Source organism: Psittacula echo, assembly GCF_963264785.1.
Source record: "Psittacula echo genome assembly, chromosome: 10".
Taxonomy (NCBI): domain Eukaryota; kingdom Metazoa; phylum Chordata; class Aves; order Psittaciformes; family Psittacidae; genus Psittacula; species Psittacula echo.
Window position 1 is genome coordinate 9,268,602 of NC_137741.1, and position 144,179 is coordinate 9,412,780.

The following is a 144,179-nucleotide window of genomic DNA, read 5'->3' on the forward strand; positions in this document are numbered from 1 at the left end:
AGTTCTGTGTTACTTAAGGCTTTTATTAGGAATAATTTATATACTTCGCGTCTGTGTCCCTGCTTTTAGCTGCTACCATGCTAGATTTAGTGATGGTTTGTATTACAGTTTTTTTAAAACAAAGCTTAAAAGCTGCTTCTGTGCTCTGTGTCCTGTGGTCTTCACTGGATTATCACAGGAACTGCTTTTCATGTCTCTTCGCATTGTTCCTAGATTACTTCCTTTGGCTGTCTATTGCCTGCTGCCATGCATTTCCTGCCTCCTCTCATGAGATTTCAGCTTTACTGTCATGTCTCTTGTCTGATCCCTCCCACCTGCGCTGTTTTGGCACCTGTTTTGTTTTAAATATATTTTTGCTAAGGATGTGCTAAGGACTCTCTTGTGTCCCCTTTCTTCAGGACAAATAGGAGCACACCTTCTCTGAAAGGTGTATTTTGGTTAGTGGGGGCTCTGAGGTATCTATTAAATGGTATTATGCTGTTTGAATAAGAAGTAGCTGACATACATACAATATTTTGAGAAAAGTAATTGAAGTATTTAAGTGACCCTAGGCAATGGTGCATCTGAAGGGCTTAACATTTGTTTCTTGTTTGCTCTTGCTTGGGAATAACTTTGAGTTACACAAACATTTTCGTTGCTCATTGTCAGCTGTCTGTGTACTGATGGTAGTTAAAACTGTCCTCAGTATAGTTTAAGAAAATCCTGTTTTCAGAGGACTCACTGGGCACAAGTCAACTTCATACCCTTCCTCCCTGACAACAGTTAGGAGCAGGTGACAACAATCTTCTGGCATTTTCTCCTGAAAACTGAATGGGAAGGGAGGTTGACAAAGATGGTTCAGAAGCATTTGTACAGGCTTTCTGGGAAAATGAAGGAGAGAAGAGCTATCACAGGATGCAGAGAATGACCACTGGAGGCTGTTGTGTATTCCAATTAATTTGGGAGCTTTGATACAGGTGACTTCTAGGTATGGAAACTGCTTGGGCTAAGGTAGGCACTACCAGCTTAGTGTAAGGCTCTGATATAAAGATAAAGATGTGCTACAGATGTTGCTCATCTGTGTCTGTTTTTAGCAATCCATCCTTTCACCTAAGTTGACCCAAAGGAGACATACTTGTTGGATGTGTTGTAAGGTCCCCTGAGAAGTCTTAACAGGACAAATACGATTTTTAAGTGCCAAATTATTTATGGGCAGATATTTACTGGTTTTTTGGTTTTTCATTTTGAAAGTATCATTGGAAATACTCTAGAAAAATGTTTGAGGCTCATGAACATGGTGATTTGAGCAGTAAACAAGGTGATAGAAGGCTTGTGAGGTGCCTGAGAAAGCGGTTTTCTCAGGGCTTTTGTTTGAAGCAAGACAAGTACAGAATCCAGCTCAGAAGCAGAGCTGCTTTTAAAAGAAACATACATCAAGTCTAAAAGCAATCAAAGGAGATTTATTTTTTTTTAATAAGGAGGATTTTAGGATGTTTTCTAAGTACTGGTTTTTGAACATGTGCTGAAATAGTTTCCTGGAAATGCAGTTCATAAGAATCTGTATTGAATTAACTAATGACCAGTAGTCATTTTGGACAATTCTATTAAATCAAATTTTTGCCATAGTGGCTGAAATCTATTACATGGTGTGTTTGTTTTTTCTTTTTTTTCCCCCCACAAGAGACTCATGAGTTGAGCAGCAGAAAGAGTCTGTTCTCCCTGTTCGTCAGCTTGCAACTCTGCCTCCACCTTTCTTCTGTGACTTTTCTCTAGGAGATTCTATTGAATGGTGAGGGAATAGGGCTTTGCTGTCCTGGGCCTCGCTTTTTTTCTCTTCATCCCTGACCCACCACCTGTTCCTCCATGCATATTACCTCTTTCTTTTGCCTTATCCTTATAGGAACTGCAGACTCGTTACTGACACCCTGTTTCTGTGCCATATCCATGCTCTGGTAGCTAGCTGCTGAGAATGAGCAGCACTGCTGGTTGCGGGAAATAGGGAAGGCATGGTACATATTCCACCAACCAAAATCAAGAAGATGATGACTGTGACATGGTCCCATCAGAGCTAAGGCAGGTTGTGTGGGGTAGCACATGATTGCTGTTGCTGATATTTCAGTATTGTAATAGTACTAGTTCCTGGTAACTCTGGTTGTATTTAGTAATGCCTCAGTTTAAAATAGTGGTATGTCACTGCTTTGCATATTTAAGTTATTAGCACATAGCTCTCTTAAAGTGTTTGTGTGATGTTGGCAGCAGGTAGAAAATGCTTCAATGCCTCATTAGCTCTTTTGCAGCAATAAGTATTTTGTAGCTCACCTTTTGTGGATGTTGATTTAATTGCATTGAGTTTTGGGTTGTTTTTTTTTTTTTTTTCCTTGCATTTCACATTTCTTAATCATTGTGACTTGTTTCTGTTTTCAGGTGCTGACTATGAAGGTATCACTACAGGCTGTGGCAGTGTGGGGGAAAGTAGCTCCCTCTCATAGTATCACTGCTATTATGATTACAGATGACCAGCACACTATAGTTACGGGAAGTCAAGAAGGGCAAATATGTCTCTGGGATCTTTCATCAGAATTAAAGGTTTGTGTCTGCTTTGCTACAGTCTGCCAAATAGACACAGTGGAGTTTTATCTTTTATTAAGAAAGGGGTTTATCCAGACTTGCACTTACTTAGATTAAGTTTTAAAGATAATGTGATATTTGTTATAGGTAGTTCATGAAGCAAAAACTGTTGAAATGCCTAAATAAGCAATCAGTTATTTGCAGACTTTGGAAAAATTTTCAGGTAGTATTGTGATCTGTGGATTATAATTTGAGATGGTGTATGACAACAAGTGATGACAACAAGTAAACATATATGAATGTCACCATTCCTATCTTGTAAAGCTTTTTTTTTAATCAGATGCTGAGCATGGCTTGTCATTTAAGGAAAAAAATATCTATTTATAAAACCAGAGCTTTCTACCAGGTTTAGCAATGGAAAAATTTATAGAAAGATGGAACAAGTAAGATGAAATATGTATTTGCAGTGTAATTAAGATGCAAAGCCCCTAGCATATCATTGGTATTGCTTTACTTATTTTATATTTATTTTCCTGAGAATGTAACAAAGTCAAAGCAAGTTCAGTTTTTTATTCTGTGTTCCTAGAACTATGGTTCTATTCTTTTTGCATTTGGCTGTCCCATTTGTGCTCACAAATGTCCTGAAACTTTAGTTTGCACTTTTATGGGGCTACCTTTTTTATTAAGATCTTTGCTTGTGGTGAAGCTAATCAAAAGGATTACTAAACATGTTGTATGAAACCCATGCTTAAGAGCTTTGCTATATCAGTTGTCTGCTTCACTCTGCCACTTTTGCTGTATGCTATAGGGTGAAGGGCAGAGATATTCTGCCTATCGCTTGTTTTACAATACTTGATGCTCCATGAATTCTTCAGGAAGTGTGATTTTTTAATTTTTTTTTCTTTTTTAGACCACAGTGAACAAAAAGACTGCACTTTACACAAACTGCATAATCCATTCATATCTTTGTGCATTCCAGAAATATGATTGAAAACCACAACAAAGCAGATTGAGAATTACTCATAAATAATGACATCTCCAAGTAGTATTCTGTTGCTTTTATATCTGCTTTGATTAAATGGAAAGTATTATGTTAAACCATTGTATTATTCTCCTAGATTTCATCTAAAGAAATTCTCTTTGGCCATACTGCTTCTGTAACTTGTTTGGCAAAAGCAAGAGAGTTTGAGAAACAACCATATGTAGTAAGTGCTACTGAAAATGGGTAGGTAACTGAACATTCAATTATTCATTTCTTAAATGATGAAATGTATGGCAGGTGTAGGTCAGATTCTGCATTTGGCAGAAGGTTTTTAATCCACTTCTGTGATATGGAAAGGATATCAGCTACTTAGGATAATGATTGTATTGCCTACATACAATAGTCTAAGTAAGAGCTCATCTCTTGGATGACAAAAGGGTTTTGCAGATTCAGATATCCAGTTAGTAGTCAGGAAAATGAATTGTTCAGAGTTAGCTAGGCCCCATTCAAATGGAGAATAATGGGCTATTGGAGGGAAGCAGCAGATTCAGAAGCATTTTAATATCATGGTGCTTTTTTCTGTTCCTTCCCAAGTTCACTCTTAAGAATTGAATAAGAAAAAGAGGTTAATGTACTCTGATCCAGGTTATGCTTGCTCATTGAGTACACATAGAAGCATGTAAACAACTGCCCTTGAATAAAAGGCATATATATTTCTTGGTTTTGCTTCAATATGACTTGCTGTTCTGGAGTATATCTTTTTAAGATGCTGAACTTGCAGCTTTTCTCCTGTGTTTGTTGTGATCGGCTCATCATGTCAGGCAAAAAAAATTCTGCAGTTCTGCTAGGTTAGCATGCAAGACTTTTTTCACCTCTCTGAATATTTGGTTATCTTTTCAGCTGGGTTCTGTAGCCCATCTGCTCAGGATTACAGCTGTTGAAAGTAGTTAGAGCTACTTTCTTACTTCCTTAAGGGCTTTCCTCAAAAAATTCTGTCTGGCTGCTTAATGGCATTCTCCTCTCATTTTGGATCCCTCTTTTCCAATTAGCAGCTCTGTTAAAACCTCTTCAGGTGAAGAGTTCCTGTCAATTGCCCTTCTTTAAGCTACACCTTTTAGCGTCTTAAGGCTACTACTTTCTCACTGAGGAGCTTATCCTTTCCAGCTGCTAGGTTCTTGGCCTGATTCTCTCAATCATAAGTATACAAGAAAGGAATAACTTAAGCAGACTGGTTCAGGCTTCTTAATCTTCAAAGGTTAGACTGCCCCACTGGACAGATAGTAGTAAACAGTTCTAGTTGTTATGTGCAGAAAGGAGGGTGAGAAATCTACAAAACTAGTTTTGTACTGGCCTACTTCAATTCTACTCAAGGGTTCAGAGGTAAAACTATTTTTCGTCTTAACTGTGAAGTTCTGTTACTGTAGTACTGTTTCCAGATGTGTGAGAAAAAAATACTGTATTTCCAAAAAGCTCTGGTGACAAGTGTAAAAAGACAAATGATATTTTTTGCTTTAGATATACCACACAGATGTTCACTTCCAAAAGGTTCTGCCTCTGAAGGGGTCATCAGGATTCCTTGGAATTGTGTATGTAGGACTGGATAGTCTTCTGGCTCCTTTAAATGTTCAATTTTACCAAATTACTGCTGACTTTTCAGCTGTATTATGTAAGGGCAAAGCATCCATCACTGATCCCTGGAAGGCTGTGATGTGAAGTTGAGATAATTACAAATAGGGACCCTTGTCTTCAAGAGAGGCAGAGTTTGTTGAACAGCATTTTCTGGCTTGTGAATCATAGAATCATAGAGTAGTTAGGGTTGGAAAGGACCTTAAGATCATCTAGTTCCAACCCCCCTTCCATAGGCAGGGACACCTCACACTAAACCATGTCACCAAGGCTCTGTCCAACTTGGCCTTGAATCATTCACTTCTGCCATTTTCAAGCTTACATTGCCTTGTATTGAGGGTGGAAGAAACTGTATAAAAGATGATGCTCTCCTGCCATCCCACTTCAGAATCTCAAGTGTTTGTATAACTGACTTGTCCCGGAAGAATGAGTACTGAACAGTATTTCTGTACTTTTTATGTGGAGATCTATAAATCAATCCATTGTAATTCAGAAGGTCTCACTGATGTCCTACGCATGCATTTAGCATATGCTGTAGGACAGGTTTATCAACATAAGGTATCACTCATTCCTTGTTAGTACAAAATGCATTCCTTAGAGTGCAAAATGCAAAATTTATTTTCTGGTCTCATTTGTGCATGTTTGCATGTATGTATCACAGTAATATAGCTAAAGCAATAAATTTAATTGTTCTGATGAGAAATTCACTGCCTTAATCTTTAATAAAGAGCATAAGCATTCTGTTTAAATTATGAATTTTGGTCTACTGAAGCTGATGTTGCACTAAGCATTATGATGATGCTACATAGATTTTACTGCTTTTGCTCAGTTGAAAACTGTAAGTTAATATTTTTAGATTCAATGTGAAAAAAATGTAAAACACTAGAATTTCTAATACAATACAATCTTTTCCCTGATGTGTTCTTTAAGTCCTCATACATAGAATGTAATTTTGGAAATCATAAAATTATTTTCAACTGTGGAAATAATGATTACTGTCCAAATAAAATCCAAAAGCATCGAAGTTTAACATTGCTGAACTCTGACAACATACCTCATACAACCTTATTTGCAATATTTAATTTGACTGTTTTTGTTGTACTCTAGTCCCACAGCATATTGAATAATGGTTGGTGCAGAAGCCTGGCTGTCCTTTTCAAACGTTAATGTAACTAAGTATAGCTAGAATGTTGCACAGGCATTTAGGCTGTCAAGATGCAAGTGCTGCTGTACCGCCAACAGATTTCAGGAATATCCTCATGGTGGCACTGTTTCTTTTTAACAGAACTTGTCGTTCCTCTCAGGAGCTGGTCTAATGCTGCAGAAGATGCATTATGTCTTTCAAGATATGTGGTTTAAGTCCAGTGAAATGAATCATTTTCAGGAGGATATAGTTCCAGCGACAGATAGTTACAGTGACATGTTGACGAGCTGTAATGGCAGTATACCTACAATTTGTTGTAGACTAGAGTTGGCCTTAAAGTCAGGTTTGTTGCAAGGCAGCAGGGTGTAATTACCAAAACAAAAAGACAGATACTGTATGTCATCTCCTGCTAATGACTACAACATTTTCTTACCCAGTAATCTGTAACAAAAAGCCACATAAAGGACCAGACTGCACTTAAGTACAGCACGAAAGAACAACTTGGTGGCACAAAATTATTCCAGCCAATTGAGTAGAAATGACAGAGAATAATATGAAGTTATCTTTGGCAGGGAGATGTGTGTTTGGAATATCACTAGTGGACAGTGCATTGAGAACGCAAAGCTTCCTTATAGGCATACAGCAATCCATGTAAGTACAGCAACTTTTCATGGACTCTCTCTGTTCATCACAAGAGCAGTTTTGCTTGATAAATGTGATATTTTTCAGAAACATACAATTTTAAATGTATAGCTCATAACATATTTAATAGGAGAAATTTTTTTTGTAATGTAAGTAGGTTTGTATTTGTTACATTTCCTTTTTTGACTTCCTCCTAAGAAAAGAGCTCAGACTTTTATGTTCCTCTGAACTGTTTAAATCAAACTGATTCTTTTTAAGCTTCAAATGTTTGGAATGCAGTATCAATTAACTTAGTGTAAAGTTTGGGCGCTGGGTAGCAAAGTGAAATGTCTTAATCTTTACTCTTGTCCTCTGTTTAAATTGCATTGAAACTTCAAATGTTATGTTAGATTTTGATGGCATATTTTAGAAGTACAAGCAATTTAGCCAAACATTGTGAGACAGTATGCTGGAAATCTTATTTTTAAATGCTTGAAAGGTTTTGATGGCTAACTGCTGACCTCCAAAAGACTGCGCTGCCCCACTTCCAAAAATACACTTTCATTCATTGTAGAACTTGAGACAGAACCCTTATTTTCAGAGGCCAAATTGCTTTAAATGTTACTTGACATAATTTCAAGTGTGTGCTTTGAACTGTATCCAGGTACACTAAGTATCTAGATGTTGGACTGTTGAGGCTGTGTTTGAAATACACGTGTATATGCTTAAGGAGCCCAGCATGTATGGGTTTGATTCAGAGAGATGGCTTATTTCTGGATGTATTAGTAAAAGAGCAGCTAAGGGCTTCTGGGTTACTTAAAATGCTGGCTGTCTTCAGTGGGGAAATCTAGGGTAGAACTAAGCCTCCAAATGGTGGAAATCTGAGACCTTAAGTGATGTAGACTATGGCCAAGTTCAGAACTGAAATTTTTTAAAGTTTCAAGAAGAAACACTGGTTTTCATGATACTGTTTTGGTTGGCATGATGAATTTGAGCATAGTTGTTAACGATCAAGGGAAAAGAAAAAGCTTGGGTAAATTACCAATAAAAGTTATAGAAAATAATTTATTAATGTATTTTTACATATAGATGTGTATATAAATATAAAAAATAAGAGAATTTATTCTTCAATAATTTTTGTATATATGTTTAAGCTATATAATCTTTTTACATGCATGTATACACACACATAAAATATGTCAATTATAATAGAGGTGTGGCATGATCTGCTTTGTGATATTGCTTAATTAGATTTCAATAGTTAAAGTTATGGCAGTGTTCCGCTTCAAAGTAGGCAGACCTGGCCTGGGTGATTATCTGGCAATCTCTGCATTTTTTTGGAGATTAGAGGCAGAATCTTCATTCTTACCCTTCAAGTAGGAGTAGCAAATACTTGTAGAAAACTGTTACTTCTCTATTAGATGTGAGCTAAACTTAATTTTGGCTAGATAAAGATTTTAGTTCTATAACTTGGGGGAGATGACTAAAGGAAAATAGGAACACCTAACAAGAAAACTTTCTTAGGAAAAGGAATAGATGTTTCTAGGAGGGGAAACTATATTTTTAAAATGCAACCTACAGATATTTATAATGGATATTGGGTTGTTGTTTGGTTTTGTTTTGGTTTTTTTTTTTGGTTTTTTTTTTTCTGCTGTTCCATGGGAAATTGTTGCTTGTGGCATAATAGTACCTGAAAGAGTACAATTTCCTACATAATGTTGTTGTCTGGGAGGCTTAGTGTACACAGATTTTGATAGTGTCACTGTTTCAAATTGTTGCTTTATTTTTTGTTAGTGTTTTAGTAGGTTTTAATTAAATGGGCCTATCTGGTTTTGTAGGTTACTTTTGTTCAGTGTAGATGATTCAGCTATGAATGGCAGATGTCAAGCAGTGCAAACTGAATATTTGCAATTTGAAATGAAGTTTAACACCAGGGTCAACTCTTAACCATTTTGGATCTTAATCAGTGTGGGATTTTCTCAGAGGACTAACTGACAATACAAACATTCCAGTTCAAGCCTAATTTAAGAGGAACAGTAATTACAAATTGTTCCTACTGCTAAGCACCTCTGCCTCTGATCATTCATAATATGTGGTAGTACTTATCCTATTCCCAGTTATTTATGCTGCTTTTTTTTTCCAGACTTCAATTACTTAACTGATAAACCAAGAATTATTTTTTAAACAGAACATGGATGTACAGAGAACTTCTAGTAAACTAGGCACAGTGTTGTGAGTCTGTCTCATGTTTTCCTCTGACTACGTAGTTGTTCCTTTTAAGGATAGTATTGACTTATAAATTCCATTTGAGGTGGCTGCTTAGGCATTTATAGCAATTATGTGTACAAATATGGGTAGATATCACATAAAATGCAAACATACAAAGCACCTAGCGGAAAAGGAGTCTTCATAGTTGATCTGCACTGCTGTCATCTCTGTTCCTTGGTACTTTATGTGTCTCTTTGTTTTCTTTGTGATTGTTGAGAAAGAGTGAATCTTAACACTAAGGCATTTAATGTCAAGATGAATAATATCTTGTGGAATAGAAATTCTTCCTAGAAAATAATGGAAAATTCATTATGACAAAAATAATTATGAATCTTCTGCATTTTCACTTGATTTTTTTTTCATCTTTGTCTTTAGCTAGAGTTTTATCAAATAGTTGCCTCAGAAACAAGTCCCAAACTGTTTAGCAGTATATAATGCAAAGTAGCAGCTTGATTGCTTCTAAAAATCCTAATATTTAAGATCTGCTTTCAGTCCAAAGCATTTCTTACATTATATTGATTTAGTATAGGCATACAGCTGAAGATGTGAAATGCTTGTGCTGCTAGGAAAATTTTATATGGTCTCACATATGCAGTAGATTTTTAGTAAATGCTGCAAGTGTTGATTATAATTCAAAGTATGACATGCTTAACTGGAAAAATATGTGCACATTTGTAGTTCTGTATGCTGATTCTCTTCTTTCCACTTGTACAGTATTACCATTGCTCATTCCGAATGACAGGTGAAGGCTGGCTTCTTTGTTGTGGAGAATATCAAGATGTTCTTATTATTGATGCTAAGAGTTTGGATATTCTTCACACTCTATCATCATCTCAGTCTTCTGATTGGGTAAATTGTATGTGTATTGTACACTCTGCAAGAATTCAAGGTATGTGTTCTAGATATATTTGTGATAAAATGTCTGTATAGATAGAACAATCCTGCCTGATTTAATATCCAATCATGTTTTACAAAGCCGTTATGTACATGTTAATATTTCATTGACAGCACCTAAGAAGGTGTTTTTAATACTCCTAATATTGGAGCCTCTACACTGGTTGTAAGCAACTCATTTCTTGGTTTTATGTACAAATTAATTGTGTAATATCAGGAAAATAAAGGACACAAACCCACTATTCTTTGCCTTCTATTAAAATATATCTGATTGGACAAAATAAATATTCACTCTTTGCTTGCATGTTCTGTATTTTTATATACCATTAGTTATTTTTGTGGAAATATTTCACCTAAAATGTCCTGCAGAATCTATGTTTTAGAGCAGTATGAAACATCAGTGTCTACGCCAAGGTTTTCTTTTAGTATTAGACACTGCTTTAACTTGGTTCCAAGTTGACTATCTCACTGTTACTTCTTCACAGAAGACTCATTGGTTGCAGTGTCTGTAACTGGAACTCTTAGAGTGTGGGACCTGTCTTCATCTTTGAATAGCATACAGGTCAGTTTGTATGAGCTGTGAAAACAGCAATCTGAAAGCATGACTATAGTAGTAATCTCAAGGATGCCTTGAAGCAGAAGATAAATTAGAATTTTCTGGATATGTATTAAACAGAATTAGATGATTTTTTTTTTTAACAAAATTCTAAAAGCACACCCTTGCATTTTTAAAATTAGTTGGGTTGTTGGACAGCTTTTGCCTTGACAACTGCAGTCTTGCCCAAGCTTCTTGTCTTTCCATATTCCACAATGCTGAAGTTGTAATGCTTTCCTGCTGTCTTGATGTCACTCCTTTTTCTGATCCCCTTCACTCTGTCCTTTAATTTCAAAGCTCTTCAAAATTGGCCTTAGTACTCCCTCTTCACCCTCCTTGCTATTTTCAAAATGGTCTTTTAGACTTTGTTTTCCTCTGTCTGCGTTTGACAATGCTGTCTTCACTTGGAAAAGACTTGCTGTGTCAAGTGCCCTATTTCTCCATCTTCAAACTCAGTTATTCTTTTCTGTGTTAATATTCTCAGCAGCTGTCACTTGACATGCACAAATGTTAGAATTGGAATGCAATGTTTTGTGTTCGAATTAGACTCAGAGCTACATTCACAAAGGGACTTCAGTATTACAGTGAAGCACTATGAATCATCAACAGAAATGGTGAAATGTCAACAGTCTTCTCTGAACATCCATAATAAATTACTGCCTTGCTTGACAAACTGAAGAGCATGCCACAGCACTACTTGTTAATGGGTAGAATCGAGCTTCTTAGAATCTGTCAAGTTTGATACCATGCTAGTGGTTTTGTGACGAATTTTTGGTTTATCTGCAAAGTTGGGGGGGGGGGGGGGGGCTTCTAAACATTATTAGGGTAAAATTTAAAAAAAAAAATTAAAAATAAACATTATTAGGATAAAATACTGTCACACTGTAGAAATTGAGGACCTTAATAGCAGGTTACACACCAGAGATGCATATATGGTATGGTGCCATCCTTTTACTGCCTGGGGCCTTCTTTTGTGAAGAGAGGGGTGCAGAGTTAGTAACAATCCAGCTACTTTATATTTTAAAGTGCAGTATTTGAATAAGTATTGCTATATTTACTTGGAGCTGTAAGGGATAATAAGAGTAGTTTGCAGTTTGATAGCCATGATTCCATGACTAGCATACCTCTTTTTGAGAGATTTAAATACTGTTGGTATCTTTCAAAGCAGAAAACATCAGTTTTCAGTTGTTTAATCTATAATTAATAAAAATAATTCAAATATAATAATTTTGAGCATCATGGGCTTGATAGTAAAGTTATTTTCAATGGTTTGTTTCTATCTTAAAAATAAAAGGTCAAATACCTAGAATAAATCTTATGGCTTTCTTCCTCTGTGCTGTAAAGGAGAGACAAAATGTGTGTGAGAAGGAATCAAAATCTCTGGACTGTATAAATTGTCAAGCGGTACGGTTTTGTACATACACAGAAAGGCTCCTTCTTCTTGTGTCCTCCACATGCTGGCAGGTACATTACTGAGCATTATACTTTCTTATAAATTTTATTAATAACTTTGAAAATCTAATGTGATTTTTACATGCAGATACTTGTTTTTCTCAGCTTAAATTGTTCACTAATTGTCAGATATAATAGTGTCATCCCTTCTCTGCTATCCTAACTGCCTGAGTGAGATTGCTTATTATTAATGTATGTCTGGTTTTGAAGTTCAACATTGGGTAGAAAAGGGATTGCTTTATTAGTCAGTTTTAGAGCAGTGGGTGTGTTACAGTCCTGTCCACAGTGCATTTCAAAAGGAGACAAAGGTTCACAAAAACTGTTGTATGACAGAAGTAATCACAGTTTGTGAGTCCTCAGTGACCAGGGGCCTTTGCTCCATCAGGAGCAATAGCCTAGATTCCACTAATAGACGCCAGCAAAACTATGTGCTCCAGAATGTATCTCTTTCTTATAGCTGTAAGAAAATAAATGCATTATGTAGTTGCTGAAACTGTTACTAGTTTGTTTAAAATTTTAGTTAAACTGAACTTTGTTTTAAAATTGCTGTGTTTCATTTTCCTAGATTTAAAAATAATCCTGAGCTATTAATGCAACATCTGCCTGATCCAAACACCACTCCTGTTGGGGGGTGGTGGAAATTCCACGTACACCTGCTTCAAGTTTGAATAACAAATTTGTAGGGCATCCTTGAGACTTCTCTTGGGATATTTAAAAAGTCTGTACAGAAGCATTTATGAAGAAATTTCATGTATACAATGGATAGGGGTTTCATGGAAAAATCTGTGTCACATGCATTGCTTTCTATTAATTTCTATAATGATTTTTCCACAAGGGGTGCATGTTTCTTGTGCTATCTCCATTATGCATTTTAAGCTTAAGGTAATGTTATAGGTACATAAGTAATGCTGGATTTTCAACTTATATTTTTCAATGAATTTACAGCTTTAAAAGATTATGATGATCTTACTCCTTAATTAGAAAAGTTTATAAGCATATGAGAGATTCATATGTGGTTAGAGTGGTCCTTAACCCACTTCTGTAGTAATGAAAATACACAGCAAATTAACTAGGAATTACATAATGACTAGAATGAAGCTATGAATAATTCATAGAAATCCTAGTTCCTCTCACTGCTGGAATAAATTAATGAAATGTGTCTATGACTACTTTCTCTATGAGGCCACTAGGAATGTGAGCAAGCAGACAATATCCTAGAGTGCCCTAGTCGTTTCCTGTTTCATCTTAAAATGGGATGGTCAGAGGAAGTAAACAAGTTGTAACTTTTTACCAGCTCTAGAAATGTAAGAATTCATGCAAGCAAAGGGGATTATGTTCTTTGCTTTCAATTAATTTGTGAAAAAGAAAAATCTCTGTTGCTCCCAGAGAAGAAAAGAATCTCTTTAAGATGTGTGCTGTGATTATGCCAGCAGATCCTCTTTTCAAGAACATAGAAGCATTTATAGCTTCTATTAGTCTTCAATGTCATGTGCTAAATTCATTTCCTATTTCTCTATAAGAAATTAATAGTCCAGTAAATATTAATAAATGCAAGGCAAAGAAGTAAACCCCATCCAAAATCGCCTACTATAACAGAAGGCTTTAATGCTGGTTTTTTTTTTATGTTGTCACTTTATTTCAGAAGTGTAAGGCTTGATTCTGATTTTACAGCAGTTTGAAGTATGAAAACTGCTTTGGTTTTAAAAGAGTCAGACTACAAAGAATCAAGTTCTACTTATTACCCATTGCCTCAAACCAGCTTGAACTAAAATGAATATCTAATGTTTATATTTTGTTATTTTGTTTTTTTATTTCTTTTCTGAGCTTAGGTCTATGATTACTGTGATTTCTCCTTGCTTTGTACTGAGTTCTGTAGAAGCGGTCAGTGCTTTGCTGGTGGAGAAGTACTAGCAGCTTACAGACTTATCATCTGGACAGAAGATGGTCACAGTTACATCTACCAGCTGCTGAACAGGTGGGCTCAGATGTGAAATTCACACAAAAAGTTCAGGTACAAGATGAACTTTGGGAGGTTTATTATGGAAAATCTCTCTGTGTTGCAAATGATCAAAAACCAGAACAAAACCACTTTGGCACTCAAATATTTACCCTGAGTTTGACAGCCCTCAGTCTTTGTTTGACACAGCAGGGGACATAGGAATAAGATTAGCCAAGTAGAACTTGGGCAGCTGGTGCTGTGATTTCAAAAAGTCGCTTGTAATTACTTATTCGGTAACTTTTAATTGAACTTGTGAATCTTAGATGTTGCTGTTCTGCTTTCTAAAATATATTACTTTCTAAAGATTTTTTTTCTTTTTTTTTTTTTTTTTAAATAATGCAGTGGGCTTTCTAAAAGCATATATCCTGCTGATGGGAAGGTGCTGAAAGAAACTGTTTATCCTCATTTACTCTGCTTTACTGATGTGAAGGAAAAAAAGGTAAATTGACAAATGTTTAGAGTAAGCTTCAAAAGTTCAGTCATTATTTGTTTGCAGTTACCTGAATGGTCCCTAAAAAAATGAGTCCATTGACAGATTTTATTGTTCTATGAAAACACTTAATAAGACTTATTCATTCCTTTTTTCTCATTTTTCAGTTGCAAACTAATAGCATTTTTTTTTCTTAATTCTTGGCAATGTGTACTTTTTCCAGGGAGGAAAAAATCCTGCATTTTCAGCTATAGAAAGGCTAGTTAAGTAATTTTTTTAGTTATATTGCTAATACTGTTCATGAAATAATAATTGTTGGAAGATGTGGCTTCAATTCCTGCCTGCAGTTGCATTAGCTTGTGTATTTACATGAGAGCTCAAGCAGGTCTTTAAACAGTTTCTCAAGGTATGCAGGGGTACCTGGCTAGAAACACTGTCAAATATATACTTATGTGAGGTTTTCTAGCATTCTTTCTTTCTGTTGACAAATACAGGCTTTTAGAAAGCATTTTTGTTGCATACTCTTGCAATGCCTGACAGATTTCATTTTCAGTTGAAAGACAATAGCACAGGCCATTCACCTTTTCCCCGAAATACTCTGATCTAAAATCAGATAGGATAACTGCTGAAGGGATGCCAAAAGGTCAGATATTGTGAAGGAAAAGAAATAGCCAAAACACACGGCTTAGCAAATAATAGGGTTAGGGTGATGTTAGGAAGTTCATATATGCTTTCTCTAAAGCATATGCATTTTTAAAATAATCTCACCTGCCCTTTTCTAATATTTCTGCTTTAATATTTGCCTAACTAACTGAATAATTTTTATAGCAGATTTGAGACAACAAAACTGCCTGTCATGATAAGTTTTGATCTCCGTTCTTAAATTATAAACCTAACCACATTACAGTAGAATTGCTTAGAGTATAATTTACTCACAAACTTCAATGTTGTAAAATATATCCATCATATGGGGATGTTGATAAACTGTCTTGAAGGAGCAGAGTTAAGCTGTGTCTACACGAAGTAAATGTGATGTGTGAAACAAAATAGTTTGTGCTAATGACCCTTCATCTACATCATTTACTGTAAAGGATCTGCTTGTGGGGTTTTTATCCTGCACGCATCTCCCAGTTTATTTTCGTGCAAAACGAACCCTGATTTGGTGTTCCAAGACAGCTCTACAACACAAACCTAAGCATTCACTTCCAGTGTACATGCCTGGTGTCCACATTTTTTCCTTTGTATCAGCATATTGATTTGCTGTTTCTTTTGGCAGAGTTTTTCTTTTGTCATGGGCTTCATGAATGAAAGAAAGGAGCCTTTCTATAAGGTTCTTTTTTCTGGCGAAGCTTCAGGAAGGATCACTTTGTGGCATGTTCCTGATGTCCCAGTGTCAACATTTGATGGTTCTCCAAAAGGTATGACAATTTTGTGCCCTTGATACTCTATTTTAACCATGCCTTTAAGTCAATTTTCATTAAAACTTAAATTCTCATGAAAATACTTTCACACTAGGAAGCAAGGCTTACTTATTCATTGTGATGATTGCCTGAAGTTAGAAGGACCAAAACACTAACAAAGATGGGTATCTAGAAATTCTTCACAGAACAGAAAATGTTTCTGTTTCCTTGCTGTTAACCCATAAATGATTCTGTATCAAGTGTAATGAAAATTTACTTAGTTGCTCTAGCTTACTGTTCTTCGTAGGGAGGTATAAAAGAAGGGGCTTTGTGAGATGTAATCTAGTGTTGGAATAGCACCTACTGACTTTGTCCCTAGGCTGCACAAAGGATAAGTTGGGGGAACTGATGAAGAGACAAAAAAATATTTTCCTTTGGTTGGATTTTTATTGTGGTTTGAATAAAAAAAAAAAAAAATAAATCCCTGCCTTATTTCCCACACCCTCTAGAGATCCCAATTACAGCAACATGGAGTCTTCAGGATAATTTTGGTGAACAACATTCAAAGTCAGAGGGCATTATTGATCATCTTTGTGCATCTAAAGATGGAATCGAAAGTGCAGTTGTCAGTTCCTCTGTATACATACCCAGTCTCGATAAGCTTGTGTGTGGATGTGAAAATGGGAAAATTTTTGTAACGCTCGGTTTAAACACTGCAAGAGCAAGGCTTTTGGAAAATGCATCTTTGAAAGGTAAGTTTTAAGAGTTTGTTTGAATTAATCTTAATCAAGCACAGGTGACTGCCTAATTCTGACATCCCCTCCAGTGAACCCTGTAAAAAATCTCTGAAAAATAGGGGTGGTGGTAAGGGGTTGAATGGGGAAAATGAAAGATGAGGATGTTCCTTTCCCCTTTAACTGATCACAGCTTAGTACTACTAAGGTGCTTTGCTCTGTTAGGAGTCCTGGAATGGCTGTGGGGATGGAGTCACCTGCAAGTGAGATATATGAAAAAACTACTGCCCATATCATGACATCTTTGTCTTTTACCTCTGTAAAAGATCATTCTACTGAAGGAATAAAAAGGGTACAACTGAGTAATAAAGTTCAGAGTGCAGGTTGCTGTCCTCATTTTAAGAATGTTTGAAATTCTTTGATCCAATGTAAAGAATTGTATTTAGTCTTCTGAGTCTCCTGACATTTTATGAAATGTACTATAAAATATAGAACTCCTATTCTTAAAGAGCAGAAATAACTTATGTACCACCTTGTTTCAGATAATGTACCTTACAAGGTTCTGAATGGTCATAGTAGCAGAGTCACTTGTTTACTTTATCCACATGATAAATCAGTAAGATTTGATCCAAGCTGGCTGTTATCAGGGGGCCAGGATTCTGTTGTGATCTGCTGGGATATATTTACTGGAGGCATCTTACACCAATTTAGTCTGCAAGCTGGTCCAGTGACAGAGCTTTTGCGATCTCCAGAAAACTATAAAGTAAGTAAAAGCATAATAAATTATGTCTAAAAAAAAAAACCAAACAAAAAAAGTATCCTAGATATGTGTGTATATAAGATTGAAAACCATCTGTCAATACTTTTATCCTTGAGAGCTCTATCCTTAATTTATATTTCATTAATTATCTTGTTTGAAAGTTGCTTTTAATTTCAGGGGTTTGATTTCTTATAAGTTTAACATCAGTGATTAAGAAAAATGATCCCAAACGTGTGACATGTTAAATTGAAGCTCTTTACGTTCTAGTCACTGTTCTCAATATCATATCAGTCTACATGTTAATCTGATTATGTCCTAACTTCTGAAGTTTAAAAGTGTGATCAGTAAGGCTAGGGGTTAGAACATAGTAAGGAAAGATTTGGACCAATAGTATTTTAATCTAAATGTGTATGGTTGATTTTGGATCTTAACACATCCTTGTGGTCCTTTGCATATGTATTTTTTGTGGTTTATCAGATTCAGAATAATTTTGTATATTTTAAGTGAATTTTGTAATAAAATGTTATATTTATTGTAGTGAATGCAGTATGAAAATTCATGGAACAAATCCTGCCCTCGCTGTTTTCTAGGGGATAGGGATTTCATCTTTTTCCTCTTAGAAAGCCGGTGAAATCATATTTGATACTTAAGGTTGACTCAGAGTTCACTTACATGCCAATATTAAATAATCCGTGAGATGTTTTGCAATGGTGTAATTTCTTAATATTTGTAAGGCTTCCTTTAGCCTTTTTTTCTGAAAACTAGGTAGGATTTAATGCCTGTTTGGGTGGTGTTTCAATTTTCTTTACAGGGATGAATCTTTCCATAGGGTGAATTCCTTTACGTGTCACCAAAAATTACTTGCAGGTATGGAAAGGAAGGCTTTGCAGAATCAGATCCATGTGGTGTAACACACCCAATTTTTAATTAGAAATACATTACTCTTGGCTTTTGTGTCATAAGACCTGACATGATTTGTTACATGAACAGCAGTTTGGTTAAAGGTAACTTTTTAATACCTTTTCTTCTAGAACTGCTACTGTATATTTGGTTATGTAATCACTGCTTTGGTAGGCAAAGTATTATGAATCAAAAGTGTTTCAATTCTTTTTTTTAATTGAAAAAGAGAGGGGAGATAGTATGTTTTCCTTTCAGGAGATCAGTTGTACATTTAGCCTGTTAAAAACAAGTTTGGGGATACAGGCTTGAAATAAAACATCATTTTCTAAAGTGAGTATGTTCTGGGAAAGAAATCACTGGGCAACTTGTATGAGGCTTATTGAAGTGATGTGATTGTGACTGGTTACAGCGTTGAAACTGAAGTTCTTTCTATTTTACAGTTAAAAGACCATGGTATAGTGTGTTGTGTGTGCAGTGATCACTCTGTAGCAATTCTACACCTTCAGAAGAGAGTGTGTCTCTTACATGCCAGAAAGCATCTGTTTCCTGTGAAGAAGATAAAATTTGACCCTGTTGAAAATCTGCTAATTGTTGGATGCGAGGACAATTCGGTTTATATTTGGGAAATTGAAACAGGTAAAAACACAGAGAGATTTTTTGTTTACTTTCCTGAAGTTTTGTTTGTCATGTGGTGTTATACAAACCTAATTTATAAAAGGCCAAAGCAGAAATCCACCCCATTGAATATATTAGTTTATTTATATAAACAAGCAAGAAATAAAATCCTTGTATGGTTTGAGATATGTCATTAATAAAATGCAATACAAGCTTAAGTCATATCCTGACAATCCAAGTGATTTAACTGCCATAACAATGAATTGAGGAGATGATTTCTAGAAGCTATAAATGAAATGTTACTTTCTTTAGTAATTAGAATTAAATTTTCAGTCCTAACAATCCCAAATGAGAAGGTGAAGTTTTGCTTTCTTTAGCAAAATCATAATCTGAGAAACCTTGGAAGTTAGTTGATAATCAGTTAATTGAGGAAGATAATTGCAAAGCTCACAACTATGTAGTCAGGAAAACTAAAGCTGGGTGTTGCAGGTTAAACTGTAGATTCCCAGGTGATTTGCTGATTCACAAGTGTAATAAATGTAGTTACTTGAACTTTGACAGATAGAATAGCTAGGAGCTGTGATGGAACTACACAATTACAATGCAGTGTTTCCGTGTGATTCAGCTGTACCCTGGGAGGGAGGAGTATAGAACTGCTGAAATGCACAGCATATTAATACTGTATGAAAACACAGTTTAACTAATGAGATCACAATTTACTTTGCAGGTTGTTATAACACACTGTCTAGGCTATCTGCTTGGGACAAAAATGTCCCTTGGCTTAAAGTACAATATATCTGCATTTAATGAAGGACTTTGCAAAATGAGTTTAGCATAAATTACAAGCCTATTGTGTTAGTAAGCTATGTAATATTATTAAGCTGGCATAGGAAATGCCTTCTGGTGCTTATTTTTTCCTCAAATGTACTGAATTGCTGCTTTAAATAAAAAGGTTTAGAATAAAATGAAATTGACCTAACAATTCTAGTCAGTTAAAAAAAAAAAAGTGGATTTACACTGTATGGTTTTTTTAGAGCTAGTAAATAATATGAAGTTCTCATTTTTGCGTTGCATTTTGAGATTTAAAAATTCTTTCTAACTCTGTTGAAAAACACAGAAAGGAAGGTACAACTGTTGTATGCAGTGTTGTGCTTACTTTTCTTTGGTGTCTTACTGTTGCTGAGTGACTGTATAACGGCTTTGCTTAGAATTTTAGCTTTAGTTGCAGTGCTGAGAAAAACAATACAAGGTAAAATTTTCAAAAGTAAACATTAGACTTTGAGTTAGGGTACTCTAAACTTGTTATGCTGCTTTTATTTGTTGTTGCTTCCTGCATAACTTTGATTTCTGTTTTCTGATAAATATTTATCATCCTTCTTATGTGTGTTCCGGTATTTATCTAGGTGCATGACGTTTTCTGTGCATTTTCTCTTGTCAGGAGGGGGAATGGGTTCTACCCTTCTGCTCAATCCTCTTTTTGAAGGGTTTGTGGAATGATACACTCTTGGGATCTTTCTTCCTGTCCTGTTGTTCCTTTAAACCCTTCATTTTACTAGTCTCCATCAGCACATCTGCAATATTGCAAACTGCTATTTTCCTCTCCTCTTTTCTTCTCCCTCTAAAGGAAGAATGCTTCCTCTCCAATGTGTTCTCTGCACCTGAAGGTATTACTAGATCTTGTGATTATTTACCCCCCTGTAATGGCAGCACACACTTTTTCTATGTAAATAGTATTTCTGTTAACAGTATAAGATGTTATACTGTTATGTTTGCCCCTATATATACTATATGTTATCTCCCCTATGTATACTATTTATCTGCCCCTTTACCAAAAAGCAAAAATATGAAATTAATTTGATTGCCTACCTGCTTGTTCTGTAGCAATTGCCAGAAAGTCACCTTTACTAGTGGTAAACTGTTAAAGGTAGGATAGAAAGATATTATACTAGATTCTTATTGTAACTAAGGGAAATGAGAGCAGGCGTCTAAATGTTCAGCAATCATTAACAAATACACACTTTTTTATGGAAAAGCTTTTAAAGATGCCACCAGTTTTCGGCTGTTCTGTCTACGTCTTCATTGCTCTTTTAAAACTGATGTTGAAAACAGTTGAGAAATTTAGTTGTGGGAAACCTTGATATCAGATGATTTCTTTTATTTCACAGCTAAAAGGGATACTTCTCAAAAAAATGTAACTGTAGGTAGGCTGTTTCCTAAGTACAGATCAATTTGAGAGTGAGGCATCCTTGAAGGTGATTGTACTTACACGTTAATTAGCGTTTCTAGTGGAGTAATTTTTGACCAAAGGATTAGCATCCATTTGAAACTCTACAATAAAATTGAGCACATAAGTGTAATAAGGCACAAACAGAATTTGCTTCCTTATAATTCTGTTGTCATAGCTATAATTTGAAACTGATTTTCATCAGTTACTCTCTATCAGAACTTAATCACTTTCTTTAAAAAAGGAAATAGATTAGATACTAAAGCTTTAAAACAGACTTGAGCATGTAATGATTATTTTTCATACATGCTTCTGCAATATATATATGTCATGGATTCCTCATAGTCTGTGCTGTTGTTATATTTGTAGGCTACAGTGCAACAGTTCCTTGGGTGCTCCTATGATGTCAGTTAAGGTTAAAGTTGACAAGGTGGCAAGTCTTCATATGTCTTTTGAAAAGACATTGGATTATAAAGGGACTCAGACCACATAGAATGTCAATGCAACACTTTATATTCTTAAAAAAACCCCCAACAAACCCAAAACAAAACCAAACCAAACTGAAAACCCCCACCCAAAATTCAAGCCAGAAGACCTATGTTAATGATTTGAGAGAGTATAATTTAATTCATCATATTACAGAAAATAAATTTAAAAGTTGAATTTGTAACAAAGCTTATTTCTAGAGCTGTAGGGGCAGCATGAAGAAACACTACTTCATATCAAGGCATACCTGTAGTAGGACTTGTGCACTAGTGTTTGCAGGAGGATGCACAACAGGATCGTGCTTTTATTGTGCACTAAGGGGGCTTGTGTCTTGTACTTTCACACTTTTGAGGTAAACATGATATCTTTTTTTTCTTTTGTCTAGATATTTTGTGTCAAGTGTGTATTCTAGTAAAAATTTTGAAGGTTGAAATATATCCCACATCTAAAAAAAGACCAATTGCGCAAGTTCTCAGCTTTTAACTTGTTCAGCCATTTATTATTACTTCAGGAATGTGTAATATTAATTAGAAATGGTACTGACAGGTTACAAGTATTGCAGACTTCTGGAGCTAAGTAAATAATTGCTAAATAATTCACTCTTGTCATCTTCAAACTGAAACTTTTGGTTGTTGATATAAAGAACTATCTGTGTAGAAACGGCAGTTCTGTACGTGGTGGCTTTGAATTAACTCCTGACAATGGGGATACATTGCACAGCATGTTGCAGTGGGGTTCTTCAGTTAAACAAACAATTTCTTTCCTAGATTTCCAGACAGTAAATACTGTGGAGTAAATTCAGTGCTGCTGCATGTGCTTAATAATATGAAAAATGATTTTGACTCATTAATTCTATAGAGATGTAAATTCTTGCACTCAACAGCATAAGAACTAATAGCTTCTATGACCATACAATGACCAAGGCAGCCTAAAGAAGGGCTTGGAGACAGAATTACATCTTTAATGCAATTTTATTTAGTACAGTTGGATAACTTTGTGCTAAAGTATAGTGAATTCTTTATACATCAGTGAAATTTAATAATGTAGCATTGCAGTGGTACCACAGAGACAAAAATTAGGGTATATTGTAACTGTCAGATGTAAAAATGTTGCCTACTTCAAAGTTAGAGGAATTAAAATTGATGCCACTGTTCATATCTACTGCATTCTCGGAAAAGATGCAGATAGTTAAAAGTGTGGGTTTTAGTTGGTGTTTGTATATCTTCTTTTACTAGTATCAAGCAGGAATAAGAGTTACAATCACCACCTCTGAAGGAAAACAGCTGTAACACAAGAAAGGATGTAGTTATTTGCTGCATAAGCAGGTAACAGATATTTTTTTTTATTTTTTTTTTTTTTTATTCCAGTCAGGTATTGCTGACTAAAAGATGCCATCTAGGGTAAATACCTGGGAAAGCCTACTAGCACGTAGTGTAGTTGGTTTAATGTTGAATTATATCTGTATTGCAGGAGAACACAAGAGGTCATGGTGTTGATCCTTGAAATTGGCCTGACCCAGATCAAGAGCTATGTAGGTACTTTGTCTGCCCAAGTGGCACTGAAATATTGTTCAGATACATGGGAAAGCTGTACACAGCGTTACAGACAAACCTCTCCAGAAACACGGCAGCCTTTCATTATGATTTTCGTCTGTTGGCAAGTGAACAGGCAGCTGGGCATAGTACCACTTGCTTATACCTGCAAGCGTATTCCCTAACTGTTAACTAGGATGAAGAGTAGTGGTAGCCTTGTGCTTGGATTCCATTATGGAAATGGACATAATATAAACTTTTATTGTTTCTGTAGTCAAAAAGTGGTTTTCTTCTGGCTATGCAGTTAGCTTCATGACTGAAGCTTTGACTCTTTAAGTGAAAGGGCAGGACCTGATTTTGTCAGACTTGTATCACTGTTTGCAGTTAAAAAAAAAAACAAAAAACAGTGTTACTGTACTGGAGTTAATGGATAACTGGGAGAACAGCCAGTCTGTGCGTAACTTCAGGCTGTGGGTTCAAGAATTTCCATGAATATTTCAGTATTTACACTGGTGTAGAGTCAGCAATAATTTTCTTGAATTTGACAGATAACAAAAGTTAAGGGGCATCTAGTACCTATGACTGCCTCTCAGTTATACCAGTTTAGCTTCAAAACTGTTCTTCCATCAGGTAATTAAGGAGCAGACCCCTTAAGCTGATGAAAGACTCCATTATACAGAACAGTTCATTGTCCAATTTCCTGTGACAGGGGCTGATGTACTTTTTCAGAAAACATTCTGAAGTTTTATAAATGTTTGTCTTTTATTTGGCTTTCATAATAGGTTTTTATACTTTGTGGTGGGAGAAACATTGTCACACAGATTAAAATCCAAACTAGTACTACTTCATGTAGAATTTGTTGTACCCTCTATTCATGAGACTGCCAAAGGTACCTTATTTTACGTAGTGAATGGAAGGTTACCAGAGATTTATGTGCTGCCTTTAGTCCAAATAAATAAGCATTTCAGCATAGTTTATGCTGAAATGTGTTAAATACCATGAGTGTAGTTGACTTCAAGGGAAATTTACCTTATCTAACTTGAGATTTCTATCTGTACTTAAGAACTCTATTTATACTTAAGTCCTCTATCTATGGTCTAGTTGTTCCTGTTGGTTTTATAATGAGCAGAAGGAAGTAGGAATAAGTAAAAGTCTTTTTCCCCACGAACTACAAGGGGAGTCTAAAGGAGGAGGAGGAGGAGGGAGGGGAGCATAATTTGCTCCCTGCTGCTATTATAGGTCTAGAATAAGATAAATTCAGCCTTAGCCTTTTAGTCCTTTGGAACAAAAAAATTATTCTAAGTTTAAATTTCATTATTACACACGCATGGGAGGTAGTGCGGGGAAAAAAAAAAAAAAAAACAAACAAAACAACCCACAACAGAAGCCATGACTTAATTGTGTAGTTTACTGTATTTACCTAAATTTTAATATGCAGATAAGGCAACTTTCCATTACAGTAGAATATCTTCCCATGACAATAAATATTGATCTAATAATACATTTGGAATATTAACATAGCATGTGTACAGGATATGTTCCAAACTTATGTGTGCTAGAAGACAAATATGAAAATCAATAACAAATTTTATTCTAATTAAAGTCCGGAATATTTTTCCATTAGCCACCACTTGAAATCCACTTCAATAAGGAAATTAACTGTTACCTGTATTGCTTTTACATTTTCCTAAGCAGTTGGTCTCTTTGCTTTTTTTTTTTTTAAAGGTAAATATCAGTATGATAATACATAGTAATAAAAGGATCAGTGCTTTTTTACTTGCTGTGTACAGCATATGGTAACATATCTACACAGCCACATTGCTAATATGTATTCAGAGCAAGGAAAGAATGGGTAGAATTTAAAGAGCAATCTTCCTTGCTCAGAGATAGCAATCTCCATTTATCAGAGGTAGATTTAGCCTTTCAATTAGTACTAGCTTAATATGACTTTATTCTGTGAAGTTCATCATACTTGCAGAATGAATTGTCTACTAATTTCCTGTTGTTTCTATTGCCTTGCAAGTCTTGTTGTTTTATTGTTTTACAACATGCTTAGTGTGAGTTTAAAAATATAATAACATCATTTAATAGAACTTCCTGTTCATTATCATAAGACATGTTTAACTTTACATTGGCTATGTTGTTTTTTTTCATACTCGACCAGGGAGTGCAAATTTGATAACTTTCTTGCATGATGCTAGCTGCAACACTAAAACCCCCTTGAAACATATGCCTGAAGAGAATTTCTGCTGAGGTCAGGTCTCCTGTATAGTCAAAAATAAGTGTATGCTTACAGTCCTTTTGAGAAGATGTGGTGGCTTAATCATTTTACAGGCTGTTTATCTGAATACACTGGGGATTGTCTTATTGCATTGTTGTCTATGACACTGTCACTACTGTTATTGTTAATATGCTATATTGGAATAAAGTCAAGTGCAGATACCACTAACTTGCATTCATAGTGCCAGCCTAAACAGTACCCCGTGTGACAAGGGAAATGTGTCCACAATGCAGGAAACTTCTTCTGATCCTTTTCAGCAGACCAGTAAAGGTGCTTTCACACGTTATTGTGGTAGTGTCATTATAATTTTTCAATAACTGTGTAGAAGCTGTTTTTTAAAAATGGTCTGTGAGCTCTAAAACCAAAGTTCAAAAAACTGCGTCATATTTGAAGCCCCAGGCCTGGGGAGGGGGTCTTGCTTTTCACATACAAAAGGACAATTTTTTTTTTTTTTTTTTAATACACAAAACCTAATTTATTAGTTTTGCAAAAGTACTGAATACTCTGAAGGCTCCAGTCCTTCAGAAACAAGGAACTCCATTAATTTTTCTGATTGAAAATATCTAACAGATTTTTACAAAATGCTTAAATTATTTATATATAATTTTTGAATTCAGTACTGTTTTTTCCACATTGTACTTCCTACCTATGCAAGAGCTGTGGTGATCATAGTGATTTTTAGCAGTTAATCTGTGTTTCAGTTAATGGCTGTGGTGATTTTTCTGTACCTGCTTGAAATCTGCATTGCTGGGAAATAAAATTCATAAAGTATTTGATTATAAAGCTTAAGTATGGTACGTGCTTGGCTGCTCTTTTATTCAGTGACTGACCTCACCTCCAAATTGTTTATGGATCCTTAGTTACTTGGTAACATTCTATGCCAATTAATTACATACAGAGCACTGAATAAAAAATAAAGGACAACTCAAATTTTCTACATAAAATTGAATTGCTATAGGTGACAAAGATTAAAACAAATTATCAAAGGAAAGTGTGTAACTCTACATGTAGGAAATGCGTTTGAAGGAAAAGAAATTTAACCTTTAAATCTAATTGTACTTCTGCATTTAGTTTTCTTTCCATGTACCTCTGAACTCCTGAGGACAATAACTAAAGAAATATCTGTTAATATTGCTTTATCCTCACTGTTTAATGTGTATTGTTTTCCCTGTTTGTGCCCTAATTGTATCCTTTTTTGAATACATTTTTTCTTGTATTTTGCCATGTTGGCTATTGCATTATCTGGGTGCATAGTAACAATATTTCTGCTATTTTCCTGCTAAGTGCAGAAGCATCAGTTGTCTTGGTTTCTAATGCCTGCATCCAGACAAAGCAGGAATCCTACAAATGGCAGTGCTTTCCATAGAATAATTATTAAGATGCTCTAGGTGTTACATAATATTAAAAAGTGTTTTAATGTATACAGTGTACCAGACACTTGCATAGAAGTGCCTGCTACCTCAATTCAAAGTTTTTCTTTGCTATTACTCCCTGTCTTTGCAAACCTAACATGATGTTGGTTCTTATACACAATTTTCTACATGTTTTTTAAACATGTATTAAAAAACCTTGTTTTTTTAATAGAGGTAAATGAAAGACTGTCACTTCCATTGACTGAAATAAGATTGATTCTGTGTATGTCAGTATATGGGATGTGTTCTGTATAGGCCTTGTTTGACCAAACAAAAAAAGTAATGGTGCTTCAATTAAAATTATCACTCTAGTGAGAACAAGGCATCAGCATTGACAGTGTGTTTCACAGAAGTGTGATGTTCAGCTTTGATTCCATACTTCAAGGTATGAAGATTTTATGAAACACCTGTGTGCTTTCATGACTTAACATGGATGATAAATGATTTGAAACACTTGCTGAGAAACAAAAAATCCCACCACCTTAAGGTAGAAGTCAAGCATGGAAAACTTTAGCTCAAGCACTTAAAAACTACACAGGTATCAGTAAATTTAAACAGGCTTTTACTAAGATTGGCACCCCTTATAAAATATGCAGTGCCTAGCATTAGTCAAACCAAACTGTATGGTCACTTCTATTACAAAAGAAACCTGTATGAAAAAAATGAATAAGTTCAGAAATACCCTGAAAATATTTCTCATGATGTTAATGCCACATTGAGTAATTTGATCTGTTACGTAAATGCTCTTCTATTTTCAGAATCATTCTTGCTGTGCAGAAAATGAAATGAGCAATTGTGGCGTAATAGATCAAACCGTTGATCATTTTGATGGTCAGAAATGCTGGAACACTTTCAGACACGTCTTTCTTAAAAAGATAATTTGTATAGAGTTATGTGTGCTCCAATATTTTTGTAATTGATGCTGACAATAATAAGTCTCCTAAATCTCTGATAAAATCTATACAAGTATCATGTAAGGTGTGGGGTTGTGTGTGGCTGGGTGTTTGTTTGCTTTTTTAAGTAGACCCTCATTCAGTCTGAACTTCTTTCTTTTTTCATCTCCAAGAAATTAGTGATTGAACTATCTAGATAACTAAGGCTTAGGTTTCATCAGGTGGCTGTGAGGAAATAAGTTGTACAGTTTTAATGAAACTCTTAGAACTTGATTCTATTAGTTTCAGAGTTTCAGTATCAGCTCTCTAAAAACTGAGAACTTGTAAACATGGTCATTATTTTGCTATGGACTTATGCCTAGATTATTGTAAAAGCAACAATAATTACTCTCCTGTGATGGTTTTGTCCTTGAAAAATTTGGTCATTTAGAGTTTCTTTTGATATCTTTCCTCATTTTCCTTTTTTCTCCCTTTGTGTCTCCATCTTTTTCTCTTTTTCTCTTCAGGTCATTGATCAGAATTAGACTTGAGTGTGGCCTAGTTAATGAATTCTGTGGTTGCAGTTCATATGCTGAAGGCTGTGGTGTAGCTAGGGTCAAAGTCATAGGAGTCACTTCCTTTCTGGTTTTGATGAATTCTGCGTGGACTAAAGATCTGGATTGATGTATAAATCTGTTTTAGGGTCTTTGGGAACTGCATCTGGGAAGTCTGTGAAATTCACTGCGTGCTTTTTTTTGTTTGTTTGTTTTTGTGAGTTTTGGGGGTTTTTGTTTGTTTGTTTTTTATGTTATTTGTTCACAGGCTCTTTATTCACTTTCTCCTGGCTAAGAAAGTTTGTCTGTAGGGTCTGATGCCCGAGTCCACAAATTCTCACAGATTCTGCACGTACTCAATTCACACCCACCGGATAACTTTCCTTCATTTTAGAATTTATAAAATACAGTATAGGAAAGCAAGGCTTTTGTGCATACTCCTCTCTCATATTAGGACAAACAGGTCTTGCTCAATATTCCTAATAATGATCTCTTAAACATTTACATTGCACCTGATTTCATCATCTCTTGTGAAACTATGAAGAATAGCCCTTTACAAAGCTATGGCTCAAATACTAAGTACCCTGTTGCATTACTAGGAGGAGTTAATTGAAGGCTTGTAACTCCTCTGAAGGGAGCTTTTCATATTTGGAAAAAGGCTCTAGTGATTTAGCTCTTCTGTACTTAGGTCATGGTCTGACTGTCAACATTTATAGTCAGGGCAGACACCACGTGGGTTAAGATCTTCTTGATTTCTCTCCTCCCCTGCACCTTCATGCTTAAGAAGTGTCCTTAGAAAAAGGGAAAACCTGCAGGAAGTGAGTTAAGCCGAGTGTGCGGTATTGAACTGAGACAAGATAACTTCTTGGACTAAGAGTAATTGTAACTTTAAACAATTAACACAATGCAACATTCAACTATTTCTGGTTTAGACAGTCTTTCTCTAAGAAAGCAGTTCTGTAAAGAAATTCAAGGTATGTTGAAAATAACATATATGATGAAATGATAACCTGATAGATGGAAAGTTACCAGTTTACTGTAGTTTCTCTGTGCATCTTCTACTGTCTCTTAAATCACTTTCTAAAACACATAAAGGATGAAGAAACCTTGGTTAGCATATTTTGAAAATGTGAATGAGAAGTCGCAAGCATGAATATATATGCTTTAGAAGCTGTTTGAGCTTTTTGTTTTAATTAGTTAAGCTTTATCTTAAGGCTGACAAATGTTTTGCCTTTTTTACGGCATCTTATATTTTATACATGTAAACATCAGGTCAGTCTGTAGCTTGCACTTGAATATTTTATAGTTCTCTAAATTTGAGTCATTGTTCAGTAACTACTTATTGATGTAGAATAATAAAGGGTAGTGGAGCTTGGAAAAGTCTGTCTCAGAAAAAGCAGTGTCATCTCTCACCTAGTCTGTAGAAGCTAAGGACATACCCTTATACTGAGAGTAGTCAGGTATCTTTCTATTCATATGCATATGTGCACGCATACCTTTATGTACTTTATACTAGCTGGAACGTGTATGGAATGTAGATGTATATGTTAGGATGTGTCTCCTACAGCTGATAGTTGATCTCCATTATTTTGTTATTAATAATGAAGTAAGATTATCCATATTTAAAACAACAATAAAACAAAAAAACAAAACAAGCAAAAACAAACAAACAAACAAAAAACACACAAACAAAAAAAAACCAAATCAAAATAGAAGAATGGAAATGGGGAAGATTGCCATGGTAAGAAGAACTTGTATGAGGGAGGGTTTTCATTCCAGACATTAAGGGCAAGATTCTCATCCTCAGTCCATGTTTCAGGTGATAATAAAGAAATAGGCAGAAACTGCTCACATCTCTTGTAAGCTCTTCCATTCAGCTCAGTTTAGCAGATTTAATGTATTTCAACAATCCTATTACAGGATTATTGTCCTTTGCTGTTTAGAATATCTTAAATGGAGTCAGGGAGACAACAGGGGAGTTCTAATGTCTTTTTTTCCTGGCATGTTGTATCTGCAGCAGAAATCCCGAGATGAGCACTTGGCTGCATTGGAGAGCTGCTTTTTTTACCTATATATTGTAAGGCTTCATTATATATAAGATCCTGGTAGTTTGTGATGCTCTTCATAGCCATCTTTAGCTAAAGGATACCTTGACAATAGTTATTTTGAAAATGTATATTCTGAAGAATGTCTGTAATGCACAGCAGTTGGGCCACAAGACTGAAATCTTCCAAATGCAAAAAACCATCAAGGATGGTCTGCCAAGATGTTCTCCATGCTCCTCTATACAGCGCTATAGTCACAGGGCATCTCCTTTGTTAATCTATTCCTGTATGCAAAATATTCCTTTAAAGGTTGTTAGATTTTAATAGGCTGGTGTTTGTTTGAACTCTCCTATTTCTATTTGATAGAATGTAGTTGGTTTTGTTGGATATTGGTTAGAAATATATATGCTTACTTAATGCAATGTTTGCTCCATTTGCTGTGGGCCATTTGATACTACAGTGTTAGGCACTAGCAGTTCAAAGAACTCTTTCAAGTGAAATGTTTGAGAGCTGTCTTGGAGCAAGATGGTAGACTTGTGAAATTCAAGCGTCTTCCGATAAGGAACTTAAGTTCTGTTTGCCTGATTCCAGCAGCATAGAAGAAAGTGGGTGGGAATTTCTTTTCAGATGAAATGTATATTTATGGAAAGGGAGATCTGGAGAGGAAATAAAACAATATTACAGAGGATACTTGTTCTAAAAGGTGATTTTTATTTATTTTTTTTTATTTTGCCACTATTAAAGGAAAGGATTTGTTCTTGACCACATACTCTTTTCAAATAAAATCAATTCTGAAACCATTTTTCATTCACAGATCACTGTTACGCTGTAAGATTCAGCTGAGTTACTAGGTCACAGCCGTACTGCAATATTGAGGATTTTCAATACTTTAGCTGTGACAGCAAACAGAAAGCACTGGAGCCTGATGATATGACAGGTCATGTGATATCAGTGAATACCTTGTCTTGAGGCAGGATAATATGTGTGACCTCCTCAGTAAAAATGCATCGTTCAGTAAGAGCAGAACCCAGAGAACTGTGTGGACAGTGATAACACCAAGAGACACAATTTGTAGTATTTGGTCTAGAAGAAGAATAAGATGTTTTAACAGTCTAGCCAGTCACATCTAGTGGTCCAAAGCTGCCCAGGAGAGTAAAATACTCCACTCTTGTCTGTTCCTGAGACTTGGTTGCCATGGTCACAGCTTTAGAGAGATAAAGACTTTCTTTTCCTGTATTTTGTATGTATACTAGGGGGTCATAGCAGTGGTGTTACTGCTATGTAGAAAACCCTGTATTTTCCCTTTCATTCATTGTTAGATATACTCTCCAATCAAAAGCTTTTGGGTGCATTTGTGTTTAAAATAATTCAGGTTTCAGAGTTGTCTTTATTTCTGTCCTCTGTCCTGTATTCCCATATAGGCTTTGCCTTTCTTACTCCTTTATTTTTGTTTCCTTTAAAATCACAGACAATGTTCCTGACAGATAACTTCCTGGAACAATAACCACCCTGCTCCAATATTCCTTTAACTGCTTGAAGTGGTCAGAATGTCATTGTCACATATACACATTCCCCTCTCCCTCCCTGTTTGTTTCTTTCAAATATGTATTTAGGAATCACAGAATACAGATATCTATTTTTGTCTCTGCCACCTACTCAGTTTGCAAATGAGTATTTTGGGCTCTTCAGAAGTGTAAAGTACATTGGATAACAAATACTTTGTAATACCCGCCCCTTTCCATCACACTCATTTCCCTATGCCCTTTGTGCCCTTTTATTGGAACTCTATGTACACAGAAATCTGTACATATGTCTACAAACATACGCAGATACAGAGAGCCATGATTAAGAGGTGCATGCAAGCAACCATGCTTTGTAAAGGAACCATTTTCTAGAAGGTACTACTTGTGAGAGATTTTTAGATAGCTGTTGTGGATGATATATAAAAAATTTAACATGGAATTCTGAAACTGATTTGGGGATATCACAGACTTCTGTTAGTAAGAAACTAAGCTGGTTGTCCAGGGCCTTGTTTTCTGCCTATAAATATGCTAAAAAAAAAAACCAAACAAAAAACCAAAACCAACAGAAACAGTGAATATTGTGACTCCATGTGAGAGGCTGAGTCCTATCTCTTGCCCAGTGTGAATGCATAAGGTTGTTTTTTTTTTCTTATTATTAAGTAGTTAATTTTCTCTTCTCTGAGCTACATATGGCGAATGTTACACTTGCTACAAGCATGATTCTGATGCTGACACTTAGAAGAGAGTTCGGTAGGTAGCAGAAATGTTCAGTAACACATGGACAGTTGTTTCTGTTTGCATCCATAAGACTACAATATGTAGAAGCACATCTATCAGCATTTTGAAATGATACATGTGTGCACGTGTGAAGTATGAAATATCAGTTTGCTTTCACGTACATCAAAACTGCCTCTTTATGTCATGCGGGCCATGGTCTTCAAAGGTTAAATGCTTCTGTCCCCCTTTTCTGTGATTTTTACCACTTCTTCTGATTTGTTTCTTTTCCTTTATACTAAAAATTTTTGGTTCAACTAGATGCTGTAAACTTGGCTCTGAAGCTATTTCCAGGGAATAAGCTCTGTTATATGGAAAATAATGCAAGCCTTAAATATATATTTTTATTTTTTTTTTTCTCCTGAGTATATATGCATGTATAAGAGGATGAAAAGTCAGGCAACTCATATCTTGATTTGTGACAGAAACATGATTTCATCCTCTTTTGCTACTGTAGTATGATAGCCTTAATTATTATGTTCTGTGTATACAAGAATCTTTCAAGTAATCTTCCACATAACAGTCTGGCTCTAAGGGTATGACTGGTGGTGTGCACATATAGATGCATCTAAAGCTAGCAAAATATATTTTGAAGTTCTGTCTAATGCTAAAAAGTATGTAATCAGGTCTTTGAAATTTCATACCATGCCCTCAAAATTCTTGGATTGATTAAAAATTATATTTGCCTTTAATACTTGTCCATAAAAATGATACACAGTAATTTTACAAGGATATTATGATAATAGTCTTTCTGAAGCACTTCAGTATTCCTGGTAGTGAATTACACAGACCAAGTGATACAGAAAACAAGGATACATATGTATTTGTTTATTTGTGATATTTGGAAATGTATGTGTATATTGTGTATATTTGTGTATATGTATGTGAATTACTGCAGAAGGTGGTAGGGAAAGCTTAGTCCTTCACACTTAATAAGGGAGAACAGCTACTTTTTTTAGTGATTTTTGTTCATCTTTTGCTCTGTATGATGAAGTGGGTTCTCTGATGAAACAGGATATACTTACAGCTTGAAAGACTACATTGCACATATGAAGATGCCAAAATAATATTAGCTGAGTGACTGTTATTGTGACTATTATTTCCAGGCATAACACTGCAAAACACTTTTCATTCTTCTAAGGATGTGTGTTTGCTCATATGTCTAGTATGAATTGTATAATCTTTCCTTGTAGGCTTCTATTAATAGCTTCTGTGTTTGAGGTATTGAAATGTTACAATGTTGGAAGCATCGTAGCCAGGTTTGTTTTGCAATATTTGTAGGTATCCCAACTGTAAAGATCTTTGGGCAACTAGCTTTCCTTCCAGTAAATATTCAGTTCTCTAATGATCCCTGACAGTAGCTCCAAATCCTGGGGAGGAATAAAGAAAGTTACATATTAAAAACAACTGGGGCTGATCTTTAGTTTTTCAGTGCAATATTGTAGTAATCTGTGGTATTCAATTGATATTGTAGGGGACAAAGAATCAGTTGCATTGCTTTGAATTCAAGGACTTTTGGCCCTGTAAATAACAGAGGTGGTACTGCAGTGAACAGAAATGGATGAGTTTCAAAGAAATAATTTCAGATGAAGAGTTTTTATACACATATACACACAAACACTTACCGTATGAGATCCCTCAATCCCAGTCCAATATTTTTAGCAGGTGTTACTGATAGAACTTCAATGTTACACATTTTTTTCTGGTAGCAGTGAAAGGGAAAATTCATGTTGTGTTACTTGAGGCTACAAAGAATTCAAACTTAAGGGAAAAAACATTTCACGTTACAGCAGATATTTAATACTTTAAAAATCCTTCGCATGTCTTTTATCTCTGATATTTATAGGAAACATGCAGTTTCAGCAATTTCTTATGGGTTTAATTCCTATAGGAAATGTGGAGTATATAGTAGGAGCTCATTTCAAATATATTTAAGCTCAGTTTATATATCTTTAATGTCAGTTATAAAGTGCTGTTACTAAAATTATTATTAAATAAAGTTATAACTAAACTGTATAAAAGTTAAAGGAACCAGATTGGCTAGAGTTAAAGGAATCAAACTGCTAAGATACATGTGCTATATTCAGGTGTTTAAAAAGTGTGAGAGGTAACAATGTTTTTAGGAATGGTAGGAAAAATTTGAGCTTTCCCTTGCTATTTGTAACCCAGAACACTAGAGGACAGCACTAAAATATTACATAAGCGTGTTATTGTTTACACTGTTAATGATACAGATGCTCTGTGAGGGCTTTGTGGAAACAAAACAAATGATTCTTGAGCAGAGTTAGGGCAAGTGATAGTCTTGAATTTCTTTTGCTCCTTTTGAAAATTGCATCTGACTTCACACATTATACACAATGCATGTGTCGTCTTGTCTGAATAAGGTATTTGCTGTAGTGATTTGTATAGAAATTAGGTTTTGTTTTTTCAATGTAATAATGCTGTAGAATAGACCCTTGTGTAAAATTATATTTTTAAGGTCCATAAAATGAGGAATTAGTTGGCTCATCTGTAAATTCTTCATGATTTATCTGCTCACGTGAAAGGTACTAAGTTAATGCTGTGATACTTACACTGAAATATGAATTAGTATGCTTTTATGAAAAAAAAAATGCATTTTCTGTTTTCGTTTCTCTAGGCACACTGGAAAGACATGAAACAGGTGAAACGGCAAAAGCAATTCTTAGTGCCATTGAAGATTCAGAATACCTGGTGCCAGATGCTCTACTTCCTGTATCTCAGGAGTCAAAAAGAAATAAAAATGCTGGATACAAACATTCTAGCTTTTATAAATATGGCATGGTCTCTTACAATCTCACTCATACAGAAAAATCTTCAGATAAGGTAAGAAGGAAAAGTAAAACATTTCTCCAGAGCAATGAGTTGTGATTCAAATTCTTTACTTTTTCACCTTCAATGAAAGTAGTCCTGTATAGGTGGTATGGAGGCTTGCTTTAAAGTTTATAAAGGCTTGTTCTGACTGGCTCAGTTTTACATCTTCAACCCTATTTCATACAACAAATGAGCAAGACTGTGAGAGTGCTTTATGCAAGGTCACCAGTAGATCATCTCAGAATTATTTTCTCAGAGACTTTGCACCCACAGTTAGACCCTATTTCCTTATGCCTCTGGCTTATGACTGCGCCTATTAGCAGTAACCTCACAACCTCCAGGTAAAAGTCCTTAAACCAAATTGTGAGTGATGAGGAAGTTGTGCTATTTCTCTTTGCTTTGAGAAAGAACAGAAGGAAACACTGTGCTGACACAAGTGTTATGTGCTGTTAAAAGCTGAGAAAACAAGTACAGAGGCACCTTATGAGAAGGTTGAAAATGCAGTAGTAATTCTGTTTGTAGCCTACATACACCTATATTTTCCAGTTATGTGTAGATATTTAAAAAACCTGTATTTGCTAAATTCAAAGTATTAAAACTGTATAAAATGAAATACGATTTTCAATTCAATTGGGTGGATATTACTTTATTTAGGTTGGAAGATAAAGGTACATACTTTTACAAAACCCTGTTTGTGCCTCAGGAATGGATAAATTCAGTGAGCTCTTGATATGACTGTATCTTGAAGAATAGGGCCTCAGTCTTGTTTGTTCGTGTTTGTTACCTTTTGATTAATGGGTTTTGGGAGTTCTGTTCTCTGCAATAAAAAGTTATGTTTTCTGTTCCTCAATCCTGAATTTAGATTAAAAACATCTTCCCACAAGTATGGGAATGTCACCGAAGTCTGCAAAATAAGTTGAAAGATGAAAAAAAGATGAAAACATGCTTTCCCTCAGCTTGCATGTGAACAGCCTCCAGAATGGTCTCAGGCCTTTTTCTCACTTTGTTAATTATGGTCAATTAAATACTGGATATTCCAAAGTTCTGTCTGTTAAAGTATAGCTTAATCCAAGTCCTCATTCTTCAGTTTTCTAGTCTTTTTTTATTGTTATCTACAAATTTACATATAACTTTGAGTTTATAATAATTATTGTTTAACTCTTAATATTTATCTTTGACCTTTTAGTGACCTTAGTCTGATTTCTAAAGTTCTGTTTGATCCCATTTTCTGAAAAGTCTTATTAGAGCGTAATCCTGCTGAGCATGTTGTGGGGCAGATGGTGCACTAGTTGGCCATTGACACAGAATCTGATCTCACTGTTCATTAAAAAGAATAGTTTCTTCTTGTCTTTTTAGAGAGGAACAACGGAAAAAGTTATAGTTGTGTTTGGAGTGTAGTTTTGGTCATACTTGTTAAATTAAAACTTGCTTGGCTTTTACAAAGTGGCTGGAAAGAAAATGTGCTGCTCATGGAATATAGGAAAATAGGCTTTGGTAAATTTTCAAGTGTGAAGTTTCACATGCTTTGGGATTTATATCACAATAGGCAACAGTGGAGTTGTAATAATATTTTATAGCACTTCATCAGAGAAACATCTTGGCTGCTCCGACTTCACAATAAAATATTCCATTTTCTTGTTTAAACTGTCATATTTGGGACTTGATGAAAAGGTCATCAGTTGAAAACTTTTTATTGAGAGAATATTGTTGATGTCTCTTAGACTTCCCTATGACTTTCAAAATATCTTTTATTTCATCTTTTTGTCATTATAGTCCTGTTATTTTAGTCTAATTTCCTGACAAATGAAGTTCTATTCTTAGGAAACCACTTTGCATTCATCAAAAATCTGTCATCCGTTACATCTAGCTTTTCTTCCCAACTCCATCCCCATTACAGCAGGTTCTGTAGATTAGTGTGGGAGATGCTGGAGGCTAAATGGATAGGGTGTAGCTAAATCTGAGAAGACAATAACAATGAAGGTCCTTTTAATGCTATTCCAGAAGTCCAAATGCAGGCTACACAAAAGGAGCGTGGAGCTCTGACGCTTCCTTTAACACTATTTTGTTATTGCTGACTGGTTATGAAATCTGCTGGTTTTCTTAGTTCCTGTTCAGGAAACAGTTTTTTCAGAAAGTGCTGTATTGACTCTTCTGGGTCATTGTATTTTACCATTTTGAAATCCAGTCTCATGAAATTATTGAAAGTTCTGTGCGTATCAGAGTTCAATTTCCCAAACCATTTTGAAAATCATATAATGATCACACAGGTGAAACTAGCATAAAATTTTCAGATTCCCAAAAGCCTTTAGTATGTATGTGTACCATGAGTATTTTATTATCATTTTGCTCCTTTTGCAAATTGTGTATTAGAAATTTAAAATAATGCTAAATTGTTAATTATTTTTTAAAGCTGTCAATTTTAGTCTCTTTTTAAAGAATTCAATTTCAGAAGATTCGTCACAGAAAAAATAAGGGGTAGCTGTTTTGTCCTGTTGGTATTATGTTTTTGAGTGATCCTTATTTTGTACAGTGGGATGATCCACATGAAGATAGAAAGTAAGATTCAGCATTTTTTCTTAATGTATAATGTTGCATGGTTTTATCATTTATATTATATTTAAGGCAAAATAACATTTATAAAGTAACCGTCTCTTTCCTCCATCCTAAGAAGAAAGAAAAATATCCTCACATAGCAGTCCAGCTTCAAAGGCTTTCTTTCAAAACGTTTGTCATCATGTAAATCACAGATACAAAAGCCGATGCTTTGATTTCATGGTGTTTTGACCATTTTAATTCTTTTATTGTACTGCACGTGCCAGTGGGAGTACCAATAACAGATGAGTGTGACAAATGCAGTTAACACAAGATCCATATTAATGTTGTCAAATCCTCTTGATATATTTAAACAGATTTTAATTATTTTCAATGTCAAAAGACCAAAAATATATAGCTTAATAGTTTTTCAAGGAAGCTTTACTTAATATGTGAATGTAGAACCTCTCATAAAAATGAAACTTTTATATTGGCCTTAGTCATTGACATAGGGTATTCATCAAGTCAGCAATTTGTGTGGCAAAGTGCCATTTGAATAGTGTATTGTTAGAATACTTATGGTCCACTTGACAAGGGCTCTTGCTGTAAATAGTGCAATTTGACTCCAGCTGTTAAAGAGTGGCTTTGACAGCAGCCAAATAGAATGGAGATGCTTTACTGCACCGCAGAAAAATCAATATTGGGTTCTTGTTCATAGTAACCTGTTTTTTCTTTTTTTGCAGATTTATACAAGACTATCTAGAGTTCATTTATGGAAGTTTAAATATTATTTTAAAAGTGGGTCTGTTTTATTTTCAGATTAATGTTGGTGATGAATGATGTTTGTGTTTAGTAAGAAAGAAAAAGACTGCTTTGTGGAAATACATAAACAATGTGGTAATGCAGCATTATTTCAACTCCCAGCTCATATGGATGGATACTAGGATGTGGGTGCATAAGTTATGTAACGAATGACAAAAAATGGTCTTTCCTTCCTCTTTATTTTTTTATTTTTCATAGTGCTACTGTAGTACCCCTGTTAATTTTCGAAGCATAGGGGTTTTTAAAGCAGATTTCTTTGTTGTTCTCCCTGTAACAGCCCCCACAGATGTTGACAATCTGTAGTGCCATTGTAGATTTTCCTGAAGCATAGTCTTGCTGGTGCTGAACAGTTTTACAGCGGTAGTCAGTGACACAAGGTTGCTATGATACCTGGCCAGTAGCAATAGGTATTGAATCACTGGTCTTAATTACAATAGACTACACACTAGATCGTGTGCTCATGGTGTTGATATGGAACTGGCTCTCATTATACCTTTAAGTCATAGTTATATTTGAAAATTGGAGCTGTGTGAAAAACTGGTTTAAAAAAAGATTGAAATGCTTCAGTGCATCATGTGAGGATTTCATTGATGCACATAAAAAGCTGGATATGTCTGGGAATTGTTTTCCTGATGTTCCAGAAACCTTTCATGTTACAGAGTTTCCTAGCTTTTCAGACAAACAAATCTGATATAAATCTGTGTTTATCATGCACTGATATTTCCAGTTATTTCAGTAATGTAATTACAACTTCTTCTGGGTAAAATCTTGGAGGAGGAACAGATTCTAAAATTTTTGTAAACCCTGGACTGCTGAATTATACTACTGAAGAGCTAGACCAGAAAAGGGAATTTTTTACTCTGTTTCATAGACAAGCAAGGCAAAGATGAGGTGGCAGGGAAGTGTTTATTTAAATAAGAAGTTTTATAGGAATGATAGGTATATTTATTGTTTGTTATATCCACTCAACTATTTATTAAAATACTGTTATTTCTGTATTAATGGATGGTATGCAGAAAATAGAGTCAAAATATCTAATTAAGTATTTATGCAGTACCTGTAAAAGTTCATTTTGATTTACAAATATTTACGACCAGAGTAGCTAAGTATCAGTTACTATAACACTTCTAAATGCTTTTTAAATTGACATGCATAGTATTGGTAGTCTAACTTGGTGACTAAGTTAACATTCGCTTACATTATTGCATACATACTCTGCTCTAAACAAAATATGTAAAGTCAAGATGCTTCTGAAATAGAGGAATTTTCTTAGGAGGAAAGCCAAAGTTTATATTTTTATAGCTGCTTAAAAAAGAAACAAAAATGTACAGAAATCATAAATAAGAAATACCTACTTTGATATATTGCTGCACAGAATAAGTAAAAGTCAAATGAAGACTGTAGGACAATAGCAGTTTGCTTCTTTTAGTATAGTAAAGGATGCAATTTGAAAATAAAATTGTTACTGGAAGCCTGGAAAATCACAGCTAGTTAAACCTTACTGATGGAAAAATTGATAGAAAAATGGAAATAAGTTACCAGCACAAATACCAAATAATACTTATAAAATACAAATTCAGGAGTGGTATCATAAACAATGGTATTCTAGACATGGCTTCTTTTTATTTCTTTTGTAATATTTAGAGTATTACGATGAGGAACTACAGATCTTGATGATTTTTATGAAGTGGATTATTTAAGAACAAAGCAAAACAAAGTAGAGCACTTCTCCTTAAAGCTGGTAACCTTTATGCTGCTACTGCCAGGGTATTTCTATTTTTTTTTTTTACTGTGCTTGGTGTTCAAAAGCTATATTTAGTAGTATATTAATTACACATACTAGGAAAATAAGTGAAGAAACGAAGGTATAGATGTATACCTATATATTTCCCGTAACTCAGATGCAAAACATTTCAGTTCTTTGTTTCCCATGAAATTCCACAATTAAATATTTTATCAAGGGATCAAGGTAGCAATATAACTACAGTGAAGTAATAACTACAGTTATGAGATTAAAATGGTACCAGTTAAAAGGCATGATGATCCTGAGAGATACTGAGTGATTTGACCACAGGTCAGATTTGTTGGAAGCTACTGTAGTTTTTTTAATTGGTCCGGAAAGTCAAGAGTTTGTTGATTTTCAGTGTTTTATCCTCTGCTTCAAAGCAAAATGAAAGCAAAAAAGCTGACATTGTGATAGTAGAGCACTCTTGCAACTTATTTTACTCTTGCAGATGTGGATAAAAAGTAACACAGTCTAAAAGAAATCTGATAAGCCTTAACTCTGTATTTCAGTGCTCCATACAGGTGCTATATGCTTCTACAAACTTTTCTTGTGTTATGCAGAAGGTGACTGACATAAAATTTTTGTTTTCTCTGCCTGGACAACTAATTGGACCCTGTGCTAAAGCTAAAAAAGGTGCTGTGGTGTCCTACATATATAATTCTAAGGTCAATATCAATAGTCCTTGTGAAGTATTTCACATTGGAGGACCATTTATTGAAGCTAACCTAGCTTTTGCTCTTTTTCTTCTCCCATATGTCAACTGTCATGCTGTAGTACCCTTCTTTGTCCCTTGGAAACTGTAGTTTTTAGGGACATATCTTTATGGATAGGGACACAGAGATTTTTTCTTATTGAAGTGCTGTTTGTGATACCTTATTCTTCACTTCTTATTGTTTCTTTTAGTTCTGGGTGTGGAGTCATACACATTTTGAATTTTCCTATCTTACATTTTGCCTTTACTACTTTCTAGTCTCTAAGATGTGATTTCTTCTTCAGAGATCAGCCAAATTGATTTTCCTTGGAAGTGCTCCACCTAATGCTAATAATTCTAAAATAAATTACATCATCTTTGGTACAACCTTTATATTTGCAAGTTGTCCAGTGATATTCTTGAGAATTCCCCACCATTCATGATTGGAGGGTGGTGGAATCTTATGGTAAAATTTTCTATTCTAAATATTAAGTTCCTGGCTTCCCATAGTTCAATTAGTATTATTTTAGTGAAGAAAAGTATTAACAGCAGCTCAGATGTGTGAGACTTTTGTTGATTTCTGCCTCACACACCTGTTAAAAAAACAAAAATGAGCAGTGATTTTTTTCAGAAATACACAGGCACTTTGAATGCAATTATAGAACTAGGACTTACAACACCAAACCGTACTCTGCAGAAGACTTGCTATCTGCTACCTTCCTCAAGATAGGTAATTGACTCTCTTATCTCAGTTTAATAGCAGAAATAAAACATTAAGCTAAACTATGATTCAATTAAAAACAAAGCAACATCAGTGGTTACATTTCCATTCTCTTGACATGCTTTTCTTCATATTAATACTAAAACCTTCATTTTTTCTGGTGGTCAGACTTGGTTTGTGCAGTACTTAACGGGAAAGCATGACTCAGCCAACTGAATGGCTGAGAATATTTGCTTTCAAATATTGTCCTCTTGGAAGCCTATGCGGTTCTAGTGCCTTCAGTAAGGTTGAACAACTGTTAAGGAAAGAACAGTTTGAAATCTGAGTATGGAGACTCAACAGCTGTCCTGATGCATCTTAGTAAGATAGAGGATCTGAGTAAAGTCCAGCTTGCCTATTCCTGTGTTTTCAAGAATGACATTTTCTAGGGTAGACAGGATTTTAATTAATATCTAAGAATTTAATCCCCTGTTTTGTGGTGTGGTGGTTTGGTTTTGGTGTTTTGTTTTGTTTTTTCTTTTTTTTTTTTTTGTTTTTTTTTTTTTTTTTGTTTGTTTTGTTTTGTTTTGGTTTTTTTTGTTTTGTTTTTTGTTTTGTTTTGTTTTTTTTCCTAGTATTTTTCTTTTTTTTTTCCTAGTACTTATGTAGATAAATTTATGGGTGGGATTCTTATAATCCAATATGGAAAATGCACTATCAGAGCAGCCCAGGGCAAATATGTTATTTCAGTTGGAGTCAGCAGCCAGCCATGGGTTGGTAACTTAATTTTTATATACATCAATCCGTCTTAGGACAAAGCAATAATCTCATGCTTTTACCCTCCTTCAAAGGTCGTGTTAGCAGTATCTCTGTGGTCAGCATTATTCTCAGATATTTGGATGTTCATTCATCCAGTAAATTGTTCAGTATAATAATTCCTAGATCCATGAGTCAGTAGTTTGTGTTTTCTGGAGTACTGTGGCACTGTTTGTCTGGTTGAGGATCTAGGAAACATGGGAGAAATGTTCCATCTTACAGGTTTTCTTAAGTGCTGAGTAAGGCTGAAAATGTCTTGGTTACCACTGATTGCTGAGCCCTATATATTTCTAAAGATATGCTTGGGTAATTTACTTCTACATTCAATATATGTTAATATGTTCAGATATAACCGGAGTATTTGGATATGGAGCATATAAATTAATGAGACTTAATTTAAAACCACCTTATTCTTACATCTAAACTTTTCATGGTACAGAGACTGTCCATGTCAAAGACTTATTTTGAGAGCAGCAGATCTCCAGTTCATTTTTATATTGTTTCTATATTCATAGAATAGGCATTTGTCTCCAAAATCACTTTCATACATTTACTTCCATTAAATCCAATGAAAAATTTAAGTTCAGTATTTGTGATGGAGAGACAGCATGGACATGAAAAAGAAATGTGAGAAACATTCAGTTTTCATTCCAGTTCTCTATGTTGAGTGATAGATGTGTTAGCAATTCTCCCATAATGACTTAAAATTTGTTGTGGCCAGTATATCCATCTGGCCAACAATCTGCCTGACAGTGGCCTTCCATACATGATAAAAAGGAGTATTTATGCAGTGGTTTAGTCTGTTCATCACACATTATGCCACAGACTCACGGGAGTGATGACACAATTACTGGTCAAAGTGCTGCAAAAATAGTAACATTCTACACTGGGATTAAATAAAAAAGGGGGGCAAAAGATTGTAGTATTGAAAGGACAGAGCTTGACTCTGCTCATGTTGCAGTTAAATGGATAAGCACTGGTGATGTAAAAAAGTATTATAACCTTTTCTGTGTGAGAGCTGGATTCTTGGGAGGATCTGAGCATCCTCAGTAATATGATCAAAGTTGTTGTAGTGAATAATGTAATGATGTAATGTAAGACAAGTTCTAAGCAGTTTCTTTAAACTAGTTCATATGGGAAAATTCATCATGAATTGGCATGTTTATTTGGGACTACATTGTCCAAATGGTGAAGCCTCAGGTCAAGCACAAATTGCATGTGAAAGCAAAATGTTGCACCACTGTTGACTCCCGGCTTTTTAAGCTTATTTCTTTATGTGTGAGTACTGAGATTTAAAAAGGGTAAATGAACAAGAAAAGTTCTGAATGACCCCCTCAACAGTATCCTCTGTCCTACAACTAAGTGAAGTGTCTGAAGGTGAGAAATATGACCTTGGTGTAGTAGTAAAACCTTTACTCTGCATGATCCTCACCCTTTGCATAAGCCCAGCATTGCTTTGGAGAGGGTAGGCCTGTTTTTTCTGCCTGCTTTCAGAGGCTATGGATACTTTTAGTGACAAAAACTCTTCACATGCTCCCTAAATTTGAAGCTCCAGGAGGCAGGCAAGGTGAGACATGGGAGTGTGTACATGTGGGTTGTTGATGGGAGCTATATTGGATTAGAAGGTGCATATGGTTTTTACATGGAGATAAAGGTATAGCTGGTAATTTGCATCCCTTCTTTCTCTACAGGTTTTTTTAGAGATGGTGTATGGAATATGTTTACGAGCTATTTCAATTAAATACCTGCTGTGTAACTATTTTTAACCAAATGCATCTTTGCACATATCCTTCATTGTTCATCCTTTCAGCTGAGCAGCTAAACAGCTGCGTGTATGCAAAAAGGTTGTGAATTTAAGGCAGGTTTGCCAGTGTGATTTAGCTCATACAAAAGGCCATTCAATGTTATTGTTGAACAGTAGATTATTTTTCAGTTACAAATAAATGTTATTGCAAGACCATATTTTTATCTAATTGTTACCAGTTCTTCAGGCATCACCTAGGGAATTTGAAACATTCTCTTATGTTGTATGACTAAAATTTTGGTGCAGCAATTTTGAGTAAGGACTCTTACACTTAAGATAGGGAAATTTGAAATGGAGGTCCAGGCTTTCTCTGAATGCCCTGTAGTATCCAACTGTTCTAGTAATCATCCACTGAATGATCTGTTTGATCATATGCTGTGTGCTGCTCTAACTCACTCCTGTGGTAAAAGGCTATATTAAATATTCTTCTTGCTTTTAATGATTAAAGTAATTAAATTAGGCTTTCTAAATAAAGAAGTGACTTTGTACTAAGTAGATATGTAAATCATATCAAGTTTTTAGTTTTAGCTGTAGAAGCTACTACAAAAAAAAATGCAGTTTCCTGGTAGATAGAGGTGTTGTGTTCATGGTGTAGGTTTAAGACATGCTATTTCAAATCTGAGATTTTTGTGGAACTTGCTAACAATATTTTATGCTCATAAACCAGTTTGAAGCCACAAACACAATTTCATTTATATTCTAAGCTTTATAGAGTCTGCAAAAGTGTCCATCTGTTTGGCTGAGATTGCTTCAAATAGTGAGTGGTCAGAAAGACTTAGCTGGTAAAGGTCAAAGGAACCTCTTGACCCTGTGATACTTGCCAAAGCAATTGGAGCATAGGGACTGATATACAGTTAGATATAGCTTGCTAACGTGATCTCCCCTTTAATTGGTAATGATAGCAGGAATACACAGTAAAGTCATTGCTGAAAGAAAACAGAAAGTATCCAATATAGTAATTTATTACCAGTCAGTGGGTTTCACGCACTAGGTTGTTTTACCCCTGCAGTGGTCAGAGAAAGCAAAAAGGTACTCTAACACTTAACTGAAAATGGATGCCCTGCTGCTATCAGAGATGCATGGTGGTCAAATGATTGCCTGTGCCATTAGCTTGGTAATGTTTTCTCTATTGTAAACTCAGCTCCCCATGTTCTTCCTGTGCATCAGCTGCAGATTGAAGGCTTTCTCGTTTGTCTTCTATTTGTGCTGCCAATCATCAAGCTGCTGTCCACCAAGCACATTTCAAGGAGGCAATTTTTTTCACTACTATCAACTACCACCTCTAGCAGCTGAGGGCTCAGAGGATTTAGAAATTAATTTAATGCTTTAATTTACACTGTGCCAGCCATTTTGTGCATTGTTTATGTATTTGTTTTCTGAGAGAGTTCGAGGAGACAATTACAGGTTTCCCATTTTGCAAGACTGCGTGTGAGATAGCACCTGCAAACATGTCCCCAAAACATAATTCTTTCTTATATTATAGATAATGCTAAAAAGTGCCTATGCAAATGCAGACATTTGCTAAGCTATTCTGGATTAAAAAAATATAAATTAATGCAAAACCAAACATGGTTATTGCTTCCTGCCATCAAGGATAAAGCATCATGGAGAATAGAATAGACCTGTCATTGGCAATATAAGTTATTGTTTGACCCCTAGGTTTGGTAGCCATGCTTCAGTTAAAACAGTTCTTCCAGATCCATGAGGTACAGCTGGAAGAGGGTAGGAGTAGCTAAATGACTTTTACAAGCAGCTATGTGACATGCTTATTTTTTGTGAGCCTAGAGCCAAACATGGTTCTGAGAAAAGTTATGAGCAATGAACTTTGCTGACATCCCAGTGACTGGCGTGATCCAGACACAGATGTAGCCCTCAATGCATTTTGATTTCTACTGCCCCTCCCTTTTCTTTAGTTTCTGTAACCAAGGTTCTTCACATTTTAGTTTTTAAACACAAATAATCTTATTTATTGTCAACGTAATTGCCTCAGAGGTAATGAACAGTGACTCAAACATATAGATGCTCTTTACAGTTTTTATTGTCTTTGTAGCGTATTTAAAGGTCAGGCAGTGGAGAGATGACAAAATTAAGTGTTAAATTCATTGAAATAAGCATATTGATATTCTCAAACTTCATTTTGATAGTTCAGAAAGTATCATCGTATCAAGGAAAGTTCTTAAAGACTAAAGATGCAGTGGTTTTAATGATTCCATATTGGGTTTCGCTTAAGAATTCTTGTTTGGAAGTCTGATGTACGTGTGCCTTGTTCATAGGATGTATTCATTGAATACACATGAGCAGACAGTAAGATGATATTTTACTGATTAAATTGGCAGATTTCTTTCTAGTAAGTATATTTAATAATAAACTAATTAGTCTTTAAAAGAGGCAGTCTTGCTTATCTTACTTTTATCATGTGCTTAAGTGTAATGTTCTATTGGGCCTGTATTAAAAGCCAATAGGCTAATGACTGTCAAAATAGGAAAGTATAGTTCCGCTAAAGAAACTCTGACAAATAAGAGGTAGAAAATCCTCCACCCCAAATAAAACAGAAGCAGTGCAGCTTCTGTTAATGAAAGAATTTTCCACTCTCCTTTGACAATACTTCCATTACGCTCACCCCTGCCCCACCTCAATCTATCTAAAATTTCACCTAAAAATAAGTTGTTCATTTTCTGTTACATTTTCTTAAGCTTTTGTGGGTGGATAAAGGAGAGGACTGATCTTTGACTTGTTTAATGTTAATGGTTAAAAATATACCTTCTCACAAGAGAAAGCTCAAAGGAACATAATTAAACCTCTTGAATATTACTCATTTTAAAAAACAATTAGAATGAGCAGGATAGCTCACATTTATGCTTTATACAGCAAGATTTATTCTGCAGGCACTGGGAACTTTGGGACTAATTTTATGTCACTTTTATCCTGTTATATTTGGGATAAAGTGAAAGCATAACAGTCAAATTTAATGCTTAAGGACTTGTTTTACATAGAGGTTGATTCTACCTATCCTGTGAGAACTGAGCAATTTCTTTTCAGTGATATCAAAGTGACCTTTAAGTATATTTTTGGGTCCAGCTTCTCTAAAAATCTACCATGTGATGTAGCCACTTTATTTCGTTTATGTAAAATGAAGGTCAAGATCATTCTTGTCAAATCTGTTTTTATCACAAAACCCACAATAGAATGTATGTAGTAAAGAAAGCTTGTGTGTGGAGAAAGTACATATATATTAGGAGCTGAAACAGTATGGGAATCTCTGCTAGCTAATGGAAGTGTGTATTTTAAGTGGAATGGTATTCCTAAAACAGCTTGGATCCCAGTGGAAACAGGTCTTCAGAGATGAGAAGGCAGCTAGGTAAAATAACACTTGAATTGTACTTCCCATGAAATTTTTATGTGCTATGTCTGTCTTAAACTGTTAAAGATAATGGCATGGCTTGATGTATTTGGGGGCCACAGTAAGGATAGCCCCCTGCCTCCCTCCTCCCATAGACACGGGAAAATTTTTCCTCAGGTGCCAAGATGGTTTGGTAAAGATGTATGAAGTGAGAAGAGGTAGAAGAACAGGCTTGTAAGTTGTGGAGCAGAGTTCTTCCATGCCAGAATAAATCAATTAAAGTGTTTGTTGCGCTAGCTTTAAGTTTGTTGCCCCATCCTTTAAGAAGGATGTGAAGGTCCTTGGATGTGTCGAGAGGGGGGCAACAAACTGGTGAAAGGGCTGGAAGGAAAGTCCCCAGGGGAGCTGCTGAGGACTTCAGGCTTGTTGGTTTTGGGGGCTGACGGGCAACCTCATTGCTCTTTACAGCTTTCTGAGGAGGTGAAGTGGAGGTGCTGAGCTTTTCTCCCTGGTATCCAGTTACAGGACACATGGGAAGGGTTCAAAGCTGCACTGAGCAGGGGTTAAACTGGACATTAGGAAACATTTCTAGACTGAGAGTGTGACCAAACATTGAAACAGGCTTCCTAGAGAGCTGGTTGATGCCCCAAGTCTGTTAGTGAGGCATTTGGACAACATGCATTAACTTTTGTTCAACTAGATGATCGTTGTAGGTGCTTTCAAACTGAAATAGTCGGTTGTATCTCTTGTCCTGACTCAGACATCTTCAGTGGCAAAATAAGAAGCTATTACAGAGGTGATAATTTCCACGTACGGAAATATAGCTTGCTATTTCTAAGCTGCCCTGAATCCTGCTCTTTCCTCCATGTAGAAAGTTTCTTCTGCTATGGGTCAGTCAGAGATGGTGCACAAGAGGTTCATGAATCCCAGGATGTAATTTGAGTTTGTAATCAGACTTTTTGCTGCTTTAAAGCTTACAGGTGAAGACCTCATAGGGAGCCTTATCAAGTGATTAAGATCTCTCCAAGCAGTAAAAATGTTCCAAGTTCCAGTTGTTAAGCAGGAATGTTATTGGCACACAAATGGGTTTATTTTGAGCAAAGGCAGTCTAGCCTCCTTACTGAAGTATTTAGCTTCAAACAGTGAGTTGGTAATTCTAAACAAAATAATTTTTTTAAAAGTAGATTATTTTAGTTTGGGATTTAGGAATGTTTATATTAAGATCTAATAGTTAATTACAGAAGCTTCATGAGATACTTATCAGTTCTTGTTGGGGACTAGCCAATATATTAACTGAAATGGCTGATGGCTCTGTTAGATTAATTTTGAGATAATGCATGCATGCACAAAAAATTTAAAAAGTGCTTCTTGTTCTTCAGTTTCGAACAAAAATAAGTGGTAATCTGTACCCTCACAGTAAATACCTGGTTTTATCCCTAAAAATTGTCATGTAAAAATGACAAAATGACAATTTTTACACTTTATGGAAACATGACTTGTTACCAGTTACTTGTCTTGAGTAACATACACACCTCCTTTGGGGTAACTGCTTGTTAGAATTACTGCTAGTGATGCACAAAGAAGAGGTAGCACATTCTGCTTTTTCAGAACTGAACTACAGCAGTGGGGACCTTAACATTTATGTTTATTTTAGATTCATACACTTAGACAACAACAAAGAATACAAAGATGAGCTTTCAAAATCTGGACAAAACTGCTGAAGCTGTGGGAAGTCATACAGTTTGCATTCTCTGTAATAGCTTCCAGAAGATTATTTTTAAATAAATAACTTTAAAAATCTTCCCAATTTTTCAGATAAACAATAAAAGTAGATGGAACTTTGATAGTCAGGGGACACTTGTAAATAGTGAATCAGAGAGTTGGCTATGTCAGAAATAAAAGTTGAAACTAGCAATGATAAATTGCAATGTTAAATTAGCAATGATAATTGCTAATGTTAATTAGTAATGATAAATTGCAATGATAGTAGATGCCACTACTGTTTGTTTTTTTCTTAATGATTATAAAAATCTGTAGGTTGTGTTCAGTATGTCATAGCCTGGTGGTCATTTAACTTGTAGAATTAAAGGAATACTAAATTAATTCTTTTTTGGTATGGTCATTTGAAATTCACATACGGCATTTGAAACAGTACGGCTTGAATGGATTCATATTTGGGCATACCCACTTAAGCAGTTTGAGTTTGAAAGACAATCCTGTGGTAACTTGGTCTGAGCTGAGCAAAAATCATTGGAAAAGAAGGAAAAAGTGTCTTTTCATTACTGAATCCTGTGTGTTGGTAAGAGGACGGCTTCCAAGTTGGACTGTGTGGTTCAATGGCAAGTCATGCTTTGTTACTGCTATTAACCTATTTTATTTTTTTTTTTACACAGTTATTAAAATCTTAATGTGTACATTTGAAAAACCAAAGGACAATATTTATCTGAATATAGTAAGATTTATTTTTGTGAAATACTTCCAAATCTTTAGGAAAGGCACAGTACCAAATGTAAATATCTATTAATCTGCTTTTTAATACCCGTCATCCAGTGTTATTCCCAGCTCTGTAGTTCATAGTTGGTTTTATGGGTTTCCTTCCATTTTCTGCCTCCTTATGTTACAGGCAATAGCTTGTCCATATTTCCTAAATAGTGTTTTATGTCTGAAGCTTTAGATGTCCACCTTCTTTCAATGCAGTGAAATGCCTATGGCAGAGAGCTAAGATAACTTGGTAGATGCTTTTAGGATCAATGTCAATAAGCTTTCATATTGCCAATAAACATTTATTGTGACTTCGTACACAGTAGCATTACCAGATGCCTCAACAGATTGACATTGTGACAGTATATTCTTTTAGATGGTGATTTTCTTAAAGGTTTCTAAATGTTAATCAACCAAATATAAATGTATACAACAGAGAAAATTAAAATGATAGGCCAAATAGTAATAGCTTCTATTAATGTCAAAGCTAACTTGTGAATTCCAGTGTTTGCATTCCATGGGGATCTCCCTATGTATTGGGAAACAGCCTCATTAAAGATTAAAATAATCCTAGTGCTTACCTACAGTGTATATTTTTGGAAAAGGAAAGACATAAAAAGAAAACCTGAACAAGCAGTTATAATCTCCTACTTGTGACTCCCTATGGAGACCTTCAAATAAGCTTATGTATTTAGTGTGCATCCTCATCTGGTGGGAGCATCATTCTCCAAGTATCAGAAAGCCAAATTATTTTAATGCCAAAAACTAAATAGTGAAATAACTTACAGGCTATAGAATTATTTTTTCCTTGTGTTATTTATAACTGCAATATTGACAGTTTAAAAATAGCTAATCCTGTAAAATCGTAATATAAAAGGAGATATGTAAAGAGTGGTCTTGAGAAAGATGAGTTATTCAACATTGTAATCAAGATAAAGCCAGCTGTTGCCTGTTTCCTGACACTTGAAGGTTTGTTTTAAGATTGAGCTATTTTCAACACAAACCAGTTCTTGCATTAGTGGAATATTTCTAATTATCACAGGAAAATTAAAACTAATATGGTGATCTAGAAAAGTCTGTCATTTGTTATGGAAGCTGGCATGATGGTTTGCGAAAGTATCACTGGGCTGAAAAGTTGCTTCTTGATGATACAATCCTGTCATACATGTGTGCTTTTAAAGGTGCAATAGCTAGACTGAGCTCAATGCTGAGAGCATAGGCTTGAGTAGGACAATAAAAACATCCAAGTCATGAGCATTTACAGAAAAGGGCAAAAGCATCAACAAGGAATTTATACTCCCTCACATCTGCTGTTCCCCTGGGGGTAAAAGATACCTCTTTAATAGATACAGCAGGATTCTAATAGAAGATGTCAGAATCTCATAACTTTACAATTGGATGGTCCTCCCAGTACCTTCCTGGAATGCTGCTTCATAGCGCAGCACGATGATTCCTGTGAAAGAAAGTAGTTGCTCTTCTACAAAATCATCTGGAGTCTTTCTCAGACAAAAGTTAGAAATCTGTCTTTGTAATGGGTGGTATGTAGATTCAGTCCTTTTATAATAAAAAAGGAGTAAGGCAGCAGCCAAATAGGCTAATATTCTATTGTGCCCTCACTAGTAAATGTTTTCTGCTTTCTGAAACCTGTGGAAGCTCTCATGAAAATCGTGTCATGTTGTTAATATACAGCCATCTAAAGTTGTATGGGGGAAAGGGCAGAAAGAATTTGAAATGCTTTACTACCAAATTTTAGGAGGAGTCAAAAACTATTTTATTTGGGTGTTTATTAACAGCAATAATCAGGCATACGTATTGATACCAGTGCAATTAGTGAAGAAGTATGGGTAATTTCAGAAAGATCCAGATTGGAAATAGAGTGGCACAAGGTGAAGTCAGATGTTCACAGACACTGTATTAGCTCTATAGCCTTTTTCTCTGTTATTTTTATTGAACTGCATGACTTTCAACTGGATATCTAATTACCTATGTTCTTTATTGCTGATGAAGTATGTGTGGCTTAACTCAGAATAAAGTAACTTTATGGTAGTTTTTCATGTTTTGAAATGGCAAAAGGCATAGTCTTTCTTGGGCATATATCAAGTTCCTACAAAACGTACAGATTCCCCAGATTTGCAAGAATTCTGTAACATTGTAGGATTTGTTTCCCTGGCTTTATTTCTTAAAAATAAATAAATAAATAATCCGTATTCTTCAAAACTTTCCTAAAAGTCTTTTAGCTTGAAGTACAACTTAACAAAAGAAATATCAGCCTACAGCATGGCTGTATAATTGTATAATTGAAGATGCTAAGGAACTTGTAGTATTTACATCCATATGTCTTTGTGTCTGTGATGCAGAAAATCCTTCGTAGTAAGAAGTAAATAAATGTAATTAAGTTGAACTTAATGAAGTTAATAGATTTGGTCTATTCCATATGCTGATATCTTAAAAATTACAAAGTACTATGGATTTGTGTTTGGACACTTAGTATTTTTTCTTTCAGTTAACTGATACCAGCCTCATCCAACAGCCCTTTACTATTTTACCAGTTACGACAAAATGGAACAGTGCAAACTTCCATGTTCTTTTATTTGATCTGGAAAGACTCAAGGAACTTCTGCTGTCATCTCAACTCAATGGATTAAAGTCATCAAATTCATTCCACAATTATGACACTCTGGAAAGAGCCAAAAGTGCTACTGAGAAAAGGGCATTGACATTAAAAAGAAATAAAACTGCTGGTTCCATATCTCCAGTGGATGGTCAAGTAGATACTGTTTGTTCAGTCCAGGTCTGTAGGGATAACAATACAGCTAGGCCTTTGGAAGAAAATGGCATGAAAAGACAGAAGAAAATGAAGAGTTCAAGAAAAATCAGAATGCAGCCATCAGGTAACATTGATGTGAATGTTGTCACCGATACAGCTAAACTACTTTTGTCGTGTCTTTTACCATGGGGTGTAGATAAAGAAATAGACAATCTTTGTGTTAGACATTTAGATGTCTTGAGACTTCAGCATCCTGTTTCTTTTGGACTTGTGTCAGATGAAAACCACCTATCACTAATGTTGCCAGGATGGAAATGTGCTGATGGTGGCATGCTAGAAGAACATGCAATAATCAACTTGTTTTCAAAAAGAGTGCTTGATTTATCAAACAAGTACCTTGCTGCAACTGAAGGACAAACTGGAAAGAAGGATGGATCTGAGAATAATGTTGATGGAACAAAGGGATTGGAAACAGTATTTTTCTTATTTAGCAGAATAGCTTTGATCAACAGGATTGTTAACATACCTTCAACAGTTACAGATGACATTGAAAGGTAACAACCTTTTCATTGCGAGTCTTTTATATAGTGGTTAGAAATTGAAAAATATGAAACAAACTTTTCTTAAATACAGATTTTTGCAATGGGGTTTGCAGTCTTTCTCTAGTTTTTTTATAGTATGTTCTTTGAACAAAGGCAGATGGGGATAAACTTAATTATCTTTACATTTTTCTACTTAGAAAGAACTGATGCAAGAATTTTTCTCAAGAGAACAAGAACTTGAATTATCCCACCCTATTTTTCCTGAGATCACTCTTTTCCTCACAGCTTAAACTAAATAGAATACTGAGGTGTCTTCAGACTCATTGCGAGATGTACATTTAAGTACCCTTACTGTTTTAACTTCAATTCTCTGTAAGCAATATAATTCCTTTACTATGAAACCCTTGGCTTCACAGATAAATAAAACATGAGACACAAAAACAATCTGTCCTAGTTACACAATATAAAGTACAATGCTCCCAGTAATAATGGCAGCTACTGGGAATGAGTGCCTCATCAGCCCTTATGTTCTGACAACCATCCCAAATAACAGTTGTGTTACTCAAAACAAATTTATTGCCTAAATGCTTTTTCAGCATAAAAGGAAAAATAGCATGCTCAACGTGATTTCAGCAAGCCAAATAGAGCATGCTAATCAGGCAATGGATACGTCCACAGACTTTTGTTGTTCTGCAGACCTAGGTTGGTCTGTATTTAGCATTTTAGGGGCAATTAACTTCAATGTTGGTGATGCGGTGGCCCTGAGGCAAGAAGGGGGACAAAAAATATTGATCCTGATGCTGTAGATATCTGTGCATCTTCCACAAAGCTCTAGGCATTCAGCATATCTCAAGATATGCACCATACTGCAAGAAAATGCATATTTCTAAGTTACATTTACTGCTAATTACATTGCCTACTGGTCCATATTCAACATAAGCTCTTATATGGAAAGTTGTTTTAGTATTCCAGCTTGAACATGCATTCCTTTCCATACAAGAAAGGACTTTATGCTTGCTTTGTGTCTTACAGTACTCTGTTGGAAAGACATGATGCAACTGAAGTTAGTAATCATACCAGAATCAAACATTTTTCCCAGACTTAAACATCCTGGATTTGGAACATATCACACGTAAAATTATAACTATTGACGTTGTCACAAGAATAAATGCCTTTTTTTTTTTTTTTTTCTCTGTGAAATCTATACAATATAATTTCAAGTTTTACCCAGGAAATGTAATGCAATAAAAGCTTTAGCATTGCTTGTAGAAAAAGGTGGATGCTTTTACAAATGAGAGGAAAAGAATTTGCCATAAATTTTGGATACAAAAAAAAGTTATTAATTTTATTCAAAGGCTCTGGAGTGCTTTATTTAAGATTTTGACATGGTTTGGTTCCAGTGAAGTTCCCTTTGCCTCTTCCTTCCCCAGTCATAAGAATAGCATGAATAGGACTTGGGCTATTTGCTGTGATCTTAGGATTCAGCCTTCATTTCACCTCTTCCTCTTGCAAATAATTGGAGTCTGAATGAACTATTGTAATCTGTGTTTGTTCATTCATTAAATATTTTTATCTGATTTATCCTTATTCATAATTTATTGAAGGTTGGAATGAGTTTTCTTTTGAGAAAGAGCTGTTAACATAACATACTTTTGCCAAATTAAAAGTTTGAAAGAAACCAAGAAAATGCTATTTTGTCCAGTTTGCCTTCTAAAAGTACAGTGTGTAGCCAGACCTCTTTGGGCAGCTGCTATAGCTGCAGCTACAGCATACTCAAGGGAGACAACTGAGTATTGAATTCTAATTCACCACAGCATTTGCAGAAAGAATTAGGACAACTTTAACAGTTTGTAAGCATCCTGATGTTTCTATATCTGTTTTCTTTCATCTTGACTCAGCCTGTGAAAATAAAGGAACCTGCAGTAAAATATGTCAGGTTATAAAAGTGGGACAGAAACAAGAAGCTAGTAAGAAAAGATCTTTCTTCTGCCTTTTGAGATTTGTATCTGTAACTTAAAGCTCTCGAGCTGAAAGCTTTCGGAGTTGTTTGGTATTGCAAGGCTTTCGAAATATTATGACTTACTGTTGACTCTAGTGAAGTGGAAAGGTGAAATATTATTTTTAAATAACACCTAAATATAGTTTGTGCAGGGTCACTATAGCAATGTATTTAAAAGAAATAGTTTAAAATTGTGCAAGGGTTTGGGGAGGCTTTTCCCTTCCTTTCCCCTACATTTATATCCTTTGTCTTCAAGGGCTAGGTTGCTGAATTAGTGATAAAGTACCGAAGAACAGTAGATATACGCACTAGTCTCCCAAATTGTAGCCATCTGTTGAAATACCAAACATTGCAATAATATTCTAAATTACTTAATACTGTGAAAAAATGGAAACCTAGAAAATAAAGCCGCTAGTTTTCCTTGAACCTTTTTCCGTATGTAATAGAAAAACCCACAAGTCCTTTGCAAATATGACATTGTTTCTTTAATACAACAAAACTTAAATATAATAACTTTTAAGCTGAATATAAAGTCGCTTGATATGGATGGTATTTTTCAGTAGTTGTGTCTATATGAATGCTTCAATAGCAAGTTGCGGGTGAAATAATGCAAGTGACTTTTAAGGAGAAACTGAATTGTGATTGATAGTAATTAATATCAGAGTACCTACCTTAAAAAAAAAACCCTTACCTTAAGATGTAAGATTTCTGTAAGTATGTTCAGGTTTTGTTTAATAATTTCATATTCTTTTAGTCCACAGAAATCAGAATCTGTATATGACAAATGGCGAACTGTGGAAGCAATAACACATTCATTCCCCAGTTTTTATGGAGAGTTAACAAGAAGTAAGTATATAGTGGCAATATTAGCTTTTAAATATTAATATTTTGCATGGTTTTTATTGCTAAAATAGATCATTCTTCTTCAGTAACAAAAAAGAAAAATATTAAATTCTTTTGCTTTGAGCTGGTCCAGTTTGCAAATACAGAAACTGAATTATCCAGTTCTGTGAATATTGCAAAAGCATGTAAAAAAAGTTGACTGTTAAGTAATAGAGGAATCAAGGATATTTTTTCTGTGATGGCAAAACATTCAGCTGAGTTTCTAAAGATATTTTCTAGCAATCTGAAAAACAGAAATGTAATAAGACAAACACTGTTGACTTCCCCTTCCCCCATCTCCCTCATCACCATTATGTGCCTGCCCAGTAATATATACAGCCCTTCAAGCAAACTGTTGCCTTAGTAATACAAGAGCTATCTTGACTGTTCAATAATGCCCTTAGACTTTAGGTTTAGGGCAGAATAAAGTAATCTCTTAATGTTAATATCCCACAGGCAATTGTTCACCAATCTCGGCTTTGCAAGCAAGTCAAAATTTGTTTACAATATGCAACTAAGCAAGGAATGTTGAAATAAAAACCCAAATAGAATATGAGTATTTGTCAGTACATATTACCTAACAATCAGTGTTCCTGTTATAGACTAAGTACTGCCTATAGACTGATGACACAAATTATTTGAATCCAAATCTTGACCCTCTCCTGTGTAAATAAGCCTTAATATTCTCCTCTAAAATCAGGTTTTAGTGTACCTTTCCTTCTCTAACTCTTCTGTGCGCCATAACTGTAGAACTTGTTATGACAGCAGAAATGCCTGTTGAAAGAAAGAGATAGAACATAAAATCATGTGACAATAGCAAACAAGTAGATGGAAGGCATGAAAATGGTGTAGAGATGACTAAAACATTTGCAGACGTAAAACCACTTTTACTTAGTGACCTAAAACTTGTGAAGTAATCTAACTCATATGCTATATCTTCTAGTTCACACACTTGTTCAGATTTGCAAATTAAAATCTTACCTAAGACTTGCAAATCGCAAATCTCTCAGACGTTTTAGGAGTGACCCATTCTTTGACATTAAGACACACTGGACAGCAGAATGGGCAATCTTGATTCTGCTGTTAGTTCTGGACTTTCTGTATCTATTTACATGTGTGCAGTGATGGGAACAAAACAAAAATAGGAGCCTAATGCTTTTGGGCATACATGGATGTGAAACTGAAGTACTATAACAAAGGGCAAAGCTAGATGATAGGTGCCTTACTGGCTGTACTATTCTTGAAATAGTACAGTGAAAGACTTTTTTATTGAGACATATTGACAACACACTAATATTGTTGCCCAGTAGCAGGAAAGTAAACCTGGATCTGTAACTATACAAAATGTTATTTAATGTATTTTTGCATAGGTTCTATTACTGGTTTAAAGGTAAAGAAACATATGCAAGTAGTTTTAGAACTTACATGGTAAAATCCATAGTTAAGTACTTCAAATCTCAAAGCATTCTCTATATCTTTAAAAAAAAAAAAAAAAGATAAAATCACTCTGTGATAGCAGACCTCTGTTACATGGGAAAACAAACAAACAAACAAACCAAAAACCCCAAAACCCCAAATCAACAACAAAAAAAGCAAAACAAGTTAAAAAAAACCCCAACAAAACCAAAACACAAAAAACCTGACAAAAAACCCCAACCTAATCTGATTTAGAATAGAAAATGTTTAAACACTGTGTTATCTGGAAACTTTGTGTTTATCACATCAAATGAAAGCATATTCTAAGAAATTATGCTTTTTCAGATCTTTTCAGGTATGTTGCTGAAGTGAGAAAATTCAGATGTTAAATATCTATTTGTGTAGTTCTCTGTGTATGGTCAGTTCATAAATTCTATGTTTCAGGTAAAAGTAGATATCATTCCCAGGACTTTGGGAGTGTTTCATTGCTGAAACTCATTTGTTGTTGGAGTGACCAATCTGTAAAGGTAAGAAATAGTCTGTGTCAGTTGTTGCAATGTAATGCTTAAGTAACATTGGCTGTAATTTAGTATTTGGAATCCGTAAGTTGCCTGTTCTCTCTCAACCAGGTGTAACTTACATTACAAATGCCATTTTATGCTCCAGAAAAATAAAGGCCAAAATAAGGGCAGAGTCATATACTAATATATTATTACAGAAGAAACAGAAAATGTCATCTTAAAGGGATAAATAATTAATCCCAAGTCCTTACTTATTAGACCAGTCTTCAAGACTGACTTAGAGAAGTAAGTTATGGGTTCTCAGGTCAGGTGAAGCTCATGCCTATTGTTAGTGAAGAATCTGATGTCTTGAGAGATAAATTACTGTTTCTTGAGAGCTGACAAGTAACTGTGAACTACTCTGAACAGGGAAATCTGGAGACCATTTTTCATTTTGAAAATATGCATTTAAATAAAGTTTTGTGGTTGCTTGAGTGAGTTAATGTTCAGGAATATAAAACTCAAGACAGCATACTATGACCAGAAGAGATTTTACTCCAGAAAAGGGAAGTACCTCTTACAAGGTTTTTCTTTTTTATTATGTTACTTTTTAAATTGAATACAGTTCTGTCCTGCACTTCAAGTGCAAAGAATGTTTTCCAGAGCTGGGGTTGCAGGGGTACTGCAGCAATAGTCCCCTGCTCTATTAGAAAGACAGTAATGGTTTCTGCAAATATTCACATTCAGTTGAATTCAGCATTTTATCTTGAATTTATCAGTTTTTATTATATTCCCACTGTCTGCACATCTTCCATATTATTTCAGCATTATTCAGCATTATTCTTCCCTCAAACTGTCTCCTTTTCTCTTACAATAAGGTGTGGGGTTTTTAGCTTCTTTGAATCCTTTAAAAAAAATTGGATACAGGGCCTCAGTTTCAATAGCTGCAATTGTTATGTGAAATCCATATAATCTCTCGCTGACCTGGTGAGTCACTGAAACTCTTTATGGGGTCGAGGGGTATAGCAATGAAGCTTCTATTTGTAACATAGCTTGTTATGTGAGATCTGTGTATTTAGATTTTCTGATGAATTTAGTGACTGATCAGTTTATACAATGATAAAGTATAAACTGATCTATTGTTTCTATCAAAGAAGTGTGCAGAAGGATAAAGTGTGAAATAAGCTGCCTCACACTTTTGTCATCTGAAAAGACTTTGAAACACTGAAATTGTCAAGTACTGCAAATCCTATTCTGTCAATGCTTCCCAAATTTCAACCTTATTCAAACACAGCTTTGTAGTTGCAATAAGCTTTGTTAACCTGCTTTGTAGTGCAGATTTTGGGTCATTTACAGCCAAACCACCACAAGGAGTTTTAACATCCAAAATAATTTGTGATGTTGGCAGTAAGTGTGGGTATTCAGCAACCAATGATTTATATACAGTTTTAGTTTTTGTTGATAGTATGGTGGCTTTGTAACAGCTTTCTTTATACAAACACAGATTTATGGTCAATTTACTAATGCTGAGCAGCCTGATTAAGCACTCATGTACGTTTACCCAAAACATTACTAGTTACCTTGCTTTTAAAAACTTCTTATATCATGGTCTTCAGTGGATGATACTGACTCTCAGACATGACCCAAAGTACTTGCCATTTATTGATTCCTCATCTCCTTACAGTCCTGTAACAGATTCTGTGCAAAGAAGAAAACTGCAAAACAAAAACCCTGCTGCCAGTGATTGATCCGGGGTCTCTTGATCTGAAGTTGAAGGGCTGAGGGATGCCCTTTTCTTTCTTAAATTCTAATGATGCATGTATTTAAAAAATATTTTTCTTAGGGCTTTTTGCCCAAATGAGTGGAAGAGGAAGGTTGTCTTCATGTGAGTGGCTGTTTTTTCAGATAAAATACAGCTGCTTGTTGCCACGCTCCCATCCTGCCCAGACGTTACTTAAGTGCGCTCTTCCTTTCAGATAGATACAAAAAATTCCTTGCCCTGGAACATTTAATATGAGGAAAGAGTGGTTGCATTTCTGCCCTGTATTGTCCTTACTCTGCATTTAAAATAGCCAGTTACTTACCTATATGTGTGATAGGTATTTCATTTTATATATATATATTTTATTAATAATACTATATTATTGCAGCTTTATGGAACTTTTTTTGGCTGAAAGTGTGAACATTGATAACATTGAACAGTATTGCCTCAGGAAAACTGTTGGTGCCATATTTAGATCTCTGACATCATCATCTGCATGAGGAATGTAGGTGCTTTAGGCTTCCTCTTTCACCAGTGGAAAAAGATAGAGATTGTGGAGGGACTGCTGAGATTTTAGGAGTGGATCATCTCAGGACTTTCTCATTCTTTCTGTTGATTCCTGGAGTGCACCTGGGTGTTTTTCAGTTACTTAATTTCCATTACCATCTAAAATAAGGTGGGATGAATCTCACATGTATTACAATGGCCTTCCTGTGAAGTGGTTTATTCTTTGAATGTAAAGGCCACTGCTGAGAGCAGTGCTGGTAAGCTTGTACCTTCTTCACTGATGCTCGTTTACGGTAATTTCTCTTAACAATCTCTGGATGCATTTGTTTTTACAGCATTTGTGTCTACCTGAAGCCAACTGACTACAGCATAAGTGTCTAGACAACTCTCCTGACAGTTACTATCCAGAAATAGAGGAAAGCAGACTGGATAATACAAGTCTGATATTTTGATCTATATTTTTTTTGCTCCCCAGTGTGACTGCCGTATGGAGGCATGTGGGAGGCAGTTTCTGCAAGGCTCAGACCTGTAGAGGTTATGGCCTGAGTAATAGCCAGGAGTGATGTCTATTGACTTTTCTCCTTAGTCCCACTCATTACAAAGAGTAATACTTAGTAATTGATAAAGTGCAGAAAGGAAAGCCACTATAACTTACTGTAGATGTAAGGGTACAGTTTGCCTCAACTTTCGTTCACTTGTCTTCTTGAATTGTTTTCTATCATTGCTGCTGTGGAATCAAACAATTACCTTTCAGTTCTTATAGCTGTTTTTATAGATGGATACATTATTTATACTTTCTCAGCCATAGAAGAAGCATAAGCTGTCATATTTAACAATCCCAATTAAAAAGCAGCTAGTATTTATAACAGTAGTTATAATAATGGGGAAAAATGAACACATATTAGTAACCAAAAAGATAGGTAATGAATATGTAATCCAGAAGGATGATAAAGATATAGTGGAAACTATCCAAGCAGGCATATGTTTCTTATGTAGATTTGCTGTGTTAGAAACAGGAACCGCTTCTGGAGATTTTTAAACTTGGTGAGAACAACAGATGAGGTATGTGAATTCGTGGGAAAGATGCAGTGAGAGGACAAAACTAAATTTGTGAAACCACACTGAGCACTGTGGAAATGCAAATTCAACAAGGTGATAGACAAGTAGCATGCAGAGACCCTCAGGTACCTCTACAATATCATGTTGTGCCATTTGCAACAGCTTTTTATTTTGTCTTAAGATGTTAGAGGAAATGACATTACAAATGCTGCCTGGCTGGCATACACAGCACTGGCTCAGGTAATGATTATCTGATCCAAATTAGTGGCAGGTTCTTAGCAGATCAAAACACCATGCAAAACACATAATGTGTGCAATTCTTTTATGTACCTCTGTAAGAAATTTCTTTGTCAAAACGTTTCCCAGGACAGTGAAAACATGTCAGTGTTTCCTTCTCGTTCTTAATTATTGTAGATGTATTGTAAAAGTCTGCTGTAAAGTCAGGATCTGTAATCCCCAAAGCTCAGGGATGTATGGATTTGCAGAATTGGAAACTGCCTTTGATTTCCCCTGTAAAATAAAATGCTGTTATAACAAGATGAAGGTTTGTGCTACATTAAAACACATAGGACTGGGTTACTTGCTATGAACTTTTACACTGTGGACCTGACTGTGGTATACTTGTCTACAATAAAGGATTTTGTCACAAAGGACATCTATAGCCTGTATTCTGCTTAATGATTTGAATTTACAAGGGCAGCTAGAAATGTGATTGAGGACAGCCAACGAATTCACTGCTCTTGATTGGTGAGATGAAACAGTCTCTCTGCCAGGCAGTTTGTGGGAGCCTACGTATCAACTTCACTTCATATTAAACTTTAAATAACTTTAATAGGTTGTTTATAAATATCATACAAACACAAAATATTTATAAAGTTATTTAACTTAAAATTTTCATATCCAATTTAAACTAATGTTTAAGTTGGGGTGGAGTACATTGTCCTGGAAACTTCTGTCTTTCAGGAAATTTGTTGTTCTTGAAACTGAATACCTTTCTGAGGTAGGGGGTGGAACTGTATTTCCTTTCTGAAGGAAATGCCAAATGAAGGGAAGGTCTGCATGCTGTCGTTCTGCACCATGCTGAAAGTTAGACTGAGTCAGGATTGTGGAAGTTTGGGTCCATTATATAAGGTCTTCATATGCTTTATAAGCGTCTTAGGGCTTCTCAGTTCTCCTGGGCTTCTCTGCTGAAGTAAAGAAAAGTAATAATTCTTTCATACAGTCTCCACACTTTCATACAGCCTTACCACCCACGTGTGGCACATTAGCTATTGTAAGTGCTGTTTATAGGCTGTTTATAATTTCAGAAGGTACTGCTTTTGGATAAGAGGAATTTGAGGAGTGGTGTTTCCCTTTGTATTAGACAAAAAATACAGTATTATCACATCCAAGTTAGAGGAATAGAAGATTACCACTTTATTTATAATCACAAAACATTGTTTAAACCTTTCAGATAGAGACTAGCCACCAAACTTCTAAAAAAGTCAAAAATACAATGTCCTTGTTCAGTCTATGAAGCATTTTTGTACATACAGCATTAAAAAAAAGATCTTTTAGTTATCACCATGTGCTTTACTAAATTTACTACAATATTGTCATGACCTTGGAAATGAAGGAGACAGTAGACAACTGATTCCAGTTTTGAGATTAAAGAAAATGAATTTTCATTTAGTGGGAAGCAGTCACGATTGACAACTTCCGCCATTTATTGCTATCCAGTTAGTGTTTATTTCTCAATATGAATGTAGGGACACATAATTATTGGTGTCTGAAAGATATTAAGTGTTGACTTTCTAATGGCATTCAATGGAAGAGTCTTAAAATTTTGTAGTGGTTATTTAAAATTGCCAAATGCTCAGATAAATAACTGAAATACTGATGTCATCCAATATAATTTGCATTTATGACAGATTATTGAGGCAATGCAAGCAGTGCTGCTGGCAGAAGTTCAAAGGACTATGAATACCTTAAGAAAAACAGCAATCTGCAGAGAACCATTGGCCATAGTAGAGAATGGAAATGGTAAGTGGCAGACATTGCCAGAGACTGAGTAGCGTGATTTACAATATATTAAAAATGTTTCTTAGCCATGTAGGTGGGAGATTTATTGGTGTATTCTTTTAGAAGAACTTTCTGTAGTACACAAAACAAGTTAAGAGGAAGTTCATAATATGTTGTTTCTGTGTAAGACAAGCCAAGTAGCCTATTTCTGACCTTATCAGGCTATGAGTTTTCTCAACATGATTCTCAACAAGTTAAAAGACTTTCACGCTCTCTCATCACCTCTGAACATTAAACAAGAAAAGGTAAAGTTTCTTTGATTGTATGATAGTTTTGGTATTGTAAATACATTTGCAAATAAAGTAAACAGTGTGTTTGAAATAGAGTCAGTAAATTATATTGAAAATAAGTTTTACAAATATCTAAAACAACTAGAATGACACTAAAAATTAATTGCTTAATTTTTATAACTTCATAGTGTAATACAGAATAATTTTCTTTGAGAAATAACCTCCCTGCAAGGAGATACCAGATGCATTTTACAATTACATAATTTCATTTTACAAGAAGCTTACTCTTTGCGACTTTACAGTGATGCTAGTATTTGCAGTAAAAAAAAAAGATCGAACCTGAATTTGTTATGAAGTTATACTCTTTATTTTTAGCTCATTAGCTGAGTCTTAAAATTGTGACCTAAATTTTAGATCCAATCTTATTAGTGGGCCTTCTCTTGGGGAACTGATTTATAATCTCACTGAGAGTGTCTATCATAAGAATTTGTTACCGACCTGCTTGTTCCAGGATACTAAAAATGTTCAGTGATACTTGCTTCAGGCCATGAAACAAAATAGTATCTCTGTAATTTGGACTGTTGGAATATAGCAAAACTGGATAATTGTCATGTCTGAGTTTGTACTTTTCTTACACTGAATTTGCTTTGAATCCTGTTCTTTTTGTGTGGTTTCGGGCAAGAAGCATTAAAACATTCCCAGCTGAATTTGTTTTCAGATTTTCTGAATTTTCAGGGTGTATTTCAGTGTGGTGTTTTGATATGGCTTACAACAGAAATAGGACTAACCGGAAGTTGCAAATGCAGATATCTGCAAACTCTGGAGGTGTTTAGGTATTTGGGTTTGTTTCAAAACCTGTTATATTAGGTTAAAAAAAAAAAAAACAAACGCTAAAAAGAAAAAAAAACACCATAAAAAAATCTCAAACAAACAAAAAAAGCCCCCAAACAAAACAAACCCAAAACCACTTTTGTGGTGTAAAGGGTGCTGGAATGATTACAAGAATCTAGTAGTCAATTGTTTAATTTTACATATTAAGGATCACACAGGTTAGGAATTCAGAGGAATTACTTCATCTTTTGACTGAAAAGGGAACTTGGTTGGTTGTATGTGTAGTAAAAGATTTTTACTGTCATTTTGTTTTTAACCCTGTTATTTGAAGGTTATTCAACAAACAACTACAAAATTGCTTTGCTAGAATAAGCACAGTGTTCATATACATTTATACTGGCTAGGGCTTTTTTTTTCTCATGCCCATGATCTGAACTACAGACATATATCCTCTAAACAGTGGATTTTTGACATTATATTGTTCAGCAACTTAATGTATCTGGAATAGACATAAAACATACAGGAAGACTGGGAAAGAGACATTACACTGAGTATTTAATACCGTATTAACTTTCTTTTTCCATTTGTGTTTTACGTGTTCGCCGTATTTATCACTGTAAATAGCACAAATATTTTTGGTTTAGTTTGCATGGTTTTCTAAAATGCACTGCAAAACTTGATGGGTTTATTCAGAATTGAACAACTTTTTACTGGTTTTTAATATGTTAGAGTAAAGCTACAAGTGGCATGCAATGATATGCAGAAATTATTAAAAACCTGTCCGAGAGTAAGTCCATGACCAGTGTAATTACTAAGACAATTATGTGTAGTCATAGTCATTCACCTGATAGGTATATCATCTTATTAAATACTCTGTATGGATGGGTTGTACAGTAGGTGTCCTCTTGTGCAATGTCAAGGTAAAGGTTAAATATTGTTTCAGGTTTTTAAGTCATAATTCAAGACTGGGATCATGCACTGTGACCCAAAGAAAAGGTATCTGAATCTTGGCTGCCAACATCAGTGTATTGCATTATTTTTAATTGCAATTAATAGATTTAATAGGGAGATGTTTAAACCTAGTTTAGCTCAACAGATTTCCACTGAAGTCAGTAGAAGTTTTCTTTAAAAAGACAAACAGAACTTTCAGGATTTGACCTTCAGTTTTTATTATTTTTAAAGTTTATAGGATATTATATAGTTATTTCTTCTGGAAGCTCCTAACTCTTTAGGGAGCTCCTGCATCCTTACTTCATGGTTAAGGGTGATAGTATTTAGACATCATCTAAAATGTAATGTAAAGCATACCAGAAAAAGAGTTAACTGTGTTTTCTCCTAGTACATTCTTTCAATGTTGCTAAAAGGAAATATAAATGCAAACAGTTGCAATTTCTTTATGTTAATGTCAGAGATAATAATTTTGGACCTTTTCCAAACATATTGATAGCAATCTTACCATTGATTTCCGCAAGCTTTGCTTCAGTTCCTCAAAGAAGCTGAGGTTTTCCTTTATTTTTTTTACATTCATCATCATTCTGGAAAAGTACATTGCACTTTATCCCTTCTTGCCTCCTTCCTGAACAGTGATAATCTCTGGTTAATGGTACCATTTAACAGGTTGTCAGCATGGTATTGTTTTCCACTGTCATGTGAGTCAGAGGCAGTGATTTTACAGTCTTAATCTATCCACTTTTACATGCATAAACTAAATTTACTGGCATTCTTCATTCATTTTTCATTTGTAGTAGTTAATCTTATGATATACATATGTAGTCTATACCCAGCCACGTGCAGAACTTCTATGATCGGATGAAAAATGATGGCAATACCACTGTTGTTATTCAATAGCCCAGTGATCGGATACAAATTGGATAGTCCCTCCTGTAGCTGATTTGAACCTGTGTCTTCAGTAGTAATTAATTGCTTATGTTCAAGGCATTCTGCAGTGTCATCTACAGAAATTGTTTCACTTTTAATGGGAATCTCAAAAGTATTTGCCAGGGTGAGAGTTAGAAATTAGATTCCTTTACACCCAGGTGTGTTGTCTGTAGGACTGTGATTTCATTTTAGGTACCGCACTGAAGCATCCTTGGATGCCTATTTCTTCTAATGCATAGGGAGCAAAAAACTCTTATCTGAAATACCTTTATAGTACACAAGTTGTTCTGGAATTGTGTGCTTCAATTTTGGTTTTTCGTGTGGTGTGAAGAACTGGATTTATTTACCTTTTAAGACAGCTGAGGATAAATGTGTTTAAGATGTTAATGCTTAGATATTAAGTTGGGAGACTGATATATGTGATATTGCAGCAATGCCAAGTTGAAAAAATGAAAGGAAAGCATAAAGTACAGGCTTTATTCCTAAATACAGAATGTTATTTTAACTGCCTCTTGTATTTGTGAAAAATGTAAATGTGAAAAATCACACCACCAAGACTAGCTTGCATTAAATTCTGGTTTGCACTTAAAAATTCCCAGTTTAAGCAACTGCTAATGATTCAAGCTTTTAAGTATATTTGAAAGCTATTAGCTATAACCTCATCTTTTGTATGTGGTTTTGGAGCTCTTTAAGCTATTCAATTAAATAAATTGGTTCTTGCAGGAAAAAAGCTTCTCCTGATAAATACGAGAGTGAAATTAATGGTGGCAATTGAATTCCATAGGTTAGTGTAAAAAATTGTCAAAGACTTATCTAGAATATAATAATATGTTTTGTTAAAATGAGGAATCCATTCAGTAATGGTAAATCAATGAAAGGCGGGATATAACAGCTTCTGTTCACTAGAGAAGTGTAGTGACCTGCAGCAGAGGGTTTCAAACACTTCTATTGTCTGGGTTTCAGAAATCTGTCCAATTGCAGACAACTTTGTGTCAGCTCTTAGGAAGTCATTCTTTGACTGTGTCTTTCTGTATAGCAAATGAATCTTCTTGCCTGTCTGCAAAGTATTAAGGTTTTGTTAAGGAAGTGCAGATAAGGAGAAGGGTTGTTCTGTCTCTGGTATTTTCCTTCATATTGCCATTTTGTTACAACCTACTGCCTTTTCATATTAGTCCAAATATGCATTCTGTCTCTGTATTTAAACAAAGACCCAAAAGACAGCCCTGCCTGAGCTCTAGTCTGTTTGGACCATTGATAGCACAAAGATTACACAAGATTGCAATGCCAGCTTGTACTTGGTTGCCTGATTGTTGGGGAAGTAACTTTTAGGGACATAAAATGCATTGATATTCCTTGTTACTGTAGCCACATTAATGTAACTTGTACTGTTTCTATTCTGCTGAAATACTACATGCCCAGAAAACTTGAACATCTGATGAATCAAGTTCAGGCTTAACATTGTACATACAGAGAAGTGCACATCTGTTCTCATATCCTTACATTTCCCATTACTGTGTTAGTTTCAAGGTTCTTTGGGGCTTGTCATTTAGATAATATATTCAGTCTTTGAAACTGCTTGCCTTGCTGTGCTGGGTTCCGTATCCAACATGAGAGAATCGAGCAAAATACAGAAAAAGGTGTCCAGATGACTCATGGAAGGATTTCTGATAAACAAAAGAAGAAAAGGCAAAAGAGGAGAAGGAGAATGGGATAGAAAGAAAAAAACTAGGAAAATGGAGAAGAAAAAATTATAGTAAAAGCATGGCAATGTGAATGTGTACAGAAGATTAGCAGTTCTCTAAAGGAAATCACAAGCAGGAAGCTGGTTGCTGACTAAAAAATTCAAGAACAGCATTTGATCCCATTTCTGGTTAATAAAGGTTCTTGAGATTAGTAGGAACAGGGAAATTAGTGAATTTGGACAGTGTGCATGACTTTTTTTGATTGAAATTGAGAATAAAGATCATGAAGTGCATAAGCAGTTAAGAATCCGTGTATCCCTGCAGCATGGGTTTTAAAGAGCATAAGCGAAAATGCTCCTTTCTTAGCACATTAAAATCATGTGGAGGAACAGGACAATTCAGTTGTCTGGAAGAAAACCAAAGACAATAGGAAACATCTTTCATTATGACAGATATCCTAAAGCAAAGCAAGTGAAGGATTTTTCTTAGTTTTTATAACCTATTTGTGAAGCTCACAGATTTTACTGATTTTTTTTTTTCTTTTTATATGCAGAAATCTGGAGTAACCTAAGATGGTTTACCGTATGCAGGCTGTTCTAAAGATTTTATTGCTTTAGAGGAACCAATAGGACTTCCTGCTGCTTTCTCAGACTAGCTCAATTTTTCAAGGGTATTGAGATTAAGTACCTTCAGTTTGGCATACGAAGATCTAGAGTATGTCTCCAGAGCTTATGTTTGCACTGGCCAAAAAGTGCGTGCAACAGGACTAGTAGATTGTACTTAGTAGTAATGAAATTACACTTGCACGAGCCCACCCTAAATTCTTTTCAAGAACATTTCTGCATTATATCAAAACACTGTTTGCAAAATCTAATGAGAGCTGATCTGGTTAGGTCAAAGTAGAGTCCTGTTCATGTAAATTGAAATCTGAATCAGGCCACCATTGTCATGAGGTAAGCAAAGCTTTTGGTTAAAATGAGTCAGAATGCTGACAGGAAGAAATCTTTACACTTTGGGAATTCTTTTCATACATGAATTCTCCAAAATGTCTAATCTGAAACGTCCTTCTGAGCCTCACTGTATGTCTGATTAAAGCAAGTAGTATTTAGAATGAAACTGATCAAAACTGTCCCTTTTCTTACATAGTCTCTGTGCTTTGAAGTGTGTCCAGACTTTGGTTTAGAGCAACATCTGAACAAACCACTACACTCTTACGTTCTTGCAGTTGTTACTTTTCATCTGGCTTGACTTTTGGCTTCAAATCTCTTCCTGTCTGGTATCTCTCGCATTTTTCCAGATTAACCCTCTTCCGCTGCATGTTACATCTTCCACATGATTTACTTCAGGCTGATCTAAAAGAATTGTTTGGCAGGCCAATTTTGTGTGTGTGTGCACATTAGCAATAAGCAGTGTAAGAAATAATTGTGTAATCAGCATTTCATCACTATTAATGAGAATTAGATTCATCTGTAATCTCATTTTAGTCTGTGAAATAGCAAACCAATTAATCTAGCATTTGTTTGATGAATGGACTTTGAGTGTAAGCTGGTGACAGCAGTAGCTTTCCTCTGCACTGAATATGCATTAAAAATGAGTGTATGTATTGTATCCTAGTTTCACATTACAAATATTTCCAGTAAAAGAATACAAATCAATGTTGTATTTCACCATCTAACCTGCAGCTTAACTATACCACTGTATCATGTCCTACATATCCAATTAAAACTGTATTCTGATCCAGTAGTCTTTAATATTAGTGGTCAAGTACTAAAGGAAGTAAGCTTAAAGACTCATTCTAGAACTACAGTTTATTTCATTCCATACACCATATATTTTACCAGTGAACTCCTTAATGTAGCAGAAATCAGATTTGGTGTGTATTTTTACACAAAATCAAATTGTACAGGCGCCATCTCAGACTCCTCCAAAACATTAGGAAGGATAGGTCAAGGAGGTAGTAAGGATGACATGTATTCTAAATTCAAATACACAAGATAGTTTGGACAATTTGGTTTTCTGTGTGCTTTTTTCAGTGTTTACTGAATGGGAAGAATCTCTAATATATCTCCCATTTAGATCTTTTAAAATAGACACTCTATTTTGGGGTTTTTAATACAGACATAAAATTATCATTGGTTCATTTTAGTCTCTATTATTTAGAAGTTCAATTGGTACAGGCAAATCATAACACAACTCTGTCAAATATTTGAAAGCTGGTTCTGAGTTGGGGCTTCAAAATAAGAAGTGATTGAAATGCAAATACTCCAAAAGTGATATCCCTAGCTTTTGGGGAGGGCAAGTCTAGTCTCCTCTGTCTTTTACTGTTTGTTGGGTTTTTTTAAGAGCCACTTTGTCACATCTTGCTTCCTTATTCTGAACGTCTCCTTGCCTATGTTGCTGTTCTCAGTCAAACACAGTGTTCAGACTTGCTAATAGCATGTAATTTATAATCCTTATGGTTTAGTTGAAACCAACCCTCGTTGGTTCCTCTTATTGCTTGGAGAAGGACGTTATCATCAATGCATTCCAGGAACCTTCTGGATTGCTTGTGCCCTGGTGTGTTGTCCTGTGAGCAGATATCGGGGTGGTTGAAGTCCCCCATGAGGACCAGGGCTTGTGAAAGTGAGGCTACACCTGTCTCTATAGAGGGCCTCATCTACTTGGTTTCCTGGTCAAGTGGCCTGTAGAAGGCCCCCATTATGATGTTCCCTATCCCCAGTTATCTGGCAGTAACACAAGTTCAATGCTTTAATATTATTTGTTAAAAAAAAAAAAAAAGAATCCCAACAGAAAGAGAGAAATTACTTCAAACTGTACTGCGAGTTTTCAGTAAGTTGGAATCTAGTTTTCAGTAAGATGGAATTTTTCCATTATGTTTTGTGAAAATGACACTGACAGGTAGAATTACCTTATACAAGTCTTTATTAGTAGTATAGAAGCTAAGTCTAGTTAACACACAGCAGAGCAACGCAACCAAACAGTGCTGAAGAGCATCTAATAAGAGAACAAGACATCTGTCTCAGCAAAAAAAACCGGAAATAACTCAAGAAGCCTTTCTGGCCTATGAAACTTATCAAGAAAATGTTGAACCAGTTGCAGGTACAGAAATAGCCACCGCTATGTAGGAAGTGTATCAACAGAACTGTTACATTTCAGGATGGAGAATGTGTTCATCTCTGTATGCACTTCTGTATCTTCACACGTTTTTAGAAGTCTTAGTACATACATTTGTATTTCACATCTCTTCTGTAATCCAGTATCTATTTTGCTTTTTATAGAAAGATGAGATCAGTGTTGTTTCAAAGCAGATAAACATGGTTAATAGAAATAGCATTTCGTATTTGGATGGTACATAGAACAGATTAACACAAGATTACTTCCAAATTCAGAAATCTAATACGTATGTTGTTTAGTATTTTCTTCTATTGTCCTTCATTCGTATTTATTGTTTCAGCATATGCTTTAAGGCCCAAAGTTAGATCCACCAAGTATCCTATATTGCTTCAGCATTATTTGTTAGTTCTTCAATTGTACTTACAAAAAAATGGCAATTCAAATGTTAATGACTACAGAAACCTTTCCAGTCCATTTTGAATTTGAGAATAAATTTCCTCAGATGTATCAGCAGAAGATTTTTCTTTTTCTTTCCCTACTATTGGAAAAATTCAACTTGTATCATGCTTAAGATACTATCGCGAATTCCCTAAAGACCAGGTGCCTGTGTTGTTCTCATATGATGGATGGTAGTCACATCACCTGCTGCACTACCAGAAGATGCTCAGATAGCCTAGTGAAGAGGGTGAAGTAGGGTCCTGAAGCCAGGAGGTACTTTCTGTAGTATAATTAATAGCTGCTCTGTGTATTCCTTTCTTCTTTACTACCCTTTTATAAGGATAGGTTTTGGATGGCTTTTTTCTTTTCTCTTTTTCCTTAAGCTTCAGAAGTGAATTTAAAACAAAAAAAAAACAAACAAAATATTTCTGACAGAAGTAAAGCACACCTGTTCAGTTTTATGTTCTGGTAATGTTCTGTTGCTAAATTATCTGTTTCTTTTGGAAGTGGAGTGCTGTCAATGTTTTTTATCTCCTGAGACTGGAGAGTTTAATGCTGAGAGTGAACATATATCTTTGTCTTGACTGAAGGGACAATCTAATTTTTTTTATTGTTATGTAAGTTAGGCAGGCCCTGGTTTTAATTTGTGTTTTCAGGCAAGAGTAGTTTTTTTTGACATAAATTAGGAAGATCTTTCAAATAGGTGTGTCCCAAATAATCTTAGCAGATTAAGGCCATCCTCAATCTACAGGAAGAATTCATTATTTAATTAGTTTATGCTTTTTTGGAAAAGGAGCCCCTTTCACTAGTGACCATTGTCATCAATGTCAAGGTATGATATATGGTATATTGTATAAATTACACTGCTGGCAATAGACTACATTAAGGAATAGTAAGAAACGACCATGAGTGTAAACCCATGCTTTTCTGTAACAAAATTTAATGTTCTAGTGCATGGTTAGGAATGTTGTAAAATAGGACCTGTATGTGGTTAAGAACTTACATCAGTGACAAGCATGGTAGAAATAAAGCAAAAGCATCAGTAGACAGTCTAATATAACAGGCATAGCAAGCAGATCTATCTCACACGTATGGGGACAGCAAAGTATCTCACAAAAGGGAGCACACTGATGGACAAGACAGAGAGAACCATTATTTCCAGTCTTCTTGTGATAATTGTACACAGCAGCCATAATTGCAAAACAATTTCTCTAAAGTTCCATGGCTTACAAGAGAATAATTTCCTTCAGCCTGGAGTAAGCTGGTTTTTGTGAAGGGTCTTGAATGCTCAGCAGAAACGTATCCTGGTTTTTTCAGTTATGTGCTAATACAGATCACAGATACAAGGCAGTGTTCTTTTTCACTTTCTGACCATGCCTTTTAAAATGTGCCTTTCACCATTTGTGTTCTATTACCTGAAGAGGATTTAAGGGGTAGGGTTACACAGGAGTAATAACCACTCCCTTCCCTCACTGCCCCCTGTCCCCAAGTCCCAGGTACATTAATATTGCAGTTTGAACCTTAACTGTGTGATTTGGATGCATTTTTTCCTAAATTGGTAAATGAATAACATGAGAAGCACAATCTACTTTATGGAGAAGAAAGACTGATAATTTGGTGATCAGTGGTCAGATATATTACAATATATTTTCTATCTATCTTAAAAATAGATACTTAATATTGAATCATATTTATAGATCAAGTAGATAGGAATATAATAATACAGCTTTTAGAAATTTCAGTATTTTTCCAGCCATCTTTGTGTGATACTTGTAATTGTACATGAGATTTTAGACTAGAATCTGAGGAGGAGCTGTCACTTACATAAAAGATATTGTTGTCATGCTCAGTGCATTTAGGAGTTAAGCAGTAAAAACCTTGCAACAAAACAAAGCAAAAAACCCGAGAACATTTAAGGACCTTGTTTATTGAATTCTGTTGGCTAAAACTGCCAAAAATAAATTAATAGCTGTTACCACTGCAGAGCTTTTTTTGTTCACAAGAAAAATATCTTGACATATTTTTTCATTTTGTGATTGGTGCACATTTCAAGGGTATAAATTAATCTTCAAAGGATCCTAGGGAATATCTTTCCTGGACACTTCACTTATACATCAAGTTGGCCATGTTAGCAATCTAATCACAAACCTGTAATTCAGTGGACAACAATTTCTTATTGTGAACAGCATAGCAGCTTTTACTATCATTTAGGTCAGCCTAAGATTGCTGATGCACCATATGTTTCAGGCCATGGATGATGGATGGTATCCTCTGGTGCCCATCCCTAAGTGATTGGAAAGATTGAAGACACACAGTTCACTTAAGCTTGCTTACTATTACATCAAGTAATCAGCGTGATAGGCAAACCTGTGCTCTTTATGTCACACTGCCCAACTTTCTGCAGGGACATTGTGTCAAAAAAACAATCTAAGAACATTTCCAGATGACAGGCCAGTTACTAGAACAACCATTTAACAACTGGATTCATCTAAAAAGCTTAATAACATGGAAAAGTCAATACAGGTTTTTAAAACACCTTTATTTATATGAACTAGACATGGTGTTTTGTTTTTAAAGGGTTTTTATTCCAAGATTGAATTTATGCAACAGAAAAATGTAATAATGCAATTCTTCTCATAGTTAAGCCTTCAGTATGTGAAAACACTGTTCCCAGTATTAACCAGAGAGAAATGCTACTTTGAAATAATTTTAAATGCTTTAAAGTTTGTTTCAAAATTCTGTGGTTAGAAACACACAGCATCAATTTAAAGATTAATACAGAAATCTCTTCTATTTCCCAATGTCTTTCTCTACTGATAGCAGGCAATGTTATTTTCAATTTTCCCCAACTCTATTGAACCAATATCTAACCTAGGCAGTTGAGAGCAATCTTCCTTTTTACCAGGTTGTACTGTGGTGAGGAGTCTTTTATACAATACAGGAAGAAAAACCTAGTTGATATCCTAAATCTCACTTTGTATAAAAATCCTGCAAGACCTGCAGCATGTACACCATCAGTCAGAATAAATGCAACTAAATAATATCATGAGGTGTTTAAAATGCTATAATTTAAAACTACTACTGGTGTTTTTTATTTTAAAAAAGGGTAATTTGTTGTTGAAAGCTGAGTACATAGGCCAAAGTATGTACCACATCAGCCATGGAAAAGGAGGTAGGTAGTTCTGTGAATTCAAACTCTGTACGATGCTCATACAGCCTGTCATTAATGAACGTGTTTTTGTGTACTCCTTTTCTAAGTAAGAGTGATAGCTACTTTCATTAATGAATTAATGAATGTACTTTCATTAAATAACTTATAGAATTATAGAATGTTTTCCTAAAGTACCAGACTCTCTATTTTGAACACTAAATACTGGCGGTTATTCTGCTGGGGTTTTTTTATCTCAATTTCATTGATTCATTGAGATTGGGGACTTTTTAATTTCAGTTTCATTGCTTTACTTGATCAGTTACTGGTTTCACAGTTTTATTATTACTGTTGAGTGACTGTGGCCTAACACCAAAATAAATACGGTTTTCACATTTTAAGTGTGCATTTGGTGAGAAGTGCTCGTAAAAATAGTTTAAAAAGCATTTGAAAACTAGCCACTTCAAAGTCAGAATTCCAAGGCAGATTTCCTCTTGTCAGTCCTTTCATAGCTGTGACACTGAATTCCATAACCGAAGACAATTTAGGCAGCAGCCCCTAAAGCAAATATTAAACTAAGGTAATGAAAAGAAAAAGCTATTCTGAGGAGGAGAGTTTGGGGAGCAGTGATCAACACTGACTTTAAAAACAAGGCTGTCAAAGAGGTGGTAAGGAAATGTGTTGGTATTAGTAAGGCTCATCACTTAACTGCAGAACAGAAATGGTTAGAAAGCGGAATAATTCTTTTAAGCATTGCCTGAATACATGAACTTGCCCATGTTAGAACTGCTTTTTTGTAATTGCTGACACTTCAGTGGCTTATGGAGACACCTTCTGGGGCGAGATGTTTACTGGGGTTTACTGTAACTCGTTCTGGTAGGAGGATGCTCCCACTTAAACCCTTGTGCTCACACTGGAGCACTAGAGCTGAAAAAGTAACACAAACTGAAGTATACAAATGAATGCAAGGATAAATGAAAGCACTTCAAATATAAAATGCACTAGACTAGAATAATTCAGATCAGAAGTGTAAGTCAATGTGGAAACATCTATGGAATAAACAGTTGTAGTCCTCACATCTTTTCTTCTCTTTTTTCCACCTATTGTGGTCATCTTAATTTGAAAGTATCCTGTAGAATTTAAAACCAGCACCTAAAGTTGCATTGAGGTGTCCAGAGGGAAATTTGTGGAGAGAGAGAGGGCAAGAATCCCTGTAAACAGAGTTTAGGTACTTAAGCAGCAAAGAAAATCTCATTAGCTTCCTATATTTGTGTTAATATTGGAGGATAACTTGTGGCTCAAGCCCATGCATTGGCTTAATGTGAAGCAAACACAGACCACAGCATTTATGTGAGAATAGTGACATAGATGGGCTGGAGTGAGAGAATCTATGCCCTACATGCAAGAAGTCTGGAAGTGACTGGGGTCATTGCATTTGGCTCTAAGTTGAGACTTTCAAACTGAGAAGAACAGCCTCAGCCAGTGTGAATCACAGGCAGCTGAATATCTTTAAAAATCTGAATAGAGTATCCCAAATGCCTCACCTAAACAGAAGTCTGTGCTTCCGCCTGAATTTAGTAGTTGCTCCACAAGGCAGGATTATTTAGGCAACTGTAAACACGTGATATTGGTCAGGAAGTGTTGGCTGTTTTGCTTAAAAAGAATGTTTCCTAGATATCACAAGCATGGAGATAAGCATTCCATTTCTGCTAAAAGCAAATGCAGTGCAATAATCCTCAGGTTTTGCAAGTATGTGTTCTGTGAAATCAGTGGTGTCACGTCAGTGAAGAATGCAACCACACCTAAGTCATTAGAAAGATAGAGATACATTTTGGGAAAAGTAAATAATTTCGTTTCTGAGCGAAGAGGAGCAGCAGGTAGATTGTGTCTGTTATGCACAATGGGGATTTTCTCTATCTTTTAAATGAAGCACTTCTCCCTGAATAATCAGCCCTATCATTGCAATAAGAAGCCTGTGTTAAAACTGATTGTATTTTTTTCAGTTACCACAGTTAAACAGAAAAGAGGCGAAGCTTTTAACTACTGCAGTCTGCTGTCCCTTTTTAAATCCTGTAAAGATGGCAGACACTTATGTTAAACACAGTGGATTGTTGGTAAAGTTAACCGTGTGCATCCAAAAGTGGCAGAATATGGACTAAGGTGCAACCTCAATCTGTGCTGTAATAAAGTAGCTGTTCATCTGTGGTCAGAGATCGTCATGAAAGACCTTGAGTTCCTTCACTTTATTTTGCAGAAAGGCCATCAGACAGCTTTGCATCATCTAACTCTATCAATCAAGGGCCTCAACCACTGCTTTCTGCTGAAAGCTTTCCTGTTTGGCTCTGTTTTTCACAGACAGCTCAATAACTTGTCTGTGGAGCTGTGATAAATGTACCGTGTGCTTCTAAACTGTCTCTTAACACTGAACTGAATTTCAACTTGTAATGCTTGTGACTAATTGTTTTCATCAGAAACATTTTATTTATTTCCAATTATTATTCTGTAGTCCCTGATTCTCCCTTTTTTCATTTATTCTCTGGCAACGATAACTTTTGAAGGCTGCCCTGCATACAGTGGACTGCTAGAAAACTAGATTTTACTCAGTGAAAAAGCTGTATAGTATGAAGAATGAAGTGAACCTGTATGAACAAAAAGTGTAAATTTCTAATACTTTTTTATAGCAAAGTATATATGAAGGCTATTTTTAAATCTAATTTTTTTTTGCTTCTCATTTGTGAGCCAGTCTTAAGTGAAACATTTTTGTGGGTTTTTTTCGGTATATATAAAACAGAGCTGGTATCACACAACCTCATGCTATTTGGGCACAATTGTCTGGTTTTGCTGAGGAGGCCCAAAATAGAGCTATTACAGCAAATGAATAACTTCTCACTCTGAAAGAAGGTGGAGTTCTTTTAGATCAGGTTGTAGGTCAATGGCAGGGCAGGGTGAGGAAACTCATATTGCAGCTGTCTGCAAATGAACTTCACTCCTGATACAACAGAAAAAGGACTTCAAGGTTGGTAAATGTTAAAAATTGGATATGGGGACTAATATGGAAAAATCTGGGGAAGCAGAAGAGTTTTCATAGTTGGACACAAACTCCACAGGCAGTTGCATAGCTCGTACCTCTTTAGCACTTAGTCTTACAAAATTCAAAAGAGAAGACTGAAATTCAATGCAGTTAGTGATTGAGAAGGGATGATGATTTTTGACAAAAAAGCATGTAAATGTGTTGTAGTAAATTGAAGTCCTAATAAGGAATGTAAGTTAAAGCCCTGTGTTCTAGGTTGTTTGACATCTTGGAGCTTATGTGCAGAGAAGCTGTTCCTTTCTAATAAAAAAAATAAATGATTGCAGTGTGTTTATCACTGTGATAATGTGCAAGTTCTACTGAGAAAATTCTCAGCTCAGTAATTTATGCAACTTGCAGAACTGTAGTTTGCATTTAGCATCACAGGAAAACAATCTCTTCAGGGAAATAATGGCATAAGAAATGATTTCTTAACAGAAAATGAAAGCCACAGATAGCAGAAACTGTTCTGGGATGTATCAGGGTGGCTCCTATAAAGCATAGTTTGCTAAAAACTGGTAACTTCTACTTCAGTTTTGATCAAAGCTAGATAAAACATATCAAAATGGAGAACTAGTTTTCTGCTTTTCTCTGTAGTGGTTTTAGTAGGAGAAGAAGAGAGAGCAGAAGGTATGTTAATTGCTTTTGGGAATACTCTATTCCAGGTCAAGAAGAATAAATATTGTACACTCTGGAAAGCATGTTGATTTTTGTGGATGGTAGTAATTTACACATTCCTCATTTAGGGCACAGAGGTAATACTAAAAATGGATCCTCTGGTGGGTGTAGTAAGACATACCTATTGTCCGTGTCACTGCATAAACATGCAGAACAAAAATTAAAATGGAGTGGTTGTACTGCATGAAAAACAGGACAAGGGGTGGAAAACAGCAGCCCACCATGTACTAGTTGTCACTACACTGGCACAGGGAAGAGGGTACATCAGAGCACACCTAGGAGATGTGTTTAATCAATTTTGTGTGTTGGACCTATCTGGGATGATTTTCTGTAACAAAATTATTTCTTCCTGACTTCTCCTTGCCATACTTCTGCCCTTGTGAGCCCACAGAGAGACCCATTCCGCAGCACACATTTTTGACTCTTGCTGAGCAACGAAAAATAAAATTGCTGCTTATAGGCTTTCCCACTAGGCAAATCTCCTGAGCTCCTCCTCTCTCTCACTTTCCAATTAAAGCATTTTCAGATCTTGCTTAAGAGATGTATCTCAAACCTGTAAATCTAATTCTAGACTGTACTGTTCTGCTTCACATTGTTTAACCAGTAAACAACATAAACCTAGCTGATTTATGTAATAAATGATTTTGTCTGCTAGGCAGCAGCTTCTGATGGTGCCCAGCATTGCAGGGTCTTGTCAGGGGAAAATGGGCATGAAGCTATTGTGAACAACTCTTTGTTGACTTCTAAAATGACTTGTACTCTCATAGCTATAAAATAGGGCAGCCATAAGAAAAATAATTTGGCACTTCTTTTTTTTCTTCTTTTTGTGATATTTTCCAAAGATCCCAGATATATTCCTTTTTGAAGAGAGATGTGCCTTTGGAGTACGAAGGCACTGTTTGGGAGGGAGGAGCAGCATAGGGGTTGAATTAGGAGCACAAGTGTATATTAGATACTGGTTACCTACCATAGAGCTCATGTTGATCATAAAGCAGAGTGAGTGTAATGGTTTTTTTAAGGAAATCTAGCAGACTCACAAAAATACATATATTACCTAGCAGCAAGACAGAAATCAAAGAAGCAAGACTAAGTATATATTATGGATGCAGTGGCTGCAGTAAGAAATTCTTTCCCCTTTAGAGGATGCTGCTGCCTTAAATACATGAAGCGAAGCTGCAAGCAGATTTTTGAGCAACTTTTGTAATCTAATCTATTTATAATCAATTTTTATTTCAATTGCATGCAGGCTGGGAGTGTGGGAGCTGGTTGCTATTACTCGTTCCCTAAATGAATACACTAAGATTTAGAAGCCGGGTTCACTAACAATGAGTTTAATTGGTATCTACACACAGTACTGAAGTCCTAAAATTGTATTCTGGGCACACACTTGAGTCAGTGAAAAATTGGGATAGATTATGTAGAGACAGTGTGTAATTCCCCTTGCAAAGTCCTCACAAGTGCAGAGGGAGGAGGATGTGTGGTCAAGACAATCCCTTGCGCTAGCTACTCTAGGTATTGGCTGCTACAAGGTGTTTAGAGGCAGTGATAAATTTGAGGGTAGTCATCTGACTTGCCTTAATCAGCACTGATTAAAAAGATCTAAATGGCTCCAGGCAGCCCCTGGATCAGAAGGATACAGATGCTCTCTCCCTAGTGGTACGCCAGTCACCACAATGGAGGTAAATTCTATCTATAAATGTCAGGGGTAACATTTCAGTCAAAAGTTATACAGTGGCTTTCAGAAGAGCTGATACACTGTGAAGGTATAAAAAGCTGGTGAATAATACTGCAAATATTACGAAGTTATGTACATTGATATCGGGTCCTTTTGAGGAGGTTATGTTCTTTTCTGCTGACTCTGAAAAGATGTGGCATAAATAGAAGAGAACTTAAAGATGGGCAAGAAAAGTTAACGGGCTCTATATAAACATAATTTTAAAAGCTGGTTAATTTAAAGGGGAGATAAATAGAAAATAATCTTGTAGGAGTATACAGAATTATAAATTGTTTGGCAAAAGCAAATCAGCTCCTTTTCTTTATCCTTTCTCATGACTCAAGAACATGCAGGCATGCAGTTAAACTGAAAGGCAGAAGCTTTAAATAGCTTAAAGGAAATGTTTCTTCATTAAATTTAATTCCTCAGATTCCCCTTCAGTGAAATGGGGCAGCATTTTTTCTACAGCTCCACCAAATATTGAAAGTTTCAGATTTCTTAAATACCAGTTGCTGTGCAAGTTAAAATTAGCTTATGCAAAGTAATACAGAATTGAATAGAGCACAATAACTTTTCTATAGTGTTTTAATGTAGCTTCTAGATTTCCATGTCTAAAGGACATCCTTTCTAAAAGTAATTATGGTGACTTTAAAAAGACATAGAAAAGCTACTATAGCTTTTGTAGTTCCTGTAATTAATGTATTCATGGTGAAGTGTTTAGGCCCCAGAAGAATCCAAACAATTCTCTTTCTTTACAAATTGCATCACAAAAAATCTCCAAAAAGGGTATTTAGAAATTTGGCCTTATGTTGCTAATTCATGCAGAACATAAGCAAGCATGTAGATACACCACTGCAAATTTGTACTTGAGGAATGAGACAGCAGGTTGTGGAGATCAGACCCAGCACCCAGGGTAAAGTCAAATCTTAGCATTTCCAAGGTCTGGAATGCAATAGTGACCCTAGGCCACTTTCACAGTGAAATCTAACAGTGAGTGAGAGAATGAATTCTATTTTACTGCCCTCTGTTTTTCATGAACCGTCTAGTTTGTAACTCTTTCTGAATGGAGCTATTGATGAAGCGATCAGGAGAAAATTCTTCTTGGCCTTGCATGTTCTAGGCTTGTCTTTTACACACTGGGGAAGCAATACGTTAGGTTGAATTTAAATGAAATAAATTTAAACTTATCTTAAATTTTTGTTGATTTGTACTAAATGAGGTGCCAAAGAAATGCACTATCAAAGTACATCTCTTCAAAGTGCACCCGCTGACTGGGAACCCTTTACATGTGAAATAGACCTTAAAGAAATGTTAGTCAGGTATTATATTTGGTGGTTGAAGACCACCTAGGAGAAGCAGTAAAATAATTGCTGTAGTACGGATTACAGAGCATGTCATATTACACCTCACTGTAAATATCACTTTAGCTTTTTACAGTATAGATATTTGCAAGTTTATTTTATATGCTGCATAGCACTTAAATGTCACTGGATCTAAAACCCTTATCCAGGAAGCTCATTAGTTGAGCTGTCTCTGTCTGTATATCTGCCATCAGCATCTGGTGAGAGGGCTGCTGCTGACCCTGCCAGACTTGGGTCATGAGGTCGGCAGGTCTCATTTATTATTCAAAATTGCTTTCTGACCTTTTATCAGCTAGGTCAAAGAATGCTGCATTCTCCTTGGTTGAATTTTATAGTGAAATCAGTATTATGCACAGATAATATGATTACCAATTCATGTGAATCTCATCCCTCTCTCTCTAAAAATGTACTGACTTTGGGGTTGATGAAGTTCGAAGAGTTGCCTGTACAAATGCATGTATGCTTCAAGACCACGGGTACTTTATCATCCTTCTGAAATAGCACACGTAGCTTCATATCTAATTCGTGCTTCAAATTGTGCATCTACCGCTGTTGTGGTACTGAGGCAGCTAAAGGCAGAGCTCCATAGTTAACAGATGACCTCACATATTTACCAATAGATTCCTTTCCACTATTTGTGCAATATACATATTCAACGTATTTTCAGCAGTAACTGAAATACATTTCGCCCTTCAGCTGCACACACATACCAGCTGAATACTGAGAACTTAGAAGAACTATAAAGTAAGAAAAGCCAATAAACATGAAGACGGTTTTCTTGGAGATTGTAACAGATTCTGGAATGAAAAAAAAATCACTAAGTCCAGAGTATTTTTAAATATTTTCTGATTACAAATGCAATCTTGATCTAGGGAATCACTTGGCAGCATGATTTCAGTCCCAGACAGAATCAAGAAGACCCTGGAAAAATTAACAAAGAACTGATGATTTGACATTTTCATTCTATGGTCAATAAATAGAAAGCATAAATGGTATGACAGTAAGAGAAATATTTTTGGAATTTTAGAACACTAAACTTTTAAAATTAGCCATCAGATCTTAACAAGTCATACTATAGTATGGGAAATAGGAAACCATAAATGCCAATTGATTCTTAAAGGGAGCTGTGCAGTGCAGCCTTATTCCTCTGGAATGATTTCATCCGTTTTAAAAGAAGGAGCCAAAGGTCACATTGGTCTTGCCCTTGAAGCAGACAATATGAGATGTCAGCTTGTGCTTTCTGACACTGAATATGATTAATAACCTTGACGTAGTCATAAACAAATAACCTATATTAATGTTTATAAGCACAGTGAAGTATTAATGCAATATATACTTCAACAATACACTGTGAATATACAGCTTTCATAGAAATGTATTTCTTCTAGTAATACTATACTGAATTTATGGCATGTTATATATTGCTGTAAAATGCATATTCTTTAAGTAGCAGAATGTATACATATCTGGAATGTAGCCAACCATATATGTATAAATACGAGCAGTACTTTAAGCAAGCAGCCATGAAATTAAAGTTATGCAAAAAAAAAGAAAAGAACATCTGTATTCCCAGGTACTCAAATTGTTGTGAATATATTGTTTCAAATTCCTGTAGTCGGTTGTCTTTGTACATGCCACTCTGTCATAATTCAGTATTCAGCTAGGTTATCAGCTATTTTCTTTTGGTATTTCCACTAGCAGAGAGAAATAATTGTGTGCTGGTAAGATGTCAAGGTGTACGTAATGTTTGGTAGGAATGAGGTGTTTTCTTCAGAGTGTGGTAAACTTGGAGTTCCAGTTGTTGTGGGGAGATTTATAACAGTGTAATAGTCCTTTTACAAATTTCTTGGCTTTAAGAAGGTCTTGTACTCTTTATAGCTGTCTTGATCACACATATTTTGGGGGAATTTGGTTTGGTTTAGTTTAAACTGAAAATTAAACAAAGCTGTCAGATGTTAGTGAAATGCTAACATTACAGTGTAGTACTTAGCCCTGTGCACAGTTTGATGTATAGAGTTTCTCTCGTTGATAAGTAATATCTGTATCTTGCAGGCATTCTGTCAGTTTGTTTACTTTTAAGCACACACTATGCTCCCAAAGAAGTAACCTATTTCTAGTATAGATGAGCTGTGTTGAGATTTCTCTGTGTTCTTTCTGAATGTTTTAGGGACATCTCTGTTTATTGTTACGTGTGAGGTCACCCCAGGTCCTATTCCAGCCTTTGTTATTGCACAAATTCTGTTACAATCCCGGTAAATAAATAGTCACCGTATGTGACAGTTTGAGAAACACCTTCTATGTTAACATTTGCAAAATACCGTAGCACATCTCAGTGTCCTTTATGAAGTGAAAAAAGGCATTTATCGTTCTCAATCCACATATCATGAATATTGCATATCTATGAAAGATACTTAGCAGAAGGTGTGTATACAGATGAGATCAGGGATACAATTCAGAGTACATAAAAGGATTCAAAGATTCTAAACTTTAGGTTGGAAATGTGGAAAATGGCATGCCATTGCTGTAGATGAAAGAAACCAAGACTGCTAGTTAGAAGTCAAAAACTATTTACAGAATTAAATGAGAAGAAAAATGTATAGAAAACAATACAAAGTAGATTAGTGAAAAAAGTTTTATCTTTCTCTTTTAACAAACATTTAACTGCCTAGAGTTTGACATGTCTTTACAGGTATCCATCAGTATTCCTATCATTAAGTAGGGCTAAGTGCTAGAATTAAATGAACAAAGAAAAAGGACAATCTATTGTCTTTACATTGAGTGTTAAGTGAAACTTAAGTGAGAAGAAAATGAATATACATCCAAAGGAATGTGCAGTGCCAAGGACACTGATTTAAAAAAAAAAATCTGCTCTTCAGTGGGTGACATTGTAAAAGTATAAAATACAACAACAAGGAAAGTGAGCCCTGACTATTCATTTGCACTCAATAGCTGTCTTCATGAACTAAAACAAAACCAGTGATTGGTTCTTCTAAACCACATTTTCACTTTCCTTTAGCTCTGAATGACTGAGTGATTCCCTTGGAATGAAGCCTGAAGTGGCAGCTGTGAATGCAACTATGAAAGTGTCAGATATAGTAAATGTGTTTTATAATAATACAATATGGTAATACACTGCTGTGATCCCAATTTTCTAAATTTGAGTTTAACTCTTCACATTGGTATAATAATTTTAATCTGTTATTTAGCCTTTTCAGGTTTTCCTAGGAACAAATAATGTCTCTAAATTAATTAACAAACTCTAGGTACTCAATGCCTTACACTATCAGCAGATTTGTTTGTATACACTTGATGTCATATAGGCCACATGCATTGTAGGTATTCTTTCATATGCTGCCCCAGGAATTCTTGCAGTTCTGTAAAGATGTAAAGTGGCAGAGGCAGGTTATTCCCCTCTGGAATAAGCATCAGGCCATGGAGCAGTTTATAGCTAGAAGCTCACCTGCATTTGTCATTTGACTATGATAAGGGATGTGCAAAACCTGGGGTGACTTTGGTGGCTTTGTGCATTTAATTATTGAAATCACATATACTGCTGTGCTACTGCTGTGTAGTGTCAAATCATTGGACTAGTAAGGTTGAGGTGTTATTTTGGAGCTGAGAGTTTATTGGGTTATTTTGGAAAAGCTTAGGCAGATTCCAGAGTGCCAGTTATATTCTGGTGGAAGTGAACTTGTCTCCTGCTCTTTTGAACCTAGTTATGGAAAATCATTTTAGTGTACGCTACCTGTTCTAGTCATTTTTACACATCCACTAGCATTTCTATACTGCTTGCTTCATCTCAACCACCTTGGCCAAACTCAGGTTGTGGTAAATCAAGAGCAGCTCCATTGCTTTGTTTAAGAGTGCACCTAGTTAACACAGAGATGAACTGAGTGCCCTGAGCAGGGAGTGAGCATTCTGTGATTTATTTTACAAGAATGCTGTGTTCTCTGTTAATTATGCTGCAGCCATTGCACTGTGCTTTTGAAACTGCAGTCAAGGTCCTGCTGCACTTTTGTACCTTTTTTGTGCAGGAGTCTTTTTGGCATTTCCACTTCACTCATTTTACAAGCTGGAGTGCAACCTTTAGTGATCTCCTGAAGTGGCAGTTTTGTTTCCTGAAACACTAAATCTGTTTTTATCCTTCCATATATAAAGGGATATATATGACTGTCCCTAGATTCACCTCTAATTGTGCAGACAAGCTGATAGTTGAAAGCATATAGGAACACAAACAAATCAACCAGTAAAAAAGAAGAATACCAGCAATACAATTTGAAGTACCTGAAGGAGACAGGAGAGGGACACTTCCGTATGGAATTTCTTGTTGAGGACCGGATCATTTCCAGATAGCCAGTGTATGCCTGACCTTTCTGTATGTGAATTGAAATATAAATATGCACAAATAAACAACATCCTGAGAGAGGTAGTTTTCAGAATACCTAAATAAAGACATTCCAGATATTTTTGACTAGGTATATTGCAAAGAGCAACAGAAATTTTTGCTTTCAGAGTTAAGAAACTAATGCTCTTACATCAACAAAATATCAAATTCTAACCAGTGACTTGGCTACCATGATAATACAGCCAGTGAATGTAATGTTGTTTCACCAATCTTCAAAATTTTATGGCAAATCTTATGGTACCTTTCATGTTTCTTTTCTGAATGTCCCAGTTCTTACAGCAAAGTGATAATATGAAAGTATTAACTTTTAGTATAGGCAAAAGAAACCTCATACCACTGAAGACTCGAGTATTGTGGTCAAATTGGGGCAGTACCAAAATTGATTGGTATGCCCAGTCTTTTAAGTTGGGCATCACTGAGCAGTGTATTCCTGTTACCAACCATATTTAAGCAAAGTGCAAAGAATTTAACATTTTAAAAAATCCTGCTTCTTCTCCATCTAGATTGTTTCTGCCTCACACCCTCATGTAGCACTGGAATGCAGTAAAGAAATTGCATAAGAGCTCACACTTGTGTTTCTCCTTGGTTCTTCATCTCCCCCATGATGCTTAATTCCAGTAAGAACGTGGTCTTGTACCATGTTTTACCTATGAACAGCAGATCATCTGCATTTTTGGAACCATTCCTTTTAGTTCCTCACACGTGTGGTTTCAAATGGCCTCTGAATCACAGGGACACTTGTCAGTCACCTCCTTAGATGCCTGTCTTCTTGGAAATCCCTGTAGTGTCTGTCTTACCTGTTTATTACCTGTCTCAAAGTGGAGGGTCCAGGCTCTTTTGTTCACTTACAGATATATCTTGCTGATGGCCTGAAGAATAAGGTTCAGCGTAGGGAAGTGAAGGTGCAGTATTAGACAGGGGTCTTCTTTTATCTGGTAAGTACTTCACAGCTCTCTGTTTATCTTCTTATTTGAGAGAATGCTACCTTCATTTTCTGGAGACATATCCTTTGGAGCTTAAAGGTGAGAGTCTGTTTCTTAAACCTGTGTCTGTTTTATGGTAACTGAAACAGAATGGTCCACATTCATTAGCAATATAATTATGTATCATCCATCAGTTCAACAATGCACCTTCCTGATACTTACACATATCAACAAATACTGTTTATTAATTCACAGAATGGCAAAGTCCAGATTTTGTTTTCAATTGCATGAGGAGAGTAGCTGCCTTAATGTTAATCTAGATTCATGCTCCTGTGACACAGCCCAGAATCATTGTCAGTATATACAAAATAGATTTCCACCTACACGAAAGAAGGACAGCAACTCCTAGTAGATGGTGTTTGGGAAAAAAAACACAAAATGATATAAATATGTCAGATGCTGGTTTGCTTCCCCAAATATGAGTTCACTGCAGATCTTAACCATGTAACTAGAAATCATTAATTAAATCCTCTGCAGCCAAGAATCATGCATAATGTAACACAGCTACTGCAAACAGTTCACTCGTGATCATTTAAATTTCCTTCTTGCTCTTACAGACATGAGGAGCCTGTATTTGAAGTAGTCCCTGATGAGATTTTGCTTTTACATCCTTGGAGAATGTCCTTGTGCATATTTATAGGACAAAGTAGAAGGATTACATATGTGGATTTTTGCTTTCATGGTATTAGCTGTAAGCATTTAAATATACATACCTTGACACAATCTGATCACATATGCACACCTCAAAAATCTCTTCACTGCATGGAAAATAAGTGGCCTAATTCTCTAAGCCTTTAAGTAATAATATTATGATTGGGTCACGCATGTGAGATAGGCAGTTTTATATTGAATATGCAGATCCCTCTGAAAAAAAGAAAAGGATTTCCTTATTTCTATCAACTTTTGTGAAGAGGATTTCAGTTAGCAGCCTACTCTGTAGGGCAGTGTTATTTCCATAATACTGCCATGTCAGTGGGGAGAGTAGATAGATTACTACCTCAGTACTGCTAATGTTCAAAAAGGCAATTTGTTTAAAGGACAGGGACAGAAGAAGGAAGTGGACTTCACAAAGTAAGAACTGCACAGCAGTTTCACTGCAAACTATCAACTAGTCATACAGTACTATCCAATTAATCCATTACTCTTACAAGTGGAATCCCTGTATATCCAGGTACAATCCTTGCCAAATATCTGGACACAATCATAGGCTTTTAGGATTACAAGTAAGATAATAAAGGATAATGATCAGAAATAAAGCACACCAATACAGAATGCTTGGGTTAACTGGGCTTGCCATGTGCACTGTAAGGCAGCAGTCTGTTAGGTTTAAAGTGAGATTAAGGAGTTGTATAACCTGCAATTATGCTGGTTTTCATTAAAAAAATAAGATGATTGGGCTCAGTAGGGCCCTTCCTTATATTTACCTCTCTTTAATTGGATTTGGAACTGCTTAAACATCTTTGAGTTGGAGCTTATAAGAAGATGATCCCAGCTGTTTTTCGAAGCTTAAGACAGCAGGCAGACAACATGATCATGTCAAGACTCATACTAAAGCCTTAATCCTACTTTTTCATCAACTAGCGCTACAGCTGAGTCTTTAACCTCCTAAGTACTAAATGTGCTTTGGATCTCTCACAATGCATTTGCTGTCAAATGTTATTGTCTAATAATATTAATTTTTGATTCCTTTCTGAGAAGGACTTTAAAGAATAGTCTCTGTCTATCTGAGTTTGAGGAGCTATAGTGTAAGCCTGTATTTTCAGTCCTTTTAAAAATACAGTTTATAAGCTTGCTCCTGCTGAAGTCTGTTGTTCTCTATGGAGGCGAGGGATTGCATTGACCTCTACCCCGCCTTTTTATAACGTAAAATCCAGTACCTTTGTAATTATTTTTCATTTTAGGTGTATTACTAGGTTGCCTATAGGTTTATATTCAAAACGAAAGAAACTACTTTAGTTTTATTCTGGTCTTTTTCCTAGGAACTGTTAGTGTGACCAAAAGATATTTTCTAGACTCTTAGCCTCAAAACTTGCTACCCAGAGAATTATTTAGTTTGATAATCCTGCAGTTGAATAAAGATTAAATGTTCTAATGAGGTTTTCTTGCGTCTATTAATAGTATCCATGCAATACAATAATCTCCACTCCTCACCCTCTTTTCTTTCCTTTTCCCTTTTCCTTTTCTCTTTTCCTTTTCTCTTTTCTTTTTCCTTTTCTTTTTCCTTTTCTTTTTCCTTTTCTTTTTCCTTTTCTTTTTCCTTTTCTTTTTCCTTTTCTTTTTCCTTTTCTTTTTCCTTTTCTTTTTCCTTTTCTTTTTCCTCTTTTCTTTTTCTTTTTCCTTTTCTTTTTCTTTTTCCTTCTCTTTTTCTTTTTCCTTTTCTTTTTCTTTTTCCTTTTTCCTTTCCTCTTTCCTTTCCTTTCCCCTTTTCTCCCCTTTTCTCCCCTTTTCTCCCCTTTTCTCCCCTTTTCTCCCCTTTTCTCCCCTTTTCTCCCCTTTTCTCCCCTTTTCTCCCCTTTTCTCCCCTTTTCTTTTTTCTTTTCTGTCCTTTCTTCTTTTCTCTGCTTTCTGTTGGGTAGTGCTCCGATTTGTCCTAGTGACACAGGGCTGCCAGCAGGAAAGCAAGCGTAGTTAATGCTCAGCTGCTCAAACCAGTCAAGCAAGCTAGCAAGTCCCAGCTGTGCTACTTGATGTTTTTTGATTGCACCTAGTCCTCAATCTGTGAACTGTTTTCTGGATTTAGATTCATCAAGCTCTGCCGCTTTAAAAACTCATGCAGGCAGGCATCCTAGGATATGCCATTATAAGCTGCTGCCAGGGGATCTTCTAGGAGATAAATGGAATCTGTGTGAAGTAAATTAGTGTGAACCAGTCAATCTGTGTGTCAGCCTTGAGCCACATCCATGGGTAACTAGCTTGCTGACTGAAAAGTCCAGTCTTTTGCCAGTCAGAGGTCGCAGCCATCAGGAAGCAGTCCTATACAACATTAGTTTCTTAGAATAATGCCTGTTTGACCAGCTAGTGAAACTTCAGTATACAGTACTGTACTGCCTGAGTTTACTTATTGCTTACAATTGAACTGAAAATCTTTTTAAGTCAGATAACATTTTAACAGTAGGGAGCATCACAGAAATGTCTTGGAAATAAGTACTTCCACTTTCATACAGCAGCCATTCAGTAGAGTCATGCTGTGCTGCAGTTGGCTTTACCTCCCTATCAGTAATACATCTTCAAGGCCATAATGCAAAAGAATAACAATAATCTGGCCAGAAGAGATTAATAAAGAGGCTCTGTGTATATTTTTTTTTTTTCCCATGGATTAAGCTATTTGGACAGCTTTGATCAAGAGAAAGGAAAAGTACACAAGCTGTAACATTCACATTATGCACAGGGATATGTCAGTGCCATAACTGTGCTGCACAGTTGTGTTTAATTTTGGTTTTAAAAGCAAATTAAAGTAATGTACAGCTAGGATTTCTCTGTAGAAATGGACTGAACCAGAACCCTCTAAAAATTCCCTGATTAATGCTTTTCTGCTTGAATACCAGATCAGTCTACTGTCATGAAGATAATAATGTCAGTACTGTCAATACTGTGATTTTAAAAACGTGAAGTATTTCTTTATTTGTTGGTTTTATAGAAGCTACTGATACACTGATAAGCAGCCATATCTGCACTATGTACTCTCCCACACCATTGGTCTAATGAGCAGAAACCTGGGCGGATTTTGCTGTATATTTTTAGAGACAGGGACAGGAGACAAGATGCTCTATGCTTCAGTTCAGAAACAAACCCAAAGCTGATTATCTGCATCAGAACTGAAAATTTGGCCTTCTTTATCAGTTCCTGTAAAAATTGTTTCTCTGTTGCCTTTCAGTTAGTGGAGGGGTTGAGGGAAGGGTTGTTAGGGTTAGGGGGAAAGAGAAAGAGAGGGGGATTAATAACGTTGATCACATATGATCACATTGGTTAAACATGCACTACCACACATTTAGTGATGTTGGAAAAAAGAAATTTGGGCCTGCTAACTGGGGAGGACATTGAGAAGAAAAAGCAGTGAGTGTATAATGACAGAAGAATTAATTATTTAAATCCTTTAATAATAATAATAATAATTCTTTAAAAATCCATTCTTTAAATGCGCCTGAGTTTTACCGCAGCGTGTGCTACAGAGCTGTGCTGTGAATGTTGTGGGGGATTTTATGGGAAAGTATTTTATTTCTTACAGCAGAACCCACTGAGACGAGTTTAGCTAGTTAGGTGTTTTATTATATATACTACACAGAATACATGGACAGATTCTGGTATAAATCACAACTAAGATCAAGACAACTGCTTTAAAATTGAGTGAATGTTTCATTGCACTAATGAAACAAAAATGGGATGTCCTTTGAGAACATAATTTGTTACATGCTATTATATTTTAGTTGAGCGAAGTAGGGAAGTCCCTCTGGGTGAATAAAACTTCAAGGTATATTGGGAAAAGAATCACTGAAAATTTCAGTTTTCCTGTCTGGAGCAATGCTGTCCTCAGCCATACAGGGAGGGAGGAAAATGAAGTTTCAGGAGCTTTGGTAATTTAAAATATACAGAAACCTTAAAAGAAGGCTCACAATACAGAAGAAAACCTTCTCTTTAGTTGCAGTTTACTTAGTGAGTGGAATGAGCTTTGTTTGCATGTGACTTCACACAGTGCAAGAGCAAACTCAGGTGCGTGGGTTTGTATTTCTGCACACTGAGGTCTAAATCACTGTAGCTTCCAGTTTGACTTATTCCATACTGGCTTTTCTCAAGGACAGTTCCAACTTCCATATGCTGCGGCACTCACTTTAGACTAATAATGTGTTTCTCCTGGTTAATTTCTTAATCTCTCTTCTTAAAATTAAAATGTAATGAAAATTGGGACACTATGATATTTACTCATAGAAGGTAACAACCAGCCATTCTCAGTTAAATGACAACTGCAGACATCAGTGCAGGGTTTTTTTAAATGGCACTAAAAATTATGAAAGACCAGCAACTGATGTCTTCTGTCAGTGAGATGAAATAGTGGTTTATATGGCCTGAGAAATGGTCTGGAAAAAAAATAGGGTTCAATTCAATAAGGACAAGAGCAAGGATCTAGACTGAGGTGGGATTAATCTTCTGCAAAGAGAGGATGGGGAAGAAATAGCAAGGTAACAGTTTCTCAGAAAAGAATCTGGATCACAAGCTGAGCATGAGTCAGCAGCGTTTGTGCAGTGGCAACAAAGGCAGGCACCATAGCAGGCTCTGTAAACAGGAGTATCACCTGTAAAACCTGTGGAGCAATCTGGGTCCTGTACTCAGCACTGGTGCCATCAAGGGCACATCCTCAGCCTACCCGACCCCCTGCTCTGCTCAGCAGAGAGTGCTGCCACACTAGCAGAAGGATGGATGTTCCATACTGGACAGTGTAACTTCACTATCTGCTTTTTCTGTTTCCAGGTGATTGTGGTGAGTGATGCTGAAATTTCATGACTGTTCTGTGCATTTCTTATGTTAGTGAAACCTTTTTGGTTGGCATCAAAATATGCACAAAAAGCTAAGTAGGATGGTAATCCTCAACCTAGGAAAGAGATGATTGAAAGAGGGCAAAACCAAAGGACTTTTCAGTCACAGGCATCATGGAAAGAGTGTGCAGGGCTCATACACATTCCTTTTCTCTCACAAGAATAAGTTTCACATTAATCTAATAGGGACATGTACAAACAAAATGCCTACCTATGTGGTAAAGCAATGGAGCTCGCCGTGTTAAGACAAGTTAGGGAGTAGGATGTTCAGGATGTGGAAATTCTCTGTGTTTAAGGGAAACTTGAGGAGTTTGTGGAACAACTGTGAGTTAGTCAATGTTTAAAGAAAAAAAAAAACAACTTTTGGAATTCCCTGGGTTTCAAATTGGCATCTAGGAGTATTACTGTGTGATTGTTGGAGCCTTACCCTGATGATATTTGGTCGCAGCAAGTACAGCTGCTCTTATGTTTTTTATGATATCTATGAAATCTGCTTTTTAAAATACTACTCAAAGCATTTATTGCCCCCCTCTCCATCAAGCTTCTTAGATATAATATGGTAGGCACCCATAGATCCCATGCATCTTAGAAGTGGCATTGCAGCACGATTGTTTTATCCATTTATGAAATAAAAAATACCAGCATTTTGTTTCCCTTTGCAGCTTTTTTTTTCATGCAGTTTTATTTAGATTCAGGTTGCTTTGTGTTCTGCACTGGACCTTATTTATCATCTCTAGCCTATATTGCCTAATATTTTTTTATTTAAATATAATCTTGCCTTATCCAATTCTTTTGAATAACAAATAAGTTCTTGTTTTCTCTGCAGGCAGACTGTGTTTAAGTTACTAATTCACCTTATTCAGTACAAAGGCATCTTATCAGAAAATTCTAACTGGTTTATTCACCTGTGTTATGCAGACTTCTCTCTCCTGTGTCTGCCCTCTGAAAATTGGTGTGCAGAGCAGGTTATTTAGGCTTTAGTGTGTGATATTTTCGGAGTTTAAACAGAACATGAAGAAATAAATGATAGTGATGAGTTGTTGCTGTAATTAGTGATGAGTGTATGTTCAGAAAGAACAGCTTATAATTCAACAGTTCATTCACACAAAGACTGTTCTTTCATAGACTGATCAGCAATCAGGCTGTGACCTCTTTTAAGGAATAGTTTGATTTCATTTTGTGGAATTTTATATATATGAAACTATTTACATACATGTTTCATTGAATACTGCAATCTTATGACATTCTTTTACTATTGTAAATGCCGTACCTATTTTTTAATGTCTTTTTCTGTTTCAATAATGTAAGAGAATAGCTATCAAGTTCAGTAAACAACTTTTAAGAGCTTATTAAGATGAATCAGACAAAGTTGCCACTATTCTCAAGATTGATCCTATACAATGAAGATTTATGTCATTTTTACATGCTAAGTTCAAGGTCATTTGCCCCAGTTAAATCTGTTGCTTTTCCTTATTTCCGTACTAACAAAGGTAATTTCTAGTTTCCATGTGATAATTGAAATGGCACCATACTGAATAGAAAAAAAATATCATTGGAGTTGTTATAGGAGAGATTGTTGTTTCTTTACTTTTTCTCTGACTTGCAGATCTGGGGCTCATTTATGCTCCAGACATTTACATCACTTTGGCTACAAAAATTAGCTTTCAAATGGAAGCAAAAGTAATTTTAAGGTCCATTTAAACCCAAAGTAGGACAGAGTATCCTCAGAATGAATAAAGATCATGCTGTTATGTTTAAATAACTTAAATTCCGTCAGCATCCTGTATTTCCCCTATTGACATTTGCACATAAAATCTTGTTTCCCTAAAGGAAAATACAGTAAAGTAGATCTCAGGGTTAAGATTTTTTCATTTTTTTTATTAATTATATAATGCTTTTTTTTTTACTTTCACTCTTGATGTGGGCCAGTCTGTTCCATCCTTATTTTTTAACTTTTCAATTCCCTTTGTTCCTTTATGATACTTTTAAGCAACCTTCCTCACCAAATTGAGTGTGTAATGTGATATTTTAAGAGAGAAAGTGCTAAAGGTCCCTTTCTTGCTCCTTTTACGCTCATTGTGTAACTTCACAAACTGGGCTGTGGTGAAGTTTATTTGCCTGTGTTTTGTCTAGGGAGGTGTGTGTACTTCTGAGGAAGTGAGAGGGCTAAGATATACATCCCACGCTCACAGCAGTGACCTGATCCCAGCCTGTCCGGGCCTGCCTCCTGCTGTTCTAAAATACGCACTTTCCTTCCTTCACTTTCTCCTGCTGACCCACATTCTCTGAGAGCTGTTTTTACACACCCTGGGCTAGAGGTCTGCGTCTCTGTCCTTCTGAAAACTCTTTCCATCCATGCTTTCCACTCCCTTTAAACTGTTCCTAATGACTCCTTGCCACCAACTATTCATGTGAGTGTTTCATCATTGTTTTTTATCATTTGTCAGCATTATCAGCTCTGCCTGTGATGCCTTTTTTATCATTTTTGTCTTTCTTGGCTTTCAATGACTCCATCCTCTCCTGAATCTCCCCAAATCTCTTCAATCTCTACTCAAGCATATCAACGGGAGATCCTCCTGCTTTGTCACAGGACGTTGCCAGCCTGTCTTGGTTTCTTTCTTATTCACTTCACACCTTCCTTCTGATCTATCTCATCTGTGTGGGCCTGCTTTCAGCTGACTTTTATTCATTATGTTCTTTCTCAGGTGGTACCTTCACTAAAAAACACCTGTTCAGCTCTGCTTTGTTGTAAAATCAAGCAGGTCAGTTTAAATTATATGACTTATGCTGACAGGGTCTGGGACAAAGGGAGGGCACTTGAACAGGTTTGTCGTAGTCCCATTCAAGAGCAATTATGGCACAGACTTGCAGCAAGGGAAGTACCTGCCATCTTCTGACACTGGTGCTTGGTGCTGTGAAAGCATCTGCCCTCTTGGTTCACTGTGAGAGTTCTTCACTGGGTGAAAACACACGACACGCTTTGAAAGGCTCGTTCTGAATCTTGGGTCACTGCTTTGTGTGTTGGAGGAGACACCTCTTATGATTTTCTCTTTGTCTGCAGAGGCATAGCCACCTTTTATACTCTGTTGGAAATTTTCCCATTGTTCTACTTCAGAGCAGTTCTGACTTTTAAATTCATGCAGCTGTTATGACTCAATCTATCACAGCACAGTGGAGCTGACTGCTGAATGGGAAGAACTGCTCCAGAAATAATGTTCTAATAAATTTGGCACAAAACAATTTTTTGAAAACATAATATGTGCACTTGTATTTTCCAAGTTTTCTTTCTTGAAGTGCGAATTCCGGCCTTCACTTAGTGCATTGGAAAATCATTTACATAGAGGAAGAAACAGAGAAAAGTACAGGTATCTTTGAAGACATTTCTTCCTGCACATATCATACTATTTTCATGTGTAAACAAGAATATTTGTTATTTGTTTGTCCTGGGTTCAGCAGCAGCAGTCACTTTTTCTCCTTTTTAGTAGCTGGTGCAGCGCTGTGTTTTTGACTTTCGGCCTGGGAATAATACTGATAAAGCTGATGTTTTCAGTTGCTGGTCAGAATGTTTACCCTGACCAAGGACTTTGTGAGTCTCATGCTCTGCCAGGGAGGAGGGGAAGCCGGGAGGAAGCAGGGACAGGACACCTGACCCAAACTAGCCAAAGAGGTATTCCATACCACAGCACGTCATGCCTAGGATGTAGAACTGAGAGTTCTGGAAAGGGCTGGATCTCTGCTGGGTGGGGGAGTTATCAGTCGGCGGGTGGTGAGGTGTCGTATTCTCTTCCCTTGTTATTTCCTTTATCATTATTACTATTAGTGGTAGCAGTAGTGATTTGTGTTATACCTTAGTTATTAAACTGTTCTTATCTCAACCTGTGGGAGTTGCATTCTTTCGATTCTCCTCCCCGTCCCTCCAGGAGCGGAGGGAAGAAAGGTGGGGGGGGGAAGTGGACTGCGTGGTTCTGATTTACGGCCTGGGCTTAAACCACAACATTATTGTAAGCTTTTCTTCAGTGCCAACTCACCTCATGCAGATTGTCATGTCAGCACTTCCATGGCGGAGACAAGAACTGAAAACCCACTTCATGCGGATACACTGACCATTGATACCAGTCCACTGGCTTTTTGTAAGCTTAAAGATTTAACCAGTGTTCCTCCTTTACCCAAGCAGAGTTTTAATCTTGGATGGTTAGTTGCCATCCGAGGCAGGTTTTTAAGCAAAGCTTACTGGCTTCTATTGTTTTTTTGTTTGAAGGTGAAATGCATGGTGTCACTATAGTAAATTTTATTATTTATCATTTTTTAATATTGTAATTTCAAGGATCTAATTCCACACTTGTATTGAAGCTCTGATTGCTTCAAACAGACTCTGTGTAGATGCAGGAGTCAAAAATGATGGAACCTTTTGGTGACCTGGGATCAATAGCTCCAAACTGAGGGAAAGTGCAAAGCACTGAAGTGGAATATGTGTCCTTTGAGCTCTTCCTGTCTGAATAATGCCCTGAGGCCTTGTTGATTCACTCATAATTTTGGGAAATTTAAATGGCTGTTTAAATGAGATGATCCTGCAGCAAATATTCATTTGGTAAAATAAAATAATATATAAAGAAAATCCACCCAAAGTTATGAGAGAACAAATTTCTTGTGTTAAGAACAGGACAAAACTACACTGAGACTGTGTATAGCCATTAGTATCCCCATCCACATGGAAGTCTGGGACCTTGCTTAGTTTTCTAGGTATTAGGAAAAAATAAGTATTTCCTTGTCACCACTATTTTCCTAAGAAATGTGATGAGCTAAGAGTTTTAATGGGACTGAAAAATTGAAACTAACTCTTTACTGTGCTTTTCTATAAAATATTGTTTAGTAATTGTATTTGATCTTCAAACTGTGTTTGTGGCTCCACGTGATGATAAGGAGCAGAAGAGAGGACATTGACAAGGGAAATACCTCTCTTCTGTTCAGGAAGACTTACGTGGGATTTGTCCTACACAGACGTGTAGGAAAATATTTTCCTGCTCTGAAATGAAAATGGTTTTAGCAATTAAGTAAAAGAAGAAATCAAATTGGGCAATCTCTAAAGCATAACTCAGTCTGGTTTTTACTGCACTTTGGCATTATCACTGATTTTATTACACATTTTAGCTTGTTATATACAACATATTTTCATCTTAAAACTAACACCATTTCTCTCCCTGGTGAATGACTGCAGTAATTACAATTGTTTACTGGCTTCGTTGGTGAAACAGACGAGCACTTTTTATGGGTTCTAATTTATTTTATTATTTTAGGATTCTATAAGAAGAAACTGATTTTCTACTTCAAAGGGATCCCATTTAAGCCACTGCCTCAAACTTCTCCCTGAATGAATTGTCTATAGATTTTTCAACTGTGCTGTGGTTGCTTATAAGTACTTTGAGTTTCTGTTTTATTTCCATCTCTTATTTGTGTTTACAAATTATGTCTTCAGCTTTGAAAGCTCTGCTGAAAGCCAGGAAGTGTTTGTTTGTGAATAAATTACATTTCTCCCTCCGCCTGTTTTTGTTCTGTATTGCTCCAGTCGGTGCGCTGAAGCATGACAAGATCTCCAACTCGGCAGACTTCCAAGATGTGGAGGATACGCCTGACAGATGCGTCTTGGAAGAGTCTGAGAGTCCAGGTGAGAGGCATTTAAAGACAGACACCCAGTATCAAGTGATAAATCTGACACAGCTTTTGGGTCTGTAAAAAAAGCACATTGTAATGCTGTTTCCTTTTTAGCAGCTGCAGTGTCAAATTAATGGTCACCTCCAGGGGTCACAGTGTGGAGCTGTTATGCTTTCCTCTTTCATCAAGAATTCAGGTCTTAGAATGGATAAAGGCTTTATGACCAAAAAGAAAGCTGACACTACTAGTTCATTATAATTAGTTTTGGACTACACTGCTTACTTAATATATGTACAGTGTCTGACCCTTTGAAGGTAGCATGAGATTATGAAAAATTAGGACTGTATATACTGCGGTTGAATGTAGCGGCAGACATTCAAACGCTGTATTTCTGGGGGAAAGAAAATTGGTGGCATTAAATATCTTGGTCCTTTTCTTTAAATCAGCTCACAATCCTTAATTCATTTTAATGGCTTTTAACATTGATTCAACTAAATACAAGAACATCCATAGAGTGCATCGCTTTTGGTGACTCAAAGATTTATCTTCATGTAGTTTCATTATCTTTCTCTTTATGGAACAACTACGAAATTTATTAAATGAATCCCAAAGGGAAACAATTAAATATAAAGTGTATGGAGTCACAGCTGATTAAAAAACATTCTTTGTGACTAAATACTAAGATCTTTTAAGCAAACTGTGAGTTTGACTCACATACACCACATATGTAACCTGCATGTAGTACTCATTAGTGAAAGAGTTAAACATCTTTCTTCACTTGCTGTTTCCCTTCCCTGCTTTATCTGGTCTCTGTGTACCCTCTTGCATCTTTGTGTGCTGATCCGTGTATCATATTTTTGATTCATCGTCTCTGCGGCCTGTCAGCTTAGTTAAGAGATTTCCAAATCTTGCAGCCTGTGCTGACAGGGGGCAGCTGCCAACAGTCCCCTGATCCTTCCCCAAGGAACACTGCTGAGATTTAATTTTCAGTCAAAGGGTGCAGTCTGAAATCCATGTCAGGTCCCCTAAGTCATCTCAGAACCCAGATAGGACCTGTGTCTGGAGGATTATATTTCAGCACACTCCACTCCTCCAAGATTCCTTGGGAGTTCAACTGCTGTCATATACCTGATTTGAACTACATTCCCTTTTCATCTTTTCCACAGAAATGAACACCAGTATATGTTAGAATAATTGAAACCAATGAATTGTAAATCCATATTCGTTTTAAAGCCACATAGGCTTGGACTCAGTGCTGTACAGCAGAAACCAGCATGAGATTTAGAAAGAAATAGATAATCTGCTTAGGAAAGAGCCAAGTTTGGTTCCTTACCACACCTGCGGTGGTGCGTGGCACCTCCTTCAGAAACTGTCTATAGTCCCTTCAATGATGACTATGGGCAAAAATGTGGATTGTCCAAGTTGTGGTTGTTCTGAAGTGAGAAGAATTAAACCACTTAAAAAATTAAGTAAGAGGTGACACTAAAGTGTCCAGGTAAAGAACTCACGTACCTCAAAGATAACATTAATTTTAACCTTAAATTACTTACTTCTGTGTGGCAAAGTGTACACATTTGGATGGGAACTTGAGTGTCCAATTCTGCACTCTGCATATCTATATGAAGTAATGGAAAGGATAAAAGCCTGTCAGGAGGCGATATTGACTGGCAAAAATACATGTTGATAAAGCATCTAAACTTAAAAACTGAGTTCCATTCGGTCCATCTGACATCATTAAACTAGTAATAAACAATGAATTACTCTGGCTTTTGTTTCTGTCCATTCCTGCATTTTAAGACATCTTGTCTTATAGGTCTGAAAACCTCAGGAGATTTCACTACTGGTCTCACTGCTTTCCACTGAGAATTTGTGGCTTGGTTGTCATGGAGACATCGTATTTCTCCAAGAATTGCTCATATTGATCCGTGGACAGGCGTAAATGGCCAGGCGAATGTGAGGAGTAAAGGGGGTTGGGCAGTACTATAAAATGACCAGAGGTTATGGGTCGGAAATAAGCTCATAGCAAACACTTAGGTAAAGAGAAAGAAACAGTTTCATTTTGTTTCAGGATTTCGGTTTTGCACTTTATGCCATTGTCTTCTTTCACTATAGACTGAAAGAAACTTGTTAGTCACTTGTCATGTCAGATCTTTGGTGCTTGTCCTGACACAGCTGTCAGCCTTCCAGCTCTGTGCAGTTCAGGGACACACAACAAAGAGCTAGGAACATGAATTATTTATTGCTCCTTGTGTGGATGAAATTCTGTGATAAGAAATTAAGATACTTCTGACAGAAGTGCTTGTTTGAAAGGAAAGACTTGGTAACACAATACATTTACTTAAAACTTACCATTTACTTTTAGTAGCAAACATTGAAACAATACCATGACAATCCGTTGGCTGTGATTTTCTCTAGTATTTCTCAGGTGCATTAACATTGAATCGTATCTTGGAATCTGAGAGTGCCTGGGAGGTCAGCATTTGGTTTGGTGCAGCCTGTGACTTTAAAATCTTTAAAAGTCTGGGCAAACTTACAAACTTCATTTTGCAGTTTTCATTTTCAAGTCACTGTATGTGTTCTGCAGAGCCTCTTCCGCTTCACTTACAATATGTTGTCATATGTGCAAAAAAAGATGTTAAGAAATACATTAATTTTCTTATCTCTTCTGATGAGGAAAAAGTGAAAATATGACAATGTACCTGCAAGGAATTCCAACTATTCCTAGAAGGGGTCCTTTATTACGACTTCTACAAGAATCGGGAAGGCTCTAGAGCAGCCATTAACAGACATCTCTGTGCATTGTGTTTTCTAGTGGTGAAAGGAGCAGTCTCTAACCTTGACATTAGACTGAGACTTATTTTAAAAGTGATCTTGATTTCCTAAAATCACATAAAGCTTACTGTGCTTATGTCACTTCCACATTTTCTATGTCCTGAACATGTTCTCACTGCTCTGGATGTGGGCCTCCAGCAGTTGTAGAAAAAGGCATATACTCAGATGAATAGCAGGAATCCATTTGACTACCCAAGACACCAATCCGAGATTTACCTGTGATTTCTTGTATTCAATGTGTGATCGGAGCTACTCTCAGATAGGTAATAAAACCCCTCAACCTGCGCTTTTCTCTTGGATAATTCACACTAAACACTTTTCGCATGTGATGGACACAGGTAAATATCAGACTGCAGTTTCTTGTCTAAGTGAAATGGATTTTAGTTGCTCCCTTCGTGTGCCTGCAAGCTGCCATTATCTGTGACAGTGGCTCATGTCTATTTTAGCCCACACACAGAGGAGATGCTGGGTTTCTCTCCCAGATGCCTAATAGTAGGTTTATCACTGCCATTTTCCCCCCATGCTGAGGACTGCTTCTGTTTGACATTCAAAGCCTTGGCTTTTCAAACTTGTCTCTGCTTTGGCCTTGAACATAATAATCAGATAAGAATTACATCAGCTTTTTATAGAACTTTACTTTTGATCATATCAACCCCCTATAAAGAATTCACTATCCCTTAAAGTGCTTCTTTAGTATAAATAAATATTCTCAGCAGTGTTTTTCATTTTATCAGACAAATTTTCCACATTTAGGGAAACAGAGGAAGAGGCCACAACTGAGTCAACACAGATGTGTAAGTTAGACTTCTAGGGCTGAGCTCTTCACCCAAGTTTTCTTGTACAAACAGTGGTGGGAAATTCACACCTCCAGAGGGCAGATCATCTTGTCCAAAGAGAGTTGCTTGAGAAGGGTTTTAAGGGGATTGAAAACGCTCTGAATTTTGTCAGTCAAAATGTAAGAGGATTGACACAATTTGGGGTGTCTTAGCTTTCATATGTGGTGCAAACCCACTAAGGAGGGTTCTGTAAGTACTGCTTTTGTGAGAAAAAGCAGTAGATTTTAGCTGAAGTGACAGGAAGCAATGTAGGCACAGATGTTCTTTGCCTCTTATTTCCCCACTCCCCCTCCCATTTCCCCTCATAGACCTAAACCTAGGCCTCCTCTTCCTCCTGGCTATATCCCCTCTAGCAGTCTACTCAATGCTATGGTCAGGCTGAGCATCAAACTCCAAATATGCTCTAATCAGTGCATTACAAGTAGTAGCACAAGCGATCTCCTATGAAGATCTGCAGAGATACTGCAGTAGTCTAGGCAATAGACTGTTACTTCACTTGGTTATAGGGGGAAATTGAGTCTCCCTAATGGAAGATTGTGTTGGAAGCTGTAGACAGAAATTACCGTGTTTTCTATCTTCTGGATGAAAACCATGTAAATGATAAGAGCCCTATATGCTTATGGCCTTCAGTAGCCAGTCTCCATCTGAGTCAGCTGATCCCTTCCATCATCTCTTCTTCTGTTCATTCCAAAAACATTGCCCATATTAAATTTTTCCCTCTTCATTTTTTTACTTTTCAAGGCAGAATGTGATTCTGGGTGAATAGCAAATAATAGGGAATATCCAAACAGTTTCCACAGCCTTGCTTATCCTAGATAGACCTTGACATAGAGAGGGGAAAGATCTCTGACTGTCCATGAGAGACGGAACTGCAGCAAATAGAAATGAGAATGTATCAAGAACATTCTTATTAGACACAATGTGCTTAAAAATACAGCACTAAAATTGTGACCATCTTGTTATCAGGCAGGTTATGGTTACTCTATTGAATATTCACTTGCCAGCTCCATGTTTCATCCACTGAAGAGAATGTTATTGAAATTATAGCTGTGTCACCAATATGGCTGTTTATCAGTACACAGGCAGAACATAAAAATAAATATTCAGTAAATTTTCAAGTATGAAACACCCTAGAAAAGCATGATTTTCTGTATCTGCATCATCATGACAAGTACAACAGATTGTGGACTGGAGTGCTTGAGGTTGTTGATGATGATAATAAGCAGGATTAGGATGCAATGTAGGGGCAGCCTGCTGATCTCAGGCACTGATCACCCATACTGCTCAGTGGCTGTGCCTGGGATTTATTCCAGAAAGAATTTCTGGAATGCAGGCATAGATGAACCCATAAAAGCTTCACTGCAGTAGACGCAGTGTCACAAACTATCAGCATGTTAGGTTATTAGTATCTTGAATCACAGGTTTGGTTTTGTTTTAAATAGTAAATCAAACTGTAAAACCAGAAGACTATACAGTGGACATTAGGAAGACGTATACCTCTGTCTTTAGGACACAAAGAGACAAAAAAATGATAGATGATATGGTAAATATACAAGATATCCATTAGATTGGGAAAATGCAGTATGTGCTGCTTTCTTCATGATCATGGACTCATAGAAGGTGTTGCATCTGTTTGGGCAGTGTTCCTGATACAAGTAATATCTAAAACTCAGTTTATAAGTATTACCATATGTCAAATAAGAAGTCATGAAGGTGAAAACTGATGATTGAGAGTGTTCTTCTGTGGAATTCTAATAAGGCATGACAGAATTAAAATATAGTGTCTCATTAGGGTAACTTCCTATTACTTCTGTTTACAGCTATTGTGAGATTGTTTCTGCTAAAAGAAAATACACATTTTTACACATAATTTGAAAATTATATTTGCAGAGGAAACATCAACAGTCTATTACTTTAAACCAGAAATTATCTCTCTGCTGATCCGCTGGAATGTTTTCCTTTAAAACAAAAAAGGAAGACGAAGGAGAAGACTGTTCAGATGAAAATTTTTGAGGAATGCCATTTCTTCTCTTGGGCTCTTCTGGGTTCCATATTGCCCTCTGTGCTATAGCAATTATAGTGTAAAGAGCCTTCTGGAGGTAGACTTTTGATATTTGTTAACACTAGCAGGATAATGCTGAAAGTTTTCATTCTGTTACAAAAATTATAGAGCGTATTACTCTATAAAAAGATTGTAAAGTGTTTTCTTTTAAAAAAAAACAAATCTTGCCTCTTACCTTGAATTGTAAAATCGTTAAGGCACATGAATACATTTCTTTTCCAGATGACATGAAGTCAAATCCCTGGATATCTAAGGTGTGCTCCTGTAAGGTGTGTTAGAAAAACCTGCTTAGCCAGAAGAATTAGAAGATGTGCAAGAACAACCAAGAAAGAATATATGTGGTCTGGACATGAAATGGATTATTGTAGTTATTATTGTATGTATTTAACAATTCATTTTCAGAAGAAATACATGCCATAATATCAGCTTCTTTTTGCTGATTTATTGGCTTCAATTCACACTTCCATCACTAATAGTTTTACATTTATTCAACTAAATTTAGATAGTTCTAGCATAGAAAATATCAACTCTGTATTTTTAGATGTTTTTCTCTAGTTTATGTAGTGATCACAAATCTTAGAACTTTGACCATAAAAAATTGCATCAGTTTTAATAATCTTTTATATACATAAAATTTAAATTTTTCTCTCTCCTTGCTTCTGCCTTTTATTACCAGCAACATTTTAACACTGATCAAAATCAAATGCATTTGAAATAATTAGAAATATTGTTTGCATTTAAAGGAATTAACATGGAGTAGTTAGAAACAACTAAAATACAACAAATGTTATTTGCAGATAAAAGCATGGGAAACTGATTATAAATCTGGTGGTATCTAGCATGTGAATTTTCTTTTTCTATAAATACTGCCGTTAGCGTCATCTCTGGAAATGTAGTACCAATATGAAGTTGGAGAAGCTGATTGGAGGCCTCTTCTGAAATGATACTGAATTTCTATATGTGCTCACTGGGAAAAGCAGCTATACATTTTTGTCTTTTAAAAAATATATATTATTATGTTTGGAGAATATTTGGAGCTTATTAGACTCATTGACCACCTAATGTTCTTGGGGATTTATGCTGGTTTGGTGAATAATGGCTACCCAGAGCAGTAAGCTCACTTTCTGTATTTCAAATTGTCAGAGTGCTAATGAAGCCGAAAGGACTTGAGGATGTGCTTTTCTGGATCTGTACCTTTTGGTGGAGATCATGATCTGATGTGATCCTTCCTAACTGTCAAATTAGGCATAAGCTGCCTTACCTAACAGAGTGAAGATTTCTTCAGTGTAGAGAGATTCCCTGGCAATGAATCTCTTTCTTAATTATGGGGGAATGTCATGGCTGACAAAATCAGGTTTCTGTTGCCATACTATGGCCTGATTTTGGTTAAACAAACATTAAACGTTTTTTCTTTTGTTTATTTATATCTCATAAGTCTATGTCTCTAAATGCAGTGTATGGCAGTGAGGTCTACAGAAGTGTTGATGGATGGGCCTTTTGAGAAGTAGCATTTCCTTTTTTATTCACCTAAAGAATATATCTTTAAAATAGGTTGCAATCCAGAGAAGATAAAGATATTTAATGTATCTTTTGCTTATATGAGTTTGTATCTGAATTATGGTGACTAAACAATCTGGATGCTGAGTGTTATAGCTTCGTTCTTTCATTTATTGTGCTGGATGTCTGGGATAATTTCATTGACTTATTTATACCTGTACAATACAACTGAGAGCAGAACATGTCTTCAGCTGACATATATACTCTTTTATGGTTAAATCAGAGATGCAGACATCAAGAAAGTAAAAATAAAATTGCAAATATAACTAGAGGAACTTAGTAACTCTACAGCAACCTTGCAGTCTGTAAAATAAGTGGCAAATAAAGGATGGACCTTGCTATCTCCTTTGCCACACATCCTTGTCACCAGTCACCTCTGGTTTACTGCAGTAGGCTTCCACTGGCATTGAAATGTCCATTTCCCTTCACAGCAAACATTCCTGCTTTGCATCAGCATCTGCTCGTTTGGGCCAGCTCTGTTCTTAGTGCCAGGGTAACAAACCTCCTTAAAACTATTTCTGTTAGCTATTTTAAAACCTGATAGGTTCAAAGAGGTCTCATAGCTCAAGGAATTGGCATTGTCCATAACACCCAGTAATGCTGTAGTAGCAATTACATTTGTGCAACACAATATTTGATTGCTTGTCTTTAATTCTGCAAAGCAGTGCACATCAGCAGCCTGCCAATATAGACAGCCTTTTGGAATGGTTTGTGCAGTCATGTTTGGTGTTTGGCACATGCTTATGCGTGCTTTGTGCTAATTATAATTACAGTGTCAGTAAGGTAAAGCAGGAACTTTTTTTGTAGGTACATTTATTTCCCAGTAAAGCAAACATATTTCCCATGTGGTCTGGATGTCTTTCAAACACCAGTCTTACAGTATATGCTCAAGATGAACTTTTGCTTAGAACATTCTTTTTGCATCAAAGTGTCAACTTTAGAGCTATATACAAAAATACATATTAACCTCCTGCAATTGTTTCTTGTAAGCCATAGCTGAAGAAACATCTCTATACTAATGCAGTCTGATGTACTGCTGTATTAATGCTTATGGAGATTGATTTTATAACGAAGTTGCAAGGTAATTAAGAATATATTTTTCCATTGGGTTACACTGAAGGAATCCTGCCAAAGGGAGTAATATGCTAATATTTCAGATTAGTTGTCTGAATTTTAGATAAGGGTTAAAAAATTCATGAATGCCTAAACTGCTTAAGGAGCAAGGTCTTTTTTTTTTTCTTCCCCCCAGAAGTCACAGGGCTCAATAAACTGTTGTGGTTTCATAGTCAGGATGACTTCTCCCCTCTCCAGCCATATGCTTCTATGTCTCCTAACTTAGGTTTGCAGGCTAGGCTGCGTCAAGACAAGCATTTGCCTCAGTACAAAGAGCAGAGGAGGAACAAGCAAGCCCGGAGAAGAAGGTAGAGATACCACAGAAGTGTAGGACAACTCACACATACATCAGCATTATTTCAGCATAGAATTGCAGTTTTAAGGTGATATATGCAGGGGTCTGTCTTGAACATAGATTTTCAGCTTTCAAAGCCTATAGGCATTTTTTATGTTATGTGCATAATTCATTATATTATTAATAGAAAATTAAAAAGCAAGTTACTGATCCTTTAGTATAAGCCCAAACAAAAACTCACTGATGTCTCTTTGATTTCAGGGGGTTTGAGTTTTCCAAATGATTCATACGTGTTAAGTGGTCACTGACCTAGATTCCTGCCTGGAAGTATTCCTAAACTTTGAATATTTATGGTTCCAAATCAAAGTATTATATTTTGAAATCTCTTGTGCTATTTACATATTTTAAATTTGATCATTGAAATCAATGGCTTCTGTAACTGGGTTGTATTTTGTTGAGCAATGCTCTTCCCCAGTCCAATGAAAGATGTTCTGAAAGCAAATTGACATGGAACTTGAAATATGTATGAGAGATTCAGTGTTTCTTTAAAAAAAGAGACACTTTAACAAAACCATGGAGTTGCATGCACATTCCTGACAGGGCATACGTGACAACAAAGTCCTGCTTCTTGCACTGGATATCTCTGCTGAATTTTGCAGGCCATTTTTCTTGCATGAGAAGAGGATGCAGAGGAATTTCAAGGGCTTGTCTTCCTGCTTTTCCTTACTCATAGGATATGCAGTCTGAACTGTTAGGCAAAGCTTTTAGAATTATTACTAGGGTTTGAGATGGGTTGTAATTTGAATTCATAGATCCTCAAAGTGAAAATTCATCAATCTTAGTTTTGAAGAAGTAATTTTATGTTGGATGCTACATAAAATCCACACAATAACCTGGAATTGTCTTATGAGGGCCCATGGGAAGTTTGTTTCTTGAATGACACCTGCTGGAAAGTCTAAAGTGTGTCCAAGAGCTGTGCTGCAGGACAGAGGCGGATCACATGAAGACTACCTTCCCTGTCATCCAATGAATCTGAGTGTCCTGGATATGGTGTGATAGGTAAGTACAAATATAGCTGTCAAGGTGAAGCAGTGCAAGTTGCGAAACAATTTTAAGCATGAAACTTAAGGGTTTTTTTGGAGTGGACTGTGCATTTGATGAAACTCTTACACAGTACAAATTTAATTGCACTTATCTTTTTCTGTTATGTATTTCTAGAAACCTTAGCTTGAGAAGAGTGAGCTGTGCAGCCTAAATTTACATTGTGTCTTATAAGCAGGGATAAAAACTGGTTTTCTTCTTCTGGCAATACTCTCAGTAAGATAGCTGTGAAAAATAGCATAACTGAAATAAGTAGTGTATGCCATTTCCTAAAGTTCATTACTCCCTGTTTTTACAACAACTATATATATATATATGTAAGAATATATAAACATAAGAATTTGAAAGCTTAATACTCAGCAGAGAAATATTAAAAATATTCAACATTAGTAAAATGATATTTTCCTTATTATATTCCTTATCTAAATAATGTCTGAACTTGATAATCATGACCTGGGGAAGTCAGACTCTCAATCGTGAATTTTCTGTACAGAAGCTCAGGGTAATAAAATATTCTGTTCAGAACTTTATTTTCCATAATCACACTGGCAAACAGACTTGCAGCCCTGCTCAATAGATGCAACATACATATTTTTGTTGTTTGTTTTGGTTTATAGTCTTCCTGCCATGTAGATGGCAGCAGCACTCAAGCCTTGAAATTCAGTCAGTCTTTTTCTTGAGTTTATTCTGAAGCACCATGTTTAAGAATATTATTGTTGAGGGTGAACTGAAAGCATGATTACCTTAAAGGTGCATATCAGCTTGGTTATATATACACCTTTAATGAAGCCTGTAACTTCGTTATATCAGTGTTCTAAAGGCACTGCGCTTGCATGAATATAGATGCCACTATTTGGGAGGTTTGTACATTATGATGTATTTTCTTTCTCTAAATTCTTTAAATTGCTAGTATGTTTTTCTCCTGTGCTAGGTGTCAGGACACACAAGGTGTTTCTGAAAGTTGAAAAATGTTAAGATTTACTAGGATAATCCCCACACCCATTTCTGCAGAATGAGATGCAGCTAGCAGGTGCTTGGGCAGGAAAGCTGTTGGCTGTAGGTGTCCTTGTCAATGATACAAAGAGGAAGGACAGAGAAAGGCAGTGGGATACACAGTGTAGGATTTTGTGCTATGGGCACTACTAATCATAGTGCTTTATAAAAAAAATCATAAATTATCCTGGGAAAAAACGTTTTGAAGGTCCAAATATCTTTTAGCTTGGCATAGTGTGGAATTGTCTACACTCTGACATTTACTTTGGCTAAGAAGTAGAGAGGGGTTTTGTAAGACAGGCAACAAAACTGAGACCCAGAATCAAAGCTGTCTGGCAGCCTGTCTCTGCAGCATCAGCTGAAACCAGGGAGGCTTTGTGGGATCATCTCCAGGCCCTGGGAGATAAAAGCAGGTGCTACACACGTGACTGTGCACAGAGGAAAAAACTAGCACAAAAAGGCATAATGATTGTAGTTCCTTGAACTAGGAAATACTGTTTAAATGCTGGAGGCAAATGGTTGTGGTTTAGTAAGCTGTCATACAAAGTAGATCGACACTAATTCCCTCAGTTTTTCTTAACCAGTAGCAGCTGAAGGAACAGAGAGATTAAATATCCAATGGAAAGCATTTCTCAGTACACAGAATCCTGTCTAGGCGTGCATTTGGTGGACGTTTAATCTGCATTGAGCATGGAATCAGCTAAGATACCTGGAAAAGTAGGCAGTCTGTGGTGCTTAACTATCCCCATCCAAGTGCCAGAGCTGCAAATTTGGACAGATCTGTTCTAGGCTTCTGCAGAAGCTGGGAGAGAAACAGGCACCAATATCCCTCTGATGCCCTTGTTATATGGTATGAAGTAGAAATCCTTGGCCCAGTATATCATCCAGCCATTTGTAGTCAGGCAGATGGTCTTCAGAGAACAGAATTCCACACTGGAGGATCCATTACAGCTTCAAGCTGTGGTCAATGGATGATCTGTGACCACACAGGCTCCTAATACCTAATGGGGCAAGGACCAAAAAGCCATTACACTTGTCATGATACATGTCCTTCAGGTAAAGGACTAACACAGGGAAAGTATGAATTTGTGTCTGATAAAACTTGTGACAACGGTAAAAGTAGAATTAATGATGGTTAGGAAAAAAACAGCAACAGGATACATGGCCCATCAAAACACTGGGATAGCCAGCTTTTGTCTCTCCTGCGTAACATTGAGTACAATGCTACAGTTGCTGTATTGGACAGTGCGAATGGGAAAAGCATTTTCCTTTTTATATTTCTTCCACGTAAATTCATGCCAAGAGCAAATATATTTTAGCTGCTTATAGGGCATGTTTTGGTGGAGATTTGGAGATTTGGTGGGTTTTACTCCCCACTTCATAGCAACCATTAAATCAATCTTGGATTCCATTCCAGTGAGCAGACGTTTGTCAGAAAGCTGCTTCAAGGTCTCCCAAATCCACATGGGGGAATTTGATATTTTCAGAATGATGCCACTGCTTAAGTAATAAAAATATCTCTTCACCTTTCCTCTCTCACACTGGTAGTACACTTACGGAAGAGTTTTGTGCCTTGCAACCAAAACTGCATTAAGATCCAAACAGTTCATATTAGTGCTGATTATGACCTATAAAGAATACATATTTTAAAAGCTCTTGGAAACTTAAAATCACTTTATGTGAGTTAGTATTTTGTCTGTGGATGGAAATACCTGCAAGGCCCTACCTCAGAGAAGTTTTGTTACGATATAATAAGGGCTGTGTGGGTGGTAATGGCGTTTTGTAAGTAAAATACACAACCGAAGTTACATAATAAAAAGCTTGATAGATTTTTGTTACCCCTGCCCAAACTTGTTAGGCTGAATTGACAAACCCGTCTGAGTAATATCATATAGAAACTCTGAGAACTACCAAACATGGCTTTGTAAGAGGTATTTTTGCAGAATCACCTTGGAGTATCACTGCTCCTTAGGAACTTGAGATTTGCTGCAATAAGATTTCAAGCTTTTAAAGAAGTTGATGAACAATTTTAATGGATTGTAAACTGAGAAAAGCATCAGGGAAGACATCAGAAGTGAAGACTCATTCCAGGCACTGTTTCTTATATTTGTTGCTTCAGTTATATGGAGTGACAGCCCAATGAATCATTGGGTGGTCTTTTGGTCTGACAATTTGGGTATTGTCTGAGCAATTAACAAGCAGTCAGGCAGTTGCAGTGGCTAGTGATTAAATTACAGAGGTTCTTTGGTGGTTTCCATAAAGAAATCTCTGGGAAGAGTTAGGTGGATCCACCATCTATCATATGATGAACATGTGTCTTTTTAGGTTTACATATCTATTCAGCTATGTCCTATAAGCAGGCATTATTGGTGTTAGCTTTTTGCTTAGCTCCCAAAACATGTAGCACCCTGTGTTGCCCCACTTTTTTACAATGCCTAATGCTCATCTGTGTTTCTGCTATTTGGTTGTTTCTCTTCTTCCTCGTGTGTGGGATAAATCTATCACACTCTTCTCAGAATTGTAATTTTTTTTCCTCCCCGATAGGCCGTGGTTAAACTTCCACAGGGACAGAACACGGTAAAAGCAGCAGTAGGGAAAAATAAAAAGAAGTAAACTCTATTAGCAAGAGTAAATATACCAGCATGGCCAAATTATGATCATGCTGACCTCCAAGCTGCACTCTGATCTTTTATGGTAATTCTGAACAGAGCTGCTGGAGGTGGATGTAAATGTCAATACTCTAGGAAGACTGGGAATTTCTGGGACTTTGCATAGGATACATGTAGCCATAACCCCCATTCTGCAAGTGTATGGTACAGTACCCACTGCATTCAGCTCACATGTGGCATTCTTAATAGGGGATGGAAGTATAAAATTAATCTCAGACACATTTAAATTTTCTTCAGCATTTACTCCTTTTTCCTGGGGGTAGTTTTCCTGGATTAGCCAGGAAAGGGTCCTTTCTGACTAGCAGGGAGGGAAGGAGGTAGTTCTGTGCATTTTAATGCTTTTACAGCTTCTGTACTAAAAGACACCGGGAATAAGAGGGAAGCTTGAATGGCTTCCATAGAGATAGATTCTGCTCCCTTGCACAAAAAGGTTTTGCCAAGGTTTTGCCAAAATGAATCCCCACAGTAGATTACTTCTATTTTCTCATCCAGTATTCAGTCCCAGACCGTATCCTGCAGCGGGTTTTATTCAGCCAAAGCTGCTTCTGAAAGGGTTCAGGGGCATCACTTGGTCAGCAGCAATCAGTGGGTTAATACAGCTTGGCTTCTGCCTCTCTCAGATGTTCAGGAGAAGATAATGAGACAGCGATAGAGCCTGCAGATTAATGAGATACCCCAACTGGAAGGCAGAAATCTGAGAGGAGAGACTTGGGAAGCAGAAGAGGAAGAGGGAATGTGAGGGTCTTTATATTCAGATGTTACTCAGCAGAGAGAATTGCTGGGGCAGGACTGTTTTCCAGCATTATAAAGGCCATTTGATTTGTTAGAGCATAGCCAAAATTACTCATCTATCTGGCAAAAATAGTCAGCCTTTTACACTCCTATCAAAATCAATACTGGACTACATTCAGAACTCCATTATGCTAAAAAGGTGCCCCCCTTCCTTGAACCCCAAACAAACCACCAAAATCCAAAGGCACTCATGTTATGATAAACAATGGAATATCTCTAACAGATTCTAACTAGTGCTTGGGTAAGCATTGTTAGAAACATCCATCATCATTTAAATAAAATCTGTTAATAAAATGAATGAGTAGAACTTCAACAAATACAGAGAGGTAATACAGTAAAACAAATGTCCCTAGTACAGAAAGCTGTTGTACTATGTTGTTTTGGATATCAACATGAAAGCAGCTTACCTTGCTTTGTTTCGGAATACCTTCAGCATATCTTGCTAAATCTTTTCAGTAATCCAGGGCTGTGAATGGTGCAGCCATGTAAATAACACTGACAGTTGCACTTTGACCATATAATATGAAAAATAGCTTGTTCTCCATAACTGCATTGTCAAAAAATTCCTCCTTCTTATCAGTATGTCTCCTGTTACAGACAAGCAGAATGCAGAACAATCTACACAGGCTGCAGTGTTCAAGATGCTATTCTTACTGTTATTAACAGCAATGACTATTATCTCTAAATGTTCAATAGTAAATCCAGAGGAATAAATAGAAACATTTCTCCTAAGTGGTGTATAACAATACCTGACATTTATATAGCACCTCTCATCTGTAAGGATCCCAAAGTTCTGTACAAAGTCTGGTGGGATCACTTCATCCACCACTGAAATGTAGCTGTCTCTGTGGTGAAATTCTGCTTCTACTCCACACCAATGCCATTGCACAACAGTGCTTTAGGAAAAAGTGACAAGTGAGTGAAATGCATTAGATAGTTCTTGTGAAAGCTATCGTAGGACCCTCAATGACAGCCACTGGTTAAAGCTTTGGTTTGGCATCTAAAGCAAAGACTAGCAGATACTTCATCCTCCTCTGCCCACATCCACTTCCCAGCAAACACACCCTGTTCTCATTCTGTTCTTCTCAGAACACTGTGCCCATACACTGACAGAGCCCAGATTTGACTTTGCTTACCTTACCTTTTACCAGCAATGACTGTCAGCTGAGTTGCTACTAGTGAATGAAGTTCTACTAGTGAAATCACACTAGTAAGCCTGGGTACCTGGAGTTACCCTTAGAAAGTAAGTAATAATGAAAATAGAATGCTTAAAAACTTATAGGAAAAAAATGGGTCTACAGCTGTGCTTCTGTGACAGCCTTGGTCTGTTTGAGCCCAGCTCCATGAGATTAAGTACTGATCTGTTTCTCCTTATGAGGTATTTCTATTATTTTTCCATGGTCTTAGTACTGTATCTATGTATTTTTAGGAGCAGGCATGTCTTGGCCCTCACTGTAAGGTGACTGTAGGAATAAATGCTGTACTGGTAAACTAGAGTAAGGGAACATTCTCCAGTATGGGAACTCATATATATTGGTAAAATGGTGGAACAATCTCCATGTTCTTGATCTACAACAACTAATACACTCCTGATGACTACACCTGCTGGGAAGTGTTTGTCCACACTCTTCTGGAAGGTAAAAGAGTTTTTTCACTCAACCTTTCTTTCGGGTCTTCCTCTGGCAGCTGGCTTTATTGCCAGAAAACAGTCCTAGGCACATTTAATTTGCTATTACAGAAATAAATACAAAGGGTATGTACAGAATAATAGAGTGCATATTGTGTGTAGTATTTGTACATTGGATGTGATAAGACTTAGTATAGAAGTGGATTGAATCCTCTTCAACAGAAACACATGGTATGCACTATGAGTCATCCTGAAAGTGCTCTACCCATATTAATCAAATCATGGAGCTGAAAATACATGTTCTTGCAGAGTTTCTTATTACATTTTCATCTCACTGAAGTATAGGAGCAAGACCAGGCAGGAGATCTGAGCCCTGCTGAGTTTTGGAGAGCTTAGCTCTTGCTGCTTGATACTGATTTGATCCCTCCAACTCAGGTTTATGCCTGTATTGTGTCACTTCAAAAAATCAAGGTCCCCTATGAGTTCTTTCTCCTTCAGTGTTACTACTTTATCTTATATTTCATCTCCTCTATGGTCTTGGCTGTTCTTTAGCAGAATGTGAGTTCCCTCTCTTTTAAGCCTGGGGGAATATTAGACATTTGTCACCACTGAGCTACAGAGTGTGTGGAGAAATTAGCTAAGTAGACAGACCATTTTACTGCTGAGAATATAGTGGTATGTGCTTTTCCACAGCCACAGATGAGGGAGGGAATCAGAAATGGTGTTTCAGAAGAAGTTAGTGAGCTGAGCTGTTATATTTCTTTAATAGCACAAATGCAGGTAAACTGACTTGTACAAGTTCTTATGCTGTACATAAATGTAGATGTAAAATATAAGTACTGTAGTTGATAGGACACGGTGCATAAGCTTTTATTCTTGATATTGTTATGTAAATAATAGGTGAGACAGTTATGCATGTTTCATTACAGCTTTTGCTTGGAAGCTAGATAACAATAAAGGGGACAAAACTGAAGTGAATGTAATACTGTAGTAAGACAGTTAAGATGTAAGCAGAGCATAAGAACTGTTTATAAATACACGCTGAACTGAAATCAAACTTGAGTTTGATTCAAGTTCAAACTTCTCATCTCTCTTGGGCAAGCAATGTGAATCTCTTTAAGTCTTTGTTCCCCTATAAACTGAGGAAAAATTTCCAGCTTCATAGCAGTTTTGTGAGTTCATTCAGTTTTGTGAATCAGTTAGATACTATAGTGGAAGTGAGCTATGTAAGCATGTGGGTAAATAAAATAATAGCTAGATGCTATCAACAACTTAATAGTGTAAAAGTAAGAGAAACATTATACTAAGTGCTTAAATGTAATTTTTTTTCTCTCAATAAGCTTCATTGTACTTTTAAAAAGGTGACGATCTTTTTCAGTGTAGCCTAAAGTAACAGCAATAACTCTGAATTGACTATGAGATATTCTGAGTGGTGTCTTAAGAAAGCACAGTGTGAATATACTATTTGGGTTCATCTTGCACATGAATCCAAAAAATTCTACTGCCAGAGAGACAAAATTATGTATGCTTATGATGAATGTTTGGTTTCTGAAACATCTGTGTTAGAATGTAAAGAGTCTCCTATTCCAGATGCTAAATTAAAATTATTAATGCATTTTAAAATGCATTACAATATAAGATTGTAAATTTCTATCAAAGCATCACATTTATTTGCTGTCATCCCACTGAAACAGGCTCACTGATTCTAAAGTATTTTAAGTCAAGTCTTGTATGTATGTGTATATATGGGGGTGTTTTATATGTATTTATTTATATCTCCTATTGTAGAATGCATATTAAGTCGTGTTTTAAAAGTGAATGTAAAGGTTGCAGTAGAAGAAATGTCAGTGGCAGGACTGCAGAAAGAATGGACATGCCAACGCTTTGCTCTTCTTACTGCACTTGTTACAAGGCAAGTCTTAGCAAACATGACAACAAACAAAAAATAAGAAAATCTTACCACATATTTCCCTGTCTTCAAAGACTTCATCTGTGAGGCATAAATTTATAATTTTGCTTCTTATATTTAATTCTTGTTTGACTACTGCATCTTCATTAAAAGCCATATCCTCCTCAAATTTTCCAAAGATTTTTTTTTTTTTCCTTTCAGCTGACAGACAGTTGCTAATCACATGTATAATACCCTGAGCAAATTTCAGGCCATATGGGGATAGAATGGCTTCCTGCATATTTTACCCCCTTCCATCTTTACTTTTTTCACTTTATATAAGAGACTGGTTTTCACTTGTGAATGGATACTATGCTGTGTATTGTCTGTGATAAAAAGGGTTGTGTGAATGGTAAGCCTTTAAACATAGATGGTAAAGTTTAACAGAGGCTTTCTAATTCACACATACAAAGATAACATTTACTTCTCTCTGCCTGCTTTGAAGCACTCTGCAAAGGATTTACTAAGTGCACACAATATAAAACATACTTTATATCACTCCTGTACAGGTATTTTGCAGTTTCCCAGGCACACAGGACAGGGCAGCACACTGTCTTCTGAATGCTGCACAGGGCTTTGTTAGGGAAGTCTCTGCTGTTGTGAGCGCAGAGGTATCAGAGTCTTTAGCCAATATGTAGCAATGATGTGAGAGCTCCAGAGAGATTCCTTTGAGAAGAATCATCCACTCCTGAGGCTGGATTCAGAGTTTTAAAGATTTGGCATATGTATTTTGATCTCTGAGTCACCTTAACAAAAAGTGAATTCCAAAACTTCCTGCAAGGTCTGTTTGACTTTGCTGGAGGAGGAGCGCTTGTTCAAAGCTAGCCCAGCAATCATCATTCATCACACTGTCAGTCACATTCAGATACCAAGGTACCTTCAACAAATGTTTTGTATTGTAACCTCTTGGTTGGTTATTAAATTAGTGTTTCCCACAAAGTTCCAGTAGTCATAGGACATTTTGTGAACTTTATGGGATTTATATTAACTCATAGCAATCTTTACAAGGTTGCCAGAAGGTGTAAAGAAACTAATCATTAGCTAGACTCTTCTTAGTAATTTAGAAATATTGATGAGTGCTAGTCCAAGTTCCTGTTACCAGCACAGTATTATCTGCAGTGCCTGACTCCTGCTAACAAGAAAGTCTTCTATACTCAACACAATCTTACTTATTTCAGATTTCTTTATGTGCAAAATACTGCTGTTATCTCTGTCAAAATTAATTTTCAGCAGCTGCTAAAATCTCCCAAATCCTGCCAGTCATCAGCTAGAAAGTGAATCATGAGTCTAAAGCAGAAGTGGTATTCTCCTCAAAAAATATTGTAAGTAAAACCAGTACAATAATTATCACTAATATTGAAGAAGTCTTTTTCTTTTAATCTAGTATCACATGAACTTATTTCAGAAGCAGTTAATTTGACCTTATAACATGTATGTAGGTTATCTTAAGCTATAGATTTAGTCTTATTTTAACATATGAAGATAAGCTTAAAAACATTTTGACTTTGTTCAAACGCTGTCTTGTGTACAGTTCAGGAAAATGTACATATCTGATAACCTAATGACAGTGCCACATGCACCTGTTCCCAAGCACCGAGAAGGCTGTTTACTTAAAGCCTGAAGCAAGGTTCAATTTTGAAGAAAACTTGACAAGGACAATTTCTTACTTGCCTTTACTAGGTGACAAAGCACAATAATAATAATGATCAGTGGTTGCATTCCAAGCTTTCACTCACCTGAAACACCACAGAGCAATTTATATGTATTTGTTCTTTGCTTTCACCATAGTAATACCCAGCTAGGTGGGATTGCCAAAGAGGCCCAAGAAATAAAGCAGTCAGCTCTCAGAAAGAGTTACTGAACTGCAGGAAGCTATGCTTATTCATCCACAGCAGTGATGAGTTTTCCTGAGACCTTGTGTTAGGAGTGGGAAGACCACACTCCTGGCACTTCACTGTATCACTCGTCTCTCTGCAATACTCACATGCATTGGGCACTTTCTGGAACTATAGATGGCTTTCCTTTATCTCCTGACCTAGAAGGGATCAGCCAATCTTCTAGCATAGTTTTCCTCTTTAATCCATCCCACTCCTCCTTTTTTTCCCCAAGATCTAAACCCTCATCTCCTTCTGCCTTTTGCTAGATTCACTCAGTTGTGCATGTCTGACGGATAGGAGAGGTGCTTTCCCCTCTGCTCTTTGAGAGGTACCAACACAGAACTGCTCCCTTGAAACCTCATCACTGGCAAGATAGTGATTTTCATCTCATATCTGGCTCTGATCTGTAGATGGTATTGACAACAAACACTTCATCCTTCCCCACGCACTCTCCCTGTGCCCAATTAGTTCTCAACTACAAATACAAGAGGTTGATGTTTCTTTGGTCGATGGTGAGCTTTTTCATGGATATTAAAAGTATTTAATAAATAAAAGGGACATTTATTTAGCTCTAGAAAATCTGTTCAGCAGGTTACAGCAAAGTATTTTTTACTTGCTGTAGAGCTCTAACAAGGATCACATACTAATCCAAAACACTGAAGTAACATCATTACATGAGCTCAAATTTCTACATTTTTGTCCCATAATCTAGAGAAAACAGTTCTCTGTCATATGTTTAGACCTTTATCCTTTAGCTGGACAAACAGTCCTGGACAGTAGTTGGTTGCTTTCTTAAAGGAGCAAAGATTGCCTAAGCTCCCTAACTCACCTCTTGCCACATTCAAGAAGTAAGGCGCAGGGATTTTTATGTGCTTTCCCACACTTTTCATGATGTGTTTTTGTGGATTCCCATATCAGATGCAAAATCTTTCTATGGATTGAACATTTTTCTACGGCAAACTTATGTGCTCATCTGACTCACCCCCAGGTTTTGAGCTGTAGATCAGTTTTTCCGTGATGCCTTTTGAAAGACAGAGGTATCAGCTGAGCAAACCAGACCAGGCAGTTCTCTGTAATCATCTATGCCATCATCTGTGCTGGATCATGACAGTAGCTGATCAATAGAGGAGTATTTAAATATGTTAGAGCCTGAATCTGATATTCTACATGTTTAACTGCATAAACAGATCAATGGAACAGGATTGATCTCCATTGATATTTGGCAGTTTTCAAATACAATTAAACCACATTTGGAGTGCTGAAAGCACTTGAAATAAACAACTGGGCACTATTTATAATTTAAAGAGCTACTCAAAAAATTTCATAGATCAACAATGCCAGTGTCAAGGGAAAAGTTGAAATCCATATGCTGTATATAAATAGCAAACTGAAATTAATGGCAAACTGAAATTCAATGTGTTCTTTAGCACATGTTATTATATACAAATATTTCAGTATTTATGATGATAAGAACATGCAATTAAATTGTCATTAGCTGATATATATGCATGATTATGCCTGAGAGAATCTGGTATTGGAATTTTTTGAACAGTAGCATCACAGATTCTCCAAAAGTATAAATGGTGCTGTTAATAATCAACTTAAAGTGAATAAGATGCCAATTTATAAATGAGATGGTGTTGGTAAATTGGCAACCTTAGCTTTCTCACATCCATAAAACAGTGGAATGTTATAGTTACCCACCTGGTTTTCGGGTTGCTGATCTCTGTTGGCTGTATTCCCACTGTGTCTGACAGGGTTCTAGCAATTCCTGAGAGCCTGGCACCAGCATGTGTTCCAGCTACCATCAAAACCTATTTGTTCAACTAGTGACAATATAGGAATGTCCTTGGGATGTCTTTGAGGGTAATGTCATTGTCACCACAAAGGCACATCAGATAGCCAAAGGCTGCCTAGAGTATTTGATTCCTTGACATGCTAAGTAGATAGATACTGGAGGTCATAAAAAGAGCCAATGCCCACAGATTTTACTCCTGGGCAGTTTGAGTCACACCAAAGTTGAGCAGAAGAATATTCATTTGGGGAAATAATGTTTATTGGCCATTCTGGTCTCCCTCTGTGCAGTTTTACACAGCAACACAGATGCAGTCATAATGAAACCTAGTGTGGGAGTTGAGGAGCTGAGCCAGAGCATATGATGCAATTACGAGGTTTACTTTTTAAAGAATTCTTTGCAAAGAAAGGCTTATGGTTTAAAGCAATTTGAAATACATAAAGGAAACATGTATCTGTAAGACTACTCTGCTATAAACCCAGAGCACGCCACTGTAACCCCTTGGTTCTGTAAAGACATAGACTTGATTCATTATAAGGACACTGAGTGTCAGCTCAGTAGTATGTCTGCCAGCCAACTTCAGGGTGAGCATGGGTAGATGTATTTTTGCACTTTATATTGACAGCATTCTGAAACATAACATATCTAAATAGTATCAATGTGTTTTCCTTTCCCAGACACTTTGGAAATAATCCTGTGTTTATGCATATTCTGAAAAGCTGGGAAAGTGATTTGTGTGTATACCATTTGCTTAATCCAATGCCAATATATGAAAACAAGGCTTTTCATGCAATATGGATTGAGAAGAGGAAAACATAGCAGGCTCCTTTTGCTCAGGAAGGAGGACTGGTTAAGTAGGGATTCCCAGTATATGTTTATCAGAGCTGGGACACTGCAGTCCTTGACTTTTCCAACATTTCCAACCCCCTTCTAGCTTCTAGAGGGTTTAGAACATGCATAGGAGTGTATAGTCTTCTACTGAAAGCAAGTATGTATCATTCCCAAGCGAACTGATTTTTCTGTTAATGATATCCTAAATACTGATGCCTGAGAGGCTATTATAGGGTAAGATTAAGAGGATATATTCAAAATTAAACTCTGCACTATTCCAGTGGTCATGAGTACATCCCACTACCAATCTGTGTTGCACAGAACAGCACAGTGAAAACTGTACAACAGAAATACTTCAGCACTTTACCTGAAGAGACATGGTGATGACTTATAGTACACCCTGAATAATATTTCTTCTCTGTGTTTTATCTGGACCAATAAATGCTTATGCTTCTGGATGCAGGAAGAGCTGTTTGTTCTCCTCAGCTGACAACCCATTAAAAGGAAAATAAACATATCAGAATTAGTCCCCTAAAGCTTCAATCAAGCCTTGTGCCATGAGCACTTCATTGTTGTTTTCGTTTTTTTCCTCTGCCAGCTTTTGGCACTCAGAGATAATCTATCTTTGGGAGAGAGAACAGCATCACTCTTCTTCCCAGGATGTACTATCCAAGAACTAAAAATAGAAGCAATACAGACCAATATCAGAGGGCTGCATAACAAATAAGGAGCCAAAATTGTCAAAGAAATATTCTTCAGGTAGTGAGCAGTAAAATATACTTAAGAAAATTACAAATTACAGCAAGCAATTATGAGATAACTAATACATAGAAAAAGTTATTCCTTACCCCAGTCACCAGTGGTCAGTTTAAATCCTGAACCTGGGGCAGTTTTCACAGGATAACTGAGGAATTATCTGACTTTGATTATATTTCCTAAAAATAACACTCCAGTTTTATTGTTAATCATCGGAAGGTAAAGAAAAAAAGAAGCATCGCCAGCAGAAAAAAAACCCACGTGGTGCTGTTTCACCTGAATTTTTCTGTAATGACTGTCAAGCAATGGGCTTTAGGACCTACTGGAAATGCAAACCCTCTAACAGCTTTCACACAAGCCCTTGTTTTCAGCTGATCATTACTAGTTCTGACCTTTTAAATCCTCTGCTGCTAAGGGAGAATCTGGTCTTTACAGAAAAGCTGTTCTGTATTCCATTAATAGACAATGGAGAACTTAACTATATTTACTGGTATTTAACATATGGAGCATATTTGCCTGGAAGGTAGATGAAATCTCCTACATTTAAGATCAAATCAATTTGAATTTAAGGTCACATTTGCAAAAGTCGATGTTCTGTAAAATCAAAGAAGAGCTTAATTCTACTATTTTTTTCTCTGTCAATCAACTGTGTAGTTTCGCAGAGTGCAGTTCTGCAGGCCTTCCTCCCTGAAGGAATCCTCGCGCACACAAGCATTCAGGTGGGAGGCAGCAGCATGACTTGGATCTTACTCACCTGATGGAAGTTATAAGTGTTTAGGTCCAAGACAGATAGGAACTGCATTCTGCAAACTTCATTTTCTTAATTCTCACTTGCACAACACTCTCAATCATATCGCTGAGACTACACACGCAAGTATCTTGCCTGCTTAAAGTGAGACTCCCAAGATCAAACATCTTTTCTTAAGATGAGATGTATCCAATTTGGAACACCTAATTCTTGTGCTTCCAGGACTAAATAGAGAAAATAAGTTCATGTGATTTCAAGGTGAAAGTGTGTGTGTCTTCATTCATAAGCAAGTGCTGCTACTTCAAAGGAGAGGAGATTTGCAGGAATCAATGATCTGTAATATCTTTTTGCTTAAGGTGTAATTGCCATCTCACAGCATTTAGGGACTTTGCTATTGCAGAGGTCTGGGAAACACAAGCCCACAATACAACTTTCTGGTTGGGAGATTTCTAATATTGGAACATTGTCTTTGCATGCTACTAAACCAGAGCCTTTTCCCCTGAAAGTCTAAACAGGAGAGGAGAGAATAGAAGCTGCTGTTGATTTCACCCTCCACTTTCTCTGTGAAAGTGTGATATTGCAGGTCTGAAAATGACATTTATGTTGTTAATAATAATATTTTCATCCTTATTTCTAAACGAAAATATTGATTACTTAGCCTTGATGAAATCATGAAAATATGTAGTCAAAGTACAGCGGAAAAAAGAAAATACAGTACAAATTGCTCCCCCATGGTTTAAAAGAAGAAAGATTATCCTTTTTTTGTTTGGTTGGTTTTTAATACAATGAAAACTAAAACAGAGAAATAGTGCAGAAAAGGGGGGAAAATGTGCAAATTCTTATTTAATGGACTTTTTAAGTGATGTTATTCAGACTGCATAAGGAATAGCCAATTGAAATATGTCTAGCAGCGTTTTCTGTTCAGATGAAAATTTGTCAGCTACTTGAGCAAATGATTTTGAAAGATAGAACAGAACAAAACACTGTTATCACCAGCATATTACCAGCAGACTCCAGGAAAAATTAACATGAGCATCTTGCTGGCTGCTACTGTTTATGGCAAACTGTAAACTTTTCTGTATTTCATATGGTTTAGTTGTTGGGGTGTTTTACTAGGTGAAATAACTTTTTATTTAAAGAAAACTGTTCGAGCATATTTTGTTAAGATGTGTTGATGAGCATTTTTGAAATCCAAAGAGGTATTCAATTCTTATTTGGAGGAAATAAGCAGAAAAAAGTAGAACTTCCCAAAGGAAAAAGGGGAGGTTTGGTTTGGGGTTGTTTTTTTTTCCCCTGTATGAAATGCCATATATTTGCAAACACATTTCTGAACCAAGCCTTCTTCATTTGTGGGTGTGCCATATCTTTCAGTAAAATACGGATTCCATTTTTATTCACAATAGCCCTTCCCAACCTAACATTCATAAGAAACATTCTTTCCTATTGCTGTGTTGACAAACCACTCAACTTATCCCTGGCTGCTGAGATTTGAATCTGTGCTTGCATGCAGTCTTTCAGGAAAAATTCACCTCTGATGTAAATGAGCACAGTTCCATTGAAGTCAGCAGAGTTGCTTTCACTTGCACCAAAGCTTAATTTGATCCTAGATGTTCAGATCACTAAGCTATCCCTTCTGGCTTAGCAATTCTCCAGTTGAAAGATTACTTTCTGACTGTGAATGCCAATAGTCTTTTTACTCTCTCTGGTAGCTGAAGAAGAAATAAGTGCATATAAAGGTTTCATGAAGTGCTTCACAGGTGAAGGGAGACAGCCCATTGTGCTCTGGAAGTGTCTCTTACTCTTCAAATGAAGAAGAGGAAGTCTGAGTGAATGAAAGACTAGTGCATTTTTGTGACTTCTACATCAAAACCAAAAGAGTTTGGACCACCAGAGATGAGGGGGACCATTGTAACTTGTTTCCCTAGAGCATTCATTCAGCTCTGAATCAACAGAGCTTGTAAGCCTCTGACATATATATCAACCTGAGGGGGAAGAGGGAAAGAAGGATGTAATTGTGCCAATTAATCTGGAAAGGCATCTGAGAGAACAATGTCTTTAAAGGATGCCTGATAATGATCTTGGTTAGACTAGAGTAAATCTAGAGCAGTGTCACTGAAATCAAAAGATCATCCTGTACTTGTTGGTTATAACTTTGATCAGAATTTGACCTGGAATTCATTATTCATCCTGGACTAGCCTCGGTAATTCTAATCACAGCTCTCTAAGGAGAACATCAGTGATTGTAATGAATATAACATATTACTTAAAATAGCAAATATTTTTAGTGCATAATTAAAAAAACCCCAGTCAATTAACAATGCTGTTTCCCTACTTCTGCATTGTGCTACAAAACCCACAATATATTTTGAGAAGGGATTTGTTTCATGCTCATCAGGAAGGGAAGCAGAATCAGAAATGTGTACAGATCTGTTCAGCAGGTTTATTTTAAGACCTGTTATGTTCTGCGAAGGAATCAGGACATCAGAAAGCAAAGTAACATGATCTTCAAAGCAGAAAGAAGACAAGGAATCATCTATCATTTTGATCTATTTTACATTAAGAGATTAGCAACTCTGAGAAAGAAGAAAAATGTAGAACAGAAGTTCATTCTCCTTCTTGAGAAATGTGGGCATTTGTTACTCCTAGGGATACCTACAGCTAGAAGTAAGAGGATCTCCTGCACGCTGCTCCCTTTGTCCATGCCTCTTGTCCCATTGACACAGAAGCAAAGCCAGCCTGTCTGCTTACTCCTCCTATAGGAGATGCTGCAAGTCGAAGAGGGAGAGGCAGAGTCTAGTTTGTGGCCTCTGTATGTACCTGCAACATGGAGGAATGCAAGTCCCACTTCCTGATGTAGGATTTACTGGACTTAATGGAAGACACACTGACAGCAAAGCCATAGCTAACACATAATTTAAATAATCCCTGATTAACTAGTGAAATGATAATTTTAGGAAGTATTGAGTGAATTGGAAAGTGTGGAATCCCACTGAAACATAATATTGATTTGATGCCTTTTAATTTGTTAGAGATTGGAACTAGCAATTCTATTCACCTATTTACTCTTCCCAAGTTATTTGTTATTGACTAGAAATAGGTCTGAATGAGGACTGTTAATACAGAAGTGCCAGATACTGCCTAGATTTGAATAGGGGAATGAATGGCTGGAGGTGAACCTGAGGCTGATCTGGGCTGCAATCAAGGCTGTTCAGTTCCATGGTTTCCAAACCGCTCCATTTTCTAACATGCACATTGCAGTTTCTTGGAATAGTCTCCACATAAGTATAATTGTAAATCAGAACACAAATGTAAATGAGAATACAATGTCATAACCCTAGTCCACTTCTAACACCCTGGCAATAACAATAGCCATTGCTAGAAATGTTAGAAAGAGAAGGCAGTGCAGCTAGCTTGTACATTGAAATGATAGCAAGCTTTTCAATCAGAGGTTATACTGTTTGGTGTAGAGGAAAGGTTTGGGAATCCTAGCTTCTTGGCTGCCTTTAGCATGGTCATTTGTTGTGTTCACTTGCTTTGTGGGCAAGGGAACTAACACAAAGCGATATAACCAAAATTTTCCACTTGCTGCATTGAGGATTAGTCCTAACTGATCAAATTGAAGCCTACTGGAATGGTATGAGTCTTTTAAACTCAGTGGCTGCTACCATTGTTTCTTTGACATTGCCAGACACAATAAGACATTAGGTCTGGGTTTTCATTCACCTCTTTTCTTAGGAAAAAATGCAGTTGGGAGATTTAAGATCTGTTCCTGTAAATTCTGTTTCACATGAGCAATCTCACTGCAGATTAAAGACTAATCATAGAAGGATTTGGAGGATTGGGCCCTTTGATTTCTCTCTATGCTAAGGCTCTCTTTTATCTGGATCATCCCATTGATTATCCTTCTCCATCTTTTGCATAGGGGCTTTAGGAATAATTAGACGGAAATAAGATTTTCTGACTTTAACTTAATCAGTAACATGTGTACTTTGAAAAGTTACATTTTTACATGACAAAGAATGCATCATCCAAAAGCAAATATCTGCAAGGTATTTGGACTTGCTTCTAACTGACAGCTTGGACGTTATCACAACTGTGTGGCTGCTCTTTGTTCTCACTCACAGACACTGTGAATGTTTGATAAATGTTACCTTTTTAATTCTTGATAACATTATGAAAATGTTAAGAAATGTTACAGCAGATAACCTTTCTAGACCAGGCAGCCACATTAACCATGTGAAGTTAATAACTGACTACAAGACATTTACTTAATTTAACTTTAAAAAAAGCTTTGCTCACACCACTCAAGTTTTCCCTTCATTTTTATCTCCTTTTCTCCAAGGCCAGAGATAAGATTTTCCTTTTCCTTACTTGCAGGTCAGTTTTCCATGACACTCAGGTCTGCCTACAACCAAAGCCAAATATTTATGGGTATGTGGGTATGAAACACCATAATGATAAATGTATGATAATACACCAGAATGAAAGATTTCAAGACAACAGTGTTTGCTGTCTGAGCTGGACATTTACTTAGTCTCTGTAGTCAGGAGCAGGTACTTTGATATAAATCAGATGAAGTGTTTTTGAATGGATAAGTCTATACTCTGAAGTATGACTTCAGGGATCAGGACATATGGGTGCACAGGTGTCATTTTGCAATGAAAGCTGCTAATGCTTTCTGTGCATGTCTAAAAACACTTTGTTTCAAGGTTGCGCTTCTGAGGATATAGCTCTGCAGGTTTCTTTTAAAGAATGAAGTGCTAAATAATGGATTAAAGGCTAAAAAAGGATTTGAAAGGTCTTCACTGTATTTTTAGCACATTTCAGTTATCCTTTTTACCCCTTAGAAGCACACTTCCAAACTGTATTTACATTTGAAGCATGTCATGGCATTGCATATTCTTAGAATGATCAGGTAGGCTTGGAAAATTTAATGTTTAACCTTCAATTATTACACAGAGCTGTTCATTTAACAAAGCAGATGCTTCATTTTAAGCATGTTAGTAGCCACACTAGTTTTATTCTTAAACACTTTACCAGACTGAGGACAGAGTGGACTTTCATGAAATTCACAAGGAGTCCAGCAAAAAATATAAACATATTGTTTGCTTATGCAGTTAGTAATGCATGTGACTACCAGACTGTTTAAGTTAGATGCTTTTGCTGTCTAACAACCTAAGTAGAAAGTCTCTTCCCCACTTTTGCCACTAGTAAGAAAGCAAACCAGGTCCTTTCTCATAGCACCTTCAAACGAATTCTCATGGGAATCTGACGGTCAACACACAAGTTCCACTTGTGTTGAGTGTTTGGAATGGAACTTTCCTATGAAATGTTCTGCACATGGAGCATGAACATGTTTTATACAGAGGAAGGCTAGTTTTGAGGCTTTAAAAAAAATCATCACTATTCAGCTAAAAAAAAAAGTAAGAAAGCAGTATTTTTTTTTGCGGTATTTATCTGCTTCTGCTTATATTAGGAGACACCTCAGCAGTACAGTGAGTGAGAAAGAAATTATAGTTCTTAATTGAATTTCTTAATACTGCCTATCCTCTGTCATCCTCATCAGCAATGTGCTGACTTCTTGCTCAGAGTCCTCATCCTGCAATAGCAAGGATTAAAAATGTCAGTAATTGGTAACTGGCCTACCAAATTGTTACTTTTTTATCTTGCTGTGTGAAAATGGCTTAACTTATCAAAGAAGCATTTTATTTCCATGCATGATTAGTTGATTTCCATAATTAAATATATGATTGACTATTGCTTGACTATTGCTTCTCAAGCTGTGTTTTGGAGAACTGGTAAACTTCCATCCTATTTTTTAAGCAAATATTAGAGTCAGAGTATCTATAATTGGGTGTCTGAGCTCAGCTCTTGTATTCTTCTAAACTACTAATATTCAAATAAATTTTCTTACCTTTAGATTTGACCAAGACATATTTGATATGATTTATTATAATGCATGTCAATCCAATAATACCAGGGCTCTGGTCCCAGAAATTTGCTGATTTAGAAACCTTACTTTTGGATAAGATGTTTTGCTTTAACTGCATAATGTAAAATTACAATTTTCTTGCCAAGAATCACCATGTCTATTTGAATTGTATTTATGGTAATCCTACTATAGGTTCTCAGGGAGCCTCCAGTATATTTTCATATTACAGAAGCTCAAAGACAGAAAATGCCTGTCACCTCATAGATCTAGTTTCATGGAAGCTTTTTAGTTTGCTTGTTGGGAATTTTTTAATCATAAAGCATACAAAAGAATGGCTGTTTGATAATATAGTACTTGGAGTTACACTGATGGCATTATTCCCCAGGCCTGTAGATCACCGTTTATTTTTGGACAGTAGTATTCCATTTGTAGAAACAATGGAGACTTCTCCAAAAGCAATTATAGACACCTATATATTAGGGAAAGCTATGCTTCTAAGTGACCACAGTCTGGTGCTGTCATTTCTTTTCCATATCTTGCTATGCAATCATGCCAGTGTGCATCACATTACATAGTCATGCCACTTGGGACATAGTTGGAGGGGGTAGTTTGAAGGTATGGGTCAAGCACAACCGGGGGAGATCTCTCCTTATGATGCGTCTGTGTACTATACCAAATATTGCTTAACTGGTTCTGAAAACCAGCCCTGAATATTTGGGGCCAGTTTGATGACATCTTTCTTCAAAGAGTCTAACTCATTTGATGATGTAATACTATTTTGCTCTTAGATCCCACATAAGCTCATAGGAATGCACAAGCTACTAGATTTGCAAGGGTAAAAAGTGTTATTTCCAGGTGTGGATGTTACAGCAACTGGTTAATAAGAATGCTCTTTCAAGATTTAGCAGTTAGGAACAGTAGCACAGACCAAAAGCATCAGCAGAAACCCTGGGAGATTGAGCAGCCCTCATTTTCTTTTTTGTCCCCTCTGTCTTCAGACAAACCTGATTATACTAACTTCTCAGCTTGTTCTGTAAGCCCACTGCCATTCAGCATGATATGAATGACACCATTTCCTCTTTAAAATTTTGTAAAGTTCAAAGGACAAGAGAGGAAGAAGAGCTGGAGGGGATGATAGTTTTATTTCCTAGTAACTCTTCACTATCAATTACCACCAGGGCTTGAAGGATTCTACCCCATTTAGATTTCTTTAATGAATAAAATGCCATTGGTATCTGTCCTCACTTCCAGCGTTGCAGCCCTTAGCCTTTTTAACTATAGTTTCTTGATTTTTACTTGACACCATTCACATTTTAACCTGAAAAACTATATTATTTTCTTTTGTTTAACACAGTTCTGATTTACCTTGTATATACTACTATGGCATCACTGGAGAAGTGCTTAACTGTGGTGACGTATTATATCTGTTGAAGTGAACATCAAAAGACCATTTAATCACTTGAAATGTTTTTTCCTTGTCTGGGCCAGGGTTTTGTAAGAGTAGAGTTCTGCTAATGCACACTTCTGCCGGGAAGCTTCCCAAGGTGGGGCACAAGAGATGCTAAGTGGCAGAAGGCGGATGAGTAGAAGCCATTAACATTTCCCCAGCAAGGTCAGATTTGATGTTTCCTTTGTTTGTAGTATCCAAATTAAGAAGATGCTTCTGTGCTCTGAGTGTTGCCTGTACATAAACATACTCCTGGGTAATCTCAGGCTGGTCACATCTCCTTACTATTAGCCACCCATTAACAAGCTGATTGAAAAGGACCCAGCACAGCTTACTCAAAGTGCTGACTATTTTCCAGGAAGACCAAATTTCTCATCAGCTTCATCAACACTTCAGACTATCAATACACAAAATAAACCACTGTTGTTCTGAAAGGTTATGATCGCAGGAGAAACCTTTGCATTCTCTCTTCTTTTTTTATTGCAAACATGTTGGGGAAAAAAAGGTGTTATCTTGCTCTTTTTTGTTTCCTTTTTTTTTTTTTTCCTGAAGTCAGTATTACCAGCCGTTTTACTTGTACTTTACTATTATTATCTAGGTGATGGCTGTGACATGTTGATCATATATGGCAGTGAGAAAATTGATTTCCCTCAACAGAAATGCTTCCAATTTTCCCTGGGCCATAATTTTATGTCCACAACAAAATAAAAGGGTCATTTTCCTTAAGATGAGGGAATTGAAATCTTTGATAAAAGCCATAGTAAATGTTGTACTTTTGATTGCGGAAACTGCAGTTTTCACAAACATCTTTCCTGTCTGTGCTGTGTGTATGTGTATTTCTGGGGAGTACGTGGGGGTGAGAAAAGGAGAGAGGAAGGAGGCAAAACCAGCTTTTGGAAAGAGTGAAGAACTTTCTTTAAGAAGTTCTGCAAATCTACATATTCTTCCTGGACAAAAACGTTTCTTTTCTCAGGAAAAATTTAAGGCTCAATTGGTAGCTTTCAGTCAAGCTTCTCCTTTTCAAAAATGACTCTAGTTATGCTATACTTCTCAAACACCTGTTTTTAGGTATGATTGTGTAACTTTCTGGTATGATTTTAAACAATAGTTTTGGAAAAACTGTATATAAATAAAATTCTAAAAATATTAAATTTCTTAAGAGACTGTAATCACAGTACACCAACAAAAAATTAATCAATTTTTTTTCTGAAGGGGGATCTCCTCTACTCTTAAAAAATCCTGTCGCTATATTTATTAAATTACCATTTGTGGGAAAATACAGGAGCCATTTTTTGATGAGACCAAAAGCTACTTAAAGCTGATTCTTCTGTTAAAAAAGCCTTTAAATATATAACAGATGTATTTTTAAATGTTTGTTTCGTCTTTGACTTTCTACATTGGCAAGTAAGGAAGGTCTGGTAAGTTGACCAGGCAGTCCACCTGCAGGGTTTTTTCATTTAAATTGCATTTGTTTAGCTGTCTGAAAGAAATATATGCTGAAACCTTGAATATTCAGGAAATCCTGAAAATTAACCTTTTAGTACTCTCCTACATTGATTGTTTGTAAAGATCTCACCCCATGTGTGAGTGTAACACAAGTGATAATGTCTCACTAGAAGTTTTTGCCTCTATAGAACTACACTCTCTGATACCTCACTTCTGCAAGATGAAAGATTCCCATAACTGTCCTCATCTCATTTTGGTTTGTGGAGTGGCAAGGGAATTGCGCCCAAAGTTGTGTTTCCAGAGTTTACAGTGGAGGGGTGTTTGAACAAGAGACAAAGCATGAAAAACCCTTTCTCTGTGAGTCAGATCCAAGTCTAATATCACAGAACCGTAGAATCATAGAATAGTTTGGGTTGGAAGGAACCTTAAAGCTCATCGAGTTCCAACTCCCTGCCATAGGCAGGGACACCTTCTACTAGAGCAGGTTGCTCAAGGCCCTACCCAATCCAGTCTTGAACACTTCCAGGGATGGAGCATCCACAACTTCTCTGGGCAACCTGTTCCAGTGTGTCACCACCTTCATAGTAAAGAAGTTCTTCCTAATGTCTAATCTAAATCTACCCTCTTTCAGTTTAAAACCATTCTCCATGTCCTATCACTACATGCCCTTGTAAAAAAGTACCTAGAGCCAAATATAAATAGCAATTATTTGGACTGAAACACGGTATCAGGTAAATATGAAGTTTTCTCTTGGTTTCATTCAAAGATAGAGTTTACTCAGTTTGATGGCTTGATAAGTTTTACTTGGCTGCATTTCTTCATACATTTATGATACTCCATATAGAATCATAGAATCAACTAGGTTGGAAAAGACTTTTAAGTTCATCAAGTCCAACCGTTGCCCCAGCACTGCCAAGCACACCCCTAAACCATGTCATTTTCAAAAGCTGGTGGAAACTGTAGTGCTTGTTATCCTTTAAATCAGATTTTTTTTCAGACTTTTCTTATAGATAGGGTTAATATATGCAAGAATCTAGCATGTAAGGAACACAGGAGTGCAAAGGTTAATTAAGATGCTGAGATGCTGCTAACATCTAAAGAGAACAGCAGTTTGAAAGTCCAGCCCACCATTGCATTTTATATATGCATTGTTCACAACATACAGAAGATTTGACAGAAGAGTTAATCTTGTGATCTCTTTGCTTATTTTATCTGCATTCAAAGGGGAGAGCGATGGAGGTCAGTTCAGACAGGTAGGTTGTGACTGTTTCACCAGGGACATAAACAGAAGACAGTAAGTCATGAAACAAAAGTAATGTTGAAAAAAGATTCACAAGAGCTTTTTTTTTTTTTTTTTAGAAAGTAATTTTCACAGAGACAAGAAAAGTGATTATTCTCTCTTTTTGATTAATATTATATTAATAAAATCACAGTCTCATAATTTCCTTTAACATCAGTGTATTAGATTGCAGCAAGCACTGAAAAAGAAGAAAGGCCATACCTTTTACATAGCTAGTGTTGGGAGGGTTTACTTATAGGAGGAATTTTGTATTTTGTTTTTTTATGCATGGTAAATGTGATGACAGATGGGACCAGCTCTCTGAGTTGTTGCTGATTTTTGCTTTTTTATTGAGGTACACCATCCTTGCATGATTTTAACATGCTAAACTAGTGGAGAATATACAGAGTCAAAGTATGTTTTAAGGACAATAGGAATTTTGCACTGCATTTAGAAGTGTTGGGAAAGAGTCACCAATAAAAATGAAAAGTGCAAGTACAATCAAAAGCAAGACCCACTTTCTGGTGAAGTGATCAAAAGAGAGGTAGGCAGGTTTAGTATGACATTATGTCTCACCAGATAGAGCAAGCTCAATAGCATAGAAAGAAGGTACTTGAGAAGCAGAAACAGATGCTACAATGAGGTTTCTCTTTTTCTTCCTAGAATAGACACACTCTTGAACTGTCCTCTTAACTATTCGTTCAGAAAATAGTACAAGAAAGAAAAAGTTTGGCTCTGAGGTGACATTGATACCGGCAATGACAATATTTGTGACTCTAGCTGTCCTCCCTCAGAGAAAGGAGGAACTCAGTCACACTGAAATGTTCCTGGATAGCCAATAGCAGCCTAATTTGAACTTGGAGCCTGACTTTACACTATTGTGTTTTGCCATTCTTTGTTAACTATTTGGAAATGTGAATTGAAGTTTATGGTACACTGGGAGGAGTCATGCATTACAGCTGAGTGAATGATGGGAAATGAGATGGCAAAAGGGAGCAGACAGTGTCTGCTGGAATGCTGAAATTGGCCAGAAAAAAAAGAGCACACAGGATCCAGGAATGTGTGGAAATCTTAAGGCTACATGATTATGCATAGTCCACATTCCTTATCCTCCTATTCTCCAAATTTTCTAAGGCAGACTCCTGCAGCATCTTTCCTTGTTGTGTAGATGCCAAACCATCTTAGGATAGTGTACAGCACTGTGAAATGGTTGTCAGTACTGAGTAGGCCAGGCTCTACCATGACTTGCATCTGAGCAATTCTGTTCAGCAAGCTCACACACAAGTAAGTGAGAATGGAACCTGGACCACCTTGTCTATTGAAATCAATAAACATACTTGTGATCCAATTGGACTCTGGCTCTTAAACAGATCATTTCTATATGAGAGAATTTCCCAGGGATTTTTCCAAAAGACAGGGAATGTAGTTGTCAGAGTGCAGCTCTTCAGGGTACCTTGAAGCACTGGAGACTACTCAGTTTCTCCCAGCAGGCAGGTGTTTGGGTTTTTTAAAGCTACTGAATATGTACCTTATTATATAATAATAACAACAGTATTGGTTATTCCTAATTAAGCTCAAATTTACCACTTTAATTCACCTAGATCCCAGATTTGTCTGGCCAAATTCAAACAGCCCTTATGGGAGCAAAATTTCAACTAGCAAATGTTATACAAGAGACACTGTTTCTTTGAATATAACTGTGATATAAATAGCTGGCACTCATAGTCAAAATAGGACAAATGGAATGAAAAAAGAAAGTCTGAATTGAAAGGGTAAGAAACTGAAGTTCTGGAAAAGTAAAAAACAAAGCAAAACAAAATATTTTTCTACCCATTCATGCAAAAAATATTTGTCAGAGTGCTGCTTTCCCAAGCTTCCATTTGCATTCTATGTTATCTCCATAAAGGAAAGTAAAAGTATTGGCCATTGTCATCCTTAACACTTGCCTGTTACTGTCCTCTGAGAATTTGCATTCTTAAATCCTGTATCATTTTTTCTAGCCTATGGTTATTTGTCCTTCCTTTTCCTTTCCTGTATATTTATATCAGTGGATCTCTACAGATTTAGAATTTGGTAGATCCCACTTTCTCTCTCAGACATTTTTCCATCATCAACATAAAAATGCTATTTATTAAGAAGGATCAAATCCACACCTACGTGGTGATAGTGTGAGAATCCCATGAGCAGACGCAGCTGATAGTGCCTTACTAACATCTGCAGGGGTTTCCAGGTTTTTAAGGCAGAAAATGGCAGATCTTAATTGCTTTTCTCTCAAAACCTAGCTAGACAGCACCTCAGGTAGAAACAATTGTTTGGGATGCAAGTAATTTTGGGCCATTGCAGTCCCCATACAGAGATGGATTTTACTCAGAAAGTTATAAGTGAGGGTTAATCCTAAACAGAGAGATTAGTAAAAAAACTATCCTTTTACCATATAAATTTGATAACACAGAAGTTTTGTGTATTAGATCATTGTTTTGCAAATAACATAGATTTTCAGAGACACATTTGCAATAAAAGTTTCAGCTGGTATGATACATTTTGTTCCCCAAAGTCTTTTTATTTGCAAGGCTTAGTTCCCTAAATGAAAGTTATTTAATGAGAAATAATATATTTAGGAAAAGAGAGCGGTATATCATTTCCAGATACGTAACTGTGGCTGTTGCCAAGGGACTCTCTCCTTTTGGAAATTAAGTACTGAGCGTCAAACACAGCATATGCAAAAATAAGCCCCACCCAAAAAGGTTGCTTCTGAAAGTTTGGATTTGACTAAAAGATAGATCGTCCAAGCCAGAATCAAGGAACAGAATTTCCTAGTTCCCTGGTTTAGGCTCGGTTCTTCCAGATACATTTACTGGTGGGCAATTGGCCAGCATGGGATAACACTACGAGAAAATACTATTTATCTTAGTAGCCAAGTGAATCACTGAAACAAATACAGTGGCAAATCAGGAACTAACCATCAGGCAGCACAATAGCTACCCTGGACAAGGGTGGGGAAGTGGTTGGCACAGCCAAGGTAAGAATCAAGAAAAAAACTCAGAAAAATTATCGAAAGACTAGGGGTAAAGTTTTTTCCAGATCTCTTTAAAGAGGTGTACTCTACTGCAGTAGAGTGCTCCACCTTGCGACACAGGTTCCCTCCATCTCATCCTTCTGCTGGAAGTTGTGGAACATCATGAGGCTATATAGTAAGTGTGGACCAATGCAGCACACGGTGTTGCACGTACATGTAAATTATTTCCTTTGTATCTCAGCTAATCTTATCTATTAGTTTGCTAAGTCCTTTCTGCTGATGGAGCAGTGTAAATGGGATATAATGGAAGAGAACATTTAACCCCATAGCACTAAGAATGTTATGCATCTGTATCCTGATACGGTACTACAGGCTCTATACTGTTTCTTGTTCATCTTTTTTTAACAGTGCAGAGTTTGGTACCTCTTATTAGAATAAGTCTTTATTTCTTTCAAGATTTTTAACCAATTCTTCTCTGTTTCTTCTCAGTTATCTCATCCAGAATTATCTCACAATTCTGTAGCTTCAGCTTTGATGAAATATTGCATATTTTTCCTACAGATTGCAGATAGAAATGATGTATTTGGCACAAGAAAAATGTCAAAGTATTGCTTGAGAAGGTTAAAGTAGTGGTCCTACCATCAGCTAAGTAGGTACCAAATTTTTATCAGAGAGAGAAGTCTAATTTCTTACTCCTTACCGTATGGAAGAGAAATACCTAAGTTCAAAGCTGACGGTTGGAACCAAAAAAAGACAGAAATCCAAAGCAAAACCAAAGTCCTCTGGCTTTCTTTTTTAATTGGTAGCAGGGCTCAGTGACTATTATTACAAGTGATTTGGCACCTCAACATGCAATAGGCACAGAGTGAGATTTTTCAAAACCACTACACATATAATTTACATTGACTGAAGACCCTATGAGATACCTAAATACTTCTGGACAACCTTACTGTGTCAATTCATAAAAGCATCTTCCACTTTCTCATATTGTGCAAACTTCTGATTTTTACCATGTAAAACACTACAAATATATGTTCCTTTGATTATGAGGACAATTTACATGTAAACAATTTTCAGCTACTATGGGAAACCTTTGTAAGCAATGCTTGCTTTCGCTTTTAATATTCATTGCAGTTCTCTGCAACCATCCTGCTGCTGAGGATGAGAATCAGATTCAGATCAAGACAGTGTGATACAGCAAGCTGGATTTCTTGACTGACCTTCAGTTCTCTCACTCTGTTGTAATATACAGCTTTCTGTTCTGCTAAGTGAAAGTCAGAAACAAGGGCCAAATGAAAAGTGATTTTTTTCACTCTTTTGCAGAAACAACAAAAAGGTTGCTTCTTTATATGAGAAATTCTTTTGCTCATCTCTGCTGGAGACTGAATTGTTTATTGTATTGACTGAACATCATTGTAGGCTGGGTTTTAACAGATATGACAATTTATCTGTATCAAGGATTGGGGGGACTGTTTGATACATTAAATACCTTTGCAATAAATTTTTTTTCTTTCTTTTTTTTTAAGCACTAAATCTCAGCATGACTGTATCCTGCAGTGGAAAATTACTACCCATTCAGAAATGTGCCTTATTGCATTATGGTCATATATTTGAAGACTCAAAGCACTATCTGCAGCACAAAGGCAGGCTCAACAAATGACTTAGGATCTTTGTTCCTTTACCACAACACTTTCTGGCAGCATAATTCTACATGTCATAATCAAGTTGTACTTGTGTAATTAGTATTTTTTGCTCTTTAACTTATATAACAATTATGAATCTTCATTAAAATACGATATTGCAGAAAATATCTATCTGAAATTGTTTCTAGTAGAATCTGAATGAATTAATGAATGAATGTTTTTACAGCACTAAATGACAAAATTTACCGTGTCCTATCTCTTTATTAAAAAGGTTGCCTGGGACAACATTTTAAATAAGTTATTTTTTCAGAGCAAATGCAGAGAGACACATTCCTTGTCAGCTCTGTATGTAAGATGCAAAAGGTAAGAGGATCCAGCTACACCTACCCTTTTGGGCGGCTCGTTGTTAAGAATTTCTCTCTCAATATGCACTTGGATCCACATTAGAAGCAGTCGGAGGCTTTTAAGGGGAGAAAATCTCAGGACAGTGTACAAAATCAGAGCCAGGGTCATGACCTTGACTATTGATCCAGCCTCTCTTATTTCCACAGCTTGCTGAGGCTTGTTCTTCCAACCTGCTGGTGTACATTAGAGCAGAAATCCATAACATGGCCATGTTCATCCAAGCACAGGAAGAAACTAAATTAAATGTTAAAAAACAATCTGAGGCTAGAGTTGGAGACAATTCATCATGATCCTAGACGTCAGGCAGGTAGGATGACCAAGAGTTCCTCAGCCAATAGACCCCAAACAGAATATGGAGGGACCTCGCTGCCTCATTTGTCAGTTACAGAGCAGATAGTCGGAAAAACACTAAGGAAAAAAAATGTCTACCGAAGGTCAGCATTTTAATTCTGAACCATGCACAAATATTCATCTTTTGGAATGCAATCTGTAATTGAGGTTTAGGGGAGAAAGGGAGGGAGATAAAAAATTGTCTGACATTAATACATTAGCAGTCAAAATTAGGAGAAAATGAAACTTTGCATGGAAGACGTGTACAGAGTTTGTACAATTCTGGAACCCAAGCTGATATGAAAAATTTGTCTCCAGACTTGTGTAACCTATTAAAATCAGCAGTCAGTCTCTTTTTGACTTTCAAAAGTTGTCTCAGTGGAGTGCTAGCCTTTCTTCTTTATGAAAGGGGTTTAAAGGTATTGAATCTGTGACACATAGAGTGAACTCAGCATGTTTAATAAAAGAGAGATTCTGTGGGCTGGTTGAACTGTTTAGAAACTGTCTTTTGCTACTTCTCAAGATGCTGTTATTTGAATTGGACATAGAACACATGTCCCTTATAAACTGATCCAAAACATGTAACCTAAAGAATACTTCTCAATGGCAGTTTTTTTCCTCTTGGAACTATGAAGTATGTAGCAGCCTTGAAAATGCTGCATAGATATTATGGTGATTGAAAATAGTCAGGAACCCCAGTGCAGTCTGCACAGCTGCTCTTCTAATTTAGCCAGCTGATGAAAACTTGCCAGTTTTGTGAATATGAATTACATTTCCTGTTGTGGTTGAATTGTGTTCTCTCTCAAAACATTGATAAGCAGGTATCCAAGCTGAAAATAGTCTACTGCCCTTTAATTTTAGTCCTAAATTATGTTACGCTATTTGTGCTTTATCAGCATGAGCTGTTAAACCTCATCATGTTGAATGCCAATCTGATGAAACATAATAAGACATAACAGAGTTTGACAGCTAATATTTAAAGAAGAAATCTTATCTCTCACTATCTAAATAGCAAAGGGCTCCCATTCAGACACTTACAGATTCTTAGTGGATATCTTGAGAGAACAGTTAATCTGAGCTTTCTTGGAATGGTCCCCCAGTATAGCAGCTTTGTACATGTGTGAGCTTAAAACAAAATGCACTCTTACAGATTGTTAAATTCACACTGAACAATTTCTGAACTGCCTTTTTAATTTGTAGTACTCTTAGCAAGATTACATTGGAATTATGAGTGAACAGATGCAATTTTTTTTCCATAGACCTCTTTTACCGAATACTCTGCAATATCCAAATGTAATTTCTGTATTTTAACAAGCCGATACAAACTGAGATAATTTCCAGTTAACAAAAGTGGGAAATATTTGACATATCTTAGGTACATAAGATATGTCTGAACATACATAAACTCCTGGATGCTGTGCATTACAGTTTGCTCTGTTTTCTTACCTGGCTCTTTCCAGTTAGCCCAGGGTGGTTATAATTCCAGTTTCCTGCATCATTGTTACATGCCATTTACACAGCCTTAACAAAGTACTTGTCAGTCTTCATACTGATAGATATGTATTCTACTGTTAAGGGTTAACGTTTTGCCATAATTTTCAAAAGTGTCTCAGGTTTTGGGTTCTTATTTTCATCCATCATTAGCTTGACTTTCACCACCAGAAACTAACTTATAGGTAATGATGTTTACTTACAGTAATTTCAAAGTAAAGTAAAATTATGGAAACTTATGGCTATCCGGGCAAAAATACCTGATGTTGAGCACTTGATGTAGAAACAACTTAGATGTCCTTATTTGGAAAATCTGGCTTTAATATATCTGAGTTTCATGAATAACTTTTTAAAAGAAAAACCATTTGAAAGAAGTTCAGGTGAAAGAAACTGCAATACTAGTGAAAAGATCCATCTGCTTCCCAAATTTTTTTTTTTTTTTTTTTTCTGAAAATATAGGATCAACCTTACCTGGCACAATCAAGCATGTTGTGTCATGTGTACATCTGCTGTCACTGAATTACAGAAACACCCCTGGTCTAGACTGAGTAAAGAGCTTGCATGTCAAGACACTGTGATAATCTCTGTCCAGATGATGAGTTGTAGTAAGGGCAGTGCCTATCCAAAACACCACTACCAGAGAAAAGATGTCAACATGCCTCCTCATTCTGATGCCTCCTGCCCTCACCTCTGCTCACACCTGTCCTAGCCAGCATGAACACACAAGTACCCAGCATCAGATAAACTTCAGCCCTTTGAAAGAGTAGAAATGAAAAGCAGAGTCATTCTCTGTTCATCCAGGTAAGACCTGTTCTTGTGGCAGTTTTGTAGCATGCTATAAAATAAGGGTGCTTCCCACTTGTGATAATAATGCTCCATGCCTGTTTCCTGCATGTTCCCTTTACTTACGACAATATTTAACTTTCTAGTTTTCTAACAATTAAATAACAGGGAACCACTAGCAGGGTCAGGGATATTCTCTCAGGTAAATTTAGGCAAATTTGGATGAATTCAGCAACTCTTTGAAATATTAACTGGCCATAGTACATTAGCAGCTTGAATGTATGAAGATGTTTGTGTTAATGATGATTTGTATTTTTATATATTACTACTGTATTTGACTGAGAAATAAGATGCAGAATGAAGCAGAAAACTGTCAGAAACTAGGAGAAACCTCTGATTAGCACAAGCTAATAAAAAAGTATATTTTTTAAAGTGGAAACACGTAAGTGTTTCTGAGAGACTTTATGGTATATGCCAGCTCTAGACATAGGTTTAAGTGAAATACACCAATGGCACGTGGTTGGCCATTTTACTCTGATTTTGGTGTCACAGCCATTGGTTGGCTACATGTAAGCTGAACTCTCAAAACTAGACTGTATATTTTACTGCATTATATAAGGACTCTTGGACACTGTTACTCGATTATATAGATTTCTGAAATACTGTAAAAAATTTTCTCGTTTAATTTGGAATTTTTATTCTTAACTTTTATACCTGTTAACACCTAAAAAATAGATCTGAAAATAGTCTGTGGTACAGTAGTTGGAATTAAATTCTCCAAGGATATGTTACTTTAATAGTTTGTTTAACATAGCTGTGAAATTTGACTCACCTTTTTATCACACTTGAGACCACACTTCCTCTTCCAAATACATGAGTGCAGATCCTTCCTGCTTAGGCAATAGGGAAGAGTGTATCTGAAAATTTACTTCTTTGGAGTCCTAGTATTTTATTTCTTGCATGAAGGAAAGTGGCATCAGTGTTTAGGTGTGCTGCGTTAGAAGCAGAACAGGATCTAAAAGTAAGACCTTAATTCATTGTGGTCTTTTTATGTACTATAATCCAGTAGAATTCAGTATTTTGCAGTGAAAAAAATAACATCAGAAGTCATGTTTTTTATAGTATTGCACAGTTTTGATTGTCCTTTTTAAGACATCACAAAGGACTTAAAGGACCATGACAGATAAATGCAGTCTTTAAAGCTACTCATGCATTCTTAATGGACAGCCTGTTAATTTGAGGTCTAGGTCATGAATTTGAATGCCATTCACTAAACACCTCTTTGTCAACAAAAGCTAGTTTTCCCTTAGGGTAAATTGTAACTCATTAATTGTAATTAAATTAAACATATGCGACAACTAGAAAACCCAAGGTGCATTCTGTGAGGAACATTGGTCTAGTAATCCATGGCTGAGTTCTGAGATGTTCAGGGTTTTGTAAGTGAGAAGAAAATACAGGTCTATAGTTTTAATGACAGATTAAAAAAGAGGACAAGTAGTAACTATCTTGCCCATTTAATATTTTTTTAATTAATTTTCTTTTTTATATTATATATAACAGAAATTGAAACATTAAAAGTCAAGTTTTTTGCAAGTTTAAGCTGGTAGTCACGATATTCAAGATATCCTGCATCCTGTATATCCACCCCAATTTCAAGCCCATATGTATGTTTATAGTAGCAATTAAACTGTGTTAACAGTGGAGGCCTTTGTATTTGGAAGCTCTATATAATCCATCCTCAGGTCCTAAGTTAAATCAGTTTGGTTGTCAAAGATGAGTCCCTAATGAGCAATGGTCCACATCACAAAGCCATCATGTAATTGCTACTATTTGGCATATTTGGCAGTTCCTATTAGGAGAGGCCTAGGACTGAGCTCGTACACTGAAGCGTTACATCATTGCAGATTGGAGACAACAGAACGAGAATTGGGATGAAAAAGATATACTGGGTTGGACATTTGGTTGTTTTCATTGAAAATGTGGACGCACTTTTTCATTCAGGAGATTTGCAGGCTTTTGCAACTTTTCTGCATTTTGAACGTATCTTTTTTGATCTAAACTGAAGTATTTGGCTTTCAGCTTTTTAACATTTTTATTTTTTACAAAACCATTTTATTCTTTCCAATTAATTTGCTAAAATTGTTATAAATTTATAGCTTCATACATTTTTGAGGAAAAGAATGTTTTCATTAGAATGTATTTTCTGCTTTCATGTGGAAAGATATAGCTGGCTGAGTGTCAATGTGCTGGTCTGATACACATGAGGAGAGAGATAGCTATGGTGCATACAGATGATGAAACTGCAGTTGTGGTCTGAACAGTAAGTGGTTAACTTGGAGACTGAGGACATTCAGAAACAGTAGATAACTGACCTTGTGGTTTTTGTGCAGCTGAGATATGTGCTTATAAAAATTCAGTTAACACGCTGTCTGCAGTTTCCTAGCTGCAACTCTGCTGGGAGCACGTCTATTTAAAACACATGTGTTGTTTAGCATCACTATTTGTATCAAAATCCCCACTGTGAATAGTCAAGTGACAAATATTAAAGTGGGGAACCGTGTATAAACAGGAGTGCTAGGCCCCTTTGATTGTGTCTGGAGAATGTTAAATGGAGTGTATGGGGAACATATACCTCTCCTCTCCCCTATCTTATTTACTCAGGAGAAACCTAAAAATGTGTGTTATTAATGAATACCCCAGTATTACAAATGCATGAGCTCTTGTCCTGGGTTCAGCAGTAGCAGTCAGTTTTTCTCCTTCTTAGTAGCTGTTGCAGCACTGTGTTTTTGACTTTTGGCCTGGGAACAAAGCTGATAACACTGATGTTCAGACTGACCAAGGACTTTGTGAGTCTCATGCTCTGCCAGGGAGGAGGAGGGGCCGGGAGGAAGCAGGGACAGGACGCCTGACCCAAACTAGCCAAAGAGGTATTCCATACCACAGCACGTCATGCCCGGGGATGTAACTGGGAGCTACCCGGAAGGGCACGTCCTCTTTTCGGTCAGGCTCTTTTCCAGCGAGCGGTATCCTATTTTCTTCCCTTGTTATTTCTCTTATCATTATTATTATTGGTGGCAGCAGTAGTGATTTGTGTTATACCTGAGTTACTGGACTGTTTTTATCCCGTCTATCGTGGCCTGAATGAAGTCACACCATCATTGAGTGCTGCCGTACGGGACATGCTAGATCTTCAGTATGAACTGGAGTCAAAGGCAGCCAAGTGGTATGCCATGATTGATATTGCCAATGCATTCTTCTCAATTCCTTTGGCAGCAGAGTGCAGGCCACAGTTTGCTTTTACTTGGAGGGGCGTCCAGTACACTTGGAACCGACTGCCCCAGGGGTGGAAACACAGCCCTACCATTTGCCATGGACTGATCCAGAATGCACTGGAACAGGGGCAAGCTCCAGAACACCTGCAGTACATTGATGACATTATTGTGTGGGGTGATACAGCGGAAGAAGTCTTTGAGAAAGGGAGGGAAATAATCCAAATCCTGCTGAAAGCTGGTTTTGCCATAAAACGGAGTAAGGTCAAGGGACCTGCACAGGAGATTCAGGTTTTGGGAATAAAATGGCAAGATGGACGTCGCCAGATCCCTACAGATGCGATCAACAAAATAACAGCAATGTCTCCACCAACTAATAAGAAAGAAACACAAGCTTTCTTGGGTGCTGTGGGGTTCTGGAGAATGCACATCCCAAATTACAGTTCGATTGTAAGCCCTCTCTATCATGTGACCCGGAAGAAGAACGATTTTAAATGGGGCCCTGAGCAACAACAAGCCTTTGAGCAAATTAAACGTGAGATAGTTCATGCAGTAGCCCTTGGACCAGTCCGGACTGGGCCAGATGTAAAAAATGTACTGTACACCGCAGCTGGGGAGAATGGTCCTA

General features: G+C 36.3%; 1 protein-coding gene across 1 annotated transcript; it reads left to right on the forward strand.

The window, feature by feature from the left end:
• Positions 1-1,973: 1,973 nt before the first annotated feature.
• On the forward strand, positions 1,974-104,686 carry WDR72 (WD repeat domain 72; the record flags this gene model as incomplete). Its single annotated transcript, XM_080626499.1, has 19 exons — positions 1,974-2,565; positions 3,666-3,772; positions 6,872-6,950; positions 9,903-10,077; positions 10,568-10,644; positions 12,022-12,141; positions 13,959-14,104; positions 14,471-14,567; positions 15,835-15,976; positions 16,468-16,710; positions 17,235-17,455; positions 18,793-18,988; positions 35,309-35,514; positions 52,978-53,795; positions 56,537-56,628; positions 58,525-58,607; positions 63,819-63,930; positions 98,593-98,691; positions 104,631-104,686. The coding sequence occupies exons 1-19, from the start codon at positions 2,413-2,415 to the stop codon at positions 104,684-104,686; spliced, it is 3,222 nt and encodes a 1,073-aa protein (XP_080482625.1). The 5' UTR covers positions 1,974-2,412.
• Between the last annotated feature and the right edge of the window lie 39,493 nt (positions 104,687-144,179).